General features: G+C 48.3%; 1 protein-coding gene across 2 annotated transcripts; it reads right to left on the bottom strand.

Annotated features, from left to right (window-relative positions):
* Window positions 1–5452: 5452 nt before the first annotated feature.
* Mfhas1 (multifunctional ROCO family signaling regulator 1) lies at window positions 5453–76688 on the bottom strand. Of its 2 annotated transcripts, XR_007208528.1 has the most exons (4): window positions 73646–76688; window positions 16781–16907; window positions 10392–10502; window positions 5453–7846 (listed from the first exon to the last, which is right to left on the bottom strand). XR_007208528.1 is itself a non-coding variant. In XM_048330503.1 (3 exons), exons 1-3 carry the CDS (start codon window positions 76608–76610, stop codon window positions 7813–7815), a joined length of 3126 nt encoding a protein of 1041 aa, XP_048186460.1. In that variant the 5' UTR covers window positions 76611–76688; the 3' UTR covers window positions 5453–7812. The 2 variants fall into 2 exon arrangements, 1 of the variants encoding a protein (XP_048186460.1); XM_048330503.1 differs by lacking the exon at window positions 10392–10502.
* Between the last annotated feature and the right edge of the window lie 48445 nt (window positions 76689–125133).

The following is a 125133-nucleotide window of genomic DNA, read 5'->3' as shown; positions in this document are numbered from 1 at the left end:
TACTTTTTTTAAAAAAATTTTTAGCGCAATAAACCTCTAGCTTAGAAAAACCTGACTTACTTCAAAACGACTAGAAAAGATGATTTCAAACTTCTCAATACATAAGAATGATTTGGTTCAAGTTCCAGTACTTCAGAGAGAAAGATACATGCCTTAAGACGGAAGAGGTAATTACACTGCTTGGGCAATTACATCTTGCGTTCCTGTGTGGACTCACCGTGAGGAGCCCCATAACGATGCGCAGAGAGTGTGCATCGTGTGCACATTGCCTTCCTTCAGTACACATCTTCCTCCGGCCTCCTTGGTGCTTGGGTTGTCCCCGTCACGCAAGGCTTCGCGAGCAGGCCGTGTCCGCAGAAACGCCTCCTCCGGCGATCGCGTTGCTGCGTGACTGTCACAGGAGGGACAGGCACGGACTGAGAACTGCGACATCAGTGGCCCACAGCTGCCGATGGTGTGTGCCGTTGACGGGACCTGGCTCGTGACTGCGCGTGACCGTTGCACGTGTGGCAGGAGGACCAGCACTAGAACTCCGTGCCGTGCCGTTCCCAATCAATTAGGACAGGTGAAGGCTACGAACCTGTGCAGCTTGCATCCCTACCCACGCACGCGCCTGCTCTGAGGGTAGCAATGTCTCCAGCGAGTTAGCTCCCCTGCACCGCCCCCCACCCCATCACCCCCAAATGCCTTGTCACTTTCGGTCTAGACGGGATCCTTTCTCCTGCGTGCAGCCGTCGATTCCGCCGAGGTTGCGCTTGAGTCCTTTTCCCTGGTCGCCAGTGTCCAGCTCCGCGCGGCTCTGCGGTGACCGCGCTCCAGGGAACGGAGCTGTCCTTTCCTTTCCTCGTGGGCTCTGCGTTCAGCCACACAGGAGCGTCCACTTCCCTTTCTGATCCCTGCACACACACACGCACGCGCACACACACACACACACACTCATCCAGCCGGCCCAGTGTGATGCCGTCGAGTTCACCCTGGCTTCCTAGGGTTCCCCTCTGGGTTGGAGGTGCTGGTTTTCGGCGGCTTGGCTCGGCAGCTGATCCAGCCGAGTTCCACAGGGCGCTGGGTGGCCGGGTCCCGAGGGCCGGGGACAGGGGGCTGGCGGGCGCGGCCTGGCTGATCGCATGACCTCGCTCGCCCCGAGCGGCTGCTGCTCTCGGGCCCGCTCTCCTGGTCCGCCCCGCCTGCACTGGGCCACATCCGTCCAGAATAAAAGGCTGAGGCAGAGCTTCTGGAAACCAGAGCTCAAGGAGAAACGTGGGGAAGGACGTCGCACTTGGGTACTGGCAGCTGCCTCCTCCGTGTCCACGAGGGGTTCCCGCCACGGTCCCTTGTGGACACCCTAACCCGGAAAGGCTCAAGGACAACAGCCCCCAGCCATCTTCCCATATACTTCACATCGTCTCTGGACCGCTCACCTGATACCACGAACCCGCTACGTGAATACTTAGGAAATTCTTTAGGGGATAATGACAAAAATAAAAGAACGATGTTCAGCACACTCGATTTAAAAAATAGGTGCAGCCAGACGCTGGTGGCTCACCTCTGTAATCCTAGGTGCTCAGGAGGCTGAGATCTGAGGACAGTGGTTCAAAGCCAGCCTAAGCAGAAAAGTCCCCATGAGACTCTTATCGCCACTTACCAATTAAAAACCAGAAGTGGCACTGTGGCCCAAAGTGGCAGAGCACTAGCCTTGAGCCAAAGAGCCAAAGACAGCACCACGGCCCTGAGTTCAAGCCCCACAGCTGACCACAAACAAAAAAAGTACTTTCACTTCAGGTCAGCATCATCACTTTTGCTCAACTTCCATGATGTTGTTTTTTCTGTTATTTGTGTATTACCTTTTTTTTTTCTTTTCTGGAACATACCACATTGTTTCTTTTTTAGGCCGGGGTTCAGCTCAGTGGTGGAGCCCTTGCTAAGCACACACCAGATCCTGGGCTCAATAGCAGGGAGTAGTATTTCTTTTTAGATGCATTGATTATTTTTGTCTTGTTGGGTTTTTTTTTTTTTTTTTTTTTTGGCCAGTCCTGGGCCTTGGACTCAGGGCCTGAGCACTGTCCCTGGCTTCTTACCGCTCAAGGCTCGCACTCTGCCACTTGAGCCACAGCGCCCCTTCTGGCCATTTTCTGTCTATGTGGTGCTGGGGAATCGAACCCAGGGCCTCATGTATACAAGGCAAGCACTCTTGCCACTAGGCCATATCCCCAGCCCCCCTGGGCTTCTTTTGCTCAAGACTAGCACTCTGCCACCTGAGCCACAGCGCCCCTTCTGGCTTTTTCTTTGTATGTGGTATTGACAAGTAGAGCCTAGGGCTTCATGCATGCTAGGCAAGCGCTCGACCACTAGGCCACATTCCCAGCCTAGATGCATTTAACACAAGTATATTTTAATCACTAGTACAAATAGCCAATACAATGGAAACAAAACACAAACTCTGGTTAGTTATTGTGGGAGGCTTCTGAGTTTGTGGCCTATTTTCCATCCCAACAAAGAAGGAGAGAAAGCTTTGTCTATATGTGGCGAGAACTTCAGAGAGTAGCTAACTTAATATCCACCATAACTGGAGGAGGTAAGCGGTTTTCCCTGTTTCACGCACAGGGAAAGTGAGGCACCTGATAAACAAGGGGTGGAATCAAGATTCCAACAGACAAGGGTGCGTTAGGGACACATTCCCCATGCGCCATAAGAGAAGCCACAGTCCTGACTCCCGAGGGTTGCTGAAGCAGTTTCCAGAGTGCGGAAATCCTTCGGGACAGCCATAGACCGCTCTCGAAAAAGCTTCCTTCCAAACCCTGCCCATCCTCCTCCGCTTCTGGAGATTGCTCGTGTATAGCAGCATCTCCGATGCCCTCAAAGCTCCACAGCAGCGACTCGGTGGCTTTGATCAACTCCATGCTCCTCACACCTACTGTCATTTGCTTCCTAAAGCTCCCAGCCAGTCCCCCTACAACCCTTCCCCACGGAGAGCAAGGGCAGACCCCGCCCCAGGCAAGGCCACCCCAGGCCTGGTGCTGCCATCTAGGGGCCTTTCTCTCCACCAAATAAAGAATTATGATGTAGGAAAATGGAACAGAGGCGAAGTTTATTTAAAAGTGAGAGTAAGGCGCCAAGAAAGGTAAGGATGGACTCTTGGCTACTGGTGGGTTGGCATAAACCCCCAACTAAGAGTCCTGGCTCCTGGAGGGGTTACCTTATCCCCTATACCCTAGGAAGAGAAGGAGGAGGAGGAGGGGGAGGAAGAGGAGGAGGAGGAGGAGGAGGAGGAGGAGGGGAAGGAAGTGGAGGGGGAGGAGGAGAAACAGGAGGAGGGGGAGGAGGAGGGGGAGGAGGAGGGGGAGGAGGAGGGGGAGGAAGAGGAGGAGGGGGAGGAGGAGGAGGGGGAGGGGGAGGGGGAGGAGGGAGAGGGGGAGGGGGAGGAGGAGGAGGGGGAGGGGGAGGAGGAGGAGGAGGAGGGGGAGGAGGAGGAGGAGGAGGGGGAGACTTCTTGAGGCAAGAGAGTTAGACGTGGGGTCTGGAAACTGGGAGTGTGTTGCAGCACTTGTGAGGTCTTCCTTCCCTGTCCCTGTGGGTGCCTCTCAGCGGTTCTGGCATCTGTTGGGCCCCTGTCCCCCTCCCCCAGGGGGGACACCTGCCCCTGCACAGGTCTGCTCGAGGGTGGACAGAGCATCGTCTGGGTCGGGCCTGCTCTCTCCGTGCTCCAGGGTCTTCGGGAAGAAGAGGCGCTGTCTCCGCTCGCCCAGGCCCCACTGCCTCTCCCCAGCGGCCTCGTTTACTCTTTTTTAAAATTATTATTATTCTTTATTGTCAACGTGATGGACAGAGGGGCTACAGTTTCACACGTAGGGCAGTGCATCTATTTCTTCTCCAACGTGTTACCTCCTCCCTCCTCCCCCTGCCCTCCCTCCTGCCTCCCCCCTCCCCGCTTCCCTCCCCACCCCCGTGTTCTCTTTGTGCCTCTCGCTCATGGCCGTCAGCGCCCAAGGCCTCCCCGTGTTGGAGACGCTGGCGTGGAAGCTCAGAGAACGTAGGGCGCGCTTTACACGCCCGCAGGAGATAGCGGCCGTGTGCGAGGTGGATCACGCGCTCCGCACTGTCACCCCTGCATCCTGCTTCCTGAGAACAAGAAGCCCCCGGCGGACACAGACGCTGGAACGCCGCCGGGGTCAGGTGCGCCGCGGTACCGGACCCCGCTGCACGGAGAGCCACGCCGGAGCCGCGGGAGAGCCACGCCGGAGCCGCGGGAGAGCCACGCCGGAGCCACGGGAGAGCCACGCCGGAGCCACGGGAGAGCCACGCCGGAGCCACGGGAGAGCCACGCCGGAGCCACGGGAGAGCCACGCCGGAGCACAGCGGCCCCAACGCGCGGGGTCGGCCGGTCAGGTGCCCTCCACCGACAGAGGCGAATGGCGCCCAGGGCCTCCGATCACCCACCTGCCTCTCCGGGGCGTCTTCCCGGAGCCCCTCCTCATCCCAGCTGCTTCCTTCTTCCTTGGACCCGGGACCCTCGTGCCTCGGGCGCAGCTTGTCGGGAGGGAGGGCTCGTCTTGGATTCTGCATATCTTATCAGCCTTTTTAAATAACATAAATACAAACACAACAGATGGAACAGAGCCCGGGGGGGCAGGGGTGAGTGCAGGAAGGTCCCCCACACATGGCACTTAGGAGCACGAGAGGGCCTTCCGCAAAGAGCGCCTGCAGAGGAGACCTGGGAGCGGCGTCTTCCAACCCCGTCACGAGTCTGTGAGTTGATTTAGGAATCTAATACCTCAGTGAAGAAGGCTGACCTAAATCACATGGCCAGTGTGGGGCCGAGAATGCGTGAGGCTAGCCAGCAGGTGCAAGGTCCTGGGTTCTAGCCCCAGTCCCAAGGGGCGTGAGAGTGTGCCAGCGGCAGAGTTTTTGTTTGCTTGCTTCCTTCAAAAAAAAAAAAATTGTATTCTAGTTCTCGGGATGGAAGTCAGGGTCTTGAACTCTCCCCTGGTTCTCTGCCACTTGAGCCATGCCTCCAGCCGAGCTTTTGGCGGCTTACTGAGCAGATGGTGTCCCATAGACTTTTCTACCTGGGATGAGTTTGACTGTGGCTGCTCCCGGTCTCAGCCTCCTGAGTAGCCTGGCTTATAGGCGTGAGCCACCAGCCCCGGGCTCAGGGGCAGAGCTTGAAGGCAGGGGAACCGTGAGTCTCTCCTAGGCTGCCCCTTCCCCCCCCCCTCCCCAGCTCAAAGTTAAGAGCTTGAAAATACAATGTAGCTATTCCTTCACTGATAACACTGAAACAGAACAAATAATTAAACCAGCAATACACTGCTTAACCATTTCTTTGTACTTTTATTGACATTAATTTTTTTTTAATTTCTGCCCCGTTAAGACAATGGAGTGAGAAATCACAATTACAATTCACAGACTGTGGCATGAAGAACACATTCCATCCCGAATCACAGCAAACCTGTTCCTCTTTATTCAGACAGAAGAGTCCAACACACAAGTGTCAATAGGAGCAGAGCTGTTTTTTTCTTAGAAGGGGGAAAACATTTATTCTGGCAGCGCTTTTACAATTCCAGGAAGTGGTTTTGCAGGAATAGAAACCATAACAAACTTGGAGGGCATTTGTTTGGGAGGCAAGGGACTCACTGGGTGGAACAAACTCCTCTTGTGCTTAGTAAATGGTCTGTCAGCCTTGGCTGGTGGCTGAGTCTTTCCAGGTGGTGAGAGACAAAATGGAATTTCCTACATAGATGGCAAAAATTCCTCTAGAGCAGTGCTGTCTCCTCAACCGCCCCACCCCATGCTGAAGCAGGTTCTCATGCTTTTCCAGAGCTTCTTGTGGTCCTATGACCCCCTACCATGACAATCCTTTGGCCACAACACACTAGGCTTCCTCATGCACTGCTTCTCTAGGGTTCAGGTAACAGCACAAAACATCACTTGTCAAAAAAAAGGAGTAGATATTAAGAACATGGGCATACGGGTTCATGAAAATAGCAAATCCTTTGCAGGGGCTCAGCCCAGTGACACTACGTTCACTCGATAGAACCTCTGGGGAGTGAGCCCCAAGTCATACATTTGGAAGTCTTTTGAAAGACTGGACAAAGTTGGTTGATTAGACAGACAGCTGAAGAACTGTCCGGGGCCAAATAAAAAATTCTAACTTCCAATGGTCCATAAAGCAATTCAATGTTATCATTCAGTACATGTACACACACACATACACACACACACGCACACACACACACTGAGAACTGTGACAAAAGGATTAAGTAAATTCATCTTGTGACTATGTTCTATAGGAAAATGAAATTTTCCTTTCCCATCAAGTGTCATATTCAATTTTTCTTTTTTAAAAAAAAAAACAACAAAACACCTACAAATAGACTACCCCACTTGACTTTATGATCGGGTTCTGAAGTCAAGGGAGTTGACTGTCTGTCCCTACGCAAACGGATTTGCAAATTCTCTAAGTGCAGTTGTGTGTGTGTTCACTCCCCAGGTGTAAGTGTGTGGAGACTGCGCGCTATGGCATTCCGACAGTCAGTACTTTGTAAGGGAAGCGACTGAGTCATACCAGCGGACTCACTTTCTTGTCTGACACTAGCTTTCTATCCTCACAGGGGAAGGCAGATGTAAACAGAGCCCTTTACATTCCTCAAAGAACGTGTTACTACTACAGCATGTGCTGCGTGGCCCCAATTAGGAGGCAGAGTAGTTTGTTGGGTTTGCTTCTAAGTTTTCCCTCCTGTAGATTCTAAAACAAGGCTTTTACTACTTCTTGGCAGTGGATGTCCAACGAGAGGCTCTGTGTGGATAAATAGGCAACGTGGGACTGCCTTCTCCAGAGCACGTTCTCAGCCAGATGCGGAGGAGCTGGCAACGCATTCATTCTGCTAATTGCTGAACTCTGTTCTAGAACAGGGACTTAATATAAGCAGAAGCGCTCGTGTGACTCAGAATGAACTCCCGATTATCTCAAGCTATTGAAAGACCCAAGTTTTCCATGGATTGTTTGCCCCCTTGGGCCCGCTACAAGAGGCTGCTGTCATGCTAATGTCGGAAGAGAACAGAAATCATCTCCCTGCCATGCAAGAGAACTGCCAGGCAGGGGCTTTTTCTGAAATGCTTGTTGCAAGATCTTGCTAATTACTGGCAATTTCTTTGAATCAATGCAAACCCAGGAGCTAATAGATATCTTGTTTTTTTTAAACCTCTCCATTGTAATCTGAGAAGATGGAGTAAAGAATAAGGAAAGAACAAAAAATGTTTGATACTAAAATAAGAAATCAGCCTCTTCTTGGCACAGTTCTCATGCAAAATATTGCACCCAGTGTCAACTAATGCTAGAAGCTTCAAACTGTATAAATTTAAATGTATTTGCATATTATAAAAATAAAGATAAACATATACATATTTTACACTAGTGACGGAACAGCAATGAACGTCAGTCGATTGATCCATCTTTCACATTGAACAGAACTGAAACCCGAGTGCTCAAAATACTGCCACCTGTACTGTCACTATGGCTTAAATGTGCACGGAAAACAAAATCCCTGAGAAGCCATTAGACTTTTTTTTCTTTTCTTCAAGTAGCGCTCTGCTTGGAGGATCCGGTTCTGAGGTTCAGGTTGTGAATCGTATGCTCCGTGTTCCTGTCATCCTTCCCCGCCCTCCACGTCTCTGCGGTGACTCCCGCCAGCACCTGGAACGCAGCTTCACCCGGCCGCGGGATGCGCCTGGGAGAGGGGGCTCGCGGGTGCACTAGAGGAGCCCGGTGAGTTCCACGCTCCGTCCTCTCCATGGAAATTCCACAGCCACGAAAAGTCACTGGTGTCTGTGCTTTTCACCAACGTTCTTCCTGGATGGGGTAAGACAGCGCAGAAAGGACCATCAGTAAAGGAGAACGGAGCTCTCAAGCTTAAGAAAAGAACGTCATACCGTAAGTTGCATTTTCGCACAGATTTTCATGTCTACTTCTAGAATAAACACGTAGATATCAGGCCAATGATGCTCCCATCCCCCCCAAAAAAACCTTTCTAGTAGTAAACTAGTCAACCATTACTGCTTGTGAGGCTGAGCTTAGATCAGCCCTAAAGTGGGAACGATGCTAATTGGCTTTAACTAGTCATTCTATTGTAATTTTATAGCCTGACAAGATTTCTAATTAACAACCCCAAACTCTAAACACAGATGTGCTTCCTTCACATCACCCCATGTGGACACACACTACATAAGCCAGTAGGGATAGAAATAGATGCTAGAAAGTAAGCACAGACATTAGGACAAAAGTGTTCCCGGCCAGGCTGTCAACCAGGTCTTGAGTTTGGTGTTACACAGAGAAGCCCTTAGCTGCATTCTCAGCTAATCAAAGTGACAGACAACAGAAACACAGTAGAGGGGAAAAATGTTTCTATAGCAACCCAAGTGTATTTTAACAACATCTAATAAAACCTCTGACCCAATGGAAGAACAGGAAGGGGGTTAAGTCTTCCTGCCTCTGCCCTGTCTCTCAGTGCCGCCTGATTTCAAGGACACTGAGAATCCAGCATCCACCTACGATGCGTCCAGCCCATCCAGGAATACCTGGGGCTCCTGCAAGTGAGGTAATAACATCACCACAAAGCTCTTTCCCAGCGATTCTATGACAGCAATTGCACATTCCATGTAGCAAACACTTTATTAATTTTTCAATGGCTACCAGAGCTTCCAGGTCCCAGAGGGAAGGTATCGCCTTCCTTCTGGCAAGGCCTGGCGGTTAACTAGGCAAGCCTGCTCTGAAATAGGCTTCACGGGTGAGAGAGAAGTTGGCTTTTTATGGTCCTGGCAAACTTCACATTTCTGAGGCACTCGGACATATAGAAACTTTTTTTTTTTTAATGTTCTAAGACCAGGATTTGAACTCGGCACCTGCCACTTTATTCACTGGCTAGCACTCTACCTACGGAGCCACACCTCCAACCCCATCCTATGAGTATAGGGACTCCGTGGGAGAAAAGGGGTGGCATTGTGGTAAGCCCGTTAGTAACTGTAAGGAGGACGCCAGGCAGCAAGGCCCACCTCAAGCAGGCCCTGCGCTGGGGGTGAGCGCGGCGATAAACATCCTCCTCGCGGAATCTGAGGACCCTTCAGACGCGAAGACCGTTCGTTATGCCACGCGGACTGCTCCCCCAAGAAATGAAAGACTCTCTGTTCTGGAACCCAGAGCCCGGCAGACCCGCCGGAAGCAGCCCACCCCTCACTGCTTCCAGAACGTTCCACATTCATAATGTCTCATGTTTGGATTCCTGAAGAATCAACAGCCATCAAGTCTCCAGCCTTTTCAATTTCAGCCAACTCATTCTCATCCTTCAGGCCCCACCGCAATGCTCCGCCTACAGCCTTTCCTGACTTTTCTGGGAGATTCTTTTCTGTCACTGCTCACAAAACTGTTTATACACCGATAAACAGAGGTGGCAGGTATCTCTTTAATTCTTTATGCACCTCCATCACAGGAATGATCTCATAGTTCCTCAGCTACTTGGTCAAGACATATCGTGTGTGTCACTGTCGGTAGATCTCTGTTGAGTAGCGGCCTCTGACAGGCACTGACTAGGCCCTGAGACTTCAGAAATGAGCAAGTCAGACACTCCCTCAGGAATCTAAAAGAACAGGAACCAAAGGAACAGTCAGACAAACTTGGGTCAGGTTGCAATTGAAATGAATTAATTAATAATGATGCCTGCCACTTTGAGAGTGAAGTCTTGTGCAAAGTAGCATCTATAGAAAGACCAAAGACAACACCTCTCCTCCTTTGTACTAGTAGGGTATATGCAGTGTTAATCAAGCTGGGCGTTTCCTGATGTTATATGCTGTGTAATATTAACAGCAAATTATCTGGGTGCTGGTGGCACACACTTGCTAATGCTATTTACTTGGGAGGCTGAAGTATGAGAATTGCAGTTAGAAGCCAATCTGGGCAGGAAAGTCTGTGAGACTGTTTATCTCCAGTTAAGCAGCAAAAAGCCAGAAGTGGAATTATAGTTCAAGTGGTAGGGTGCTACCCTTGAGAGAAAAGGCCAGGCAAGAAGAGTTGAAGGCTCTGAGTTGAAGATCCAGTACCAACACCACACACACACACACACACACACACACACACACACCACACACCACACACACATTTTAAAATGACCCCCCCAACAAGGATATAAGGTTATGGATCTTTTAATAAAGTACATTGAACAAGAGAATCAAGTAGTTTGCAACTGTGAGTGGATTCTAGACAAAGAAAAGACCAGCTACCCTATGATGCCCTGTTGCTAGGAATCTCTTCACTCCCAACTCCCCCTCTCCCTTCCCCTTAAATTCTTCAGGCCCTCGAAGCCTTGTCTATTCAAAAAACTACCTGTGTTCCCCCAGAGACTTACCCTTAAAAACTGGTGCTCCTAAAGTCACAGAGTGGATACAGTAAAAATGTTGGCATTAGGGAAAGATGCACTATCATTTCCACTTAATTTTCCAAGAGAGGATGAAGATACCTAAGCAGAGAGGGGAGAATTCCAGGATCAATGTTGCTGGCGGGAGGTCAGGAGGACAGAGACAGTTTCTCCCAGCCTGTGGAAGCCACCACACGAGCCTGTCACTCCCAGCACAGGACAGAGCAAACCGATGCAAACCAACAGGCTTTACCACGAGGCAACCTGGAAATCTAGCTTTATCCTCTCAGATACTAGCCCATCAGCACCAGACTTCAAAACACTGCAGCCAGTGGGAAAGCACTCCACTGTGATAAAAAACCAAGTTCATCTTCTTCCTATTGCTTTGTGAAATCACTCGCCAAGCCCATACTGACTAATCTGAGCATATATATAGACTGACTTTGCCTGATTATTCGGTGTGATAAAGGCTACTTTCTGAATCCTACTTTTTATATGGAGGTGTTTCTGTTATTCTTAAATACCTTTCTGTCATCACAAAGTCATGAGGAAAGGTCTTGTGAAAAGTCATCAGTAAATTTTTTAGAGTACTTACAAATAGCAACTTACTTGGCTTTAGTGGGGTTCCTGCTTGAATGAGAACTCTACTACATGGAGGCAATAATCCAAGTTTGGGTTTTTTTTAAGGAGTTTTGAAATGCAGCATCTCAGCTTTGCACACTATTGTTCTCATTAAAACCTTTTTGGCAAAGGAGAAGGCTTAGCTCAACAATTTTCAAACCAGTCCACTGTTGTTAATTCTGTAAACGCATGAGCTGGATCAAACCAGAATGATCTTCCCCTTTATTTCCCCCTCATCAATCCCCTCCCCCTCACTGCTCGCATGAGAGAGCACGCTGACATTCCACCACAAGACAGAGGTCTGCTCCAAGAATCAAGAACGACACATTCTCCTGCCTACTCCGCCATGTGACCGGGCATGGCGCTGCTGCGATTCGAGCTTCGCAGAAGTCTGAGACACCAGGATCACAGCTTGAAGCTAGCCCGGGCAGGAAAGACCGGGAGGCTCTTAGCTCCAATTAACTGCCCAAAAGCTAGAAGTGGAGCTGTGGCCCAAGTGGTAGAGTTCCAGCCTTGTGCTAAAAAGCTAAGGGACAGTGCCTAGGCCTCCAGTATTGGTTGAAGGGAGGAGGAGGGAGGGAGGGAGGGAGGGAGGGAGGGAGGGAGGGAGGGAGGGAGGGAGGGAGGGAGGGAGGACAAGAAGGAAACTACATGGCAGAGCATAGGTTGAAGTTCAATATCTCACAAGGTTAAATGATTTCATTTGCTGATCTGTTCAATTTTTTTGTCTTTTATAAGAAAATCATAAATTATATTGGGTTTTCAGCCAGTATATTAGGGAATATATACTACAGAATTTCTTTAGAATGAAGAGAAACGTTTTGTACTGAACCTAAACATGAACACAAAGACCTGCATTCAATCCCTGGTACCACCATCATGCACACGCGCACGCACGCACACACACACGCACACACACACACACACATGATATCTCCAACTGGCAAAGCTAGTGTTTATGCAAAGAAACTCCTACAGCCTCGGGGCTAGAAGCAGGCAGCATCTCCATTCAAACAGCCACTGGATGGTCAGAACTTGGCAGCTCAGAATGCTAAGATTATTCTTTTGCTTTTTCTACCACGTTCAGCCCCATCCCTACCTCACTCCCTGCAACCCTGAACTCTGCATCCTCAGATTCAACCCACTGCAGACGGGGACATTTTTAGCTGTACCGGGCCTGTGCCGAGCTGACTTCCTAAGAGCATGGTATAGCAAGTCTTTACATAACTACCGGTTACACATCACACAGCCTTGTACTGGGTACGATGCCCTTTGAGTGTCTGCTGCACAGGTTCTATGCGGATACCACGCACTGGCTACAAACATCCGGAGCACCGGCTGACTGTGTACTCCTGGAAACAGTCTCCAAGTGGAACCAGTCCCCAAGGACAACTGTGTCCTTCGGCGGCTTCCAAAGCCCCACGCCCAGGTCCGGCATGCTGGGGATGGCTAGGGGGCGGCGGCCCCATGCAGTTGTTAGGCTGGAGGCTCCTGTCTCCCTCCAGTCGGCTTCCTCTCGCTTCCATCCCTCCACCCTCCTGGGAGGGGGGTTGCTCATGGGGAGGGGCGTGTCGACTCACTGCCTTTATACTGGGGATAACATGTGTTTATGAAGCTGCTTCACAGGAGGACACTGGCCACCAACCCCGTGGATGACACTCAAAATCCTCACTCAATGCACGCAAGCAGGATGGCAGTTGGAAGCCAGCCTGCTGGGAAGGCTTCTGAGGCCCTTAACCCGCAACATGCCCAGTCTAGAGGTTGGTTCAAGTGGCAGAGCATCCGCAGTAAGCAAGCAAGCCAAGTGAGAGCAAGAGAAGCTGAACTGAAACCCTGGTGCCAGCGTGCATGCACACACACGCACACACACACGCACACACACACGCGCCATAAAGGAATAAGGTATGTACAAATCTTAAAAACAAAATTTTTGGCATTCCTAAGGAAGGACAAAAATAAAAATGTCATTGGTGGATGCGTTTCTTTTGACAGCGAGGTTTAAGCTTGGGGCCTCACGCTTGCTGTAGGTTATTTTTCAGATCGGGTCTTCCTCCCGCCTTCTCCCCATGGCTCCCACAGAGCTGGGATCGGCTTGGGGGGGGGGCCTCATAAACTATATTGCAGCATTCTGTACACGGGGTCGGGGCAGACAATTACATGCCGACTCAGATCTGACCTACACAGAAGGAAACTGGCAAAGAAGGGCGTGGAGCATCTTGGAAACGACCGTGAGTTCTCCGGTGTCTGGGACTGCTCGGGGGATATGCCTGTAGTCTACAGTAACGGCAGCCATGTCGTCCTTGAACACCGAGCGCTAGGTGCCTACCAGGAGAAGGGCGTGAGGGCTGACGGCAAAGCAACGTGTGAAGGCTCTGCACCCGACGCTGGCCACAAGACGGCCCAGCAGGCGGAGGGAGGCCTGCCTCGCGAGGAGCCCGCTTGCCCAGGGACGGAGACGGAGCGTCACAAAGCTGAGTGCACGCACGTTCGCATCAGTTGGGCGGCTTCTTCGTTTGGTTTTTGGTGGTACAGGGGTTTGAACTTTGGGCCTTGTGCTTGTTAAGCAAGGGTTCTACCATAGGAGCCACACCTCTAGCCCTGAGAGGGTTTTACATCTTTTGTTGTTGTTGTTTGCCTGGGATGGCCTGGAACCGTGACTTTTCTTTAGATGCCTTCTGTGTAGTAGATTACGGGGGGAGCCGCCACTCCCAGCTTGAGGGTACAATCTTGCTAACTTTTTCCTTTTTTTCTTTTTTGTTTGGTGTGGGATGGCCCTGAATGTCAATTTTCTTATCTCCACCTCTTAAATAGTGTGTGTGTGTGTGTGTGTGTGTGTGTGTTTCTGTGTTGGACCTTGAAGTCAGGGTTCCATCTCTTGAGCTATGCCTCCAGCCCAGTTTTTTGTTGGTTGCTTGGAGATGGAATCTCTAGACTTTTGAGCTGGAGCTGACTTTCAGCCATATTCCTTCCGATCTCAGCCTTGTGAGTAGCTAGGATGAGAGCTGTGAGCCACCAGCACCTGGCTGGCTTCTGTGCTTTGTAAAGATTCGTGGCTGATCGCTTCGCCTGGAAACTCACACGCATGTGGTCCCCACATCGACGCCTGGTCATTAAACTCACATGCATGCGGTCCCCACATCGATGCCTGGTCATTAAACTCACACGCATGCAGTCCCCGCATCGATGACTGGTCATTAAAAACTGGTCTTGTCCATCCACCTACACTTTGTGGATGACAGGGAGGTAGAAGATCATGGTAGTGAGCTGCTTAAGTTAACTTGGCTTTAGCAGCAAAACAGGGCAGCAACCTCAGTCTCCCAATGCCTAGGCCTTGTAGGACCCCATGGCTAGGCTCAGGCCAAGCCACGGGACTTAATGACCTTCTCCTTTGACGGCTACACATCAGCCTCCTAAGTCTCCCTTGCTATGCTGTCAGTCACGGTTCTTTACATCTTCCACTGGGCCTGGCTTCGCTTCTACATCTTCAATTTTAGTTTATGCTCAGGGCTCAAGTCAACGCTCAAGGAAAATAGGGTATAAACTAGGCTACATAATCCTAGGCTCTGAATGAAAGCATATTTTCATATAAGTGGTCACAAGAGATAATTTTCTCCTTGCTTCTATACTAAAAAAAAAAAAGTCTTGCTAGAAATGTGTAATTTTCCTATTTCAAGAATATTCCTTTATTCAATGTTAAAAATTCTACTGCAAAGCTGTCATTCACTTTTAGGAGACATTGTTAGACTCTTCAAAAAAAAAAAACCAATTTCAATTTCTAGGTGAAAAGTAGCTCAGGCCCCAAAGGTGTTCCTTCCCTCTCTCAGGTAGAAGGTAAGCCTGGGGCCTCTTATTACCTAGAATGTCAGAGCTGGCGGTTCACTTAGGTTCACTACGCTTTCAAGGAGAGGTAGATAGTGCTCTTTTCAGGTGGTGTAAATGGGGCTTTTCTGTTCAGAACAGCAAGAGGCCCATGGGAAACTCTGGTAATGTAGGCCTGCGGCTTCCTGCAGAACGGATCGTATAGCTCTCACCTCATCCCACTGTCAAACGGCCTACGTCTCTAGCAACACAACAGACGGGTGGGCATCACTGCCAGCCATATGGGTAACTCTTTCCCTCGGATCCGTGCCCTGCTGGCTCTGTAACACCCCTCACCTTCAGGCAGAGGGGAGGCCAATACGCGCCCATCCAAAGGCATCCCAAAGGCGGTTGCACTTCTGGGTTTTGAGATCCTGAGGACGAGCATCTGCTGGCCAAGCATATTTTCCCGTGTAATCTCTAATATTGACAGGGCACTTCAAGATCTCCATGATGAACGACCCCTGCCGGATGAAAGCGCATTGTGAATGCGGCATTCGTCAGCATTCCCCGGGGCTGCTCCCGGAGAGCTTCCAGCCAAGATGGATGGCCGCCGCTCCCAGACGCTCCGGCGAACGAGCTGCTCCGTTCACAGCGGAGGCGGTGTCCCGACCCCTCGGCCTCGCGCGGCTGCAGATCCCACGCGGGCAGCGCGGGCGGGGAGCGGAGCTGCGTCCTCGGGGACAGGAAGCCGTGCGCCGCCGGCCAAGGGGGCCCTGGGATGCGGCCCAATGGTCACTTTTCCAAGAGGAGAAGAGAAGCCACAACTCCCAAATGCGAACTTGCCAGTCCTCTAAACAGCTTATGGAGTTTAAAAAAAATCTAAATGGTTAACGAAGAAGAAAAGTTAAAGCTGGCTGGATAAGTCATATTGCTGATACTAAAATAGCAGGACTGGATCCAAACATAGTTGTGGTTGCTACTTCTTAATACCCAAGACACACCGGAATTTCAGTACAGGCGGAAAAGTGGCCTCCTGGAAAGCCAGCTGCGGGTGGGTCACGTCTGTCATCCCAGGTACTCGGGAGGCTGTGATCCGAAAAGCACAGTACAAAGCCAGCCCAAGTAGAGGAAAGTCTGTAAGACTCTTATCTTCAAGTAGCCACCCAAATGTCGGAAGGAGAAGTGTGGCTCAAGTGGCAGAACCCCAGCCTTGAGCAGAAAAGCCAAGTCAATACGCAAGGCCCTGAGTACAGGCCCGTACACACAAAAAAGCTGCCTCTTGAGTTCCTGGTATTACAACAGTATTCTAGTAAGAAATGAAAACAGGTGCATCCTAGGATGCTCTAGAATGCGAGCATTCTATTCGAGCTAGCGGACTAGTATGTGTTCGCTACAGTGCTCCTGTCTATCTGAGGAGGAGGCGGTAGCAAGCTATGCATCCTTGATTTCTGGGACCGGCCAGAGCGTCAGAGCCCCACAGCAAAAGCCAATCCGCGGTGGGTTTTCTGCAGTCCTTTCCTAGTGACCGGACCTCACTGCTCTATAAAACGAGGCCCACGCCATTCAGCTATACTAGGGTTAACTCGTGTAGCCCAATGGTGGGGGAAGACCCCGGCAGCCTTCGACAAAGCTGCGTGAATGAACTGGAGGAAAAATGCTCTGTCTTCAACGCATATACCTGCAAACATATGAAAAAAGCAACCGGCTTTGCATTTGAAACAAGGAACCTAAAGTGGTTAGAAAAGTGTTCTAGAAGTTCACACACACACACACACACACACACACACACACACACACACACAGAAACAGCAGCGCCTAGGTTGCTGCCTAAGCCAAAGTCACCCAGCAGGGCTGGGCCTGTCCAGCGGCCTCCCGCTGGTTTAGGTTGGATGCAGTGGAAGGTGGCCCTCGTCGGGGCCAGGGGACGGGAGCCAGGGCGGCTCTGCGGGTGGACTCACTTGGAACAGGGGCTGATCACAGTCGGCGTGGGTGGGTAGACCAGGGCCACGTTCACTCTCTCACTGCCATTCTTGGGGCAGATGATTTCGGCCACTCCTTCCGGCCTGGGCTGACTCAGCAGCTCCCCTGCAGGAGGAAAGAGGAAGGACGTTAGGAGAGCTCACCGGAGCTGAGACCGCTCGCTCTAGAGATCCAGTATCCCGCCTGGGGAAGGGAGGGAAAAGCTGGGACTGGGCGGGCTTCAGCCTACGACCTCATCGCCAGGGACAGGAAGGAGACTGGTACGGCGAGAAGGCCTGATCCCGAGACAAAGCGTCTATGACAACTCTGCTCCCCTCCCTTGGAGCTGAGATCTTTATCCCTAGAGCCCAGCCAGTGAGGCAGAACTCCCAAAGCAAGAGGTGTTCAGAATTGGGATTTCAGCAGATAGGCTTTGGGCAGTCTCTCCATAAAGCCCTATTCAAATGATCGGGACGACGAGCGGACTAAATCAACACTGCAAACCACCCCCCAGGAGCCCAGCCTCCGCTTAGCAAGACAACTCCTGGACCAGGGCTGTGTGCCGACCTAAAGACACCCACAGGACACGGCCTTATGACTAATCACAGAATGGACTGCCACAGTACTAGAGGAAATCAGATACCCGGCCTGCCCAGAATGTCACCTCCCCTGTGCTCATTAATTCCCCAAGTGCAGCGAGGACTTCCAGCCCTCCCATTCCCCTCTGCGGGTACACTTCTCAGGGAGCCCTGCTCTCCCCGTGTTGTTAGAGCCAGCACAGGGCCCCCCTGTACTCAGACGGACTCAATCAATGAGATCCGGCTGAGAACATCACCAGCTTCTGCCTGGATTGCCTCAGTGAAGCTGAAAAGGCTGCTCAGCGGCAAAGTGCTTGCCTAGCAAGCGCAATGTCCTGGGTTCGACCTCCAGGTTTTTTTTTTAAAAAAGAAAAACTTAAAACATCAAAACCAAGGACATACAGGGTTTTCCTGTGGGGGAAAGACCCTACCTAAACTCACCCTGCAGCTCGAGGGCAGCCGTCCCTTCCACGCTCACAGACTCTGCAAGGCACACACTCGGGATTGACGACGCCGGTCCCAGAACCTACACGCCGGAGCAGCTTCGAGCAAGCTCGCAGTGGCGGAACACTGCGGGGTGCCGGGGACCTCAGAGCTCGCCATCTCTATAACCAGGCATGGTCATTCCACAGGTGAGGAAGCGCAGGGACTGACGTGCCCGGTGTCCAGGGAGGACAAGACCGTGGCAGGATAAGAAGCGGGGAGCCCATCCATCTCGGGGACTGCTACCCTGCATACCAACCTCCAGCACGGCCCCTAGCGGAGGGGATTTCTTTGTACTAGAACGCGTCTTACCCGGAGAGACACTCTACGACCTTTTTTTAAAAAGAAAATTAACTTAAGTCCTGGCATATTTATACTTTTTTTGTTGGTCACGGGGCTTGAACTCTGGGCCTGGGCTCTGTCCCTGAGCTCTTCAGCTCAAGGCTAGCGCTCTACCGCTTGAGTCACAGTGTCACTTCCTTATTTACACTTTTAAGAACATTAATTCGAAGCCCGGTGCCAGGGGCTCACGTCTATCATCCTAGCTACTCAGAAGGCTGAGATATGAGGATTGTGGTTCAAAGCCGGCCCAGGCAGGAAAGTCCATGAGACTCTGATCTCCAATGAACCAGCAGAAGACTGGACGTGGCCCTGTGGCTCAAGTGGTAGAGCGCTAACCTTGAGCTGAAGAGCTCAGGGGCAGCGCCCAGACCCCACCCCCACCTCTGAAAGGAACATGAATTCGCACACAGGCTGGCCTTTAGCTGTGGTCCTCTGGGTGTCAGCATCTGGAGTATGTAGGATTATAGGTGTAGGCCTCCGGTGCCTCATTAAGCGCTATGTATCTTTACACCAAGCTCTCTCCCTACCACACATTGATCACAGCACTACCACGGCAACGAGAGGGGCCGAGACACCCTGGTCTTGGCCTGCCCGGGCTGAGCTCCTCGTGTGCTGCTTCCATTTCCTACATTAGGTGCTCAGGAGACCCCCAAGGCCTGAACACAGTCCAGGCATCTCTGGTCTGCCCTGAATACTCGCTGTGGATGGCAACCACGGACAGACCTGGGTTCTATCAGCTTTGGGCTGCCTGGGCACCCAGGGAAACAACCACAGATAACAAGCCCTGTCTCTGGCATTTGTCGCTGGCACTAGCCGGAGACAGCTGGCTTGTTTGCTGAAGACGCTGTAGCTCTTACTGGGAGAGAACTGGAAGACTGTCAAACCTTGGTTACTCACCTCTATTAAATCAACAGCTTTACAGCCCCCTGGCACAGCCAGAGCAGCCGTTTGGGCCGGGCCCTACCCCTAGAAGTGGGTTTAGGGGTGGTTTGTACACCTAGAGTTCAGGTGTTGGCGGCTGTGACCTTCCTCGTTTGAATGCAGGGGTGGGGGTGGGGGGCGAGGTGCGGGAAAGGGCAGGAAGAAAAACGGGAAGCCCTTAGGTCAACCGCAGAAATGTGTCAGAAGAAGCTCTGGGACTCCTCGCTCTCTCCAGCTTCCAGTTTCTCGGCTTTCTCTCTTCCCACAAATGCTCCCATCAGGGCCAGCAGGACTTTAGACTTCAGTAAAAGGGAGGAGCCCTGGCATCCCGGTCTTTGGACTTTCATTTGCCAAAACTGTGACCTAAACAAACCTCCTTTCTCTATAAAGTTAGCCCGAATTGGGTATTTTGTGACAGAAAAGTGACTACACATGGAAGCAATACACAAAAAGTAGAAGATGCTGGGAGCTTTGATAAATAAGGCGAATGCACTTGACGTTAATGAATACTAAACAGTAAACGGAACAGTTCACCATCTCATGTACAACCATGTCCTCCCACAACCTACTGTATGATAGCGGTATTTTTAGGATTCAACAAACACCCACGGTTCAGATGAGCTTGATCAAAGCGGCTCCCCACCGGCAGTCCTGGCTACTTAGGAGGCTGAGATCTGAGCACTGCAGTTTGAAGACGGCTCAGGCAGAAGAGCCCACGAGGGCCCGGACACTGTCCCTGAGCGTCTATGCTCAAGGCTAGCACTCTACCACGAAAGCCACAGCTCCCCTCCCAACTGTCTTGGTGCTTAATTGGAAGTGAGGGTCTCATGACATTTCCGGCGTTCGGCTGCCTTCGAACTGTAAATCCTCCTATCTCCTGTGAGCCACTGGCACCCGACCAGAGCCATTTGTAAAGTATTTGGTCGACACCTATGCCATGACACGGAGAGGGGACGACTGAACACCTGATACACTACAGAAAGAATAGCACCTGGTTACCGGCGCCCGGCGGTCATCACCCAGGGCTCTTCTAGAAGGCCTGAGTGGGAGGTCGTAAAGGGTCCGTCGACCCGCAGAGGCTTTGACGCCGAGCAGGCTGCTCTGGGAGGGCGGAGGCAGAAGGAACCCAGGACTGGCGGGGACACGCCACGCAGAGAACACGGAGAAGGGCCCGCGACTCGGAATGGGGATGTGCGGATAAATTATTTACATGTATAAATTAAAGATAAAACACACAACTATACAACTAAATAATAACAAAATAAAATATACAGCATGCTAAGGCAAGTGCTCTCCCACTGAGCCCCCTGGCGGGCTCTTGGAGACACGATCCCACGCTGGCCTTGATCCAGCCCCCTTGCCCAGCGCGTCTGCCTTGTTGCTAGTTAACTGGAGATAGGCGTCTCTTGCGTTTGTCTGCCCGGGCTTCTCGTCCCAATCCTCAGATCTCAACCTCCCGAGCAGCTAGGATCCTAAGTGTGCGCCGTCTGCGCCTTGGCACAAAATGTCTTTTCCCATCTCACCCGAGTGTAGGTCCTTTCCTCGCGTTACAGGCTTCTGTTTCCCGTTCACGAACCTTTCTGTGTCTGCTCTTTCCTTCACGCACGGCCAAGCCTCGGTAGTGGAGACCTTCTCACCCTTGGCCACGTGTGAGAGTCCACGTGACATTCCCTTCTGCCAAAGCTGGCTCCCAGTGCTGCGGCAGGACGAAAGCAGCTCCTCCTCCCCTTCTCCTGCCTTCTCTCTCCCTCTTCTCCATCCCCTTACCCCCCTCCTCCTCCCCTCCCTTCCATTCCTCCTCTTCTAGCAAGCTTCACGTCCCAGCAGCCCCAAAGTCCCTGTGGGTGAGACGCAAGTAGAATCTTCAAGAAGATTCCACTTTGAAGCATTCATCTCTAAAATAAACATTCCTGAGGGCCAGAGTCAACATGTGGTGACAGCAGGTGGGCCCATTTCTTCCCATTCAGGAGAACCAATCCCCGGGGAGGCTGCGGGAGCTGAGTCACCTACGAGGGAAGGGTTGGGCTTCGGGTTCAAAAAGAGCCAACAATAGCACAAAGATTGTTTTATATCAAAGTTCTTTAAACTTGCCGTTCTCGGCATCTTCCTCAGTCCCAGATTAATCAAGACAATGCACAAATTGAAAGCATGGAGACTCTACAAAACCAAGCAGTGTCTCTCACTCTCTCCTTCTCTTTTCTGCAGTTATTTATTGATTCATTGATGGATGAATCGGGACTGGCTTCTACACCAAGGTTTGAACTCAGGGCCTCTTAAGCTACATCCCTAGTCCGTTTGCTTTGAGTTTTTTTTTAGATAGGGTCTCACACTTTTGCCCATAGGACTTCGAACCACGTGACTCCTACCTCCACTCTTGAGTAGCTGGAAATAGAGGAATGTGTCACCGTGTCCAGCCATTGCTGAGGACTCTGTATGAGACTTCTCTGGATGGCCCAAGAGAGCCACTCCATGCTCCAGAAAGACAGAAGCCCAGGACATCACTTAAGCTTAAAGGAAGAGCTATTGAAAAGAAAACATTCATACTGGGGGTAAATGCAAACAAACGCACTCCGGGGAAGAAGTGGCAATAGAAAGCCCAAAACATTTCAACGAATTCACCCAAGTTAATGAACAGTAAACACTGCAAAACTGAAGTTTCGGAGAATAGAATTGCACAGGCAGTGGACAGGTATGGCTTCTAGAACAAAGTTCTCTTTGTAACAACAGCGCACAGTGACCTTCTCGTCGGCATTATCATCGTCTACAGCAATGCACCTACATATGGGAACGGGCCCGAGGACTTCCACGATGCTGTCCTCCTCGCTGCCCCGCAACAGACGTGATGCAGTCTGACCCACGTTCCGGCACACGGAGACGGAGAAGCAGCGCGGCCTGCCCTGCCCCTCCCGCCACTCACCACTCCCATGAGCCTCCCCACAGACGCATGCGCCAGACACTTGGCTCCATTTTCATGGCTAAGGGTTTATATAAATACAAATCCGCCCAAGAAAGGAAAAGTATTTCCCTTTTTCCTGCTCTGGATAAGGTTCCAGCCGACTTGGCTGAGGATTAGACAAGCCTTCCAGATCAAAGTAGCCTGCTGGGCTGCGGAGGGGAAGAGCACAGCCCAAACCCCACTTGGCCGTCCTGGCTCAACAGCACGTCAGGATCATAAACCCCGCTCTTGTGCACTGAAGTGCTTTCCAGAGGGGACTCTTTTGTTTGGATAGCCCATCACCTACTTCTTACTGGGAACCGGTCCCAGCTCTGAGAACTTTACAGACGGTGGTATAGAAGCGTTCAGACTAAAACATCTCCCTCCGATGTGGGTTTGCGATGGAAAACTCGGAGGACGTTTCAGGATCTGAAACCTGGAACTCTTATTGACGTCAGCCTGGTTTTGCAGTACGGGGAGGACGCGGGAGGGTCGGGTCAGACCCTCGGGGATGAGCAGAAACCATACGTCGGCTGCTTATCTCTTAACAAGGGACAAGAGGACGGGGATTTCTGCAAGCTCACTTTTCCCCAGGAAGGGAGGAAAGAGAGGGGAAGCTGGGGCTGGGGAAGGGGGGGGGAAGGAGTTCCCTGAGGAGGTCTGGGAGGTGGAAACACAAGTCTCGGGACCTGCTGCGTGGAGCCTGGAGGCCCCGAGGATGTGACACAGCTGTTCAGCTTCCTCACTTTGCACAGGAACAGTAGCTCCTGCCTTACACACGCATTCACGCGCATGGAAGCTCCAGCCAGACTTGAGACTGTTATAACACAGCCCCCACCAGGACCGCAAAGGCACCAAATCCCAGAGCAACTGCAGTCCAGCAAAGTTGTTCCCTGGGAATAGCAGCGGATTCCTTCTGTGTGTGTGCTTTACGGAGAGCCTTGGGTCGACCTCACACACACTGTGTCACCGCGCTGGCCTCAAATGTGCGCCTGTCCAGCTGCAGCCTCCCAAGGGCTAGCTAGCATCACGGCATGCACCACCACACCGGGGTCAAGGTAAATTCGGGTCTTTCATTGCCAAACAAAACTCCTATGGACACACAAAACACACAGTCGTGGAAGCACTCAAGGCAGGAAGGAAGTGCAGGGTGGCCAGGGGGAGCTGGCTTTATTAAGAAGAGGGGGGAAGGCGCATGGAGAAGTCCCTTGGTGGTGGGGGGGGGGCGGCTCCATCTGCTGAGGCTTCTTAGGGGTTCTGGGTAGAAGCCGGGGCTGGGTCTGCGCTAGGTAGGGCAGGCAAGGAGGCTTCTCAGCGCTTCTCTCCCGAGGACACTGATCCTATCTGAGGTGGTGGAGCTCTCCTCGTGACTTCCTCATTTCTCAATGGGCCACGTCACCACATTGCCCCAGGAGCTATGAGACAACAGCACACGAACTGGGGAGGAAACCAACATTCGGACCGCAGCAACACCGTTCCCAAGAAACCAGAACGCTTCGCAGAGGGCAGGAATGACAGGTGCCACTCATCCTCCCCCACGCTAGGGACGTAGGGAGCCTTAGAGACCATCACCGACCTCATCTGTGTGGAAAAGCAGGAACGCCACAGGAGCTTGTAGCTAGCCTTACCCCGCCATCCCTTTCTTAGCTTCTATTTATGGTCATTTCACTTGAGCCCCATTGTGATATTTCTAAGAGGAAGAAACACAAACAGTTGGGTAAAAAAAATGCCAGTTGAAGCTACACTCAATCACTACTAAACAACGTTCAAATACTTACTAATCAGTAGGAGGTGATCCAATCTATAAATGGGTGTAAAGACTAAAAGTCAGAGGAGCTGGTTATAACTGAAGTACCAACTTGAAGGAAGTGGCAAACTCCTCAGAACAGCCCCAATGACTGCTTTCAACACAAACAGGGAAAGCTGGCACGTGCGGTCAGGTACAAGGAGGTGAACACATTCACCTCTAAGCAACCAGAAGGACAAATCGGGCTTTTGTCTCCTCTCGGGACTGGGGCAATGATGCCTGCCTGTTAAGAGGTGGAGAGTTTTGTAACTTCAATGTGACCCCTACGTGTTAGTTCATTCAACATCGAACTCCAGAACCTAAGGCTGATGGTGACTGGAGTAGAGGACTCTGCCTCCTTCCACTGTCAAGGCACAAAGTGCTTTAGTGACACAGCTACCAAATTAGCTCAAAAGGGCATCATCCATCTGCTCCACTTGGGCAGGAAATCCCACCTTTTAGTTTTGAGAACATAAATAGAAAAATGAATAACTAACATAAAAGTCTCTATCCTCTATGTGGAAAATTTCTCTGGCTTTTTTGAAGAAAAAAAACAAACATGTTATTTCTAGAACCAAGAATTTATAGCAAATTCCATACACACGCTTTAAGCAGAACCCATTTTCATCAGCGATGATGAGTCTAATCAAGTGATTTGAAATTAAAAGTGCAGATGAAACAAGTCACCAGCCACACACACTTGCTTTGTCACAACCGGAAAGTGACTAGTCCTCTTGGCAGTGCTCAGGAACAGTTAGTTCCTCCTTAGTAGGAGAGCTCATGATGTAGTGTAGTGGCCTGAGTTCCAATCCTGTCTCGGCAGTCTTCAGTGGTGACCCCAGGTCCCTGAGAACTGCTCCTGTCACGCACACGGGCGTTCCGGCTTCTGTGGGCCTCCTTGCGGTGGCCCTAGCTCTTTCCTTGCTCATTCTCATCTACATGCTCTGTTGGGACCAAGAGTTGAGGCCAAGGGCTTTGAGCGGACAGCTTCTGTCCAGGAAGCTGCTGGGCTTGTGGGTCCAGCAATCAATCGGCAGCATTCCCCGCCCGGCTGCTCCGGGGCTGTTGCTTTTCCTTTGGAGGTGGCTAGAGTAAAGAGAATTGCTGGAACATGGTTCTCGGTGGTTACAGGCAACCCCTAGACGCCAGCGGCACATGGTGTTGAAATCACACACATGTATCCAAATGAAGTGGGGGCGAACTGACCAGATACCCAATTCATTGCTCAAGGCATATTCAGATTTTTCAAAATGCAAAGCCTACAGCATTTTCGAGTTTCCTACACTATTTTAAAAGTACCGGTATTCTGACAAAGTCGAGGGCTGGGCTTTGTCACTTCCCGGCTGTGTGACCTTGGGGCTGTTAACTGACCCTTCTAAACCTCATTATTCTCATTAACAACTGTGATCCCAAGGCCAAATACATACCTTGTCAGTTGCTAGGGAAATTTCAACTGACTGAATCCTATGCCTCGCATATAGCAACAGCAGCTCATTAAATGTTTCTATCTTTCCTTAGGCTCTTGTGAATCTGAAACACAAGTCTGAACAAAACTAACTTCTGGAAAAACAGCTGTCTGTAAGAGGAGAGATTGCAAAGTAGGTTCCCGACTTCCTTTTCCAAAATCCATCCCACTGATCTTGCAGCCCCGTCTCCAAAACAGCACTTGATTTATGAAGAAGGCGTGCTCTTCTTATATGTGTTTCTGAAGGAAGGAGAAAACTGGCCATCCAACATTAGGATATTTATTCTCTAGGCACACCTACATGGGTTGCAGCTATTGTCTGCAGCAGTCATTGTAATCTTGGGTCTAAAGCAAAAGACTAAAAGCTTAGGTGCTCAACAGTGGAGTGGATAAATAAACCTCGCTCATAAAGGAGTACTGGGCAGCGAATCACAGGGAACAGCTCTCTGTATACCACTGAGTCCGACATATTCTTTTAACTTTCAAGTAGGACACAAAAGAGTATAGATGCTACCACTTTGCAGTGGGGGTCCTGTGTGTGTCTGTGTGTGTAAACCTGTTTGCCAAGAACCTGGAAAATTCCAGAGGGAAAATCAATGGCCGTGGACAGAGGCTCTGCCCTTTCCCGACTGAGTCTTTTGTACTTGGTGCAGTTTGGACCATTCACACAGATGACCTAGGACCCACAAAACTTCCTGGGTGCCAGTAGCTCACACCTATAATCCCCACTGAGCCGTGGACGGAGGGCCTCCCGCCCAGGCCTCCAGCACCGGGTGTGCGCTAAGACGCTACCGCTTGGCTGAAGCGGAGTCGTGACTTTCCACCTGTGCTGGCCTCGAACCGTCATCTTCCCAATCTGTGCCTCCTGAATGAATAGCTAGGATGATAGACTTAAGCCACCTTGTTCAGACGACGGTAATTCTTCGCTCCCCTTAGTTCTATGTCTTCCTCTCTCCCTTCTTTTCTGATCACCCTGCTTACAGAAACAATCGTACATAGATGGACTCCGGTCACACATTCAGTGTTTGAATGGAGTCCCCTGTTCCCTAGATGCTCAAGGCTTCCTCTCTGAGGACAGCTCCTGTGTGGAGGACACCACGGGGCCATGGGCGAGACCACAGCAAGTCCGGGGCACAGGGCTAATGTTTCCCTTGTGGAATCAGATGATCTCCCGAGAGGAGGCTCTGGGGGCGCTGAACAAGCCCGAACCTCCCAGCAGAGTAGGCCAACATAGGAGGAAGAGCAGACGAAAGCTGTCAAGCAGGGAAGGCCTCGGGTTTCACTGGCCTTCCCCTCCCTTCTCTTGAAGCCAACTGAGATGAGGAGGCCAGGCCAGGCAGCCAGGAAGGGGGCTGGACCGCAATGCGGGCACACGCGTGCGCACCCCGCAGGCCCCGCCCCACCCCTCCTGACTGTGATGGAGAGAGAAGGAACGGCCGTGGGATGAGGCCGACGGCGCCTCCAAGGCCCAGGTGGCAGGAGCTCATGAATCCTCACGAGGAGGACGGAGTGGAGAGGGCAGGCTGCTTCCACCCTGCATTTCTTGGGTCTTAGACTTCATGGCTGCCGGTTCACGGAACACAGAAGCTCAGCTCAGATGGCTAAGGATCCGGTGCGGAAACGATGCCTTCTTCCTAGATAAGCTCACGATTCTTCAGCTGGGGAAAACATCCTTACCGAAGCCAGAGATCAGACACAGACCAGTCAGTCAGCCCTGATCAATTATGCCAGGGCTCTACTGCTTTCCCCCTAAGAGGCTTTCAAACATCCCATGCGTGGGCCAGCAGCATTTAACCCTTCCTTTGCTGTTCCTACGAGTACGTGACCCGTCAGAGCCGCCTTCCGCCACACCTGAGCCTGTACCCCAAGTCGCTGGATGCCGGGCAGGTTCTCCACGGAGGCTGTCACAGAAATGAGCACCGAGCCTGGGCGTGCGGCGCAGGGGCCCAGGCAGTGTCTTCCAAAACATGCGCGCAGGACAGCTGCGTGCTCAGCAGCGCGGCGTCTGGACTCCACCCTCCCTCGAGCCGTGGCTTGCGCCTTCCAGTCTCCGCTGCCAGTGGCCTATGGAAGTCTGAAAACATCACATGGAAAACTCCAGAAATAAGCAGTTCATAAGTTACGTCCTCTACTGTCTTGAGCAGCAGAACGAAACCTCTCGCCCTCTGGCTCTGTCCTATCTGGGGTGCATCGACGCATCCAGGGGACACGATGCAAACGCGTTCCTGCCCACTGGTGTCACTCAGGTGGCCCTGACCGCCGCCGCCTCAGAAAGCTGCCGTCCCGGCGAGCTGGCTCTACGTCTTCAGCGTGGCTTCAAAGCCTACAAACACTGGAGGAAAGGAGGCACCCGAGCAAAGAGTGCGGAAGGACAGGGAGCCGAGCACGCAGGGAAGTGCACGGCGCAGGGGGACCGGCATCGCCTCGGGATTCAGTCACCCGCGGAGGGAGCCTGGGGGGACCCCTGCCGTTCAGGGGAGATGACATCCGGACTTGGCTGTCTTCAGAGGGTGGCGCCCAGCTCCACCACGTGCGGCCCAGGCGGGCAGAGGGCCTTCCTCCCCGTCCACACCGCACACCGCACGCCGCGCGGGGTGGGCTTGAGGAAAGGCCTAGAGCTGCCCTGTGACCGGCCACCCCGCCACCGGGGCTGCTGGTTCCTCAGAGTGGCCACCGCACGCAGCCTGGCAGGCAGGGGACACGGCCCCTGGGGAGCGCGAAGCTGGGGTGAGAAGCAGAATTAGTCCGCGATGGGTGACTGAAAAGGGGGCAGGGGAAGGCGGGAGGACGCTGCTCTGAGGGGAGGAGGAAATGGAGCAAGTCCTCAGAGAGAGAGGGACAGAGAGGCACAGGGAAGCTGGAGGGACGCGAGCAAGGGCTGACAGCAGGACCAGGAGAGAGCAAGCAACAGGGACGAGCTTCAGAATCGAGCTGGAGGAGGGGACAGAAATGGGAACAGACACGGGCGGAGATGAGCCGGGGACACTCAAGTCAGGACAGAGGACCACGATGAGCCAAGGGGCCGAGTCAGGGCTGGGGGACTGAAACAGGGGTCCATGGGGACTGAGAACCAGCATCCGCATAGGAACCCCGAGATGAGAAAGGGGGTGCAGACGGCTACGGAGAGAACGTCAGGATGGAGACGACTACGCAGGCGACAGGCCAGGCCGTGCCCGCCACCTGGGAGCAGGGAGCACGGAACTGGGCCTGGGGCAGGATGAACGGAAGCCGGGGCAGAGGCACGGGCAGCTCCGGAGCTGCGGCCGCGCAGGGAAAGCTGGGGTTCCGGGGGTCACGCGATCCATTACCACAGCCCTGCCTTCTCTCCTCACACCAGCTCACACGTTCTGAGTAGACGAGAGGAAAAGCCACGTGGACTGGGCACATGTTTGTTTTGTTTTTCATTAAGTGGAAGTTACTATTTGCATAGTATTATGTGGCTCTAATAAATTGTTATAAAAACAACTCCTGGAGGCCAGGGGTTGGCCATAATGGTAGAGTGCTTGCCTAACATGCACGAAGCCCTGGGTTCAATTCCTTGGCAGCACCTACACAGAAAAAGCCGGAAGGGGCGCTGTGGCTCAAGTGGTAGAGCGCTAGCGTTGAGCACAAAGAACTCAAGGACAGTGCCCAGGCCCTGAGTTCAAGCCCTAGGGCTGGCAAAAACAAAACCCCCTGGAGCCTTGGCTTTTTCCTACCCAGAGCACCTTGTCACAAAGAGCTGAGCCGGGTGTCCTGTCTTGCTAGAGCGGAAAGAGCAACAAGTTGGGCCGAGAGCCGCAGGTCTTAACCTTTGCTGCGCACGGACTCCTGGTGAGCTAACCCAGGCTCCTCAGGGCCTGAGTCATCTGCTCTAAAACGAAGAAACCGAACCGGTCTACCTCTGGGGCCCTTCTAGCTTTAAATAGTCGGTGGCAGCCTAAAATACTGTGCAAATGTATTTTCTGCTTCGTTTTCTAGGCTTCTCAAGTTAAATCCCTTGCAAATTCAGCATGAAGTAGAACGAGTTCCTAAATAGGGCAGGCGGATGTCTTTGGATCCCCCCAGCTACCCTCCTGCCACTCCCCTAGCTCCCCAACGGGCAAAGGCCTGAACACACCCGGCATCAAAGCTGGTCTTCTGTGACATTTCAACGTAGGCCCCCCACCCCGCCCCGGGCAGTGCTCCGCTTTAGAGTTGGCACAGAGAATGGCCACGGCGAAAAGGAAGGATAATCCGTGTCTGCGTCACGGCCCAGGCCGGCGTGGAGGAGCTGGGCCCGCGTCTCGGGCATGGCAAGTTCCGCCGCATCCTGCATCACGGACGAGCCGCACACCCACGCGAGACGCTCCTCACTCGAGTCTCCGGCTTGGCGATGTCCCCAGAGCCAAGGGGCCACGGCAACCGCAGGAGAAGAAGAGGGGGATTTTCACGTTCCACGCGTTCCCCGCTCGGCCCAGCACTGTCTGCTGTCGGTGCTCACGGCACCGGGGCGGCTCACGGGGGCACCGTGCCCGGCACCGCGCCCGTCCTCCCGAGATGCCCCGCCCCGCCGGCGGTGAGCCCGTGCGGAGCTGCCGCTCGGTGGCCCGGGACGTCGGTGGTCCGGGACGTCGGTGGTCCGGGACGTCGGTGGTCCGGGATGTCGGTGGTCCGGGATGTCGGCGGTCCGGGACGTCGGTGGTCCGGGACGTCGGTGGTCCGGGACGTCGGTGGTCCGGATGTCGGTGGTCCGGGATGTCGGCGGTCCGGGACGTCGGTGGTCCGGATGTCGGTGGTCCGGGACGTCGGCGGTCCGGGACGTCGGTGGTCCGGGATGTCAGTGGTCCGGAATGTCATGTCGGTGGTCCGGGACGTCGGTGGTCCGGGATGTGGGTGGTCCGGGACGTCGGTGGTCCGGGATGTGGGTGGTCCGGGACGTCGGTGGTCCGGGATGTGGGTGGTCCGGGACGTCGGTGGTCCGGGATGTCAGTGGTCCGGAATGTCATGTCGGTGGTCCGGGACGTCGGTGGTCCGGGATGTGGGTGGTCCGGGATGTCGGTGGTCCGGAATGTCATGTCGGTGGTCCGGGACGTCGGTGGTCCGGGATGTGGGTGGTCCGGGACGTCGGTGGTCCGGGATGTGGGTGGTCCGGGACGTCGGTGGTCCGGGATGTCAGTGGTCCGGAATGTCATGTCGGTGGTCCGGGACGTCGGTGGTCCGGGATGTGGGTGGTCCGGGATGTCGGTGGTCCGGAATGTCATGTCGGTGGTCCGGGACGTCGGTGGTCCGGGAGGCCAAGCTCGGTGCACCTCCCATTGCCTAAACACACGCCGAGCATACACGCCTGGCTGCCGCCCCGCCTCTCCTCCACTCCACAGGGCGCGGGGAGCGTGCGCCTTGACCTCTCCACCCTGAAGCCTGCTGTCTGGTCAGGGTCTCCAGCCTTCAGACCAGACAGGAACCAAGACTTGAAGGCCATGATGCGCACACACACACACACACACACACACACACACGCACACACACCCCTTTCTGATCCATCAGACAATCTTCCTCATCAGAATTTGCAGGATTTGTTTAAAAAGGAGGCTAGAGCACAGACAGAAAATGCGGCGAGGGTACTTACTAGACACTGTGTGGGAAATGAACACTAGGACTTGTGGGTGGGAGCAGGGGTGGGGGGGAAATTGGGAGTACAGGAAGGAGTTACATTGTCCAAAAAGGAATGTACTCATTACCTAACGTATGTAACTGTAATTTCTCTGAACATCGCTATTATAATACCAATAAAAAACAAAAAAGCAATTCGCCAGGCAAATAATAAATAAATAAATAAAATAAAAAGGAAGCCAGAGCGCTGGAGGTGCAGTTCAGAGCCCTAGGCGCAACCCCCAGCACTGGAAACAGTGAAATTAAAAAGATCATTATGGGGCCGGGGGATGGCTTGGTGGAAGGGCGCTCGCCCAGCATGTATGAGGTCTCGTAGGAGGTCACTTCTCAAGACCATCGAAAATTAAAAAAAAAGAGAGAAAAAAGATCTTTTCCTTTTTCTTTTTTATTTATTAATTGAACGCAAATTTTTTGACAAGGTGTTGTGCAAAAAGGGTACAGTTCCATAGTAGGGCAGTGTGTCCGTTTCTTGTGATATCTACGCCCCGTTTCCTTTTCGATTTAACGTCTGCAGTAGAGGATCCTCTCGTGACGGGCTGCAGCGCGTGTAAGGCGACGTCTGTGTGGCGAGGCTGACCTGGCAGTGCCAAGGCAGCGGAGGCGCGAACGCTCGGGATGGTCTGAAGCCAAGCAAAGCAGAGGGCTCCCGACCTCCTGCGCAGGCCTCCTCCGCGGCCAGCCCGGGTTCACGCTTGCCGGTAAGCTTCCGGAATAGACCCCCAGGGACCAGCATTCCCCAGGGACAGGCGCAGTGCCAGGCCATGCTGTCCTAGAGCCATTGCATCACCCCTAACATGTCAGAGAGGGACGCGAACCCTCAGACTGGGGGCGGAGAGCGGACAGGAAGGACCGCCTCACGGCCAGCGGCGGTCCTGGAGATCACAAGTCCGGGATGAAGGTGAAGTTGTCATCTTCGGCCGGCGTCGCCCTGTGTGTGGTCCCTCCCGGCACGCCCCGCAAGCAGCTCCTGCTCTGAGAGTGTCAGCTTCGTGGCAGTGAAGCTCTAGTAGCCTCACAATTCAGCCCCTAGCCAGGGCTGACCCAAGACCTGTTCAACATGTTACCTTCTTACTCTTCCTGAAAGAACTCACTCTCCTCTTCTCTGGTTCCTCAGGACTAGTCAGTTCGCTGGAGGAGGCCAGTGGAGCCAAAACAACACTTAATGATCCTTACCGCCTGGCTGGGACTTCAGGGTGGTGGGGACCAGGCTCAGCTGCACCCCAGGGGTTCTGATAATGCATCCATACCAATCTCCCGCCAACTTCCAGCCTTCGAAAGTTAACACCAATGCATTATTTTTTTTTTAAATCTTCAGGAAAGAACAATATCAAGTGGCAAGCACATATCCGTCTTCCTCCTTACAGCCAGCCGTCCCTTCTACAGAGGGAAGTGTCGATGGACATTCCTCACACACCTTCTAGAAACACCACACACAAACGCCGCCACGCATGCCTGTATACACGCGTGTGAGCACCTGTGTGTGTGTGTGTGTGCGCGGGAGCCTCAGACTGCTTGCCGCCTCCCAACATCTCCTTCTCCCCTTCGTTCACAGCCCCGGGACCTTGGGTTCTGTGTGTCCAGGAGGAATGCACGCCTCACTGGACGAAATGTCTGCATTCGTAAACTCCCGGATTTCGAGACACACTCCACCTGCCACCAACCAAAGTCTTACCTCTCTTGCGAGAAAAGTCTCACAGTTACACATGTTCTTCCTATAGTCTCTCTGACTAAGTCGCAATCTTTGAGTCCGTTGTAATTGATGTTCCTCTAAAGAGTGAAAGGGTACAGAAGCTTTGGTGTGTTCTTTTGTTTGTTTGCCTTTTTCTTGGCCTTGCAAGTCATGCTGTGGCTCAAGTGGAGAACATTAGCCTTGAGTACAAAAGCTCAAGGACAGTGGCCAGGCCCCGAGTTCAAGCCCCAGGGCGGTCATGGCTACTCGGCCTCAGTGGAAGAGTTGCTTTCCCCACTGATTGGAAAGGCCACCTTTCCCCCTTCCGTAAGATTCAATATGAAGCAGCTTTTCCCTGACAGTTCTCCGACGGAGGCTCCACCTCTAAGGGCAGGCACTTTAGTTACTGATACGGATGAATATATACAAGTGTATAATGTATTTGTTTGGCTTATAACCAGGAGAATTAATTAACAGGATGAACCCACAGACTAGAAGAAATTCCAAAATGCTGGAGTAACTAGAAACGTGCAAGGAGATACCATATAGCATGTAAAGTTTGATGTCACGCCTGGATGCGGTAATATCAAAAGTATCCAATACAGACAGGGAAATATCCTGAGGTGTTCTTTGAAGCTGCACGGGTAGTTCTGGGAAATAGTCATTCAAAGCTGAAGTGCTCTCAGGCTGCCTTAAAATAAGGAGTCTTGGAGCATCTCACCGGAAAGGGAGACCAGCCTGCGTCTTCCTCTCTCCACTCACACGGGTCTACCCCGTGTCGTTCTAGACACTGGCCCTGAAGAGGAATGTGGACTACATAATTTCCACAGGGAAAGCAGCCAACAATGAAGGCCTATCACCCGCTAAATGTTGAAAGCCCTGGAAGGGCAGGGCCCTGCTGGTTAGGAATCCGTGGCCTCTAGTAAGCGTTGAACAAAAGTAAAACTATAAAGAGACAGGACTGCTTCTCTGAGGTTCTGAGTGGTACCCACAACGGCCAAGGCAACCCCACAGATCCTGCTTGTTCGGCTTCCCAGCGCCGTTGCTCTAGATTAGACAGGGCGGCGAGGGGTTGAGCCACCGGGCCAGCCGCCTTCGGGACTCCTCCAGTGCCTCCTGTACAGCAAGCAGCAGCTGTCTTTCTCCAACCTCCCCCTACGAGGCCTTGCTCCTCACGCACTGTGTGGTGAGCCTTCCCTCCGCCCACCCTGCCTGCCCTGGGGACACACACTGCGGACTTGAAAATGTCCCCACCTCGTGCCACCTTGCTACACTGATGATGATGATGGGGCGCCTTCCTCTCGCCGTCCCAGCCCCTGGGCCGCGTCAGGGAGACAGACGCCTGTACAGCTTTAGTTCCGGATGCTATGACTAAGCAGCAGCCATCATTCTCAAGATTTATGCATTCTCAGGATTTAGGCTCCGGGGAGGAGTGATGGTGAGCAAAATAAAACACCTCCTAAGATGAACTAGACAGTCTTCCTTTCTATCAGAATTTTCCTCAAGTATGAAATGATTGCCAACCACTGATCTCAGAAACTATTTGTTTCTGCTTGGCTCGAATCACGGCGTAGTATGCTAGGAAAAGCAAAAATACCTTAGGATGCAGCAAATACTATAGATGACTATATTTGCCTGGGCCGTTAGCATTGGCCAGTCCTCCGCGTGAATCTCCTCAGGTGCAGGCAAGCAAACAGGCCCGAGGCCATCCAAGGTGGCCCTAAAGCAAGACCTCCCGTCCTGCATTCTCAGTATGCTTGTCCCGCCATTAAAACGTACTCACTGTCAGTCTTGGCCGGCTATCAAAGACACTATAAAAGACTGGGGAACTCTAACAAGCGTCTGGAGTCTGGGAGGCACAAGATCGGGCTGGCAGCCTGGTTGGCACCTGATGAAGACTTTTCTCCTGGCTTGTGGCACTCAAGTTTCCCTTCCTGTACAGACACTAATCCCAAGGGATCAGGGTGCAGCCTTACAATCTCATTCTATCTTAATTACTTCCGGATACAGCATTGCTTAAATATAGTCCCATTGGAGGGTAGGATTTAATGTGCACACCTATGCAGAGAACACAATTCAGTCCAACTTATGCTCTGGTTTTCAGAAGGAGAATAATGCATCTGAGAAAATAGCTTGACAAAATAAATCAGAATTCAAAGCACACTCTCTCCAGAATACGACCTGTTTCAAACTTCATCAGGGAGCTACCAAAATTAAGAGAACACAAACACACACAGATCAGAAGATAGAACCCAGTTCAGATATATGCAAACCCCAAAATGGTCAATTAGGTCAATCAAAAGACAAAACATGAAGATTTCAGGATGTGGCCACAACAATTGAATACACTATTGACAGGAATTTAATGGTATAACCACTTTGGAAAAGTATGGAGAAAACTAACTCCAACTTTTTCCTCACAGTGCACACACAAAATAACTTGAAATTGATCCTATATCTAATTGGGAAGCCAAGCTTACAAAAGTTCTAGAGGAAAATTTAGTTGAAAAATCAACCTTGTGACAGAAGACAACAAAGAAAGACCGACCGGGGGGGAAAAGATCAAGTGAAAATTTTAAACTCTTGTTCCTCAAAAGACATTAAGAAAAAGAAAAAATGCAAGCCACCAACTATCTAGCCAAAGACATGTGTGCTTATTGAATACATAAATACACACGTGCATATTGTTACTCTTTCAAGTAACCAATAAGACAAACAACTCACACCTAACATGGGCAGAAAATCTGAGTAGGCACTACAAAAACATACTTGCACATATTCACACACACACACACACACACACACACACGGGTTCTCATGAGTCATATTCAACACAAGCTCTAGAACAGCACAAATTAAATGCAATACTCCATACTGAGGGCATAAATTGTTATATATTCTTAACAGGCAAAAGCACTTTAGAAATATCTCTTATGAAGTTAGCCACGTGTGTGTCATACGACAGTGCATGACATGTCGGCACAGAGACCAAAGCCTCGCCCATAAGATCCACACTTGTTTTATTACTATTGACAAAAAAAGTAATAAAGAGGGAAATAACCCAAATGATCGTCATCAAATGAATATACCTTGGAATATCTTAAAATAGAATACCCCCAAATAAAAGAGGAACAAAGTACTAATACACGTAACAATATGAATTAAGTCTCAAAAATTACCGTGAGAAGCAACAACAACAAAAAAAGCCAGAGCTGAGGGCTAGGAGATTGGGGAGCTGGGTTCCCTGAAGTCCACACTAACTAGCCCAGGCTCTCACAGTGAACTCACAAGCAGGATCTCTTAAATTCCAAGTGTGAAACACTATGCGAACGACTTCAACTAATTTCTCTGGGCCATATGGAACTGGTAGATGTTCTTTCGATTTAAAGAATGACTGATTCTCTAGGACTGCTGTGACCCAAGGAACCTTGGCAGCCTCTGAGCTAGACCCAGAAAAGCATACACTATAGGAATCCACTGTCGTGAAATTCTCCACGAAGGAAAGAGTGGTCTCCTGGGGTTGTGTGAGGCTAAGGGCATTTCTTGCTGTACTTTGTGACAGGGATGGCAGACAAATATTGAAATCCATCAAAGTTGTCACACATTTAAAATAGGCATGTCTTCACTGGATGTGCAGGATACCTCAATACGTTTCGTTTGAAAGTAAATCCCCCACCAACATAAGAACATGCATGGTGAGCACTGCCATTTCTCCCTCGCTGAGCGTTCTTCCAGAACGGCTTAGGCACGGGAAGCAGGAGCTCTGTGGCAGCTGCCACTAACAGCCCCTGCGGTCACTAACGAAGACCCGCAAATCACATTCAATCAATTTAACCATCAGTGCCCTCATTTTCCTTACAGTAAAAACATTTCCACAAGAAATAAAAGCTGAAACTAACTTCCAAAATTGCAGTGACCTCTTCATAAGAACTTTTATTTCAGCAACTTAATTCCCAGCATTTCTCAGTGTTTATAGAGCCCTTCTCCCTCATGCCCCTTGAGGACTCAAGTTACTGAATAAGATTTCAGATTAAAATCTTAAAAACATCCCTTAGCCCTCTAGCAATACTCACGTGTGAAAGGTCAACATCCACACATAACTCCCTCAGACCCTATTGATATTAAATTCTTTGTGGGGGCCCCTGCAATTATTTTGAAGATGGGTCAGCAAAATACTGCCACAGCCCACTCTTGTGAATCAGGTTTTACTGGAACACTGCCATTGCTGGTCACTTACATTCTATAGATGGCTGCTTTCCAGAATGGTACAACTCTATTTTCCAACTCTGCTACTAGAATAGAGTTGAACAGTTGCCAGAGACCATGCCCTGCAAAGCCCAGCAAAGCTGAAAATATTTGCTCAAACACCCCTTCGCAGGGAGTTTGTTGAATCCTGATCTATGACTGTGTATGACCCAAAACAACACAACGAATCAGGAGAGAATAGGAGAAAAATCAACCCAACTAAACAATTCTGTTTCTCATGGAACTTTCAGGCAACCCCGTTGCACAGGTGGCTACTGCCTATATTCCTAGCTACTACTCACAAGGCCGGGATTCAGAAGATGACATCCGGGGACCAACTGGGACAGAAACCTCTGGACATCCGTGAGACTCCACCTCCAAAATAACCAGCAAGAAGCAAGGCTGCAGGAATGGTTGAAGTGGTAGAGGGCCAGCTGAGCAAGCGAAGGCCCCGAGTTCAAACCCCAGTAGCAACACACACACACACACACACACACACACACACACACACACACACACACTTACAGAGACCAGGATAAAAGACTCCCAGATGTTTTTAGCAGATGCAGGCTTCAAACTTGTCTTTCGCTCATTTTAGAAAAACAGTTCAGCCTTCTTCAAAATACAGCTCTATTCGCACTTGGAATACAACACGCACTAGCGTATAAACTCCCCTCTTGTCACTGTTTGACATCAGCCCGGCTCTGGCAGTGGCTTCGAGTCTGAGGAGGTCTGAGCCACAGGACGGACGCGGCAGCCGCACAGTCAGAAGGTGACTGCGGCCACCTTCTGTCGTAAGCTAAGCCGGGCGGGGGCTGGCGGAAGGCCGGGCGATGAGGAGGGCCGCTCCTGACGCCTCTCCTCAGTCTCCCTCCACAAGCTGCCCTCGGTGCACGGGCCCGCGCTTGTGTTTCCGCAGAGCTCACGTCACAGCACGTCTGCACAGAGAACCCTGATGTTCCTCCCCACGGTGAGACTGTCAGCTCCCAGGCAGCGGGGCCCTCCCTGGCGAGGTGTTCGCCCCTCTGTGGTGCGCATACAGGGCCTGCTCCAGAACCAGGGACCAAAGGGCAAGGTGAAGTGATGGTTCTCGGGGCTGCTATATCTTTTTTTTTTTTTTTTTTTTGTAATGAAATCCCCAAATACCATCAGTCTAACAAATCAGTAAGCAAAGATCTGAACAGTATCAAGAAACAACAAAGAAGAAAAAAAGACTCATTTTAGTTAGACCATGTAGGAAACTATAAGCCATTTAAAACGGACCATGTTGAAACCTCCCTCTACATTTGAATGTAAGTATCTTCTTTCCACCTTAAAGCTAGAGATAGAAATTTAAAGGCTTGCTCCCATTTTTATGCAAAAAAGGTAAACCAGGTAATTTTTTCAAATTGCTTTAACTACCCTTCTATTGGTTGGCTTTTTTGTTGTTGTTCTTTTCTTTTATTGTTTGTTTTGTTTTGTTTCATTTTGTTTCCGTCCCAAGTCTTGAACTCTGGGCCTTCGTGCTATCCCTGAGTTTTTGTGCTCAAGGCGAGCACTCTACCACTTCAGCCACAGCTCCATTTCCAGCTTGTTGGTGGCTAAGGAGAGATAAGCCTTACAGAAGTTCCTGTCTGGGCTGGCTTCAAACTCTGATCCTCAGGTCTCAGCCTCTTAATTACAGGCATGAACCATCAGTGCTTGGCTTCTTTATCAGATTTAATCAACTTAACTAATACGTTTTCCAAGTTAATTTGTATAAAAGTCTGAAAGAGTTCCATTAAAAAAAAAAGCCAACTTAGGAGCTGCTGGGTACCTGCGGCTCACGCCTGTCATCCTAGCTACTCAGGAGGCTGAGATGTGAGGATGGCAGTTCAAAGCCAGCCCAGGCAGGAAAGTCCATAAGATTCTGATCTCCTAATAACCACCAGAAATCCAGAAGCAGCGCTGTGCGTCAAAGTGGTAGAGCCCTAGCCTTTAGCTGAAGAGCTCAGGGACAGTGCCGAGGCCCAGAGTTCAAGCCCCACGACCGACAAACAACAACAACAACTTAGGGGCTAGGGTGTGTATTTAGTATGTGGAAAGCCCTCGGCTTAATCTCTAGAATTAAAAAAAAAAGAAAAGAAGACCTTTTAAAAATAGCTACTTTTACAATGAGTAGCCAATACCAGGAAGAAGACAACTGATCTACCTATGAAGTGTGGGGGGGGGGGAGGGGGGGAGAAAATCCAAAACCATTGTTCAAAAATGCCTCTTAATAAAATCAGCATCTCTCTCTCTCTCTCTCTCTCTCTCTCTCTCTCTCTCTCTCTCTCATTCTGGTTGCTCAGGCCCCAAACCTGTATGGTCCTTTAGGGTTTTGTTCCCCCCTCTCCTAATGCAGAACAAACGCAACAGCAAGCTCTTTGGCGCGACCTTCCAAACGGATCTCGCAGACGCCTCCTTTCTGCCAGCTCCATGGCTCCCGGACGCTGCGGAGGCGCCAGGGCTTCGTGGCGGGGACTGCCGCCCAGCGCCGTCTCTCACCTCCGCGGCACACGCACGTCCCCCGGGGTAGCGTGCACGCCGATCACCTCAGCACGCGGGACGCCGAGGCGGAGGACAGCCGGTCTAGCCGGGGCTGCCTACGAGACCCGTGCCAAACAACGACGAAACGTGGAAAACCTCAGCCCCCAAACTACGACGGCTGCCCGACGCTCACCGCAGCCCCTCGGCCCATCCGTCACACTCCCCACGGGCGTGCAGCCTTCTTCCTGTCCTCGAACTAAGGACACCGCATCCACGCAGGGCGCGCCCCTCCGCCACGCGGCCCGTGCCCTCCCATTCACGCCGGCGCAGAGACACAGGGGCTCAGGATCCAGCAAGCGGGTGACCCAGTGACACTTGCTGAATGGTGGATGAGCGAGCGAGTCGGTGAATGCACAAACAAACCTCCAACCACACCCAGAGAGCTGCAGAGATCTCTGAGCGCAGTGCTCTCCTGGGGTGAGGCGAGCACGAAGATTCCCACTGACTGACAGCGCGAGTCTAAAGTAAGAGTCATCATATTTAATATACACATTAGACACAAATGATAAAAACGGAGCACACCAACGTCTCTCCCTTTCTGTGGTCATGGCTTTCCGTTCTAGAAGGTCAGGAAGGACAGGGCACAGACACAGAGTAACGGGGCTGCTGGGGAAACACGGGGGGCGGGGGGCAGGCGGGTTCTGACCCGACTGTCCCTGGTGTCCCTTTGAGGATACCCAGGAGACGCCCCACCCACACCGAAGGGTTCGAATCTCAGCGCGTGCCCCTCCGCGTCTCATCTGCAATCGTTTCTCCCGCGTTCACCGTAACAGCAGTCCTCCTGGTCCTCAGGGGCAGGACCCTGACCCCCGCTTACAAAAGGCCGAGCCCACACCGGTCACTTCACCCAAGAGGGACAAAGCTCTCGGGGAAGACGGCATTCCGTGATCGGGCCACCGGCGGCGGGCCACGCGGGAAGTCACGTCCACTGCCAGCAGGCAACCTCGGGGGGCTTCCCGAGGTAAAGCTGATTTGGGAGGGGGGAAAAGCAGTAAAATCAAATCATCATTTTTTGGGAAAACAATGGGTCTGGGTCTGGTCTTGTTTCGGAAAGTACCAGAGGGATTTACGTCAGAATTCAAATCACTGTGGAACTTACTTTACTCCTCAGTGACTCAGTGAGTGAACCACGAACCCCACGTCACGGGCCACGCAGAGCTGAAAGAACAGCGTTCGGCGGGAAGTAACCCTGCGAGATCACAGATCACTAGCTCCATTCCTTCCCTCGTCCAGACAGGTAGACTCCTGTGTGACCGCGTGCAAGAACGTGGAGCTATCCAAAAGACATCTGCATTTCACCAGCCTCTCATTCATGCACTGAACACAGTACCCCTGCGACTCAGCCCAAGGGAGACCCCAAGCAGCTCCCCAGGGGCGAAGAATGCATTCCGGGTTCCCGGCCCCCAGAGGAGCCCTTTCTGTGGCTGCTTCACAATAAACTATTCTTCCTCTAAGTTGCAGAACAAAAGCAGAGAGATAAGCCGGACTTTCGAGCAAGGGCAAAAGTTATCTCCTGGCCCTTTTGTCCGGAGGGAACCAGACCCTGGGAGAGAGTTCGTGGCTCAAAACCCTCAATGCTGGCCGTGAGCCGGGGAAAATTCCACTTTGAGAAAACGTACTTTCCTTTATATACTCGGAAGCAGAATGCATCGGGGCTCCATAGATGTTTCTAGACATGCTCAAGACAGGAGAAAACTTCCAGGAAAGCAAAAAAAAAATTACTTAATTCTCTCAGAGTTTGACATTGTTACCTTGAGTAACACTGATAGCTAATGCCATACTTTTTCTAAAGAACGTATTTTTATATCTTGACTAGGTTTGAAGCTACCAAAGCACAAAATCAGAGTGTAGACCTCCAACCCTGGTGGGCAGCTACTGGCTATTAAATTAGATAGCATTTATGAACTATGACCACTCCCAGTAACAATCTTTGGTAAATGTTCCCAGTTACAGTTCTCTTTCAATAAACTGCACATAGGTCTTGTGACAACTTACGTTAATTCTTTTCTGATTTTTATAAAAAGCTTAAGCAGTTAATAACTTGCACTCATTTCACCCTGAAGACCCTTCCTACATGAAAGGGTGATGTCGTTTGTTGAAATGTCGATCCCCAGCTGACGTTGCTATTGAGGGGATGACGCCTTACTGGAGGAAGGGAACGATGGTAAAGCCTCACTGGAGAAAGCGGGCGACAGGGGCGTGATCTTGAAGGAAGTACTGGGACACTGGCTCCCTCCTCTCATTGTCTCCGCTTCTGGTCACCATGAGGTGAGCAGTTTCACTTTACCACACGGTCACCACCATGAGATTCTGCCCCCAAAGCAACAGGCCAACTGGCCATGGAATGAACCCCTTAAAACCGTGAGCCCAAAATAAGCCTTTCTTCTTTTTTAAGTTGTTTTTTTTTTCAGACATTTTGTCACAGTGACACAAAACTAGAACAAATAGGCAGACTATAGTGCTAACAGCTTCCTAAAAATGAATTCCTACATTAGAACAACTTCAAATTGGAAGAGGTTTGACAGATCATTTAATACGGTTTTTCACTTTAAAGACTGGGAGATGGGAACAGAGATTTTAAAACTCCAAATCCACAGAGGTTATTAGCCCAAATAGATTCAGAACACGCAGACTTCCCAAGCCAGGACCAGCGCCATCCACCTGCCTAGCCCTCAGTGATCAGGGCATCTTCTCCACAGTGCTCTTCTTCCCCGTTTCCAACTGGCCGCGGGGCCAGGAGTTCCACGTTTAGCCTGCTCAGTCTACGAACTGTTCCACCCTCTCATGGATACCATGACTTCTTCAGAGTAAATCTCTATTCACAATCCCAAAACTGTACCTAAGAGTAAATACACACTTTCCTTAGGGCATGAGAATAAACTCCAGGGCTCCCTGAATTATGGAAAGCCAGAAATACCAAGTTTGCCAGGCACCAGTGCCTCATGTCTAAGATCTTAGCCACTCGGGAGGCTGAGTTCCAAAGGATCAACGGGCAGCCAGCTGGACAGAAAAATCTATGAGACTCCATCTCCAAATGAGTAAACAGAAAGCTGGGCTGGGGACGTTGCTTAAAAGGTAGAGCTCCAGCAGTGAGCAAAACAGCTCAGCAAGCACCAGGAGCCTTGAGCCGTGTGTGTGTGTGTGTGTGTGTGTGTGTGTGTGTGTGTGTGCATGAGCACGCATGCACACACAGACACAGACAGAGATTCCACAAAGTTGGCCCCTCTTTATTACATTGTGATTGTTTTTTAGAATATTCAAGGGGCTGGGGATATGGCCTAGTGGCAAGAGCGCTTGCCTCGTATACTTGAAGCCCTGGGTTCGATTCCCCAGCACCACATATACAGAAAACGGCCAGAAGTGGCGCTGTGGCTCAAGTGGCAGAGTGCTAGCCTTGAGCAAAGAGAAGCCAGGGACAGTGCTCAGGCCGAATTCAAGGCCCAGAACTGGCAAAAAAAAAAAAAAAAGAATATTCAAGTATACCCAGAGAATATGAACTACTCATTTGTGCTAGGGCTTAGTTTATGGCTTTAACTAGACACTAAACAGTTTAGTGTCTTATGAACAGAAAGTAGATTTTGTGGTCTGATCCCAAATACTGCTATTCAACGTCCCTCTGGCACGGGCCATGTGTGGAGCTGTCGTTTAAGTGAGTAAATGCGCAGGACACGGAGCCACACACAGACACACAGCAACAGCTAATAATCATCCAGGAGAACACGCCCCAAAGCGAAGTGTGGACACAAGCAAACAGCCTCCTCTAATTCTCTATTCGCACATGAACACAATTTGTCTGGCACTTTAACCAAATTCATCAGCTCCAGATGAATTTGCATGTGCTGGGGATAGAGAGATTATGGCTCTGAGCAACATACACCAAAACTCTTTCCTCGAATGGTTTACTTTTTCCTCTTTCTTGCCTTCTTGGTCCTTCTATTCACTAATACTTCAACCACAGAACACGGAGGGGCTTGAACTCAGGACCAGGGTGTTGATCTTAGCTTCTCCACTCAGAGCTGGTATTCCACCACTTTAACCACGATTCTACGTTGGGCCTTTTTGCTGGTTAACTGGCGTTAAGAGTCTCTCTAAGTTTTCTTCCAAGGCTGACTTCAAATCAGGATCCTTAGATCTGAGCCCAACTAGGATTACAGGCGTGAGCCACGAGTACACGGCTGGACAACAAACTTTTAAAATAACCCCAAATACAGGAAGTGAATTCAACTGCAACGCTTACGGCAATATTAAGCTAAAGTAATCAAGCAAACAACCAAAAAAAAAAAAAGAGCCGAGGCTTCCAAAAACATGAAATGTGAGGCTTCGAGGGCGACCAACAAATATTTTCTCTGGACAAAGCTAAAGCTTACGTTGACACTCCAGGTCACTAAACAGATTCCTGAGAAGGGCTGAGGGCTCTCTTAGCAGCAGGGACACCTCGCCGGGTTTGGGAAAGGCAGGCGTGGCACGCCAGAGTCTACAGTCTACTGGGAAAGGTGGCCTCGACCCAGTCTCAGCATCCCAGGTCCTCCCGCTCCGGGGAGTCAGCGCTTCAGGAGCATCCGGTACGGTGCAAATAGCCAGGACTGACCACACAGGAGGGAGCCTCGGTCCCCAGAGTCAGCCGCTCCGAGCGGCCCCCTAACCAATCAACAGCAGTCTTTTCCTGAGTACACAATGGGTCCTTTGGCCACCACAGCCCTCATTAAGGCTGAAATTCCAACTTCCAACGGCCATCTGCCACCGATGCTTTTCATGACCAGGCACTGATTAGGTTCCAAAGTCCAGAGCACCAGCCTTCTATTTTTGTTTTCCATAATAGGGAACAGGCTGCAAAGCGCGGATGTGGCTCACATCAGAGATGAGTCCAAGATGCGTTTCCTCGGTTAGGCTCTCCTTGTTCTGAGCCCTCCGGAGTCGAATTTACACGCTGGGTGCAGTGTCTAGTCCTCCAAATAATGAGAGTCACAACTGTTTATATTTGCACAACCTATTTTTATGCCCAGATACATTTCGGAGTCTACTTTTGTGGGTATTCAGTTGGCTTGAAAGAAAAGAGAGAGAGAGAGAGAGAGAGAGAGAGAGAGAGAGAGAGAGAGAGAGAGAGAGAGAGAGACATGCGCAGGAGCCCTGACTCGCCTTAGCCGCAGCCCCTGCCTGCCTCTGCTGTCCTGATTCTCAAGTCCCTGCCTCCAGCCACCTGTGCCACTTTCCGCTGTATAACATGGAGGCCAGCACTACCCATCCAGGCTCCCCTGGCTTCCCCTCACCCCACGTTCTGCGAGCAGGCCCTCGGGCGGTGGCCCTCTAGCTCCAAAGGTGACAAGCTCCTGCCCTGCTGGCCATGCCCTGCCTCTCAGGAAGAAAGGGTAAAAAACTACAGCACAGTGCGGAGAACCTCAGCGATAAGTGGAGAAGAACCAGATCAAACCCCAGCTGTAGAGTTCTAGACAAGAGATCTACTCAGTCATATATACGATTGCCCAAGACACCAGACGCCAGCTCGTTATTCACAACAAACACCGCATTAAAAGTGCCTGGCGGGCTGGGGATATGGCCTAGTGGCAAAAGCGCTTGCCTCATATACTTGAAGCCCTGGGTTCGATTCCCCAACACCACAGATACAGAAAATGGCCAGAAGTGGCGCTGTGGCTCAGGTGGCAGAGTGCTAGCCTTGAGTGGGAAGAAGCCAGGGACAGTGCTCAGGCCCTGACTGGGCCCAGGACTGGCAAAAAAAAAAAAAAAAAAAAGTGCCTGGCGTGCAGAAAGCAAGCAACCTGAGCAAACCCATGAACCGGGCTCCTAGCTGCACATACTCTTACGAAGACAGTCTAGTTGTGGGAGGTGACTTAGTCCCGCTCCTGCTCTGTTGGTGAAAGACAATGACAACTCCTTTACAATTCCACCCGGCCCTGCATTGCACAAAAGGAACTAAGTCTATAGACACCTTCAGTGATTGGTCTTAGCTGTAGACTCATACATAATTACACCTATTTTGTATTTAAAAGCACAGTTTTAAGTAATAGACTCGGTAGAATCTTGTGGTACAGCAAGTGTTTAAAAAATGATGACCAATTATGTCTGAATATTTTGTGAGACACATTTACACTAAAAAAATATTTGTTATCTGAAATTCAAATTAAAAACCTATGCACTTAAGGGATGTACCTAAAATGAACACCCCACTGCTAACCTGAAGTTCAGGTTTAACTGTGCATTCTATATTTGCTCTGGCAAATTCAAACACTGTATTAGGAGCTGGGAAAACAAAGATGAATTAAAGCTACACCTGACACTCAAGAGCTCAATGGTGACAGAACCAAGCCTGGCCACGAATAATGGATGTTATTCTTGGACAGGTTACGATGCAGGGTTAGAAATGCTTATAAAGTGTGTTTTGTTTTTGGTTGGTTTGTACCTCTTGGTAGTTGGTGATGAGGGAGGAGGAAATGCAATCCTTACGTCAGTGCACGTTAACATCCCCAGCCTTCACAACAAAAATAAACATGGTATAAATATATATATATGTATGTATAGATGTATATGTACATACATATATATATATTCCATAGATCCTTTAATCCCAATTCATAAACTTGCTAAGTGTTTCGAAAGTTCTTCACTGACTAAACATCAGCCACCATCCAACCATCAAGAGTAAAATTCACAGGGTAAGAAGCATCCCTGAGCTAGAGGTTTCAAAAAATTCCATGTAATCCCGTGAGAACCGTCATAAAAACAGACATCAGATGGATTGCACACAGCAGGTAGACATGGAGTCATTTGAGCAAGAAAACCAAACCTCACTAACTAAATGTATAAGCTTGAAGGTTGGGCCGCTGAGAACTATGTATGGATAGAATACTCACTACCACATATATTCAAATAGATAGGTGAAGGAACCAGGTGCTGGTGGTTTAGACCTACAATACTAGCCACTCAGAAGGCTGAGATCTGAGGATCATGGTTCAAAACCAGCCCAAACAGGAGAGCATGTGAGACTCCTATCTTCAACCAACCACCAAAAACATTAGAAATGAAGCGTTGCTCAATGGGTAGAGCGCTACTCTTGGGGAAAAAAATGATAAGGGACAGTGCCTAGGCCTTGAGTTCAGACACCCAAACTGCCCCTACCCCCCTAAAAAAAGGAAGGGGGCTGGACAAGGTACTTCAGGCCTGTCTAGAGGTAGGCGGAGTACAGGCATCTAGCAAGCACAAGGCCCTGAGTTCTAATTCCTGGTACTATCAAAAGGGGAAAAATAGATGAAAAGCAAGCCAGCTTGCTTATAATGCAAAATAATTCTCCTCACTTTGCTGATTTTGTAACAGGTGCCTACAAGCTGCTTCTGCTCAGCAGTCCTTAGTGGGCCCATGAATTAAACTGAATGCAGTTGAGATCTGGGCACCCTAGCTTACACCTTGCACCTCTGGCTTTTCTCCCTCCGCCATTCTCCCTGACAACCACAGTGAACTACCTTGGAATCTAGGTAAAACTGTACCATACGTCAGCATCAGTGTCACAGGGCCTCACCTGCTCAGTCCTGAGACCTGCTTGGTCAGCCGTGACTGCGGCTGCAGTAGGACCGCAGGGTGCCTGGGACTCCTGGGTAACACCTATCCTTCCCCTGCCCCTAATCAATTGTCCGTTCAGGAAAGCGGATAAAGATGGATTGTAATGCAACATTTCCTCTTCCTACCACTGCTGTGCACGTAATAAATAGGCTGGCTTTCTCTCCCTTCACCAGCCTCTCATGTTGGGGGGCAAGTGGCCGGACCTGAACTATAGAAGCCAGGAGACTGGGCCTAGGATCTTTGCTCGTAGATACAGCCAGAAGGCTCCCTGACTCAGAATCAGAATTAAGAAGCCCATCAATACCATTTCTGTCCGGGCAAGGGCTCTCCACAAGTTTCTTGCATGCAGAGCTCGGAAAGGAAGGTCCGGAGTCCATACGTACAAACGTCTCCAGCTCTTGCCCCAGCAGCCACAGGAGCCGGACAAGCCACAGGAGAAGACCGGCCAGGTGAGGTCAAGCCAAGGGAGCGCTGCAACCAATGTCCCTTAGTCCCTTGTCATGGTGCCAAGCCAGGTGTGACAGGACCAGCCTGGCACAGAAACACTCCCTTCTAGCCTAGAAGGTAACCTGAGCCTCCTCCTGAAGAGCTACTTCACCTACCTCCCCTCCCTGGAGTTTGAGGTCAGGTTTTCCTCAAACAAAGGGGAAGAAAGTTAGGTAAGAAGTAGTGCGATTATCTGCTGCAATTCTTCGAGAGCAAAGGACACAGGCAGGACAATCCCCACATGTGTCAGGTCAGGAAAGGCTGTGGGATCCATGGGTAGAAACACAGAATATGTCTTATAGCAAAGACAATAGTTAGAACTCTCTCTCTATATATATTTTTTGTCAGTCACAGGGCTTGAACTCAGGGCCTGGGCGCTGTCCCTGAGCTCTTTTGCCCAAAGCTAGTGCTCTACCACTCTGAGCCGCAGCTCCGCTTCCGGTTTTTGAGTGGCTACTTGGGGATAACATTCGCACGGGGACTTCCCTGCCTGGTAAGCTAGCGTTCAATCAGCATCCTCAGATCTCAGCCTCCTGAGTAGACAGGGTGGCAGGCGTGAGCCACCGACACCAGCCAATAGATGGAACTCTGTAAGTTATGTCATTATGTTATTTTACTTCCAAGACCTCACATTTGAATATTAAGATACTAACACTTTAAAAAATTAACCTAGAACCGGGTCCCACTGGCTCACACCTGCCATCTCAACTACTACTCAGGTGGCTGAGACGTAGAAGATCAAGGTTTGAAGCCAGCCTCAGCAGGCAAGCCCACAAGACCCCCTCTCCAATTAATTGGCAAAAGCGAGGTTAGAAGTACGGCTTCCGCAGTAGAGTACCAGACGAGCGAGCAAGGAAAGCTAGAGCGAGACCTTGGGTTCAACAACAACAAAAGCCTTGGTCTTGTGTTCCTAGCCTATTTCCAGCAGAGACGGCATCATTGTGACACTTAGCAGACCTCCCCCGCCCCCCCCCCCCCCGTGATATCTGAATAAATGAACGAGTTAATGCATGGCGTCTGTCCAAGTTTCAACCCCAGGAGCCAGGCTCCTTATCACCAGCTCTCCTGGTTTATGATTGCACTCTGGAAGCATAGCATCCACGGGTTGTTTATGCACTGCCCTGACAGGCAACACCCCTCTCTAGGAGATAAAGAGTCTACTCGAGTTCTCATCTTTCAAGCCCTAACATTCTATTTCCCCTGCAACACTTTTTTTTTTTTTTTTTTGGTGTTGAGGAAGGTTTTTGTTGTTTTTCTTTTTTTTACTTTATTGTCAAAGTGAAGTTATATAAGGCAGTGAGTACATTTCTTGTTCAGCTCGTTGCTTCCTCCCTCATTTCCACCCCCCTCCCCTTCTCCCTCTCCCCGCCATGAGTTGTACAGTTGGTCTACACCATAGAGTTTTGTGAATATTGCTTTTGGAATGCTTTGCCTTTTTATCCTTTGTCTTTCGATTTTGATATTCCCTTTCACTTCCCTAGTTCTAATACCAGTATATACATTATCCAGGGTACTCAGATGAGATGCAGTGATAGTGCAGATACAACCACAGGAAGGACGAGAGAAAAAAAAAAGGTACTATTTTACATGGCATATTGAAAATAATTACAACAATGATAGACCACTTGTTTCCATAACGTGGAATTCATTTCACTTAGCATCATCTTCTGTGTTCATATGGGCATAGCTACTGGGCTATTGTGATCTTCTGCTATAACTAACCTAAACATGTCCTAATTATTCCCTATGAGAGAGACCATAGAGTCCACGTTTCCTTGGGTCTGGCTCACTTCACTTAGTATAACTTTTTCCAAGTCCTTCCATTTCCTTACAAATGGGGCAGTGTCATTCTTTCTGATAGAGGCATAGAATTCCATTGTGTATATGTACCACATTTTCCTGATCCACTCATCTACTGAGGGCCCACAACACTTTTATATGAGAAAAGTTTAAAATTTTTATACACACCAGCCTGTTATAATTTTGTTTTGGAGGCAGTACAAAAGCCAACATCTTGCAAAGCACTGACAAAATCTAAAAAGAATCTGTAAATGTCAAACACAAATTCAGCTCATGAAACCAAGGGGAGAACTGTATCAGTTCAAGGCAAAAGTTTAAATAGAAATTCATAAAAGATCAACAAACAAATTCCACATGTGGCTCTATTGTTTAAGTATTAAAAAGGGTTAATCCCACTTTCATTGGCTAAGCAACACAGAACAAATTTGCTTTGAATTTAATAACGCTTTCAGATCTAAGACTCCAAAAAGAGATATCTTCCAGACCAAGTTTTTCTGCTTTGGAACAGTCTGTGAATTTTCTGGGCTTGGGAACTTTCTATTTTCCTCTCAGTGAAATGTTTTTGGTTTAGGGGCTTGCTGTTTTTTATTTTTCCCCTAATAATTTTAAGTGCTCTCTGGTTTGATTTGGGTTGGCACTGGGATCCAGGATGTCACACAGACTAGACAAATGGTCTATATCTGAGCTACACCTCCAGGCCTTGAACTATTTTGGTTTGCTTTGTGGCCCTAGGGATCAAACCCAGGGTTTTGCATATGCCAAGAAGGTACCTACCACCGAGCTACATTCTAAGCCTAGCATCAGTTAATCCTATTAAATTAAACCTATTTTTCAGCTAAGGAGTGGTGTCTCAAAAGATTAAATACTTTGCCGTAGGTGAAAGGTTAGGATCTGAAACCACATTTCGCTGGCTTCATGGCCTCTATTTCTCCTGCCCTGTCTCACAAGACTCCTCAAACTCCCCAAGTAGTCAACCCAGGTACAGCTGCTCGGGCTCAGGGCGGCAAACCCTCCATGAAGTTCAAGGTCTGGTCTGAGGGGCCTTCGGGAAAGCCTGGGATTCCACAGAGAGAAGACAAAGCATGGAAGCCCGTCCACTCGTGTGACATCATTTCCTGAGGACACTTTTTGTGGCGATGGTGCAAAGGCAACAGCTCTGTGACTTCGTGAGGGTAGGCAATAATCACCAGATCTGCCTTCTCAGTCCCCCTCTCACTCACTTATTGGAAGCGCAGGAGGAAACGTGTCACGGATAGGAAGTGTAAGGCACGCACTTAGCCCTGCTCCAAGCTGCTGGCTGCGTCTCCCCTGGAGATCTAAGAAAACATGGCGCCACGCTGAGTCACCGAGACACGCCGTTGGACTGAATTCTCGGGAGGGTATCCTTTCGGCGTTCCCTTTCCCGGCGTTCTTCACTGGAGCTCAGTGCGGCCTGTGCCGCGTAGGACGAAATCACACCGGCCATCTGTGAGGACCGATGTTCAAGCACCCAACCGATAAGGAAAAGCAACATCAGCAAGAGGTCACCGGGCAAGGTGCTCGTCAACTACCCAGACTCTTAGGAAATGGGTGGAAGCAAAGCTTGCTGGCAGCATGCTCTCTCCTTTCTGTTTTCTTCAGGCTCATGGGCGTGCATGTTTCTGCATAAGTACGTATGCAAGTCCGCAATCACTTATTTCTTTAGTATGAAGACCCAAACACCGATCTTTTTTAATAACTTCAACAGACACATCTGGTGGGCGCCGGCGGCTGGTGCCTGCGATCTTCGCTACTCAGGAAGTGAAGCTCTGAGGATCTTGATTGAAGCCTTCCCAGGAACGGAAGCCTATGGGACTCCAATTAACTCCAATTAACTAGCAAAAAGGGCTGGAAGTTGAGTGGTGGCTCAAGGATTAGAGCCCCCGCCCTGAGGGAAAAAAGCAGGTGAGAGTGGGAGGCTGAGTTCAAGTCCCAGTACCGGCACAAAAAACAAAGCAAACAAACAAATCCTGAGAAGTGTACTCTAAACTATCTTATTAACAATCACGATCCCTAAAATGGGCCTGCTTTTCAATTTCATCCCCCCGAACTGCTTCGGGCTGGGGGCAACAGCAAATTCGTCTTCACGAAAATCCACTGTGAGCTGGGCCCCAGTGGCTCACGCCTGTAAATCCGAGCTATTCAGGAGGCTGAGATCTCAGGGTTGTGGTTCAAAGCCAGCCCCAGGAAGGAAAGTCTGAGACTCTCATCTCCAATTAACTACTAGAAAACCAGAAGTGGTGCTGTGGTTCAAAGTGGTAGAGCGCTAGCCTTGAGCAAAAAAGTTCAGAGACAATGGCCAGGCCCGGAGTTTAAGCCTCACCACTGACAAAAAATTAAAAAAAAAAATTCCATTGTAATTCCAAACAAAGTGCTCTGAAAGTGGTGGAGGTTTGTACTCCATTTCTTCAGCTAAATTAAAGCAAAATGAAAGGTATAATTCCAAACAATTCAGGCTTTTTGCCTTATAAACCCTTGAAATCTAGTAATCCTCACAGTCTTTTGATAACATCCCTGTCAAGTCACGTTCCGATGAATTAAAAAGCAAACGAAAACGGAAGTTCCCCTTTTAGTTAGGTCATAGGACTTTGCAGCTTTTGTGGGTCTGAAATGATTGGATATCTGCAAATACATGTGGTTTGGCCTAACAGAACAGGACTTGTCACATAAGCTGTTAGGAGGAAGATTGAAACCAAGCCAACATGAAAGATCTAACGAAAGGAGCATATCCAAAATTTCTTCTACAAAATAATTTCAGTGAGAGATAATTCACACAGACTAATATTCAGTCATTTCAAGTATAGAACTTGACTTCTTTTTTTTTTTTTTTAATGGAAGTAGTAGGGTTTAAACTCGAGACCTTGCACTTGCCAGGCAGGTAACGCTACAACTTGAGGCACATCCCCAGCCATTTTGCTTTTATTTTCTCATCTTGTTTGTTTGTTTTTTTTTTGCCTGTGTCTACCTGGACAGTGATCCTATTTACACTTTCTGTGTAGCTGGGATGAAGAGCATGCGCCACCCTCACTCGGCTTTGTATCACTTGAAGTAGGACCTGGCAAACATTTTGCTGAGGCTGCATTCAACAGTGACCCTTCAGGTCTCCAACTACCCAGTGGCTGGACTGTGTCACAGGTGGGAGCCGCCACGCCAGCTCTTCTGTCCGTTTTTAACTGTGCTGTCTTGATTGGATGGCTGTTTTTCATCAGGTGTGTGGCGCACAAATATTTCCTCCCGAACTACAGATCGCCTCTTCATTTTCTCAACAGATCTTTTGAAGCCCAAAGTTTTTAATTTGGATTAGGTACAATTTCTTACACAGTTTCTATGCTACCAAAAAAAAAAAAAAAAAAAAGATCTTTGCTGCGTAAGGGATGAGAGATACACAGATAGCACAGAGAACTTGCCGTGAAACGATTCTATGTGGTATTCTCATGGCAGATACATGTCACTGTACATTATCCAATCCCACAGATGCAGAACACCAAGAGTGGGTCCCAGGCTAAACCACAGGCTGGTGACGGTCGTCGGTGTAGGTGACTCAGTGGTCACAAGTACCATTTTGGTGAGGGGTGGTAACAGTGGAGGGATTGGGGCGGGGTCACGACAGCTCCTACTCAAGTTTGCTGTGAACCCCAAACAATTCTAAACACTAAAGTCTACTAAAGATAAAAAATAATAGTGTTTTCCTACTCCAAGGTCAAAAACGGTTTATCCTGTGCTTTCTTACTTAGTAAGGTTTTATAGCTGGCGATCTTACATTTAGATCTACAGTCACTTGAAGTCGAGGCGTACGATCTGAAATAGGGAACAACGCCACTTTTGAGGGCACAATTAGCTGCCTTTGCCACATCGGTTGAAAATATTATCCTTTCCTCATAAAACTGCATTTGTATGTGCTGTCAAGTATCAGTAAATACTAGATGTGTGGGTTTTTGTCTAACTTGGGCCAATAAACATACACACACACCCGAGCACACACCTGGTTCTCACACTTCCAAGTATTAGAATCAGCTAGTGAGAGTCCTCAACTTAGAACCCCTATTTTTAAATACTTTAATGACTACAGACTGATTCTGCTGGGACAATACCATCTCAGAGAGTGCATGCAAGGTAAGCCCTCCAGTGATGCCCACGGTTCAGCCTTTTTTTTTTCCTTTTTCTATGAACAGAAGCTCTTTCCACACATGCCAGTGGGACTTCAAAGGCCTTCATCTATTTTTTTTGCTTAGATCAGACATACAGAATTCCTACAGAATTGGCTTTAAAATACTGTTATCACAAATTCTTTTTTTTTTCTCATTTTTTCAACCCTGACCCACTAGATGGTTGGTCTCCAGACTGAAGACTCTCGCAGACCACAGACATCTTCGAGAGCTTTCTAATTCCCATGTTGTCTTTTGTTGCCTCTATCACTGGCCTACTTCAGAGAATCGCTACCCTGGCACACTGGTCCTAGTCTTACCCTAGCCAGTCAAAACCATAGAAGAACTGAACAAACAAAACTACTTTCCACCCAACTCCTAGAAACTGCTAATGGGGCAGGAAAGCGCTCCAAGCAAAGAGATGGCCCTGTCCCTTCGCTTTTGTTTCCTCCTCCTCCTTCTCCTCCTCTTCACCCCACCCCCAATTGCACATCAGTACACTCAATGTCTTCAAATCTAAGCTTAGCGAGTAAGCCTGTTCTTAATTTCTTTTTAGCCAAATTCAAATCAAGCTTCTTCTGTTGATTCTAATGTTTCAGGTAAGTCAAAGTACAAGAGAACATAAATCACCGATTCAGTAAGATTGCTTTGTAAGTATCTTGTCTTCTGAAATACTCAAACATGTTTACAGGATTACAATGGGCATAAAACTACCTATTCTACTCCCGTTACCAACTGCCTACAAGATGGTTTTGATTTTTATTATGTAACAGTTATATCCCAGGATTGAAGACCCTAGATTTCAGAGTCACATGACAGTCACATTACTCTAAGATCACATTTTTGGGGGGATGAAACAGACAGAGATGAGATGGCATCACATCATTATCTAACCAGTGCTAAAACGTTCTTATTCAAGATTGCGTTCTTTTTGGTTTTATGTGTGAATAATATATTAGCTACTAAAAAGGTTACCCACTTTCTAAACATATCAATTAGGAATCCATTAATAAGGAAAAAAAAAAAAGGTTTCATCTTCAAGATGAGAGACTGGGAAACTTTCCCCATAAAGTCCCAGTTCTACTTTTAACAAATAAAAGCTAGACACTTTGGTATGGTCATTTTAAACGGGCAGAACAGCGCAAGTGCACATGGTGGAGGAGAAGGCCACAGGCCACAACTCTCACCAGGGACGCTGGAACGGAAGCCCAGCCGCCGGCACTGCCGGGAAAGGAAAGCCCTGGACAGCTACGCTGAAAACGCAGAGGACCCGGGACATCAACCTCTTCCTTGAAAACTGCTCTTGGTTTTGGAGAGCGATTGTGGGGTTGTTTTTTTTTGCCTTTATTGTCAAAGTGAAGTACAGAGGGGTTACAGTTTCATATGTAAGGCCGTGATTGTTAAGAACGATTTTAATCACTAAACTGTCAAATCCCCTACTAGTCGAGGTGAACAGCCATTCACACCTCTGAAACTTCTAGCAATGATTAACACAGAGTTACCACTGTTAAGCCATTCAACCACTGAATCCAACTATTTTTAATTAAGGTTTATTACAAAGGTGATGTACAGAGGGGTTGCAGGAATGATTTGATGTGTCTATTTTTAGCATACAGTTCGGCTACACATAATATATTTAAAATACTTCCCATAATATTACTATAATATACTAGTGTAATCCAGTAGGAGAAACAAATTGGGTCTTCAGATGGAAGGAAACAAGATATTAAAGTTCATGGACTGAGTAGTCCACATCTAGGTTAGCAGAGAATGCAATTAAACAAAACTATAGTTGTACTAAATCACAACAGTTATTAGTTATTAGAGACCCATGCAATCTTTTTCCATCCAAACTTCCCAGTATATTTTAGAGCACAAGATTAACATACAATCTCACACTCTTGAAAGCATACTTTTAACTGTTCCTAAGACAGCAACAATAAACATTCCTAGGTAACCTAAAAAGGAGATACGCATGTACTTCTTTATAGATTTCAGAAAGCAAAACATTTTAGTAATCAATGTTTATACTTTTATTAGCTGCCAGATTTCAAAACTAATGTAAAGTAGTGCTTCGTGAGAAAGGGCTAAAGGTTAATCCTAACTCATTAGTATGGTTCAACCCAACTTACTAATGACTGCGCACTTTTAACACCAGGCTAAAAATCCAGGGATGTAATAATGATTTCTTTAGAAGAAAGAAGCATCCTTTGTTTAAGCCTATCTTTTATTCCCAACATGCCTCCCCCCCACACTGTATCAGCGGGGCCCTAGTTTCTTGGAACCCCTCACCTTGGAAGGGTTCTTTGTCCTCTGAACTTGGCCCCTGACCTAGGTTGACTTCTGACGGCGTGTTGGAGCTGGGGGCAGCCTGCTCTCGCCCCTCGACCCATGTCCTTGAGGATGGGCTCTCAGGACGGACCTGCTCATCTCCTATGGCCCGCACCTAGCAAAAGGGCGTCCGTATCTTCTTGCTCAGTAACTATAGGACTAAGTAAATGAATGCCCTGACAACTATCACCTACCTGTGTGTAAACTCTACACACTACTGATTCTTACTGTTATTATAAGGTTGATGTACAGAGACGTTACAGTTACGTAAGTCGGACAATAAGTACATTATTTTTGGACCATGTCACGCCTTCCCTTACTCTCTCCCAGTTTTTCCCTCCTGTTCCTTCCCTGTATGCTACACTTAATTTCCACTATTGTGAGTATTATGTTTTACTTTTTAATTAATAACTAATTTAAGTTGTATTTAAGATTTTATTCTTAATCTCACATATGAGCTAAAAAATGATACTTATTCCCTGAGAAGGATATAGCTCCAATATTTTTTAAGTGAGTGTAGCTAGACGAGGTAGCACACACCTGTAGTCCTAGCACTCCAGAGGCCGAAGGATTCAGCCTGGGAGACCCTGTCTAAAAACACAAAACGACAACAGGAAGTGGCACTGTGGCTCAACGTGGCAAAGCACTAGCCTTGAGCTGAAGAGCTCAGGGACAGCGCCCAGGCCCAGAGTTCAAGCCCCACGACCAACCAGCAACAACGAACTAAACAAATAAGGCTGGAAGTGTGGCTGAGTGGTACAGCACTCACGTAGCAAACACTAGGCCAAGTTCAATCTCCAACACTACCCAGAAAGAAAGAAGTACCACAAACTGGGAATTGATTCGTTTGGGTCACTCAAACACATTAAAAAGCAGTCCTTGGCATCTCTGCTCCCAATCATTTTATGGAAGTTCAGGCACCAACATGGTACAGGTAGAATCCTTTCTAATTAATTCTGGAGGCGTCTGGCAGGACACCATGTGAGAATTAAAGTCCTAGTAGTCACTGCAGAAGGAAGTTACAGATGACTAAGGGAACAGATGACTCAAAGGAGCAGCAGTTACAACTGCCTTCTATTTACAGCCTTCCTGGGTGTGCGATTTCAACAGTACCTGTGACATCTCTCTCGGATGACTCCGTGAGGGGAGAAAGGAAAGGAGCGTGGGGCGGGGGAGGAGACCAAGTGTGGCAATGCTGCATTTTACACTACTCACCCAGCTCCTTTAATCTAGGGAAATCATCGTGCTCCTACCCGTTTGTTCTATTGTACTGTGACTAGGTCAGTAAAGACCTAGCCTGATTCACTGTCTTGAAGAACGTGGAGAGAAGAGGAGGCTGCTGCTTCAGTCCTCCTGCCCGGAACAACTCCCCTGAATGCACTCACTCTGACCCCCCTCTTTTACAAGCCCTACCGGGGAAGAATCGCTGAAGCTAGAACAAAAGGTAATTTGCTCTGCACAGCCATGGAGAACTCCAGGGCTGCCTGCGTCCATAATTCATGACGCGAGGCCGCCAGCTCACTATTACGACAAAGCGGAGAAAGGGCACCCCTTTAAATCTGTGAGTCTCTTCCTTCCAAGCCAGCCTTTCAACTGTAGCAAATGGGGAGCCTTACTCTTCCACCCATGCCACTGTTGACACACAGAAGGCTACAAAGCTCCTGGAATTCTCCTGGTATCCATTTGAGGGGGGACACTAAATAACCTCGATAAGCCACGGCAGCAGGCGACAGAGATTAGTCCTGTTGAGATACATCTTACCCAATCACTTCTGCTTTCTGTTTTAAAATGTATGCCCTTCTCTCTCCCTGGTGGTTAAAATTTCTCCTGAACAAGACACTCCAACCAGAGGCCCCATTTCTGCATGCCGGACAGGGAAGCGGAAGCTCACGAAAGGTCCCAACGCTGCCAATATCAAGGAGCCAGGGGAGAGACGGGGGACACTACCTCATTAGTGTCTGGTACTGCTTCCTCGGTCTCCAAGGACCTGACCAGGGCCTTTATCACTTATTAAAATGACCTCAAGTGGCCCCTCAACTCCATTCCAATCCATCTTTCACATTGCTGCCCTAAGATAGCCAATAAAATACCCTCCCCCCCCCCCCCATTTAACTCTGATATTTCCTTCTCATCCTTGAGGACAAAAAAAAAAAAAAGCATCAGGTTCTACCTTAGCTGATGTAGAGCTGTCAAGAATTCTCGGGCTGGGGATATGGCCTAGTGGCAAGAGTGCTTGCCTCGTATACATGAGGCCCTGGGTTCAATTCCCCAGCACCACATATATAGAAAATGGCCAGAAGTGGCGCTGTGGTTCAAGTGGCAGAGTGCTAGCCTTGAGCAAAGGAAGCCAGGGACAGTGCTCAGGCCCTGAGTCCAAGCCCCAGGACTGGCCAAAAAAAGAATTCTCGTTGGTTAAGAGAAAAGCATTTAGTATTTAGACAGGCTAGATCCTGGTTTCTGAAGAGCTGGGCTCCCAGTCATTTAGGCCATCCCCAAGCCCTGCCAAGCACCCATTCCAGGGGCCCTGGTGCCTTCCGGAAAGTCCCCAAGCTTTCCTCTGGACTGCTCCCATCCGTCCCCCCCCCCCACCACCCCCGACCTGGCTCCAGCTGGACGGCCTCCTCAGCCCGGTCCACCAAGCCCAACGCCCCGTGCTTCCTTGTACCTGTCACGCTATGCTTAATTCAAATCACCACCCACTTCTGACAGGCGTCAGCTCTGATTTTCCCGAGGAGCAGGATGAGGTGGCAGCGGAAGACCGTCGGTTCCTGAGGACAGTCTGGGCTCTGACTCAACGGCGTGCCCACGTTAACTGGCTCTCGGCCTCAGTGTTCCTCATCTATGAACCGGGATGGTGATCATCTGAACTGCCATCTACTGAGCACTTACTACTTGGGAAACACAATGCTGGTGTCTTGATGTTCATTATTTGATTTGATCCTTATCACCTCTAAGGAGAGAGAAACCGCAGGGGCAGGATGCTTAGGGACGGCGAGGATTATGTATCTGCATTTACAGATGAAGAAACTGAGGCTCGGGGAAGATGACTGGCTGTCCACGCATGCTCCCTGACCCACGGCCTTTGACTTCATCCAAAGACAAAGGGCTCAGGCTGTCAGTCTCTGGTGCAGGTTTTCCACAGAGCAAGAAGAGTAAATGACAATTCTCATCTCTGGCTGCAGCTAGCCGGACACACGTTTCCATCTTTACAGAAACGAGCTACACGGGAGGAGGGAGGGGGCGGGAAGCGGAAGGGGAAACGTGAAATCATCTCTCGTCGGAGGAACACACACCTGGACTGAAAGCATTATAAAACGAGCTGAAAGCCCTTGCTTCTGTAGTCCGCGGAGGCCAGGGAGCCTGTGCGGGTACATGGACATGAACAAAGACACTGAGACGCCACCGGAGCCTCAAAAGCAAACATCCGTCTACAGCCAAAGAATGGAGACTCTTTCCTCACAAACAACAATGGACCCCATTCTAATTCCCGATTCTGCCTCCTCATTTCCAGTGGGTTATGAGCTCGGCAGAGATCACCCCGGGGATAAACGTGTCCTGAATCACAAATGGCACCATCTATCAGAGGGTTTATGGACCGTGGAAGAAAAGGGGGGCAGCCCGGCCTGAGTGCGCCCCCCACTATTGCTCCTTGCAGGCTGAACACCTGGAGACCAGTCACCTGGCTTTTTGTGGCCGAGTGAGAAGATTCTCAGCAGCTCCGGTGCGCATCAAGCCGCCACCGGCCCTGCTGTGTGCACGGGCGACGGATGCTGGAGCACGTGACAGACACGAGGCTCCCACACACCAGTGGGGTTCAAGAAGCAGGTCCTGGGGAGACTGACGGGCTGCAGGTAAGCCGCCTGGCTGCTGTAACGCCAGGCCCCTGGGCCCCAGACCACATTCCTGCAATGTCCTACCAGAGAAGCCAACGGACTTGAGCTTCCCCTGCACCAAGGAAGGGAATGGAAACAATGTCGGAACCGGGGAGAAGCGGAGAGCACGCACGTTGTGTCTTTCTGCAGAGAAGGAAGATGCATGCATCGCTGCGCAGGCTTCGTAACAGCAACACATTCAAAGGAACACCTGCTCCGGCCAGGAGAGGCTGCAAGACATCTCAGGAGGATGAAGGGGGCAAGCAGGCAGAGCTGCCACTGAAAAGCCACCTGGGGCCAGCGTTGGGAAGGGAACAGGTGCGAGCTACAGGACTCTGCATCTCATCACCGTTGTTGTCGTTGCTGCTGCTGTTGTTGCTGCTGCTGTTGTTTCTGGGCCTAAAAAGCCCGGCTCTCGAGATGCGTGAGCTGTTTTTGGCATCACAATGTTCTTTTGGAAAATTCACATATCTATTCTTAGTGTTTCCCATGCAATTCATGAGCCAACAACCCTCCTGAGTCAAAGGCACACCATGAGTTAGGAGAATCCCCGTGAATACAGTTTTAAATTCCATGCTCAGGGATCTGCCCTTCCGCCACACAGTCCCGACTGACCGGGCGCTTCGCCCTGCAAGCATCTCCGGCTCTTCACACACTGACTGGTGACTTCATTCGCTTCCAACTGAATATGCCAGTAAATATCTTTAACCATAAAAGGAACTGTACTATTTTTTCTGATTAAACTCATTCCTGATTTATTACGAACCAAGAAAAACAGTGTGGATAATCTCTTAGATGTGCACCCGGGGCCTGAGTCCTGGGCTTAGGTTGAAAAACACAATCGTGCAGAGCTGCAGAAGTTAATCATGAGAAAAAAAAAATAAGCATCAGCACACACGATTCCCACGTAGACAGCATTTGGGTGGAAAGGCAGGAACAATGTTTGGAGTCAGCAAGACAAGGTCTAATTATTTGCACCGATTTCTTACATTGACACTGCATAGCATTAGCTACTATCACAGCCTTATTTTGATCAAGGATCTATTTATCTGTAAACATGTAAGATGCATAATTATCGCTGTCTAAACACCGCATCGTGTGATAAGGGATGAATTAAGCTAGAAAATGCATAATCACATCAAAGACAATGATATGCCAATATGCATCACAAAAAGCAGCTGAAAACATTACCTTTGTTTTAAATAATGAAATGAAGTATTCATCTGTTCCCAAGCTGCTTTCCTGTCCCATCATTCTGATTCAGAGGGTTGTCTTTTGCTTTATTGCACCTGGAGGGTGCAGAGCACAGAGACTACTAATCTTGAGAGAAGAAGAAAAAAACTCGAGTATTTCTAAGTGCTCTGGGAAGTAGACAATTTTAGTAACTGAAAACCTATCAACAATCTAGATCAAAGGTTTATCCATACTGGCATGACTGGTATGGCTAACCACTGTTAGAATGTTATAAGCTATGCATTACATATGTAATACGTGTGTACTTTATATAAAGGCGATAGGTTTACAACTATTCCGACAGAAGGACGTATATGTATGTATATACTTTTATTCTCTTTTGGTGGCACTGGGATTTAAACTCAGGACTTGTGCTTGTTAGATAGGCAACACTCAGTGCCTGCAAATTATACTTTTAAGTAACCAAATTCCAAATGCAGAACTGGAACATAGCATGATGTCTTTCACATTAAAATATGTGCAACCGTGAGACCAATGAAGGATATTCTTAGGAGAGGATCTCAAAGGCTCAATAGCTATGTGCAGCTTTCTGTAACTTTTGTCTTGTGTGAACGTTTGGGTAAAAGGAGCACAGAAATGGTGGGACAAAGGGTAAACAAATGCAGCAGCGATACTAGACACACGTTGAAAATGAACTACACAACTTGCGGGGGGTGGTGATCAGGAGGGAAAAACTAGGAAAAAACAAAGGAAGAGGTGGCGCTGTTCAAAAACGTACTCATGACATGAGCTATGTAACTGTAAGCCCTCTGTACATCAGTCACCTTCACAATAATAATTAACAGACAATAATAAAATACGCGCAAATACACGTTCCTGTTACCGCTCTCTATCTAGAACAACAATAGTTATGGATTGGTTTCAGCTCAAGAAGAATCACAAAGGGCGCCGTCACACTAGTGAATGAAATTTCAAACTCCAAAACGTTAAGCTCTTTAAGCAATCGAACAGGCACCCAAGCTAGAAAAATGCCTTGGACGCAGAGGCGAAGGATTCTCTCTCATGTATAAAGAGTGAATGAAAACGGACGAAACTTAGCTTTTACAAATTGCAAACCACCAAGTTGATGCCACAAGCCATCAGAGAACTCAGAGAAGTGCCACAACTAGGCACACCACACACACACACACACACACACACACACACACACGCAGAGAGAACATTCTCCATCACTGATGAGGCCTTCCACTCCATGAATGGAGCAGTGGCTCTTGCGCATCTGTAAGGAGAAGGTCCAGTGAGCCCCGTTCAGCATCTGGAGTGGGCGGCTTGTGCCACCAGCCACCCTTCAAGTGCCGCCTCGTGGGCGGCATGGGGACTTAATGGCATACCTTGCTTACGACTCAACAACTCACTTTGGAGGGGACGAGCTAATTAAGAGAGAGCTTTTATGAAGAAATTACAGTCATCACAGAATTGCAACAAAAACAACAACTGGAGTGTCCAGATAGTTAAGTCAAGCTAATATAAGGTTAAACAAAGATAAAAATCACTGAGATGTACTATTAGGCAATCGTTTATACTTACTGTGTAAGCACCCATGCCCTCAAACTATATTTAAAATAGCCTAGATTTTTCTTTAAAAAAAATCAATATTTAAATTATTAATACAATGAGTATATATTTTAAAAACTGAAGCTGAGGGAGGAGGGACATGAAAGAAATAGAGCAAAACATGTTTAATGGTCACATTACAACTAGCTATGATTAATTTTTCCCTCTACCGCTCAAACATTTATGTTTTGCTAAAGGTGGGGGGAGGGGAATGTACCTTTAAAAGTGCAGAAGGTGTTCACACTGTACCTTATCTATGCTATGAAACAAAGAAGAGTTTTCCCACAAGTATGTCAAATTTCCTGGTACAAGTTCCAGATTTGGGGGCCTGCTGAAGAAATGGTCACAAAAGAGCAGCTAAGCTGAGTGGCTTTGTCTGTGTCGAGCATCACTGTAAAAGCATTTTGCCTGTACCAACCCCGTTTCCAAACCCACACCACAGGAAACGTTAGGACTCCCCAACACCCACAGACAAGTGTCCACGGCCGGAATTTCCAACAGCCCACCTCCTGGCCCCACATGACAATGCTCCACACTTCAAAATGCAGGGCCAGGCAGAGCCAACCAGGAGGTTGAGCCGTGAAGATCACGGTTCAAAGCCAACAGGGGTGGGAACAGCCATGAGACTCTTATCTCTGGATAAAGCAAAAGCCAGAAGGGAAGCTGTGGCTCAAGTGGTAAATACTAGCTTTAAGCAAAAAAAAAAAACAACGAAGTGACAGCACCCAGGCCCTGAGTTCAAGCCCCAATACCGGATGCCTGCACCAGAGTGCGTGCGCACGCACGCGCAAACAAAAACCCCTTTTAAGTCAGAATACACGAAGAACAGGCAGGATCCAATGTTAATTTACAGTCATCCTGTACTGGGAAAGATCCCAGAAACCAGCACCTTAGAGTAGTAAGTTGTGTCCAAACAAATAAAATTCAGAAAATAAAGTGTACGAGTAGTGTAACATGAGTAAAAATGGGATTTTCAGTTAGTCTTCCAAGGTCATGAAAGAAAGCTGAAAGGTAGCAGAAGAAACCACCCGCAGGAAAATGCTAATTGTGTTAGATCCAAATCCACCTGGTAAGATCTAGGGCAAGGAAAACCCCATGCAGGTCCTAAAGCTTACGGAGCCATCTGGCTGATACAATAACCGTCATTTGTCAGGCACCAGTGCTTCACACCTGTAATCCCAGCTACTCAGGAGGCCGAGATCTGAAGATCACGGCTCAAAGCCAGCCCGGGCAGAAAAGTTCATGAGACTTAGCTCCAATGAACCACCAGAAATCGGACGTGGCTCCACGACTCAAAGTGATACAGCGCAAAGGGTTCCAGGACAGCACCCAGGCTGAGCTCAAGCCCCATGATCGACAGAAAAAAAAAAGAAAGAAAATAGAATAACCATCGTTCCACTTTACTCCCAGTGCCCAGACATGGAGGAGGTGGCCACTGGCACACTTAAGGGCAAAGCTACAGAGCAGCTGTCCCTCCTGCCTGCCCACCATCACTTGATTTTGACCCTGGAAACACCTTCTTCCAGCTCCATCTCTTCCAAGTGCTCTGCGGAGCCTTGCCCACCAGCAAAGGCCCTACGGGGTCAGTGCCCCCAAGACTCCAGCTTAGGACAAGCAGGGGCACAGCCAAAGGACCGCAGTCCGTGGACGATGTAAATAGAGAGTCTCTCCTTATTTGGGGAACATCCATCCCGAGGCCCACTCGGTGTCCCCCATTCTAAGGCTGGCTCCTGTGCGTGGTCACCTGGAAACATCCTCTGGCGTTGGGCTACGGGAAGGCCTTTCCCGTCCTCTCCAAGCCCTCTGGCCACACACGCCTCACCTGGGCCCCCCAGCCGGCCCTGACCTCCACGGAGCTCTCCCGCCCTGCGGGCCTCGCCTCCAACCGTGCGGCGGGGAAGGGAACAGGACTGAAGAGTGTTGGCTCGTCACAAAGCTGCGTCCAATCTAACTTGAGATGGGGGACTCGGAAGTGTCCAGGAAAAAGAAAAAGCCAAGAAAAAAAATCCCAGCGTGCTCTCACTTACCTTCCAAAGCTCAGCTTCACCTGAAAATGAAAACGAAGGTAGTCACACCTATGTCACACCTATTCATTCCACGGAGTTGCTGCAGGGACCCAGTGAGTTCACCCACATAACGCACTTCACACTCTGGCGGCCAGGGTGAAAACGTCACACTATCAAGCAGCCTCATGGTGTCCACAACCTACAGAAACCCTTAGAAAGACTGGCAGGGCGGCAACTGCAACCAGCAACTTCTATGGAATGAAAACTAAGAATCGGATTGAAGCAATAGTAAAGTTGGCAAGTCCAACAACAGCACCAAGAGATATGTTTTCCTGATTTACATTTTCCTTTTCTATTACCTTTTTTTTAAAATGCCCTCTTTTCCTAAAGGGAAGGAAGGGAGAAAAGGAGGGAGGGAGAGAAGAGGGAGGAAGGAAGGAGGAAGGAAAGAAAGAAAAAGGGAGGAAGAGAGAAGAAGGAGGAAAGATGAGGCCAAGTATCTTGGTCCATACCTGTAATCCCAGTTACACAGAAGGTAGAGGTAGGAGAATTGGGGTCCCAGGTCTATCTGGGCAAAAGTATGAGATTTCATCTAGAACACAAACCAACAGTGAAAGGACTGGGGATGTAATTCAAGTGGGAGAGTGCTTGCCTAGTACACTCAGGTCTCTGAGTTCAACTCTCAGAACTGGAAAGAGAGAAGGGGGCAAGAAAGTGAGAAGGGGAACGAAGACTATTGCTAGCACCTCCAACCCTACAACTAGTCTAGCATGGAACCAATAGAAGGTTAATGGCATACTCTTCATTCTGGGAGTGGGGAGGATCTAAGAAATGTAACTCTTTAATTCTCTCAACATTTAATAGTCTAATAACAAGAAAGCATCTCTCAACAAAGAAACCTATAAGTACCAGACATATATTTATACTATGACGGCATGCAATTTGATCTGTGATGCCTGTACAGTCAGTGTTTACATAGCTTTTGGTATTTGGAAATGACGGATGACTTCAACACTTCCAAAATGGGAGCAAAGCCATAAATGCCTAAGCAAGGTCAAGATTCTGAAACAGGAGGTTTTTAATTCCTTCAAGAAGGATGATTCAGGGCTGGGAATATGGCCTAGTGCTTGCCTCGTATACATGAAGCCCTGGGTTTGATTCCTCAGCACCACATATATAGAAAAAAACAGAAGTGATGCTGTGGCTCAAGTGGCAGAGTGCTAGCCTTGAGCAAAAAGAAGCCAGGGACAGTGCTCAGGCCCCGAGTTCAAGCCTCAAGACTGGCAAAAAAAAAAAAAAAAGGATTATTCATGAACTGGGCTCCTATCTAAAGTCCTAGCTACTCAGGGAGGCTAAGATACGAAAGATGGAGTTTTGAAGCCAGCCTGGGCAGCAAAGTCTAAGAGACCCCGTCTCCAAAACAACATCAAAGTGCTGACTGAAGGAGTGGCTCAAGTAGAGAACCAGCCATGAGCAAGAAGGTCCAAGTGAGAGCAGAAGGCCCTGAGTGTAAACTATAGCACCACCACCACCTCCAAAAGAAAAGGGAGCAGCCAGGTGCCAGTCACTCACGTCTATAAGCCTAACTGATCAGGGGGCTGCGATCTGAAGACTGAGGTTCAAGGCCAGCCTGGGTAGGAAAGTCCGTAAGACTCTTTTCTCCGGTTAACCAGCAAAAAAAGCCAGAAGTGGAGGTATGGCTCAAGTGGTAGAGTGCCAGCCGTGAATGAAAAAACTAACAGGCAGCCCTACGTTAAAAACAAACAAAACCAAAAAAACCCCAGGGAGAGTGAGTACCCAGTCTGGGTCCCAGCCCCAGTACAAAACCAGAGCAAGATGCCTCCACGGGACGCATTCAGCAGACCCCCCCAAAAGCAGAATGGCATTCACCAAACTGCCCCCTCTCCTGCCACACGCCCTCCATGCTTCTCCCAAGTGCCCTTCTGCACAGACCTGTGAACAGGAAGCAAAGAGCCGGAACCACCCGCGTCCCGGGAGTGTGGGTCAAGAGGAAGGACGCTTTCCCAGGGGCACAGGACGCAGCCTCCAGGCTCACAAGGTTCAATCCATCACCCACAGACGCGGGGTACTCCCCCCGGCCCCCCTACCCATCCGGTCTCCCCCCAACCCCCACCCCATCGCCCGCACCTTTATGCATTCTTTGCATTCTGCAAAGGCACCGCGAAGGCAAGGGGAAACGCAGCCGAAGCTTTCCGCTAATTCACTCGTTAAGAAGCCACGCCCCAGGATTTTCAGCTGGGAGGTGACACCGAGGAAGGAAAAACGAGAAAACGTTTTCAAGCACTTTGTGCCCAAAACACAAATAACTCCAAAAAAATGTGTTGTTTTTTTTTTTCATCTCCACAAACAAGTCAGCCCTGCTGGCAGTAACGTCTGGGAATTGTTAGCCACGTTGAGTGAGCGCAGAACTGTGACTATCTCTGCAGCCAGCAAGCCTTTCTCTGTGAAATCCATTGGCGTGACACTGTGGTGTTCCACGAGCGCATCCCAGGATCTAGCTTCTGGAAAGCTCCACCACCACTGGTACAACCCAGCAGTAACATTTTCCTTCTTGACCACATCTTCGTGCTCCAACTCATCCATCCTCTCCCTTTCAGACAGGTCGGTGTGACGGGACTTGGCCAGAAAGAAGGAAGCATTCAACAGTTGGCTTTGGGAGGAAGCGTGATCGATTCCTTAGGGAGTAAACGTTATGTTGGGGGACAGAAGTTTCAGCAACCAGCTCCTGCACTCAATTCCCCTTGATGTCCTACGAAGCCTGCCCTTTGTCTACCCTCTCAAGTCAGGAGATAAAGACAACAAAAAGAATCGCACGGAAAGAAAATCACAGCCATGTCACTAAAGGACAGCAGCTTGCAGTGGTAGTCCTGCCCACTCAGGAACAGGAAGCATGAAGGTCCAACGTTAGCACGAAACCCTGAAGCCAAACGGAGCTGAGGATGGGGCTCACGTCGTAGGGCTTTCGTCTACCAAGTGTGAGGCCCTGACTCCACTTGCCGGGAATTAAGAACCCTGGAATTCCTAGAGGTCTTTCAAAATACCCCTTGGGCACTGAGCGCCCGCTCTCCGGTGTCAGGGGCCCGCCCAGAGTGCTCTGCCAATGCACAGAGCATCAGAACGCAGAGCAGAGCGGATGGCTGGCAGGTGAACCACTCGGCCTTACACACGAGGATGTGTAGACTCTCTGGCTGTCTGAGGTGCCTGTCAATCACAGGGGGGCCCGAGGGGCAGCGCTTTCATTAGGGCTAGAGCAGCCCCCAAGCAGCAGGCCCAAGGAAAGTCAAGTCACACCACCCAGAAACCAGTTTTGCAATCACAAAGCTGAGCCAAGAAGACCTGGGACCTGGTATGGCTTGCTCCAGGCAGACCCTACCTAGTGTATTTCCAGAGACTGCACACACAAAACAACTCTCTACCCAGGGCACAGGAACACCAGACTGTAGGAGACGTAGAAGGCAAAGGCAAGGCTACCACTTGCCTAGCAGATTGCAAAAAGCAAAAGTCAAAGCATGCTTAATGTTAGGTCCTCTCCCTGAGGGCTACATGCAGATGCCCCCACCTCATTAAGTCTCCACCCAGTTACCTGGGTAACCAGCAGACCTGGAGGCAGTTACCTCCCCTTTCCCTGAGGTCACCTCCTAATCCACCTGGCCACACCCCTTGCCCCTGCCCTAAATAAAGCAGGGCTGGGTGGGGGTCTCTCTCTCTCTCTCTCTTCCTTCTCTCCGGCCATGGATCATCTTGGCCACAGGCCAGCAGTTCGGTAATAAACGTTCTCTCCTGCCTGAATACCGCGTGGCGTTCTCCTTTACCGGTTACCTACTTTAAAAACCTAACACTTAATACATGGATGGTCAGACCCAGGAAGCTAAGAAAAGATGGAGAAAGCAGTCTGAAAACTTCACTTTCCTAACAGCCTTTCTAAAAGTAAAAGGCCAAAGCCCCTCACTTCCTCCCAGATACAGTGGGAGACATTTATTTCCCAAACGCTTCTCTTACCCGCACACCAAACAACCAAGCCAAGTGCACCCTTTACATGTTTTCTGTGTAAAGATGAAGTAAATGAGTAAGAATTAAAATAGGCAAGAGTTCCCACTTGGAAGTGAAGGGAACAGACAAACTATGACCAAAAAGAAAAAAAGTGTTAACAAATTTAAAAAAAAAAAACTTTCTTAGGAAACTCTAAATCATGCAGGGATGAACTTGAGTCTATATTCCAGGACAGTCAGGGTCAAAAGAGAAGTCACCTAGTGACTTAAGATAATATTCACAGGGCCTTCCCAGTCTTTAAATTCTATTCCAGTCAGGATTTGTTTCTTCCACTGCATGACGAAGCTTTTTACTTTTATATAAAACAAACTCCAAAGGAGTTCAAAGAGGTCTGTTTATAGAAATTAAAGCCAACGGGCCTCAATGTTAATAAAGCTAAACTAAAAAGATATTGAATAACCTTTGGGAAATTAAAAACAATGACTGATTCAATCCAAACAAGTAGGTCATGTTCAACTTCCAGTAATTCTAAAACGTGGCTATAATAAGGCAAGGATTACGCTCTGCTCCAACGATCAGAATGAAGGTCTCATTGAAGGACAAGACCAGCAACTCCCACACAAAGGGCAAGCAGGGAAAGCCAGCGAGAGGAGCAGACAGACAACCTCTGCTCACAGGGCTACCAGAACCTGGGACGCAGTGCGAGAGTAACGACGTGGAAGAGATATTCCTCACGAAGGCCAGTCATGCAGAAGGCATCTCAGGACTCCCAGACACTGCAAAGCCTCAGGCATGTTTGTCCGTCTGCTTAGAGGACGTGGCCAATCTATTCAGAGAGAGACTGTGACCTACTAGCAAAATACCTCGACTGTTCTCGGACAGTTCCACACCAGGCGCAAGACTCCAAGGGGGCAAAAGGCACTTGGGGGAAGATACGGAAGGGCATGTCTAGTACGGAGTGAAGGAGAGAAATAACCTTACAACTCATGTGGTCAGCTGATTTGAGCTGCTTTCTCATTATGCTTCCAAATGCCCTTTGCAAGTTGGACTCACCAAGGCAGGCTCCTCCAACTTAAAAACGCACAGCCGTCCTGTGGTTACTGAAACGGAATCTCAAAGCAATAGCCACCAAGTCCTCCTCCAACCTCAGGAATTGGACGTGACTGTTTTTGGTTTAGATGTCATATTGGGAAGATAGAATAGGAACACAAAATGATATTGCACAGGAAGAATGTGCTGCTGGGGTAAGAACACCCCGCCAAGGAAAAAGCAGAAAGCAAGTAGGAAGGGCTGGGCACCACTGACTCATGCCTATAACCCTAATTACGCAGGAGTCTGAGATCTGGAGGACAGACGGTCCACACCAGCATGGATAGAAAAGCTAGGGAGACTCTATTTCCATAATAACCAGCAGAAAGCAGAGTTGGAGGTATGGCTCAAATGGTAGGGCACTTGTAATCTCAGTGCTACTTTAAAACAAACAAAAATGCCGGGAGACTGAGATCTGAGGATCACAGTTCAAAGCCAGCCCGGGCAGGCAAGTCTGTGAGCGTCGTATCTCCAATTAACTACTCAAAAAAGCCAGGAGTGGCACTGTGGCTCGAGTGGCAGAATGTCGCCTGCAGCAAAAGAAGCTCAAGGATAACATCCAGAGGTCAAGCCCCAGGATTGGACAAAAAAAAAAAAGAAGACAAGAAGGAAAGAACATGCTGGACTAACCAGCAGAACTCAGTACAAAAAGCAGGTAGCCACTTTCATAGTAACATACAATGTTCTAAGCGTTCTTCAAGATTTCCTTTCCGTTTCCTAATCGCCTGTCAATCAACCCAGCTGTCTTAATTAAGTAAGATAAACAGGTCTTCTCTTGGCCAATATTTGCTAATGGCTTCTGGATAAGGATTTCCCAGTAAGTTATGTTCCCAAAATTATAATAGGAGAAAGCCAGCACTACACACCCCTCATGCACCACATAAATGCAGGTCAGAGCCAAAACAGGGTTCCTCATCACAAAAGTTTCAGAAACACTAATTCACTTCAGGTTTAAGTCAGATAGTGATTGTGATGTTTCAAGGATGACAACACTGCAAGTCCATTTTTTTTTTCAACATTCTACGTGAAACTGTGACAGCTTACATACAGAATATGACATTTTAAGTGGGAAAAACTGACTAACTAGCTTTCTCAAAGGCAAAAATACTTCATAAAATTACCAAAGGTAAACCGGGCACTGGGGGCTCCCGCCTGCAATCCTAGCTACTCAGGAGGCTGAGACCCGAGGATTATGGTTCTAAGCCAGCCCAGGCAGGAAAGGCGGTGAGACTCTCACCTTCAATTATCCACCAGAAAACTGGAAGTGGCCCTGTGGCTCGGGTTACGGTAGAGTGCTAGCCTTGAGCTGAAGAACTCAGAGACAGCACCCAGGCCCAGAGTTCAAGCCCCACAACCAACAACTACAACAACCAAAGATACCAAAGGTATCCATGGATTTAAAGGTTTCTGTTGAATTCAAGTATGTTTTTAGTTATCTAGGGACTTGGTAAGCGCACTGTAATGGATGGCTAAGGAACTGAATATTCAGTGATCATTGTTTCTATACGCTCTTCAAGCTTTAATCATTTTAGCTCTTACTAAATCTCTCAGAACTATAACAGTTACAAGCAAATGAGGATATCATCCACTAGATTCTCCCTCGTCTTCATAATGTTTGGAAGCATGAACAATTCTGAGTCCTTTGTGAGTCCAAGGGGGGAAAAACACCACAATCTTAAACAAATAAAAACGGTAATACATACAAAGCCTGTCTTATTTTTTAACTGACGATTCATTTCTGTTCCACATAGAAGTTTTCACACAATTGTTCACCATCTTTTTTTGTTTCTCACAATGCTCATTTAAAAAGCAAATAAGACCCGGGTGCTTGCTGGTGGTTCACATCTGTGATCTTAGCCACTCAGGAAGCTGAGATCTGAAGAGCACTACTGAAAGCCAGTCTACAAAGGACACTCTATGAGACTCTTACTTTACATTAACCACCAAAAGGCCAGAAGGGAAGCTGGGTGCCAAGCAGTAGAACACCAGCTTTGAGTGAAAAGCGAAGGGACAAAGCCCAGCGCCTGAGTTCAAGGCCCAGTCAATGGCACCAAAATTAATCAATAATAAAAGGCAAATAGGCAGGACAATAACCAGAGGAGAGGATTGTTTCTATATCTCACATCAAGTTTATTTGTGGAATTGATGACTATTAAAAAATAAAAATGAGGTTAGGAAAAAAAAATTCCAGCCTCATTATTTACTTCTAAGTTTTTGTAGTTCCTATACACAAATCTTCACTTGTTCAACAACCTATGCACGTTCCTTTGTTAATAACAATACTTTATTATTGCACCCTCTCTCGATTAACAGCTGGTTTTAGGGAGCTCCCTCAAGAAACTGCCCTTTATGAAAACACTTTATATATGCAAGCACTTTACCTAACTTAGTAACACAAAAAAGCATTTTACTTTCTTCCATGAAGAAAATACAATGGCCAATATAAGATAAACTAGAGCTTACTAAGTGACAGACAGTGACGAGATACCAGGCGATCACACAGAAAGGATGGCTCAGTTGACTGGTAACTGAATATGGTGTCTTCTTTTCAAGCTGAAGATCTAGGGCAGCGGAAAGAGGCTACCTTCGGAAATATTGAGAGCTGGACCTTTCTGATATTACAAGGAGGTGCATTCTTGTTGGCACTCCGGCCAGGACAAAGATCAGAATGGCATTCTTCAGTCTTCCATTTCATCACCCTTACTACTCTGGGGATGGGAGACTGACGTGTAGGGTTTGTACATAGGATTTTTGTAATAACTGTAATATTACTACAATATTACAACTGTCTGTGGAAATAGACAGTTCCCAGATGTTTGAGACCTCTGTTTGAGACTCATGAACCAAGCCCCTCAAGACCCCAGAAAAAAACACACTATGGAGACATTAAAAAAGATCAGCAGTTGCTAGGGCTGGGGAAAGAGGAATAAATTGGTGGAGTATAGTGAATTAGGACGGTAAAGTAGTGTCATACCACATATGACACTACAGTGATACTGATCGTTACTCATTTTTCCAAACACACAGAATACACAACACAGAGTGAACTCTAACATAAACGACAAGCTCTGGGCAATAACAACATGGTTATGCATCGGAACAAACGGTGCAAGGTGCGGAGAATGCGACAGATCAGCATGAATGAGAGCAGGAGAGCACGCAGAAAACCTCCAGACTCTGTGTCAGTTTCGCTGCTGCAAACTTAATATTGCTCTAAAAGGAAAAAAAAAAAAGTCTTTAAAAATGTCTTAGACAACTAGTCCTGGAATTCTCCCACCTGCCAAAAGAGGAAGGAAAAAAATCTGTCGGAAAACATTTACTAGGAGGTTCTTGTCAGTGTCTGACAAGAGTCAGACTCTTAGAAACCACTGCCAGAAAGCCTCCTCTCTTAACATTTCCCAAGAAATAAATCTTAAGCTAAAGCTTAAAATTGCCGGGAAATGCCCACATACCCCCCCCCCAGACTCCCCTCTGAGACTTCAGTCATCTCTCTCTTTCTGGTGCCGCGGAGTGTGCGGGCTCAAACAAAACTCTCAGGATTTAGTCATGCCTTCGTCTGAAATGTCTGTCTTTATGCATCCATCACACCCTCAATTACACCACATTTCCTTCTCTGGAATTTCTTAGGAAAACAAAGCCCCAGCCCACTTGATGATTACAATCCAAGTTTAAACAAAAGAAGATGGCCAAAGACACTTACAAGTCCGACTTCTTTCCACCAGCAAAATAAAACAAACACCAACACAAAAACCAAGGCTCAGCGAGTGATTCAACCACCTGAAATCGGCCTGGCACAAACGTGTGGCAGAACTGGGAAGGGGGAAAAGAACCGAACATGTTCTGGTTTGGGCTTCCTATGAGGAGAGGATGACGCGTGCGCAGCGTGTATTGATTTCATATTGCTTAGGTACTGTTTGCACTGGCTTGTCTGCAAACCTCTCTATTTACCTTGAAGAGCCGTGGGGGGACAGGGGGAGCAGCTGGGGGGGGGGGGTGGAGAAGCTGTGAAGTAAACCTTTTTTTTTCTTCTTCTTTTGCCCAGTGAGGTATAAACGTCTCAGAAAAGCAACCTGAAGCACCCCCACCCCCACCCCCAGCAGAAGCAAAGCCCCTGGGCCTGCACTTACCGGGGAAGGCGTGTGGATTGGGCGACCCTCTCTTAAGGCACTTAGAACAGAGGATGTGCACGGTGTAGTGCAGTCCCGGCCACTCCTGCAGCAGGACGTTCAGTTCCTCCACCAAGGGGGTGATGGCCTGCCAGGCGGTCCATATGTTGGGTAGGGACGCGTGGCTGGCGATGGAGAGGGTGTCGGGCTGCAGGACCCCCTTGGCGGGTCTGTAACTCACCACCACGGGGACCTTCCCCCGGTAGGCAAAGATCTGGAACTTCCCGTCGGACCGGTGCACCACGTGGCTGTTGATCTGGACGCTGTAGCGCGCGAACAGCCCGGGTGGGAAGGTGAAGGGGAAGCTGTATTCGATCTGCAACTGCTCAGCCCCAAAGGACGGCCCGCCGGCCAGGTTGGTCCCGTGGATCCAGGCCTCGGCGTGGGGCACCTCGTTCTGCACGTAGCTGGGGAACTTGTACCAGGCCGTCGCGGGGCCGTTGGGGGGCTTGCCCTTGGGCTTGTTGAGGCAGTAGCACAGGCCCATCTTCTCCAGCAGCCCCAGCAGCAGCTGCAGGTCCTGCTGGGCCTCGACGTGCGGCTTGAGCAGCAGCCGGATGACGTGGGCCGGCAGGAGCCCGTGCCGCAGGAAGCCCTCGACGTAGTGGTGCAGCTGGGCGGCGGCGGCGGGGGGCGCGCGGTCGTCGTCGTCGTCGCGGTCCGCCCCCGGGCCCTCCCCGCGGGCCCCCTGGAGCAGCTTCCGCAGCAGCAGGGCGGCGTCCCTCTGGAAGAAGACGTTGAGGATGTCGATGAGGCGGGCGAGGTTGTGGAAGACGTGCTCCTTGAGGGCCGGGCTGTCCTCGAAGTAGAGCAGCTTGCCGCTCTCGTGCAGGTAGGAGAGGGCGCTCTGGAGCCGGTCCTCGGTGAGGCCGGCCTGCAGCCCGAGGCGCGCCGAGTCCCACCAGCTCAGCCACAGGCGCCGCGCCTGCGGCGGCTGGAAGTGCAGCTCCTCCAGCACCTGCCAGGAGCGCGGCAGCACGCGGTGCAGGTTCGGGAAGATCTCGCGGTGCTCGGCCACGGCCAGCAGCTTGCGGCGCAGGCGCTGCAGCTGGCGGGGGTCGCGGCAGCTGACGGGCAGCACCGGGGAGAGGATCTGCAGCCGGTGGTGCAGCAGGTACTGGAAGTGGGCGCGGCGGCGGCGCAGGTTCTTGTCGGAGACGCCGCAGTAGGCGGCGTGCGGGCTGGCGGCGCGCAGCTCGGGGTCGCGGGCCAGGGCCTCGTCCACGCGGCGCGCCAGGCGGCCCAGGCCCTGCGCGTCCCGCTGCTCCTGCAGCGCGATCTGCCGGTGGATGTCCAGGCACTTCTCCTCCAGCTCGCGCTCGCCGCACAGGTCGGCGTGCGTGCCCACGATGCACACCACGGCGCGCGGCACCCGCGCCCCGACGCGCCGCAGGAAGGAGCCCACGGCCGCGGGGAAGCGGCGCGGCTCGTAGGCCGCCAGGTTCACCACCAGCACGTTCAGCGCGCCGGGGGACAGGAAGAAGGGCTGGATCACCTCGTAGCTCTCGTCCCCGGCCAGGTCGTACACCACGAAGCGCAGCCCGCGGGGGGCGTCGGCCGTCCAGCTGGTCACCTCGATGCCCTTGCTCGCGGGGGCGGCGGCGGGGGACGGGGCGGGGGCGCCCCCCGCGCCCCCCTCGGGCCCCGGCTCCGTCAGGCAGCGGCGCAGCGCCGTCTTCCCCGCCGCCTTCTGGCCCAGGAGCAGCAGCTTGAGGCGGGGCCGCACGGCGGGCCGCGAGTGCGCCAGCTCCTGCTGGTAGGCGGCGATGTAGGGGATGCCCTTCATGCAGACCTCGTAGGGCGGCTGGATCAGGGGGTTGTCCTTGATCTTCCACAGCCCCACCCGCGAGAGCTGGCCGAAGCGGTCGGGCAGCACGGCGATCTGGTTGCCCTGCAGCGCCAGCTCCTCCAGGCCGGTCAGCTCCACGATGGAGTCCGGCAGGTAGCGCAGGCGGTTGTTGTCCAGCCACAGGGTGAGCAGCCGGCCGAGGCCGGAGATGAGCGGCGGCACCGAGGTGAGGCGGTTGCGGCTCAGGTAGAGCTCCTCCAGGCCGGCCAGGGGCAGCAGCGCGGCCGGGAACTCGGCCAGGAGGTTGGAGGAGAGGTTGAGCATCTTGAGCCTCTGCAGGCGGCTGAAGCGGGCGGGCAGGGCCTGCAGCCCGTTGTTGTCCAGCATGAGGCTCTCCAGGCTGGCCAGCTCGCAGAAGCCGTCGGGCAGGGCGCCCAGCTCGGCCGCGCTCAGCCACAGGATCTTGAGGCCGCGCAGGCGGCCGATGGCGTCGGGCAGGCCCCGCAGGCGGTTGCTGGACACGTCCAGCTCCTCCAGGGCGGCCAGCTGCAGCAGCTGCGGGGGGAAGGCGGTGAGCTGGTTGTGGTCCACGTCGAGGGCGCGCAGGCGGCCCAGGCCCGCCAGGGAGTCGGGCAGGTGCGCCAGGCGGTTGAAGCTCACGTCCAGCTCCTCCAGGTGCGGCAGGGCGCCCAGCTGGGCGGGCAGCGCGGGCAGCTGGTTGTGGCTCAGGTTGAGCTTGCGCAGCTCGCGCAGGGCGCCCACCGCCTCGGCGCCCAGGGCGGCCAGCCGGTTGTGGCTCACGTCCAGCTCGGTGAGGTGGCGGCCCAGCTCGGCCACCGCCGGGGGCAGCCGCACGAAGCGGTTGCGGCGCAGGACCAGCACGCGCAGGCTGCCCAGGGCCGAGCCCAGCCCGTCGGGCACCTCCTCCAGGCCGTTGTTGCCCAGGTTCAGCACCTCGATGTCCCCGACGTCGGCGGGCAGCACGAGCCGCCGCGGGGCGCCGGCCGGCTCGGGCCGCTCGGCCCCGGCCACGCTCAGCGTGAGCTGCCGCAGGTTGCTCCGCAGCTTCCGGGCGCGCAGGGCGGCGTCGCGCCACAGCCTCGCCGTCTTCAGGTCGCCGCGGTCCTGGCCGGCCATGGCGGGGGCCCCCGGGCGCGACCCCCTCACGCGGGCGCGCGGGCCCCCGGCTGCATGCCCGGCCGCGCCCCGGCCCCGCGCCCGGCTCCCGGCTCCCGGCTCCCGCGCCCGCCGCGCCCGCCGCTCCGCTCCGCCTCCCCCGGGGCGGGGTCCTAGCGCAGCCGGCCGCCGGGCGCCCGCGGCTGGGGGGCGGCTGGGGCCGGCGTGCGGGGCCGCTCGCCTCCGCCGCGCGCCCGGGCCATGGGCGCGGCGCTCCGGGGCCGCCGCCCGCCGCCGGGGATGCCGGCTCCTCCTCCGCCCGCCGCCGCTCCGGCTCCGCCCGCCTGCGGCCCCGCTACCCGCGCAGCCGCGGCCCCGTGGCCGGCAGCGTGGAGGCCTCCGCGGGCTCCGGCGCGGGGAGGGCGGCGCGGGGCTCCGCGGCGCGCATGCCGCGGGCGCAGGGCCCGGCCGCGGCGGCGCCTGCGGGTCCGTCCGCGTCTCCCCGGGGCGCGGGCGGGAGCGCGGCGCGGGGCCGCCGAGGGGAGGGGGCGCGATCGGGGAGCGGCGGCGGCGGCGCCGCCACGTGACCGGCGGAGGCGCCGCGCGCTCCGGGCACCGCCCCGGCCGGGGGAGGGCGGCCCGGCGGACCCACCCCGGCGGCGCCCGGAGCCCGGAGCCGGCGCGCTGGGGCGGGGGCGGGGGCGGGGGGTGTGCGGGGAGGGGGCGCGCGCCCTGCCCCTCGGGGGAGGCGCCCCGGCCGCCGGGGGGCTCGGGGCTCCCCCGGGGTGGGGTGCGGGGTGTCGCCGGCGGCCGGCTCTTTGTTGGCGCGGCTGTCTCCGGGGATCGGCACCGCAGCACGCACGCGGGGCTCCCCGGCCTCCCCGGCAGCCGCTCCCCCTCCGCCGGGCAAGCACCTGACGGCCACGCCCGCCCCGGGACCCGAGGCCTCCGTGGGAGCCCGGCATGGCCTGGGTGATGATCACACAAAAGCGGGGGGGGGGGGGGGAAGCGGGCCCCACCGCTCATTCGTGCCCACCCATCTTGTCCCCAGCCACCCAAAGCCCGGTTCAGGCAACCCCCCCTCTCCCCACCACTGAGGTTGATCTTTGATTTCTTCAGCATTTTCCAAAGCCTGTGCGTCTTTCCATCCCCCTCATGGCTCCCCTGGTGGCTCCTCATGAACGGAATCCCCCCCCCCCCCCCCCGCCACTACACTTAATTGGCTAAATACCCCACACATTGCAGCTGTACCCCACGCTGTGGTCAGTTGAGGACTGTTGTTGGCAGCACAGCTGAGGAGCCGGGTTTGTCTCCCCCAGCACCCCCCAGTGATGGGTAGGTAGCAAGCCTTGGCCTGCATCCTGTAACTGCAGCATGATCCCGTGGCCAGGTTTCACTCCACCCCGCAGGGAAACAGAGGCAAGTGATTCCACCGTCACAGCTGATCTGTGCTCGCTCTAGGGGCCTGCTTGGGAAATCGGATTGGATAAGGATTCCCTGCCCCCCTCCCGGACGTGGTCAGGAATCTGTTTACAAGACAAATTCTGAGTTAGGAAGGCCGATGTTGTTCATAGGCAGTGAATGATTTCACCGTCTGCACAAAGTAAGAGCAGGGAAAGGTATGCCGACAGGGAGAGTGGTATGATTTGAATCCCGACTGTCCTGAACAGTCAGTGTGTCCAAGGCTTGGTGCTGGTGGTGCTGGTGGAAACATTAAAAAAGTAGGGCTTTGCAGTCTTGAGTTTCAATCTCGAGGTGCAGACCTCCCGTCCCCCGCCCCCCCCCCCAAAAAAAGTAGGGCTTTAGGCGAGGAAGTGAGGTTACTGATGTCCTCAAAAATGACAGTGAGAGGCTCTCTGTTCCTCTCTCTCTCTCTTTTCCTGGCTGCCATGAGGTGAGCAACTTGCTCCCCTGGTCATTAAATGTCTTGGCTTAAATGTGTTCTCAGTGTCGTAAACCTAACCTAGAAAGTTTTCAAAACCTGGCCAGCCTTTACATTTATCAGTTCTTACGCTGTTAGCATTTGAGCTGCTGCTCTGTGACTGCATTCGTGTCTTGTCTGTACTGGCTTTGCCCTCGAGTCCAGACCCTCTGCAGGGCACCCAGTCCTGTAGAGGACAGGAAGAATGTATATGCAGGGACAGCATCTTGAGCAAGACCTTAAGAATCGATGGAGGGGAAAGTCCTGGACATTGTGAATGAGGGTCCTCCATTTGCACATCTTCACTACCAGTCTGAAACAGGAGGAACCGTACTCCAGAGTATTCCGGAGTATTTTGATCTTATCCCTTGCTAAGATTAGCACCAGGCTCCATGTGAGCTTTCGCTGCTGTTTTCTTTTGCTCTGTCTTCAACAGACTCAACTTTCCTCCATCCTGAAAGATTTCTCCTGGCTAACGCCCTGGCTTAAGTCACCATGTCTCATTCCCTTTCCTTGCAGATAGCTTACAGAGTTGCTCCCGCTGTGCCAGGCTCCTCTCCCTGGCCCCTCCTGAGGCCCAGGAGTCTGGCTTCCATACCCTCCATGACATCAGCTTTCCCCTCTCAACTCAGCCCCTTTCTCCTGGGGAACTTCCCATCATTAACAACAGTGAATGTGCCCTGGAAAAGTTCTCTTCCTTTGGAAATGTTTTCCTTTCTTGACCTGTGGCGTGTTAGATATCGCTGTGTGTGTGTGTGTGTGTGTGTGTGTGTGTGTGTGTGTGTGTGTGTGTGTAGATTTGCCTGTCCTGGGGCTTGAACTCAGGGCCTAGGCATTGTCCCTGAGTTTCTTTTGCTCAAGGCTAGTACTCTACCACTTGAACCCTAACGCCACTTCCGTTAGGTGTTGCATTCATGTTTAGTTTTTCTTTTAATTTATTTGTTTATTGTCAAAGTGATGTACAGAGGGGTTACAGTTTCATAGTAAGGCAGTGAGGACATTTCTAAAGGGTCTTGTAAAGGCTAATTATTTTCTTCTGGGCATCAGGTTTGCAATTAGAATAAACACTACCAAATGACCTCCTGCAACTACACAGGTAAATGGGCCATGGGTTGCCTAGATAGGGACAGCTTCTTATGAGAGCATTTACTTACTACATGTTTCTACTGACATTTTTCTTCTATTAAAGACGTCTAACTGCAGAGATCATATAAGCGCCCTTTTCCACATCGTTTTAATTTTGTCAGTCACGGGCAACTCAATGTTCCCATTTGCAAAAGACTTGGGTATTTTCCAGGATGGAAGACAATCAAGCATTCATTTCCTTAAGACTAGAAAATGAGTAGTTTACTTACTAGGTCTTTTCGATGAGCCCTTTACCTTACTGCCCTTCATCTTCATGAAATGCAGCACTTTCGCTTGATTTCACGTGATTAACCTTTCAGGCTAGTTTTGACTTCCTTCGCTCAGCTGCTTAGAGAAGACACTTGTGGGCTGGAAGCTCTAGCCATTTTTGTAGTATGGAAACTACCTGCCTGGTCATGAAAGAAAATTTGGCAGTCCCTTAACCCTGCAGCACAAAGGGTTGAGTTACAGTGCTTCATGAGGAAATAAACGTGAACTCTCCCTGAAGGTGAGAGAGCTTAAGTTTTGTTCTTAGCAGATGTGGAGTGAGATTGCCCACATTTCTCCGCTCTTGTAATTTTATATCCTGTCAATAATTTTCTTTCAATGAGAAAAATAACTGTTTCCTCCGACCCAGCTCAAGGTAATGAAGAAAATCTCACCTCTGTTATTTTGATTAGACTATGCCCTCCTTGGTTTAGCCGTACAAAGTGGTGAAATTCAATGGAAAAACAGGAAAAAGAAAAGAAAAGGTTGGGATATCCTTCTATAAGATTTAGAGACATCCCTCTAAAATATGTTCTTTGTTCCGAAGGCTATCCCTGTCAAAAAGTTCAAGAGATATCATCTCTAACATGACCTGAACATCATGGTTCATGGGTCTTGTCCCTCCTCCAAAGGAAGCAAAAAATAGAAGGATTGTGGTCTAGGTTGGTACCCACATAAACTGGAAACTCAATCCCCAAAATAACTAAAACAAAAAGGGCTGGGGTCACAGTTCAAGTGGTATATAGCAACCTGGCAAGCACAAGCCCATGAGTTCAAAAATAAAATTATGACATCAACATGGCCACGTTTATCATAGCACTATCCACAATAGCTAAGATATGGAATCAATGTAGGTGCCCATCAAAGGATAAGTGGGTAAAGAAAAGATAGTATATGTGTACATTGGGAGACTTTTACCCATAAAGAATAAAATCCTATTGTTGATAACAGGAAATGGATGAAAATAGAGGCTACTGCATTAAGTTAAAGAAGCCAGACACAGAAAGAAAGATAGATACTGCATGTTTCCCCTTGTAGGTGAGAACAACAAAAATGTCCACTTGGATATAGACTAGTGATTCGTAGGCAGAGGAGGAGGAGGAAGAGGAGGAGAAAGAGAAGGAGAAAGAGGTGAGGGAAGTCGGTATGCATGGGCTAAAATACCACAATGAAACCTGCTAATACTTAAAACTAGTAGGTAGTAACCAAGAATAATAAAATAAACCAGTTTTTAAATCTGACATAGAAAAGGTTAGCCGAAGGGATGTTGCAATTTCTGTCATCGACATTCCTAATACTGGGTGTCACTGACCACAGCACCTAAGAGTAACACTCTCTAGGTTCTCTGTGCACCCAGGCATTGTGTCAGATGGAGGCTTTCATGCAGAATTTAGTGTCAAACCCTCCTTAAGTAGTAGGTTCAATTATTATCCTCAATTTGCTGATGGAGAAAATGAAGGCAGAGATAATGTGTAGGGAAAGCCAGACTCAAAACACTGCTGATTGCAAGCTCTTGTAGTTGGTACTTGTGCTGTGTGTTGAGGGTTTGAGAAGGTTGAAGGGACCAATCCTATAAGACTTTTCTAGAAGAGACTGGAATAGAGCTATGATATCAGACAGAAAGGAGAGCTGGCACTGACCTTTAGGGGACTTCACTATTACAAAACCAAAAAATGTTGCGTATTTGAAAGCTCTAAGTAAACAATATTCCCAAACCACAAGATCAGAGCTTAACCTCTTCTATTAAGTATTACTGTAAGACACCAACAACATCTATATCCTAATTGCTCTTTGATTTGTTTTAGACAAAAGGGCTTCAAACCCGTAGATATAAAATCTGTACATCAATCCGAAGGCATTTCAGACTCTTGACAAGAACATTAAAAAGCACAAAATTAAGATCTGAGAATCTCAGTTTAAATCCAGTTGAGGTAGACAAATCTGAGAGACATATCTCCAATTGACCTGTAAAAAGCCAGAAGTGAAGGTGTGGCTCAAGTAGTAGAATTGAGCAGAAAAAGCTAAGCAAGAATGAATGCTAGGCCCTGAGTTCAAGCCCCAGCATGAGCACCAGATAGATAGCTAGATAGCTAGATAGATGATAGATAGATAGATAGATGAATGATAGATAGAGAGACAGGAAGACAGCTAGATGCAAGACTGATTTATCAAGATTAAGCCCAGAGAGTCTAGAATCTTTTGTTCAAAAATTTTTAAAAAGAATTGAAACAGGTCTAACCTTCCCCCCACCCCACCCCCACCTTGCCCCAAACTTCATGTCTGCCTCCGATGTGCCCTCTGGTTTGAATGCCAGCCAGGTCCTATCAGCACAGGGTCAGAAGCCTGTAAGTCTGTTACCTATCAGCAGGGAACACACAAAATATGCTCAAGACACTGACTCCTGCAAGGAGCAAAGGCAGATAGTACCAATGCGTCGGTTGCTTTCTCTTTCCCTTGGCCTACAGAAAGCAAATTTATCTTGGAGTAGGCAGCGTTCAATTTCACAGTGGATCTCTCTGTTTTCAGGTCAAGTAGGAACACACGGGTTCCCCACTGAGAAAAATAAACTGCAATGTATTTTTAGCCTTCATTGAAAGTGCTTTCAGCTAACGATATGCTACAGGAGCCAGTTTCTTTCACTGAAGGCAAAAGGAGATGCTGCACTGTCGCCTAATTTTCTAGAACTTTCCCACTCCACCACTCACCCTTCTCAGTTCCAATCATAGCATAAGTCTGCTTTTCTGGAGAGGAAAATAAAGATTGAATATCAGTCCAGTGAAAGATAATGGAAGCATCCATAAAGTAGTTCTGACAAATGAAGCTAAGTCTAGCACGCTGGATACTTCCTATGGAAGCACATTCTAGAGGAGGGAAAGGATGTCCTGGACTTTATGCCTAATGCTTCAGGTGGCACAAAGGATGTCCTCGACTTGGGGCCTAATGCTTCAGGTCAGCCGTGGACGGGGCCACTCCGTACTGAAGCTTTGTGGAGGTGCCGCTCAAGAGCTCACTGCCTTCCAAGGGGTGGAGGTCGAAGTCCATGGCTTTCAGCTTCTCCCCGTGCCCCCCTTCTATCGCCCCCCCACCACCTCAGGCCGCTGTGTGCCGTGTAGGAAACCTGAATTCCTGTAGTGCAGTTTCAGTGACTAGTCTAAACTTTTTTTTTTTAAATGAGATTTGGTGACAATGAGACAACTCGTTCAATTCCTTGCTTCTTCTATCTGTACAATTCTGAAAATATGTTTCCATTTTAAAAGTGAATTGCCTGAACTCCTATCTCTTAAATATATGGCATAGGGATATTGGATTCTCATTGTTTGCTTTTTAGTGGTGCTGAAATTTGAATTCAGGGCCTGGCATTTGCTAGGCAGGCCTTCTACCACCAAGCCACACCTCCAGCGTGGCTCTCCTTCCTGAACCCTGTCATTCTAAACTGTTTATATGTTGTCAAGGACATAGTACAACACGCTGTAAAGCACAGCATCAAAGACGCAGTCCTCCTAAAGAACTGCAGTGTGGGTTATTCATAGTGGTATAGTATCATCATCATCAGGAAACTGTGTCAGCCATAGCCATCGCGGTTCCTGCTACTGTGAGGCACAACTGAGACAATAAGCTTGTAAGGAAGAAAGGCGTATTTTGGTTCACAGCCTGTAGTCCGTTGGCCCTGTTCCTTTGGACCTATGGTGGCTCATCACGGTGGCAGTACATGGTAGAACAAACTGTTTCATGACCAGGAAAGAAAACAGAGCACGAGCAAGAGCCAAGGGTCTCAATGTCTCCCTCAAGGACACCCCGCCCCAATGTCCTAAGACGTCCCAGTAGGCTCTACCTCTTAATGGTTCTACCACCTCCCCAAAGCACCAAAGTGAGGACTCAACCTTCAACCCAAGGACCTTTGGATACATCCCTGATCTAGGCCATAGATTAACTGACAAGGAAGCTAGGGTTACCGTGTAAGTATGAATGATGGTATGTCATTACCACAGCCACACGCTTGACCACGCTTGTCACGTGGCCAGCAAGTCCATAGGTAAGATCATGTGTAAGGTGGCTGAGTGCAAGATAACTTGAGAAGACTTTGGTCTTTGTTCCCTTCAGGAAGATTTAACTCGTCTTGCTGTTATTGATGAAGGCAGTCTTCCAAAAGCTGTGTCCTCTCTAGTTTATTTTAAGGTGAGGCTACATATTGCAGAATTCTCGGCAGACCTGCTAACATATCCAGCAGCTAGTTTGGTTCTTTTGTTCCCATCAACAGTGGCTGCTCAGGTATTAAAGAACAATTTGAGGAAGCTCTGCCCTTCCTCTAGGAGGGACTGTCCTTTCATTGTCTGGATAATTCTTGAATGCAATTATGCTAACATCCTCAATACAACAATTTGAACATGAAATTGAAGCGTTGGGGCTTGTGGTTTGTTCTTGTTCTAGCACGAAATATTAAATTTATGACTGTTTTTCTTTAGTGGGCATTATCGTAAGCTTTTTAGCAAGTCTAATACGATGTACAGATTAAATGATGCTCGTAGACTAGCTGGAAAGATTACAGGAGGCTTACCCTGGCATTCAGGTTCCCTGAGCTGGCCATAATGTGACACATCCTGCCATGGCCATTGTCACAGCTGAGACCGTGTCGCTACCAAACAACTGCATTGACCTGAAGCCAAACTGCCAAGCTTGCTCTCAGATTTCAGTGGCCACCTCCTTGCACCTGGTTATATTTAAATAGATAGTTGTCTTCCCTTTTGGAATCTACACGTACACATTACTTCTGATAGAGCTTGCAGGACTTGCTTATAGGGACAGTGGGCATGATGCCCCACACTGGTATCTATAAATTCACAACAGTTCTTCTAACTGCCCCCAGTCTGCCCTGCAGCCATTATTCCCATTATTCCATGGGACTCCAAGCCCTGAGCTCAGTTCATTTGACCTCAGGCCAGCACTTAGGGTAAAGTTCACCCAAAGTCTTTCTCCTAGACATTTGAACTTGAGATGGAAAGAGAAGGAAAGTCAGGCTTCCTGTGAGTCTGGATGGTAAACTCGGAGCCATAAGCAGACTTGAAATGGTAACCCATCGAATAAGGCAGAGGTATTTCTTGCATTTACAACAACATTTTCACTTCTTGACTGGTATTCTTGCATCCTAGCTATATTCTGTGCCCTAGAGAATTATAATAAATATTTCATCTTTGCTAGATTGCCCTTATTGTCACTTTATTTCTTCCTGTGAAGTTAAAAGCATTATAACAAAGAGAATGGTCATGCCAAAGCAGAGGGCATGAGGGTTGAGTCCTCCAACCAAGAACGGCTTGTGGGAACGTGCTCAGTTCTTACAGCTTCTCAAAGAAGTGCAGCAAGGGGAAGAAGTAGAGAGATTCCGAGCTAGATTGCCTCATCGAAAAGAGACGGGGCCAGGTGTAGTGGCTCAAGTCTGTAATCTCGGCACTCAGGCCAAGAGCTGGCAAGACTTTATCTTGATCAGTAAGGCTGGATACAATGGTTCTCCCCTGGGCGCCTGACCTGCGGGCACCCAAGGTGGAGTGAAGGGACACAGGTAAGCCTCAGTGCACATGGCCGGTCGAGACTCCTCATGTCCTTCAAAGAAGACACGGACGCCTGGGAGTCCCGGAGAAAGCCTCAGGGCCGTTCTGCTTTATTCAAAGGAGGTGCCAACAACTTATCCCCCCAGAGGCGCGTGCAGGAGAGGGGCTAACAATTGGCTAAAAGGACTAAAAGGTGATGTCATAGAACTTCCTCTATGGGCGGAGACCACAGCCCCCCTAGGACTGGGTTTCTGGGATCCCTGCCATTGCACACGTGCTCGCCCCCAGGGGCGGGGGCTGCTTTGCTTCTCTTCCAGTTGAAGCCGGAAGGTTGGAGGGACTACCTTCCACAGCCCCAGGGCTGGGGTAAGGGCAGCAGCTCTAAGGGAGCCCTAGTTGCCCTTCCCCACTTAAGGCCAAGCTAAATCCCCAACAAGTAAGGCTGGATACAATGGTATACATCTCACATTAACTATGTGAGAAACATACATAGGAAGATTGAGGTCCAAGCTGGCCCAGGAATAAACTCGAGACAGACAGACAGAAAGAAAGGAAGGAGGGAGGGAGAATGGACAGACTAAACCAAAAGGGCTAGGAGCATGGTATCTGTGTGGCAACAATGATTGTCTGAGTTCAAACTACCAAAAAAAAAAAGATTTAAAAAATAGATCAGAACATAGAATAAAAACACAAATTACGTGCAAGAGACATTCTGATCTCAGCTGGATACCTAAGATTCCTGTAAGGTGGGCTGGAACCATCTAACAGAACACCAATCAGTCTCTTATCAGCAGCTGGCTGTGTGGTACCATCTTCTAAAGTAAAAGTGGACCCATGACTGAGAAACATGTATAATCTTATCCATGTTAGAGGCTAGTTCCCTTGTAAGGCAATTCAGCTCAAATTATGTGGCTCATGACATAGGAGAGGAAAAGCACAGCATAAGCTAAAAAATATGATAAATATTTTTCTGTAGGTATGACAGAGTTTGTATTCAGAATATATAAGGAGTTCATACAACTCAGCTTGCAAAAGATACTTACTGTGATAGAGAAGTAGGCAACACTTTACATTGGAAGACATGCAAATAGCTAAGATATGAAAAGAAGAGCAAAGTTGGACCTCAGGATGAATCAAAGAGATACAAATTACAGTAGGATACTCTATTAGTCCATTCCTTGTTACTGAAGTGAGATACTGGAGGCTGAGAATTTTGTAAGGAAAAAAGGTTTATTTAGCTCATGGTTCTGAATGGCCTTGGCCTGGCTCTGGTGCGGTCCGCGTGGCGGACAGTATCACTGATGGAGCACACGGGAGGGGGAGGAGACACGCAGCTAGACAGAAAGCTAGCCCTGCCGAGGAATACCAGGCTGGGTCTTTTATGACAAACCTCTCCTGGAAATGAACTCAGGATCCCACAGGAGCTACCTTAGTGACCCCAGAAAGAACTAATGACCTTCTACTAAGCCAACTCTTAAAGGCGTACAACCTTTTAACCTGATGACACTGCGACCCAAGCTCCTAGCACACCAGCCCTTTGCAGACATGCTCATACCATACCCAAACCATAGCAGATGCCAGATTTAGTCTGTCAAATTGCTATGGGTTGTAACCATCTGATAGTAATTAAATAGGACAAAGAGATGCTTTTGTATATTCCAGGTTATTTATACTGCATACTAGTACAGCCTATGCACATTTAACACACAGGAAAAGCCCTTAGAAAAAAATAAAAAGCTCTATTCCTGGGAATTTTTTGGAAGATGTGGGAAGAATGGATGTACAAGGACATTTGGTGGGAAATTGATGCTACACTGCAATTCTGACATTAAAGGAATAGGTAGACAAATGTGGAAGGCTGGCATTATCCACAGTGTAAATATTCCAAATTGTTTTCCACAAGCCGGGCCTGAATATCAATGGAAGAGCATGTGCTTAGCTGTAGCTACACAAGACCCAGAGTTCTACCTCCAACACTATGTTAAATAAGGAAACAATTCCCAAGGAAATTTAATAGCTTAAAAAGTATCTGTGCTGTACTCTGCCGTGTTGACAATATCACCGTGCAAGCCAAACTTGGTGGCACACCGCTATCACGCCGCACTTAGCAGGCAGGGACACAGCATTCGTGCTGGAGACCAGCCTGTGCTCCATGACAAGGTCAAGTCCAAGCTGCGTGTACAGGGAAAAACACTGTCTCAGGGGAAAATCTGCGTTCAGGTTTTCAAATAAAGAATGGCCCTATTTAGATGCAGAGTGGGTATATACATAATCATGTGTCCATTTGCAGAACAAAACAGAAAATATGTTTCAAATTGTTAGTAGTTTTGACTTCTGTTGGTTGGAATTACAGGAATTTTATTTTCTTCCTTTTGTGTTCTCTTAATTTTCTGAAGTATTTAGCTTTATCATCAGAATAAATTACATCTCATAAGAAATGCTTGCAAAGTAAATATTTTTAAGCAGATGTACAAAGCCCTTGTTACACTTAGTGCTCTATTTCTGTTTCAATCTGTGATGGTTTGAGAACAAATCACATAAGGAACGCTCTCTTTCCTGGAATCTAAACTTCCTCCTTGACCTTAACACAGCCCTTATCCAACATGTGCAGTTTCTCCAACTTAATTGCATGAGACTCATAAAATTGGGGAGTTTTTAAATATATTTCAACAATGCCAAGAATCTGGTTGTTTAATATTACAGTACAAAACATCTCAGGACTGCTTCTAGCTGAAAAGGAGGAGGAGGAGAAGGAAGGGGAGGAAGAGGAGAAAGAAGAAGAGCAAGAGGAAGAATGAAAAGAAAGTGCAACTATTGCTTTTCCTTAACTTTAAGCCTGCCAGAGACTCATCTACCCTACACTCTTTCTAGAAACTTCTCCTTTGTTCTTCAGAGCTACACCCCGAGGTTAGGAGCAGACATCTGTGCATTAAGGTTATCGGTGGGTAAAGAGACCAAGGGCCTGAAAGAATTAGCATGAAAGAAAAGGTTCTGGGCTAGTGACCCAGATCATACTTCTGGTATGACCCTCAAGCGGATGACAGAGATTGTCCAAGATAAATCCACTGTGCTAGCAGAAGAACGCACATGTGTGGAAGGGATTGGCTGGTGAGGATTCTGTGGGCCTCTCACACCAAGCCACGGAAGTTGGATGAACTCCCTCTGGAAGTTTCATAACCAGTGATGGCAGGCATCCCTTTACAGCTGGACGGGACTCCTCCTCTTGCCTCTCTCTGAGGCTATCTGTGGTCAAGCCCTTCAGTGCCCACGCCGCTCAGTGCCCGCCAGCACAAAAGGAGGGACTTCAATTACCCCAGTATCCTTCCTTCATTAACCCTAGTGCACATATAAAACTGTACTGACACCATGAGAAATGCACAATGGCGGGCCTTGAAAACTTGATGCTAAATGAAATCATCACCAAAGAACAAATGTATGATTCTACGTATATGAGGTGCCTAGACTGGCCAGAAGGGAAGAAATATGAGACCGTGAAGGAAATTTGAACACCATCTGGATATACAATAACATAAAGGAAGTATTTTCTAATGGTCTAGATTTCCAATAGTACATAATGAAATATTTGCAGGTGCAATGTGCTTCAAGATATCATGTACTTGAGGATAACCAGGTGAGGAAACCCCGGAGAAGAAATAATACTGGCCACGAATTGATTCAGTGTAAAAGGAGAAAAATAAGAACATTTAGTCTTGCTCAGTGCCAATGGCTAACACCTATACTCCTGCTTATTCAGGAGGCTGAGATCTGAGAATTGCGATTTGGAGCCAGCATAAGGGAGACAAATTCGGGAGCCTCTGATCTCCAGGTAACCAGCAAAAAGTTGGAACTGGAAATGTGGCTAAAATGGTAGAACACATGCCTTGAGCCTGGGGGCGGGGCGCTGTGGACAAGCAAGAAGATGAAGGTGTCTACACAAACTTGTTTAGCTGCATCTTGTGCTTGTAAAAATACAATTGTATGTTTATTAGTCCCAAGTGGCAACACGTCTTGCAGGTGAGCAATGATTCTTATAACCGCGGGTGACTCAGTTACTGTAGATTCTGTTTCAAGATTGCATTCTTCAATCTGTGTCATGTAGGTTGCAAAGAAAGCTGCTGTCTCCGCAGAAATAGATGAAGGGAAAGTAATTTACTAGTTAGTACTCTCACTAAAGGCTGCCCTCGCTTAGTTTGAACATGGTTTATACTACCCCAGATCTCCTGTAAACATGGGGGAAAGCTTTTGTGTATGTAGTACCTATAAAAGAGTTTCTCAAACTTTAGTTTTACTATTGATTCTTCTTGTTATTAATGATTTGACCTCGAAATTCAGTATACCACATAGTCCCTGTTTTCAGAAATTAGTGTGTGTGTGTGTGTGTGTGTGTGTGTGTGTGTGTGTGTGACAGAGAGAGGGAGACAGAGTCCTGGGGCTTGAACTCAGGGCCTAGATGCTGTTCCTGAGCTGTTTTGATAAGATTAACATCTACCGCTTGAGTAACAGCTCCACTTCCAGCTTTCATATGATTAATTACAGGTAAGAGTCTCACAAACTTTCCTTCCCAAGCTGGCTTTGAAACATGATTCTCAGATCTCAACCTCCTGAGTAGTCAGAATGATAGGTTTGAGCCACCAGTGCTGGGCAGGAATTATTTTTTGATAGGGACAGTAATTCTCCACTTCAACTGTTTTTTGAAATTCCCTGGAAACTTTACAAATAGTGGTTCCTGGATATTATTCCTAGAAATTGTGACTTATTTGATCTGGGATGAGGGAAGCTTTTAAGCTGTTTTAACCAAATCAAAGATTCTCATACAAAGGCTCAGTTCATAGGGTTCTCATCCCAGTACCTGACACTGGTGTCCCTAGAAGAGGCAAAGCCAAAGTACCATGAATACAGAATCGTTTCTGGATCTCTGTGTAGTTCTCAATACTTTGAACTATTTCAGTGCTGCCATTAGCAATATCTTACACTACTTCTCATGGCTGCAGGGTGATTTCTCAGAAGGGTCTCATTTCAGAAACTGAGATTAAAGTTAAATTGAATGAAATTGGAAAGGCTATCAAGGTGACAAATGCCAGGATAAAGTGTGTGATCCAGTCCTTAAAACATAACATGCTAAGCCAGGTACTGGTGGCTCATGCCTGTGATCCTAGCTACTCAGGAGGCTGAGGATCGCAGTTCAACGGCAGCCAGGACAAGAAAGGCCATGAGACTCTTATCTCCACTTAACCACAGAAAGCTGCAACTGAAGTTGTGGCTCAAGTGGTAGAGCAGAGCACTAGCCTCGAGCAAAAAAGCTCAGGGACAGCACCAGGCCCTGAGTTCAAGCTCTAAAACCAGCACGCACACACACGCACGCACAATTTCTCTATAGAGGCATATCTATAAAAATATAGATATACAGTGTTATGAAAATGTGAAATGTGGTTATTATTGATTGAAACTTTGACATAACCCGTGAGCCACACCGGACAAATGTGGTTATGCGTATAATACAAACTATGTCAGATACAATGTTGAATGCCATAAACACAAGAGGTGTGTACATTTATTTCAGAGGTGTGATTGCATCATCAACCACTCTTCCTTGAAAATGAATAGTTTTTCGTGCCTTAAAGTTCTACCGAAGGGTAGATCTAAACATAAACCATATATGAAAACATACATAAGACCATATGTCTATACACACAATCAAATTGACTAAATTTCTACTAGTGTAACTCCTTTGAAGAACTAACTTAAAGCCCAACAAGATGAATACCAGGAAGAGAAAGCATATATTGTCTGAAGTGTTTTGTTCTCAAGGAGGAGCGGCAGAGACTAGAGAAAGGAAGAGTAGGTGAATACGGTCCTAATTCTCAATGTACATACATGAAAAGAGAACTAGGAAACCTGAGGGTTGGGTTGGGATAGAGAGGAAGCGTATTCTGGAAGGGTGGTTCTGATCAATATGCGTCACTATTTTAAACATATTAAAAATAAAAGTTCTTCCCCAGAGCCTCGTGGAAACACACTGGTTCTTCTGACGATACACACCTTTCTACATGAAGAGCCATACCATTTCTGCATTTGTTTGCTGCTAAGTTCTCATACCTGGCGTATATTTGATTTGCGTGCTCATTGCAAGTGGTAATGAAGGCAACCAAGAATTAGATGCAAATGAAGAAAGAATTGCTGAAATGGAAACGGGTGAGTTGTTTGATCAACAAGGAAAAAAAAAGCCAACGAAGTCAGTCGTGCAAGAGTTCCATTAGGAAAGCGACTCCTCGCGAGGGTTTGGCACTTTTATCCTTCTAGGTCGTTCTGGCCCCGGCCTTCCCTGCCCTGGCCATGGGCCTCCTCTGCTCACCTGGCTCCTTGAGCTCCATTAGAGAGGCCTTCTCCCCCAGCTGGGCCCCAGGCCTAGAGGCTTGCATTGGATGTCATGCTGGTGCCATCACTCAGCACCCTGCTGATACACTCCCTTCATTCCTCCTGTTTAGTCTGGCCCACTGGGTGTTGCCCGTGAAAAACAGTGTGGCCTTGTAATCACCCGCAGAGCTGGCGTGGGTGACTAATCCATCAGTTTGCTGCATCTACGTTACTTGCTTCAACGCTGGCTCTGGCTCAGGATCCCTCCCAACCCACGGATGTGCACGTCTGCGTCTATCACCTCGCTCTAGACGTCTCTTAAAGTTCTGTAGTGTGTTCTGTCTGCAAGCATTCTGTGTTCCTTCTTTTCAAGTGGAGCTTGCCCCACCAGAATTCGGGATCTCTTCGATAGTGCTAGCCCGCTATGCAGAACTCCCGGGCAAGAAGCCATTTGTTCTGTGCATTCGGGGACGTCTGCCAAAATTACATCCAGGCCATCGCACCAGTGCTGGATAGTTACAGTGTACCAGGTCCGTTCTATGTCAGTCTTTCAAAAACAACAGCTTATGACAGAACTGTTACAGAGTTATAGAAAACTATAAAGACAGGAACAAGAGTTCCTATATACTCCCTATCTAGTCCACCCACAATTTTTTTGTTTTTGGCAGTACCAAGGTTTGAGCTCAAGACCTCACTTCACATCTCAGCCTGCCGAGGAGCTAAGATTACAGCAGTGAGCTACTGATGCCCAGCTCCGTTGCTTAATATCTTAGTAGGACAACTAGTGCGATGACGTACCGCCATGCAAATGCCGGGGCAGCATGGTTGCCACCCATACAGGTTCCATTTTTACCTCTGGCTTGGGCATGGTCCTCCATGCTAGATGCCACATGACTTTAGTCACCATGTCTCCTCAGGTTCTGCTGTGACGGGGGCAGATTCTCGGCTTTCTTTCTGTTGCTATCCTTGACACTCTGGAGGAGTTCCAGCCAGGTGTTTTATAGGATAGCCCCTCTCTCTGCAGAATGTGTCAGGTGTTTTTCTCACTGGATTGGGGTTAACTAAATGTTCCTGATGGGACGGTCCGTGAGAGAGAACGGCACGTGGCTTCCAGGTACCTTATCACAACCCACTGGGCCTTCCAACTAAGGCAGTGCCCATCCGTATTGGTTTTCACCTCTACTCACACACGCACACACACACACACACACACACACACTTCCATGTGCCTCCTTAGGAAGTCATTTGACAGTCCACACTTAAGGGCTAGGGAATTACGGTGTATTTCCTTGAAGAAGATTCCTTACATAAATAATTTGAATGAAGTGCTTATTCATTTTTTTCAATGTGGACTCAATGATTTCCTTCCCCATATGTTGTGCTATCAACCATTACTTATTTTCAGGTTTCCCATCTCTGACCACTGGGAGCTCTTTCTCTTGGCAACTTTGTCCCTTGAATGTGTTCCCTAATTGAGTGTCTGGGGTTTTGTTGTGGTTGGTTTTGTTGTGGTTGTGGTTGTTGTTGTTGTTCTACTCCTTCCTTAATTTCTGGCTCTCCCCGAGGGGCCAGCCTCTGCTGTGTGTGTTCCCTCTCTTCTAGAGTCAGTCGTTTCTTCAAAGCCCAGGTTCCTTTCACTAGAGAAATATGCTAGAAATTAAGATGTAGGTGCTAGATGTGCCTGTAGCTGCTTGTGTCTCTTGTCTGCTAGCTGAAAACAGAAGAAAATGTATCTGCACATGCTGACCGATACATTCCCACATATCTGACTATTTCTACAGAGAGCAATTTGTGTCTCTAACGATCTAAATGGGCGCTGACAGGAATGTCTCCAACTCCACCCATCACCTCACAGATCATTGCCTTCTTCTTTTCCTTCCCTGCTCCAACAGAAGAAAGCCGCCTCCCATCATCCACCACCCGTTTGTGGAATTGTTCAATTCCAGTGTACATGTTAGTATTTCATAATTTTGCTAGCCCACGAGAAGCAGCTTAAACTAGTCATTTTTAACAGTGCTTTGAAGATGTTCTTAGGGATGGCCATGAGCGTGGCGTCATTGAGCAAGTCTGTTACTGAGGAGAGACGGGTAAGAGGTGATCACTAGTGATCTTTATGTGGAATGTCTCTTTACTTTTTTTATTCTGAATTTTATCTCCCTGTCTACAAAACAGCAGGATGCTTTTTTCCTCCCTAAAACAGGCCACAACATTCATCTTCTTCCCTTCCCACCGTTCCTCTCAGTCATCAGCCATCCTAAGAGCAGCAAGAGGAAGAGCCGAAGTGGCTTCATCAGAAGCAGTGAGCAGACAGGAAAACAGGTGGTGAGGGCTGGCGGCTCTAAGACAGTAATCTAACAAGAAGAAAAACCAAGGAGCATGGTATGGACTTCCATAGTTGACCTTTAACTCGCCCTTCCCCAAGCCTTCCAGTCTGTGCCATTTAATTGATCTATTATCAAATCAGTTGTCCATATGATACCATCATCCAGCTGTAGTTGGCTATTATATTTATTTGTGCTGGTACTGAGGCTTGAACTCAGGACCTAGTGCTCTCACTTGACTTTTCTGCTTAAGGCTGGTGTTCTACTACTTGAGCCACACTTCCACTCCTGGCTTTTAGCCACTTAATTGGAGATAAGAGTCTCTCAGACTTGTCTGTCTAGACTGGCTTTGAATCCCGATCCTCAGACTCAGCCTCCTGAGTATCTAGGATTACATATAAGCCACCTGGTGCCTGCCTGAACTATGATCTATTAAAGTCACATTTAAATAATGTATTTTATTTACATTACAAATGATATGTAAGAACATCTAGAATTTTATGGGTCTTCATATATATAAATGTATAAGTCATTCAGGAGGTGCACGGTTCCCGGGATCGAATGCAGAATATAACAAAACACAGTGAAGAGTGTAAGTCAGCCTCGCTAATGGAATTGGAACTACTGATAAGTATGTACATGACAAAGGGTCTTCTCAAGTCTCTGCTTTCCTACTAGGTAGAATGAGGAGAGGATGTCTGCAACCGAGCACCGGTCTGGGATGCTATGAGATAGAAGACAAAGACCCTATGAGATGATGCAACAGACGAGTGGAAATGTCTGTTTTCTTATGACCAGGGAACATCCATTGCAAGTTAAACTTACAGAACAAAGGAAACTTGCACTTCATTGAGTTCACACTTACTTTGGATTTTTCTGTCACTCACAAGTGTATGTAATTCTAACATATCCTTTCTTCCTTACTTGTATGCCTGTCTCCCTCAAAAGCCGAGGCCATATAACTTTTTAAGTAGTCAGCAAGTTTGCTGAAATTAGAAAGTATAGACTCTCCGTAGAAAGAGGCCCAGAAATCCATGGTCTTTATTCTTTACTAATCCTCCTCCTACACAGGGACATAATTGCTAAGTTCAGGCCCCTGAGACAACTCAGGTCCCTTATTGTCTCTGCCAGTGAGCATAAGCACAGACATACATTAGGCCAGTCGTGTGCAGAGGAATGCAGAAGTAGATTCAATGGGTCCCGTCCATTCCGTTTGTGCATAAATCATTACCTCACGACTGAGGTAGGATTTGGGGTATTATGGGAAGAAGAAGTGCCATTTTGAGCAGGAGACTGAGGCACTGTGGGAACAAGAAAGGCCACGATGGGCCACATGTTGTCTGCCAACTTTTCTTGACATAGCACGCCTTGCAAGACATCATGAATATTTTCAAGCACCTGATTCTGAGCCAGGAAAAGTGGCTATAGCGTGATTCTCAGCAGCAAGAAGATTACGCGCCCTAGCACAGAGCAACCTGTGCGGAGCCGCATGGTGTACATGCAGTCACCACCCTCACAACAGTGAGTTTGGTTGTTGTGCGTGTTATGTGTGCTGGGCCTTAACCTCAGAACCTGGGCGCTGGCCCTGAGCATGGGCTTTGTGCTCAAGGTTAGCTCCACACCACCGAGCCCCAGCTCCACTTCTGACTTTTTGGTGTTTCATTGGAGTTAAAAGTCTCAAGGCTTTTTCTGCCTGGGCTGCTTCAGTCCATGATCCTCACACCTCAGCCTCTCGAGTAGCCACTGGGGTCTAGCCCCACAAAACAGTTTATTTTAAATGAGCCAACAACAACAAACATTTAGCTTTGTATTCAGTAGACACTATGTTGAAAATGAACTACACAATTTGTGGGCGGGGACAGGAGGGAAAAACTGATAGAAACTAAAAGAAGGGGTGGCATTGTCCAAAAAGAAATGTACTTATCGCCTTACTTATAAAATGGTAACCCCTTTGTACATCACTTTTATTAAAAAGAATACAATAAGTTTAAAAATTACTTTTTTGCTTCCTATGTGTAAGAATCGTGTTATTCATGAGTAGCATGTTTTTATTCTAGTTATTTCTATAAATTGCTCTCTGAATATCCCTCTGCCTAGATTGCGGATGTTATACTGGATTTAGGAATTAGGATTGCTGTTTATACTCAGGGTAGAATAGCAAGATGGCCGTTAATAGTTGCGAGGTGTCCATTTCCAAATCGTTACCTAGCAACAGTGAAGATCAAAGCTGTATTTTGGAAACCTGCTTGCACTACAGATTCACTCTTCTTATATCTTATTTTTATGTTTAAAATAAAAACTGCCTTCAGTGGTTACGTGGGCTCACGTTCCTCTGGCTGGCTGTTCTTTTTGTCATATCTCACTCTCTGACAAGGTGATTTGACTTAATGGTGTTTAAGAAGAATCACTGAGGTTGTGGGGGAAAATATGACAGTATTTGAAGCCAAAACAAAATGTCTTTCAAAGTTCCTTGATGCCAGATGACGGCAGCTCTGTAACCCAGAAATAGATTTTTTTTTTTCAAAATCTACTTTTAAGTAAGAAAACAATTTACTTAAATCCAAAGACTCAGTTGGAAGAATTTAAGCCAGTTTTGAAATAATTTTCTTTACAGTCAAATCTTATTCTAAGAACATTCTAATCTAGTCTCCTTTCTTTATCATCAGTTCCAGGAAGCTAGAACTAATATCTATAAAAGGAGAAAGACAAGATGTGCTACGTGGTTATGGTCCTTGCTATTTATATCCTGTCCATAAGCTACACCATGACTGCCATCTTTTAAGCCTCTTTCCTTGTTTATACCTACTTTCCATTCACATTTCGAAACCATAATGTTTCATCTGTGTAATTTCCTTACAAAAGCTTTAATGTCTGTAAAAGAAGAGTTCTGAGTCAGATTTAAATACACAGCACACATGCTGAATGTGTTAAAAATGGAGTTTCTATTAAAAGTGAAGTTCACAGAACTCAAAAAGTTTGTACAGCAAAGTCCATAAAATTTGTATAAAATTTGTAGTACCAAAAGACAGAAAGTATCCAAGTGTCTATCAACACGTGACTGGATAAGCAAAATGTGAGCTACACACACACACACACACACACACACACACACACACAGACACACACACACATACACGATTAAAATGAATGAACTGGGCTGGGAATATGGCCTAGTGGCAGAGTGCTTGTGTCATATACATGAAGCCCTGGGTTCGACTCCTCAGCACCGCATATATAGAAAAAGCCGGAAGTGGCGCTGTGGCTCAAGTGGCAGAGTGCTAGCCTTGAGCAAAAAGAAGCCAGGGACAGTGCTCAGGCTCTGAGTCCAAGCCCCAAGACTGGCAAAAAGCAAAACAAAACAAAATAAAATGAATGAACTTCTGACTCATCCTACAGCATGAAAAGAACCTAGAAAACATTGTGCTAGAATTGTGAAAGAATCCAGGTGCAACACAACAAATACTTTGCGATTCCACTTCTGTGGAACTCTGAGTACAAGCAGGTTCCCAGAGACAGCACGAGGCTGCTGGTTGTCAGCGCCGGAGGGAGGAGACTACAGGGCGTTTTTATTTAGTAGGTACAGACTCTCACCTTGAGAAGATAGAAATGTTCTGGAAATAAATGATAGTGATAGTTGTACAACAATTTGAGTCTATTTAATGTCAACCAACTCTATACTACAAAGGGCGCAATGGCAACCATAGAACCATATAATTATATCCAAGAAGCACGGAAGGATGGCAGCCTTCACTATAATAGAGCTGAACTTATGGCGCCCATTGGCTGTAGGTCATTTCCTCCAGGTCCATCTCTTCGATCTCTTCTGTGCTGCTCTGTTCTCTGGGAGGCTGGATCTTGACTATGGTATACTAGCTCTATTCCCTCAGCTGCTAGCTCTTTTCTTTCCCTTAGTACTGGGTCTTAAGCTCTCAGTTGGCTATTTTAGCTCCAGGATGGCACTCTACCACTTGGGCTACTCTTCCACCTCTGATTTTTTTGATGGTTAGTTGAAGAGTGCTGTGCTTCTGTCTGCCTGGGCTGGCTTTGAGCACCAGTCCTCAGATCCAAGCCTCCCCGGTAGGTAGGATTACAGATGTGAACCGCAGAACCAGTTCAGATGCTGCCTCTTGCGTACTATATCCTCTGAGAGGATTAGATATCAGCTTTCCTACCTTCCAGCTGTACGTAGTGAAGAGGACTAACAGCTAGTATTACTAGCATACCAAAGAAGTCACTAATTTCCAACGGGAATTTCGTATTTTCTTTGGACTCTTACCCAAATCGGTTATGAAAGGATTGCTTCAATACAAGTAGTTTATTTGGGAAGTGACACCAAGAAGTAGGGTAGAGAAATGGAGGGGGGGTGGGAAAGAAGAAACACAACAAGAGGCTTTATCATCTAACAAGGCACCGAGAACGTAATCTCTGGGGACATCTTGGAAATGATGAAGGCCATGCCCTGATGGGTGGCCCCTGGAGGTGGGGTAGGCGGGTATCCGTCACTGTTTCCCTTCAGGCCGTGACTGTGAGCTGACCCCAGTGTGGCGTGTATGAACAGGAAGGGCCGAGCGGCTGCGGGAAGGGCTCGCTGACCTGGGTGCCCAGAGGCACAGGGAAAGCCGCGTGCAGACACCTGAACGCTGGCCTCCCTCCGGGGAGTTCTCATGAGCCGCCGCGGCCAGCCTGGTCTCCATGGAGTGGCCAGAATGTTCCAGGAGAGTCCATCAGGTGTGCACTCAGGGCTTCCCAAAAACTTGATTTTGAAAGAAGGAAGAGAAAGAAGCCTGTAGTCAAAAGGCCGTTATGTTAGCTCAGTGCTTTTCAAACGCGAGCCCTTGGAAGAACTCGGGGTGCATAACCCCGGAGGTTTGTATGAACACATAGGGTCTTTCTCTACAGTCTTGACCGGCTGGACGCTGGAGCTCCTCCTGCTTCAGTCACTCGGTGCTGAGGTTATACGCACCCGCTACCATGCCCAGATACGCCTGCAGAGTTTGCTATTCTGATCTGTAGTTGTACAAAGGAGTCGCCACTTAACAAAGCAGTTTACCAACACAGCGTATCTTGATCAATGTCCCCTCTTTCAACAATCTCACCCATCTCTCCCCTTCCCATCCCTCCCATCAGTCTTCTTAATTTTTAGCATATACATTGATCCTTGTCTGCATTTCCCCCCTTCACCCTGGAAAAAATCTAAAGACACACACACACACACACACACACACACACACACACACGGAGTCTTTAATTCTCATTTTCTGCATGGAGAGAGAAAATGTTTCTCTTTCTATTTCTCCCTACTTTATCCTAGTATACCAAAATAACTCCCTTCTAAAACCTAATAAATAAATAAACACACATGCTTGTATACATGCCTGCACCCTTTGACACCCTCTTAAAACTGGATATTGTTTTCAGCTGTCAGTTCCTTTATGTACACTTGTATGTACAATCTAGTTGTAGCCAGATAGTAATCCTGTAAAGATTACATTTAAACATACATTGTTTATGCTGCATCAGAGTAGATATGATATTCATAAAATCAAACTTACATTGACCAGGAGACACCCAATCCTGTCTCAGGCTCCAGATGCTCGCATGTTAGGGCTGTTCTAATTAGAATGAACATTCCCAATGCAGACCTCTTGTGTCCTAGAAAAGGCATGGGGTTCAAAGAAAACAACCAGAGCAGGGAGGCAAAATATTTGTGAACGACAGATTTGTCATATTAAAACAAGAGCACAAGCTAAATGTGCTGGTGCTATTCTATCCATGTACCTATCCAGTTGCTCTGGCATGTATTACCAGACACCATTCTGAAATCATTTCTGGAAATTTTTAACTATGGAGTTATAGCACCTCCTTATCAGATAAGCAAATGGAAGGAAGGCCTTCAGCAAGACTCCCGACTGGGTGGCCAGGCATGACGGCAAATGCCTATAATCCCAGCTACTCAGCAGGTAGAAGGGGGAGGATTACTGAGGCCAGCTGAGGCAAAGTTAACAAGAGATCCTATCTGAAGAGCAAACCAATAGTTAGGCACTAGTGGTTCATGCCTTAATACTAGCTACTCAGGAGATTGAGGTCTGAGAATTGCAGTTTGAAGCTAGCCCAGGCAAGAGTCTGCAAGACTGTTACCTTCATAAACTACTCCAAAAAAGCTGTGAACGGAACTGTCGCTCAAGTGGTAGAGCACTAGCCTTGAGCTAAAAAGCTTAGGGACAGTGCTCAGGCCCTGAGTTCAAGCCCTATGAATGGCACCAACAAAAGCAAAAACCAAACCTAACAGCAAAAGAGCTAGGGATGTGGTTCCGGTGGTAAAGTGCCTGAAAGTTTGAAACCCTGAGCTTAATCAATGATGGAGGAGGAGGAGGAGGAGGAGGAGGAGGAGGAGGAGGAGGAGGAGGAGGAGGAGGAGGAGGAGGAGGAGGAGGAATATCTCACTTCAGACAATAGCAGGGTTGGACTTGGGAATAAAGTGGGCCATGTATGAAAGCCTTCTGTTTGTGTTTGGACATGCCTGACAGTATCTTTTTCTTTCTTTCGTTTGGCGTTTGGTTGTTCAGTGCTGGCACCAGGGCTCAGACTCAGGGCCTGGACTCTCACCCCCTCGCTCCCTGGGCTAATGCTCTGCCATTGAGCTGCACCTCCAACCCAGCTTTATGCTCGTGTCAACCGAACATGACATTCTGTCAGGCTTTTCTTCCTGCGCTGAGTTTTAACTGTTATCATCCAGGTTTTAGCCTCCTGGGTAATTAGGACTGCAAGTGTGAGCGACCCATCTGAACGTGGCTACTCTCAACGTTTATATTTCATACGGAAGCTAAAGAAGATAAGTGCTACAATCAGGATAAAACATTCTCCAAGTATTCAGAGTTTGAGGAGAGTCATTAAGGACACATACATATATAGGAATAAAGATCAACACATTTTTTAAATGGAGAATTGTTTTGCAAATGTTATGACATTTCCATTCTTGATCTGTTTACCTTTGGTTTTAAATTATGTGATCATTGTAAATTATGTGATCACAGAAAATGGAGACAGTTGTTTGTTTTTTCACAGATCTACTATGAAAAGCAGTAAGATAATGTAATGCAACAAGAATTAATGAAGTGTATAATTGTGAGCATCGTATTCACATGTGATTACTTCTTAGATGTTCCCTGTGTATCATTTTCAGTGGATTGCTGTGTATTATTTCAACTGATTTGTGGTCATGGCTCATTTAATTGTCTAATTGTTCCTTATTCTTGCTTTTGCTATCATAAGTAGTTGTTTATAAACATCTGTGCATATTGACATTTTTTCCCTTTTCATATATTTTCCTTAGGATGAATTTTTAAGGTGAAATAAGTGGGTATAAATAATAGCTGAGACATTCTTGCTTAAATTAATATATTTTTTAGTACAAACAGAAAATAGTGAAGATGTGTCACAATTCACTGATATCTCACTGCTATAATCCTAGCTACTAGAGAGGCTGAGATCTGGGAAATTGAAGTTTGAGGCTAGCCTGGGCAGAAAGTTCCAGATCCCTTCCCAATCCACAGTTTGGCACTGCGGTATATGCTTTTCATTGCAACCCACGTGGGAGGCTGCGATTAAGAGACTCGTAGTTCTAGGCCAATATGGGCAGAAAAGTGTTTGAAACTCCATCTCCATGGAGAGAAGCTGGAGCCAATGGACGACACCTGGAATTCTAGCAACACCGAGCAGCGTAAAAGTGCACAGATGGAAGCTCAGGCATGCTGAAGGAAGGAAGGAAGGAAGGAAGGAAGGAAGGAAGGAAGGAAGGAAGGAAGGAAGGAAGGAAGGAAGACTTTATTCAAAAGGTAAATAAAGCACAAGTAAGAACAGAAGGGTGGCTTGGTAGGATTGTGCCTGAGTTTATACAACACACACACACACACATACACACACACACACACAACACACACACACACACCATGTGCCACAAACCAGATTAGTTAAGAAACAGAAGTGCTGGGATTAGCAAACCATTTGATAGTAGAAAACGGTATTATGTATAGCAAGATAAAAATAGGTATTGCAAAAGATACAGTATAAAATGCAAAGATTTTGTTGGTTACCTTCTTTGTATAGTTTTTGCATTCTCTCATCATAAGAGATCTTGTTTTAACGGGACAGACTCCTTCTATCTGAGGCTGCAAGCTTCTCTGTTTTGGCAAGTTTAGATTTAGAGCAAAGCAGTTTTGGATCAAGATGATTTGTGGCTGGGTAGGGCGGCTCATCCCTGGAAGGATCACAGTTCCAAGCTAGCCAGACAGGGGCACAATCTCAAAAGCAAAATACAAAACAAAAGGGCTAAGGACTCCACTTGTGCTCAGCTAGGGCAGTGTGAAGTCCAGAGTTTAATCTCCTGTTGTATACAAACACATGCAAAGGTGGTTTACCACATCGCTTTTAGGTAAAATTCCGAGAGATGAATTCTGTGCAGCAAACATATAAAGTAAAAAAGTATTTCTCATAATATGATTCCAATTTTCTGGAAGAATTATGTTAATATCTGTAAAGTATATGCAGATTCTCTGACTCTTGGACTATAAATGCTAAGAGAAGTTAATCTATTATCTCATCCAATGTCTGACGGCTTAAATGCTCAGATTGGCTAGAGTTCTCTGCCTATAAATGTCTCTCTCTGAGTGAAAATTTAGCTTTAGGAGTGAAGAAAGAAATATCTGGTCTAACTAATAGGGTTTAGTAGAGACTTCCTCTAGCAGGCGACTGTTCATGCATCATTAATTAGTGGGTAGCTGCACTTTCCTCGTTTTCTTTTTCCACCTACCCCACTTTCACATGGGCTAACAGAACGTTGCCAGGAGGCCCTGGCTCTCGGTGAGATTTGACTTGTGTTCAACATCCCTATTAATGGCTGTGTGGCCGGATCCAAGTTCCTTAGCCCATTTGGGCCTCCGCTGCTTGACTGCAAAGTTATGACCAAGATCTGTTTCAGCTCACACACTGTGATCACAGGTGGAGCAAAGGTTCCCCCACATCCCCCCCCACCCCGCATGAGGGAAGTAACCTGAGGGCCAGTGACCTAGAGAACCAAGTCCACAGAGATAAGGAAGCTGGAAAAAGGAAACCAGCTGCAGAACTCTTGGGCTGGTGCTGTGTCATTGTTATTGTAGAATGTGTGTGTGTGTGTGTGTGTGTGTGTGTGTGTGTGTGTGTGTCTGTGGCAGGGTGGGTGGGAGGAGAGAGAGTCCCACTCCTTACTCTCTGCAATCAACAGTTAAAAGCAGGTGGACTGGCACTGCACTGCCTTGTGTTTGGGCAAAGAGGAATCAGGCCACCCCGACCTCGTGGTCCAGTGGAGATGGCCAGGAAACCAGGCAAGTCCAAGCCGGCTGCTGAGACATTCCCTGGCAGAGCTGAGAGGAAGCCCGGCGGCCGTGCGCTGAATTAGAACCCACAAAGCATCGGCGGTGACTCGGTGCCGAATGAACCTTGATTGTCATCCAGCTCCTTCAGAAATGGCCGGTGCAGTTACCTAGGGAGAGGGACGAATAAGGGACACAACAAGGAACTAGCGTCAGCTAGGACAACAAGAAGAACGACAAAACCTTTAACTTTTTCAAATTTCACTTCAGAGACATTAAAACTGAAAGAAAAAAAAAAAAGGAATGCTCAGACTGAGGGTATAGCCCAACGCAGTGACAGAGCCCCCGCCTACCCTGTGAGACCCCCCGCTTTGCAAAAGCAAGGACCAAATAAACTGACGGTAACATTTCTGCTTGCGGTTAAGGCATCCATATTCCTCCACTCCAAGCCCTGGCAATCATTTATTCTCTTTCCACTTCTATAATATGGCTGTTGACTGTAAGTTCACAGAGTGCATGGGCACACGGCACCCGTCCGAGCTCACGGGCTGCTGCTTGTCTTGTTGCCAGTCTCGAGTCTTCCCTCCTGGCCTCAACGTTCCATCTGTGTGAGTGGCCTCCAGCTTAGCCCGTCTGTCTGCTCACCTCCGCGGAGTCCTTCCAGTGAGCTACCCTCTGAGCCCCCAAACCTCCCCAGGGCGATCCCTCTAGCCTGCCCACGTCTCGCTCCCTCTCCTGCAGTCCTTGGCTTCCTAGGAAACCACTTGCTGCAGGCTTTCCAGTGATCTTCCCTTACTCTCTGCCTAGAAGATTCTAGCTCCCGAGTGTCTACCTAGGAAACCCTTCAGCCTGTAATCCTTCAAGTCTCAGCGAAAACATCTCCTCCAGATATTTTGTTACTTACACCTGTGAGCCACCTCAGCACCCACATAATTGTATAGTTACCAGAGACTGAGTTTCATGGAGTCATACATGTTATTTTTATTGCTGTATTTCAAGCTTGGAGCACACAATCTATTGTATGTGTGCTTAATGCATATCAAATATGTAGACCCATGTTCTCATCATTGCATCCTCAAAGCCTGTTTAGTAGGAGTTGAAACATGTGATCAAAGAAATTTGCAAGCTATCATGCAGGACTTTGTATGAATCCACACTCATACTTGAATTTGCTTTATGGAACGTCATCTTGACACAAAGGAAACAAAGGAAAATGAGACTAGATGGTCTAGGGTCCCTTTCCAGATCAAAGATCTTATCTAAAATGATATCCCACATCATCTCATCCCTTGTGCACCTCCTTGAAGATCTTTTTAACTTTCTAGCAGCCATGAATTCTCTTAGGTTAACAAGTTACTCTTTAAAAAAACATCCCAGTCCTTGTTAGGAATGCTAAGCTTCATTTACCCCTTCGTGCAAATTGCTCTAAGTGGAAATCCCTTCACAGAACTGCTTGCTGGGAACTGTGAGCTCTGGGGAAATGTGTGTTAAAGGGAGGGCTTTTTCCTGGCATTCATGTTACCGCTTTAACAGTGATCTCTGCTCCTGGGCTGCAATCCATTGTTGGCCAAGTTCCTGGCCCCTGGGAAAACAGTCTTCCTAGTGTAAAGAGTCTGGGAAGACTCGCCAGTGAAAGCCAGTGTGGAATCGTAGCTCTGTCACCCACATGCTCTATGGCTTCCGGAATGTGACTTGACTTTGCAGTGCCTCTGTTTTCTGGCCTAGGAAAAGGCAGAAATAACAGAAAATTTCTGAGACCCAGAAGGCAACCAACCTGGTATATTGTTGGATCGGCAGCTGTGAGGTGAGAACAGAGCTTCTTCCTTAAGCCATGCGCTCCTGGTCACCCTGGTGTACCTTCGCTTAGTCTGCCTTCTGTCACTAAAACAGCAATTAGCGGCGTCTGTGACGAGCTCGGTTCATTAGCTTAGATCACCACTTCCTCTCAAAGAGGCTCCAGATAAACAGTTAAATAAGTGAATGAACCAAATAATACTCAATGAACCAACATTCTGATCAACCCTGCTATGCCATCAAATAACTGTTCCCCTGGCAGCCCAAACTAATCAAGGTAGTTAATTTCCCATCACTGCAACAAAATGCCAGAGGCAGACGCAATCAGCTTATAGAGGACCTATTATTCTGGATCCACCAGGCTTCCACCACCTCTATTAGCACCACCCTAATGTCCAAGCCTTTTAGTATATCTGCCTTTGGGGGACTTCCAATATCTAAACCCTAGCACCAACCCATCACATAGAAAAGGGGAGCAGTGTTCTCATAGCAAGACAGAATTATGGTGGTAGAAGGGAACAAGGGTTATGTGGGGAGGGGGGGTCCACAGGAAGCAATCAAGGCCCGTGGTGCTGACGCATTGTCAAAATGAGAATTCTTAGGAAAGTAGTAGAGACTTGAAGCTAGCGGAATCACAATAGCGTACAACATCATTCAAAACTTCTCAGTTGATGAGGCTTGGAGTACAGAACATCCATCCAGCTACTAAGAAGAACTCTGTGGAAAGTCTAGATTTGGGAACAGAGTTGCATTAATTTTTGCTTACTCTATTGGTTGATCCTTCAACCACGGGGACTTACTCAGCACAGCGCCTGCTACTTCGCGGGGGAAATGAGGACTGGGTCAGGTGTCACAGGTTCCCTCTGACAAGCGTGGCTGCTGAGGAGATTGAGAGCTGGAGGATTGTGCTTTGAAGCCAGTTTGGGCAGACAAGTTTGTGAAACTTTTATCCCCATTAACTAGCAAAAGAGCTGGTACTGGAGGCATGGTTCAAGTGGTACAGCATCATCCAAGAGTGGGGAAAAAAGTCAAGGAATCAAGGAGGCCCAGTAATGGAAAAAATAAAATAAGATGGTAGGAAGGAAAGAAGGAAGGAAGGGAGGGAGGGAGGGAGGGAGGGAGGAAGGAAGGAAGGAAGGAAGGAAGGAAGGAAGGAAGGAAGGAAGGAAGGAAAGAAGGAAGGGAGGGAGGGAGGGAGGGAGGGAGGGAAGGAAGGAAGGAAGGAAGGAAGGAAGGAAGGAAGGAAGGAAGGAAGGAAGGAAGAAGGAAGGGAGGGAGGGAGGGAGGGAGGGAGGGAGGAAGGAAGGAAGGAAGGAAGGAAGGAAAGAAGGAAGGAAGGAAGGAAGGAAAGAAGGAAGGAAGGAAGGAAGGAAGGGAGGGAGGGAGGGAGGGAGGAAGGAAGGAAGGAAGGAAGGAAGGAAGGAAGGAAGGAAGGAAGGAAAGAAGGAAGGGAGGGAGGGAGGGAGGGAGGGAGGGAGGGAGGGAGGGAGGGAGATCACATGTTGTCATGTGGGTGTTCCTCTAACATAATGAGAGTTCTTGTAACTATTTTAAAGGATGAAGGGATTACTTCACTTTAAAACATTGCATTCGTTATATGAATACATGGGTGGAAATTTATGTATTCCCCCATTAAATCTTCCTTTTTCCCTTAGCAACATATACCCCAATCAACGGTTAGTTTATATCAGGCAGAATGAAAGACTACATTTCCTAGAGGCATCTGGGATTGAATTGGTCTTATAACCAAGCATGTGCCAAAAGACAGGACTGAACTCACTGTGCAGTACTTCTAGAAGTCTCTGTATAAAGAAGGTGTGTATGTCTGTTCTTCCTTTTCTGTTAGCAGTCTGGAAAATGAGTGAGATGACTAGAGCACCATTCACCTTCTTTTTTTTGGCCAGTCCTGGGCCTCGGACTCAGGGCCTGAGCACTGTCCCTGGCTCAAGGCTAGCACTCTGCCACTTGAGCCACAGCGCCGCTTCTGGCCGTTTTCTGTATATGTGGTGCTGGGGAATCGAACCTAGGGCCTCGTGTATCCGAGGCAGGCACTCTTGCCACTAGGCTATATCCCCAGCCCCACCATTCACCTTCTTGAACCATTAGAAATTCCAGAGCAGACAACCTAAGAGTCAGAAATGTGAATGAACTTGGAGTATCTTGCCACATCAATCCCAACTACTTGTTTGCAGTATCCTTTTGCAAGAGAGAGCAGCTGGGTATAATTGGGATCCAATTCTGCATAAATGCAGAGAAATAATTGCCAAGAAATAATAAAGGCAAAAATGGCTTGGGGTGTGGTTCACGTGATATAGCACTTTCCTAGCAAGTGCAATGCCCTGAGTTCAAACTCCAGTTTAAATAAAAATGTTTTACAAAACCAAGAAGTGCAGGACTCTAGACACAAGGGAATGAATCCCAAGGCCTTGTGCATGCAAAGCACACGCTCTACCACTGAGCTACACCCCAGCCCCCTTCTTTTCCTTCTGTAGCCATCTTTTCCCAGACATTCCTTCTGGCCTTACTAAGGGAACCTTCTTGTACCACTTCTTGCCTCAATCCTGATAGAAGAAACCAATATCATAGTGATTTGTAGTTTATGAATCCTGATTTCTATCCTTTCTACTTCCATTACACTGTACATTGGAAGTCAAAGTCTCCATCTCAAGGAACTGGTCGCCACTTGAAGGATACACACATATACACCTTTAATTTTATTTAAATGTTGCAAGTACTAAGGAAGACTTGTATATAGGATTTTCTGGGAGCACAGAGAAATGTAGTAGGAAATTCAAGGGGAAACAATGCCTTCACTAAACCATAAAAAGTTGAATCCCATTTGAACCTAAGGCATAAGCCAAGGAACGCTTAGATCTGATGGGCAAATCTGATAGGCAAGATGGCAGAAGTTAGAAAAGGTCAAGGCCTAAAAGGACCCAATGTATTCCTAATTAGAATTTAAGTCCCTTGAGTGTATGAACTTGATCTTGTTCACTAATGTATCTTCAGTATCTAAAGTGGTTCCTGGTACCTGAATATGAAAATAGGTGTTTGTGCAACTGCAGGAAATCCTAGAAATAATACCACCAGATGTGTATCTTTTCTACACATCATGTTGGCAATTGTTGGAGGCCAGTGGTAAGGCTAATGGAATAGGCTGATAGTCCAATATTCAGTATGACCTCGATATGGGGATGGGAATGGGACCCACCAGGAGGCAGTTATATAAGACATACCCCGTAAAATCTGCAGGATTTTGTTACTGGATATGAAAGGGGAAAAAAAGTGGAAAAGAGAATAAAACAAAAGACATCTTTATGACCAGGAATTTGAGTTTAAAATCTGCTTTCCACTGCCCTTATAGTAGCTACCTTTGGCACTTGGAAATTCCTAGACAGGCAAGGTTCTAGTCACATTTGTGTGGTCATATCCAAGTTCTCAAGTCACATTTATGTAGTGTGCGTGCATGTGTGTGCGTGTGTGTGTGTGTGTGTGTGTGTGTGTGTGTGTGTTGGTCCTGGAGATTAAACTCAGGTGATGTCCCTGACCTTTTTGGCTTAAGGTTAGTGCTCTGTTATTTGAGCCACAGCCCAGATTTTGTTTTTTTTGGTGGTTAATTGGAGATAAGAGTCATGGACTTTTCTGTCCAGGCTGGCTTCAAATCATGATCTTCAGATCTCAGCCTCTTGAATAGCCACCACCAGCACCTGGCAATATTTATATATTTTGAAAGTTATATCATTTATGAAATTATAAATTAGAATAGAACATACTTATATATCCTAAATATCTTATGTTGTTGTAAAATGTATGTCACAAATTCTCACAGGTCTCTGCTAAGTATTCCATAGTTTTGAATTTCTATTCACAATTCTTGGTGATAATGCATACAAGTGTGTGTATACAAGGGTGTGTGTGCACATAAAGGTGTGTGTTTAATCTTGATCACTGCCATTATGGTGGAATTTGACTTCTGCCCTCTCTTACCCCACCTGTTGATAACCTTGGCCACTGGGGTGTTGCCTCCCATCTCCACAGGCAAGTGGAGCTCGGAAGTTCTCCTTGTATCTATTATTCTGAAAATAGGCTTTAAAATTATTGTTATTGCAATGTTCATCACAGCGCAATTTGTCATAGCTAGAATCTGGAACCAACCCAGATGCCCCTCAGTAGACGAATGGATCAGGAAAATGTGGTACATATACACAATGGAATTTTATGCCTCTATCAGAAAGAATGGCATTGCCCCATTTGTAAGGAAATGGAAGGACTTGGAAAAAGTTATACTAAGTGAAGTGAGCCAGACCCAAAGAAACATAGACTCTATGGTCTCCCTTATTAGGAATAATTAGCACAGGTTTAGGCAAGTCACAGCAGAGGATCACAAGAGCCCAATAACCTTATGAACACATAAGATGATGCTAAGTGAAATGAACTCCATGTTATGGAAACGATTGTTATATCACAGTTGTAACTATTTTCAACGTCCCATGTGTATCTGTAGCTTCTATTATTGATGATGTTCTTGTATCACCTTCCTATGGTTGTATCTACACTATCACTGTAATCTTATCTGAGTATATTGGAAACTGTCTATACTGGTATTAGAACTAGGAAATTGAAAGGGAATACCAAAATCGAGAGACACAGGGTAAAAAAAAGACAACAACTACAAAAGCAATATTTGGAAAACTGTTTGGTATAAGTGAACTGAACACCACATGGGGGGAAAGGGGAAGGGAAAGGGGGAGTAGGGAGGGGGAAATGAGGGAGGAGGTAACAAACAGTACAAGAAATGTACCCAAGGCCTAACGTATGAAACTGTAACCTCTCTGTACATCAGTTTGATAATAAAAATTTAAAAAGATTATTGTTATTGTTACTATAAAGGTGATATACAGAGGGGTTACAGTTACAAAAGTCAAGTAAAGGGTGTAGTTCCTTTTAGACAATGTCACCCTTTCCTTCGCTCTCTCCCAGTTGTTTCTATCAGATTCCCCACCCACAGGTTGTACAGTTCATTTTCAACATAGTGTCCCGTGAGTACCACTGCTGCCTTGGTTTACCTTCTGTCCTCAAAATAGGTTTTATCTAAAAATAACTGGTCAGAAGGTTTATTTTCTCATTCCAGCTTCTCAATTTCTTAAGGAACCCTAAGAATTCTAGTTCTCAGTTTCTACAAACAAGATGCTTCCTGCTAGCAAATCTAAACTTTGCAATTGACAAGATAGAATAATTATACAACCAAAAAAAAAAACTTGTGAGGAGACTTTGGATGTTACTGACTAGCATTTACCCAGAATATACAAGGCTGGGGTCCATCCCCAATATCACTACCCCCTAAAAAGAGCTTTCTGTTTGGGGGATTTGACAATAAAAATACAGATGACCAACTACTTGATCTTAATAAAGAATAAACTATTAATTCTACTCAATAAGATTAAAAAAAAAACTGTGATGGAACTCTCCAAACTTCCCTGTAAGTACATTAACCTTGAACATTTGTTTGGTGAGGGCACAAGTTAATCTACTATAGGAATTTATTTTAAAAGTTCCAAAGCCAGGCACAGTGGCTCATTTCTGTACTCCTAGCGACTCAGGAAGTGGAGCTCAGGAGGGTTACAGTTAAAGACCAGTTCATGCAAAAAGTTCAAGAGATCCTCATTTTAACCAATAGTTAGATATGGTGATAATCGCCTGTTGTCCCATCTATACAGGAAGCATAAGAAATGATCACAACGTGAATCTTCCCAAATCATAAACACAATACGGCCGGGCTAGGGCATGCTCAAGTTGCAGAGGACCTGCGAGAGTTCAAACTTCAGTAGTCCCAGTATGCACACACACACCTAATTCTTCATGGTGGCCCCTGTGACAGAGAGGGCCCTGAGCAGAGGAGTTTCTACGTGTAGGACACAGCCAGAGGGCTCTTGGGCTGGAAAGACAGGAGTCTTGACCTCTCCCTGAAGATGAGCTATGAGAGCCCTGATTCTTGCCAACTACTTGAGATATATTTTTCTTACCGCCTCGCTGCACTATTATTGCCAAGATGAAAGAAAAATAACCAGCTAGGGCTGGGGATATAGCCTAGTGGCAAGAGTGCCTGCCTCATATACACGAGGCCCTAGGTTCGATTCCCCAGCACCACATATACAGAAAACGGCCAGAAGTGGCGCTGTGGCTTAAGTGGCAGAGTGCTAGCCTTGAGCGGGAAGAAGCCAGGGACAGTGCTCAGGCCCTGAGTCCAAGCCCAGGACTGGCCAAAAAAAAAAAAAAAAAAAAAAAAAAAAAAAAAAAACCAGCTAATTGCACAGAATTTTAAAGAGAACAGGTAGGCTTTGAGAACTGCTTAATAAAACAATTAAGAAGTTGAAGTATGATAGTTGGGGATGAGATCTTAATTTTATTAGAGTAGTACAATTCACATCTCTAATGCCCAAAGGCATGTTGAAAAACAAAGCAAACTTTAAAATAACCACATAGACAATACAGCATGGGAAGCAGAGATGTGGCTCAAGCGGTAGAGTACAAGTCTTGGGCAAGAAAGTGCAAGGCCTTAAACGCAAGCCCCCCTCCCACCTAAAATTAAACCCCCAAACCAAATAACAACAAAAACACATGACTTTTTAGATGCTGTAGATTATACTCATAAATAGGTGCAATATCTATCAGACAGATGTAAATGGAAAATGAAAAAAAAATACAAAGAATTGTTTGTTTGAGGTGTGGGCCCTGGGGCTTGCACTGGGCCACTGTCCCTGAGGTTTAGTGTTCAAGGCTAGCATGTTACACTTGACCCACAGCGCTGCTCGTGTGCGTGTGTGTGCGTGTGTGCGTGTGTGTGATTAGAGATCAGAGGATAGGCATCTCATGAACCTTCCTGCGGCACTGGGTTTGCACCTCAGCCTCTTGTGGCGAGGGACTGGCAGGCGGGAGCCGCCGGCAGAACGCTTGTTTAAATTCATTTTCTCTTCTGGCACCTCTAAAAAAGGAAACCAAGAGGCCACCACAGCACACGGAGACCAGAAACTGGCCGTGTCCTCGGCCTGCATGTCAGCAGCCCAGGCGCAGGGACGCGCTCCTCCTCCCTCCCAGGCCCGGGGGGGCGGCGGGCCGCGTGTGGCCGTCCACGCCCGGGGCTCTGCCGGGCACGGGCCACGCCAGCCGTGAGCCTCGCGGGCCGTTAGGCCCACAGCCCCGGGTCTGGGGGAGCTAGGCGAGCTCTCCCCTGCGGCGGGCACGGAGGCCTGGAGCGGGAGTCTCCGGTGGGCATCGCCAGGGAGGGGAGGCCGGGAGGCGGAGGCCTGGCTAAGAGGGACACCACGGCTCTGGCCAGGACATCTCACGTTTGTGCAAACTCGGCTGAAATTGCTTTGACGATGTCCCCCTCTCAGCTGGGTTGGGGGGAATTCAGGGTTGGCATTTATTTCCCACGATCGGGTTATCCTTAAGGGCGCGAATGCCCAACGCGATGCGTAGAATGCAAGACGTATACATGAGGACATACATGTTCTATACAGTTATGCAGTGTTCGATTTATTCTGGAGCTTTCTACTTCATAGCAGGTTATTCAGAAAACCTGTGCACACCGAATACTTGGAAATGTATCTAGGTTTTGTATTAGATGCGGAGCTGAGTTCAAGATCCCTCTGGATCCTCTCTGATGGGATAGGGAACCCACCACTGGGGGCCACATGAGGCCCACAAAATCATTTGGTGCCTGTGGGAGCAGAGAGGCAGTGTGCTCTCAGATGCTGTTTGTAGGCCGCCAGGGGCCGTCTGCCAAGGTTGGCGATTTTGCATGGCCCCTGCTTATGTTAGATATAACAAAATAGCCTGTCGCAGACAACAGGGCCCCAGCCCAACCTTCTCAGCTTTATCACATCCAAGGCTCATGTTTGTAACAACTTTTGCTTTTGTTTTATTATTTTTTTTTGCCAGTCCTGGAGCTTGAACTCAGGGCCTGAGCACTGTCCCTGGCTTCCTTTTGCTCAAGGCTAGCACTCTGCCACTTGAGCCACAGCGCCACGTCTGGCTTTTTCTATATATGTGGTGCTGAGGAGTCGAACCCAGGGCTTCATGTATATGAGTCAAGCACTTTACCACTAGACCATCTTCCCAGCCCACCACTTTTTAAAATATATACTATGGTTAATTTTTGTTTTTATTTAGAGAAGTATGTGTGTGTTCCGGTCCTGGGGCTAGAACTTAAGGCCTGGGTGCTGCCCCTGAGTTTTTGTGCTCAAGGCTAGCACGTTACCACTGGAGAGACAGCTCTACTTTTAGCTCTTGGATGGTTAATTGGAGATAAGAGTCTCATGGACTTTACTGCCTGGCTTGGCTTCAAAACACCATCCTCAGATCCTGAGTAGCTAGGATTAAAGGGGGGAGCTACCAGTACCCAGCCTATTTAGAACAGTTTGTGTTTGTTTTTTAGGTCTGAGAGGGGATTAGATCTGGATACCTGACTCTTTCTATCGTTGGCTACAGCTCTATCAACTGAGCCATGTCTCCAACCCATAGAGGAGTTTTAAGTTCACAGAAAATTTGAGAAGCACAGAGATTTCCTATATACATCCCTAATGGCGTCTCGCATCCCTTACCAACATTTCTTCACCCAAATGATCTTATCACAAGCCTACACTAACACATTATTACCACTCAAGCCTATGGTTTCCATTGGGGTTCACTCCTGTTGTGCTCTCAGAATATCCATATACATCATTATATTGCCATACATAGTAGTTTCACTACTCTAAATAGCCTTTGTACCCTGCCTATTCTTCCCTCCCTCTTCCCTAATACCTGTCCTTAGTGATCTTTTTATTGCCTCTATAGTTTTCCTTTCTCATAGTTCATTTAGCTGCAATCCTTAGCCTTTGCAAATTGGCTTCTTTCCCATCGCAATATGTGTTTATGTTTTTAAACTTCCTCCATGTCTTTTCATGGCTTGAGAGCTCATTCCTTTCTTTTAATGCTGATTCTAGGGGTTTAAAGTCAGGGCTGGATGCTATCCCTGAGCTTTTCTTCTTTTTTTCCCCTCAGGAATAGCTTCTACCACTTGAGCCACATCTCCACTTCTGGGTTCTTTCAGTGGTCCATTGGAGATAGAGTCTCACAGACTTTCCAGGCTGGGTTTGAACAGCAGTCCTCAATTCTCAGGCTCCTGAGTAGCTAGGGTTACAGGCGTGAGCTACTGGTACCCCACCCACTTCTTTATAGTCCTAACAACATTTCACTGCCTGGTTCTACCACAATTTAACCTTTCACAAGAGTATCTTGGTTGCTTCAAAATTTCACAATCATAAATAGAGCTTCTATCAACACCTACATTTTCAACTTATTGGGTACTTTTTTCCGTGAATAATGTCCTAGTAAGACTTTAAAGGTGGGGCTGGGAATATGGCCTAGTGGCAATAGTGCTTGCCTCATTTACATGAAGCCCTGGGTTCAATTCCCCAGCACCACATATATAGAAAACGTCCAGAAGCAGTGCTGTGGCTCAAGTGGAAGATTGCTAGCCTTGAGCAAAAAGAAGCCAGGGACAGTGCTCAGGCCCTGAGTTCAAGGCCCAGGACTGGCAAAAAAAAAAAAAAAGACTTTAAAGGGAATTGACAATGACATAATATGAGTGTATAGAAGAAACACAATCCAGTAAACATAAACTCGTTCTGATATGTGGAGTCACCATAAAAGGGATACATGCAGGTAACTCCTATTGATAGTCAAAATGTTCCAAATCAGCAATGAAATTTTTTCTGAATAGTCAACCACTTAGTAAAAACAAGAGTATAAGTTTCCCTCCTTAGTATTGTAGATGAACTCACAGAAATTCAGTGTATGTTTTGTTAACATGTAAAATGAATTGGGGGGCTGGGGATATGGCCTAGTGGCAAGAGTGCCTGCCTCATATACATGAGGCCCTCGGTTTGATTCCCCAGCACCACATATACAGAAAATGGCCAGAAGTGGCGCTGTGGCTCAAGTGGCAGAGTGCTAGCCTTGAGCAAAAAGAAGCCAGGGACAGTGCCCAGGTCCTGAGTCCAAGCCCCAGGACTGGCCAAAAAAAAAAAAAAAAAAAAAAAAAAGAATTGGGATTCTATACTCAAATAATCATAAATATGGTACGTGTTTCTTTCTCTGACACAACTTAACCCTGCACAAAAGTCATTTTGTGCAATTTTACACCAAAAATACCTCTGTGAGGACATCTGTCCAACATCAATCTGTTTAATCTTAGCTTGATGCAACCCTCATCATTGATCCTTGTAGCTAAGGATTGTTGTTTCAAAATACTTTATGTAATCCTCCTCATTTCACCTTTTAAAACATTCCTCTGCCTTATAAAAACCGACAGAACTATTTTATTGCAACAGTGCTACCCAAATATGATAAGAATATACCATTGATTTGTAAACTAGATAGAAAACCTGGGCTTTGTGCATGTTAGGTAAATGCTGTACTTTTGCACCACCTCCCTGGCCACTATGCTGCCTTTTAAATAACGGGTCTTAAGGACAGAAGTATGGCTTTAATAGTGTCATAATGTTTTTATTTTGACATGAGATTTGAATCAAAGAAAGAAAGAAAAATTTGCTGAAAATCCAAAGGTGTAAACTGACTGCAATGAAAATAAACCAGTCTCTTCCCTGTCCCTGGTGCGGAGGGCCGGGACTGAAATGAGCAGTTAGCTCACAGACAGAAGGAGCCCAGCCTGGAGGAGCTTTTCCAGGCCTTTGGTAGCCGAAGCTGGGGGCCAGTCCAGGTGCTGACTCACAGACAGAGCCTGTAGATCATATCCCAGCATGCAACGCGAAGGCGTGCAGGGCAAGCAGGAGTGCTGGCTTGAGAAGAAAAGTGGGTCGGTAATCTCCAGTTCTGCCTTCATACTGGGACCTCTTGGGGCACCTATTAATAATCATAGTAATAATAAACATTGAAGGCTGGGAATGTGGCTTAGTGGAAGAGCGCTCGCCTTGCATGCATGAAGCCCTGGGTTCGATTCCTCAGCACCACATAAACAGAAAAAGCCAGAAGTGGCGCTGTGGTTCAAAGGGTAGAGTGCTAGCCTTGAGCAAAAGAAGCTCAGGGACAGTGCTCAGGCCCTGAGTTCAAGGCCCAGGGCTGGCAAAAAAAAAAAAAGGCAAAAACCAAAACACATTAATGTCTGGGCCTATTCCTATTGTGTTCTTCTGAAAAACTGCCATTGGTTCTATTAATTTTACATCTTGATTGGATGGATAGATGTAGATACAGGCATATCTAGAGATATCTATGTATCTATGTATCTATCTACCCCTAGAGAGGCTATTGTGAGAATAACCTCTAAATTTCTGTTGTTTTCTTCCTCCTACATCAGTGCTCAAGACACACACAACACACCATATTGTTAAATGAAGAACCAGGTAATTCTGTTTTTTTGTTTGTTTGTTTTGTTTTTTTTTGCAGTTTCCATTACTTTCTTCAGGTTCTTCTAGTCATGAACTAGCCACCACATTTTCAGTTCCACGATAATCTGTTATTTTCCTCTCTCCATCTCTGGACTGTAGATGTCAGAATGAAAACGGACTCACTTCCATCAAGCTTAAAACAAACAAAAAACAACTAAATAAGGAAGTTGTGAGGATGGGATCTTCCCTGTGCATGTGACTAATAACAATAGCTATTCACAAAAGACTTTGCCAGAATGTGACCTTCCACTAAGACACAATCTTAAAAACACTGGGCTCTGCTGCATCTCATGTGGTAGAATGCCCTGAGGGCAAAGCTCAGTAAACATAAAAAAGAAGAAAAAAAGGTTGCAATGACATTTTTCTAACAACTATTTGTTTAATCTTAGACTGATGTAACCCTTGCTATTGATTCTTGTAGCCAAGGTTTCTTTGAAGATAGCTTGTGTAATCCGTCTACTTTCCCCTTTAAAAGCCTCTCAACCTCTGAATGGGCTCATAGTTTGCTAGGGTTGAGATGAGGTCTTCCATTTTCCCCCTGGGACGAGTTTTGAACTGTGGTCCACCTGACCTCTGCTACCCAAGTAGTTGGGGTTATAGGAATCAATTATTAATCTTCAGTAAACCTTTCTCTATCTGTGTTATATAGTCTGATGATAGTTAGCTTAACTTATTCTATAATAATATCTACCCATCATGGTATTCTGACTTCTGTGTCAGAAGTAATCTGACACACTGTAATCTGTAAAACCCTAATCAGGACCTGAGGGAAGGTCACCTCAGTGACAGAGTATGTGTTTGGCATATACACGTGAGGCCTGGGGACCAGGGCTCCGCATCAAAGGAAAGGACTAACAAACAAAAAGCTCTGCGTTCTGGGATTGGGAGGGTGGTTTAGTGGTAGAGTGCTTGCCTGGCATGCAGGAAGCCCTGGGTTCGATTCCTCAGCACCACATACACAGAAAAAGCCAGAATTGGCGCTGTGGGTCAAGTGGTAGAATGCTAGCCTTGAGCAAAAAGAGACTCAGTGGGCTGGGGATAAGGCCTAGTGGCAAGGGTGCTTGCCTCGCATACATGAAGCCCTGGGTTCTATTCCCTAGCACCACATATATAGAAAATGGCCAGAAGTGGCACTGTGGCTCAAGTGGCAGAGTGCTCTAGCCTTGAGCAAAAAGAAGCCAGGGACAGTGCTCAGGCCCTGAGTCCAAGCCCAGGACTGGCCAAAAAAAAAAAAAAAGAGACTCAGTGACTGTGCCTGGGACCTGAGTTCAAGCACTCGGACTGGAAAAAAAATAGAACAACAACAAATAAAAACCCTCATGTTCAATTATGGTAGAGAATGCCTGTCTTGCAACCAGAAGATTTTCCTTTTCCCAGTCTGGTATTTTTCCATGACAATTACATGAAGATGGTGGGCAAAAAAACAAGGAGGATAAGGCCCCAATGTCATTACTAGTCTTGAAATACTAATGTGTCACATGGAAGGAGGTCAGTGACAGCACCTACTTGCAACTGAGGCGAAGAAGGAGATGCACACAGAGGTGGCACTCACTGAGCCGGCGCTGGACAGGCAGTGCCCAGAAGGCACCTGCCACTGTCGTCCTGTCTTTATGAAACAGAGGATCGGAGAATCAGGCACAATCTTTTCACCCCCAAAGATGTGCACATTCCACAATGTTTGTATTTAGAATGTGCTTTTCAAAATCATTTCATTTTCCTCAAGAGATTTTCCTTTGAACCTAGGGTAAGGGAGGTAATTTCACATAATTTTCCGCGCCTATCATTGGATCTATCCCAGATCCAATTTTGACATTCCCAGCCTTGAACTTCTCTGTCTTGTTAATCCTCCTTCACAAAAAATCCATATTTATTTATTTATTTTCTCTTAGAATATCTTATGTTTACACTCTGTCCACTTATGCTCTATAAATACTAGTTCTAGACTTGTGTAGCCAGCACTTTCTGATCTTAATGGCTCCACAGAATGGACCTCTGCATAAGTCTGCATAAGGTGATAAGATGCTTTGTGGTGCTAAGACTGCAAGCAGAGGCTGGGCGAGCCCGGCTCCTAACCACTTAGATCTTTCCCTGAGAGTGGAGGAAGAAGGGGAGCAGACAAAGCTGGCTGTCATTAGTAAGCCTCCAGAGAGAGTCGTGTGCTGGGCTCCAGCTTGCAAAGGACTCCTAAGGCGTAGGCTAGACACAGAACCCTGGGTTTGCGCCTGCGTGGCATGAGGAAGATATACTGCCTCTTGGGCTTCCTTTCCTCCAGGAAAATCCCCAGCCATCTGAACAGCCTGAAACAACAACACAAATGCAAGAGAAAAATGGGAATAACTTCCCTCCCAACAGCTATGACGAGGGGGGTCCCTCACCTCTCCCCCGAAAACCTATTCCTGACAGGGATAGTGTTTGTGAGTGACTAAACCCAACTCCAATACCTTAGCAAAAGATCATTCCTTAGAAAGACATCAGCGGCTACTCGTGCAGAGAAGATAAAGGGCAGACTTAGAAATGTGGGCAGCATCACAATATTGGATTTCAAACTCTATTACAGAGCCATGATGACAAAAACAGCTTGGTATTGGCACAAAAAATAGTCCCTAGGATCAATGGAACAGATTAGAAGACCCAGAAATGAACCACACACGTATAGTCATCTGATATTTGACAAAGAAGTCAAAGATATACAGTGGAAAAAACATAGCCTCTTCAATAATTGGTGTTGGGAAAACTAGGCAGCCATAGGCAGAAAACAAATAGTGGACCCTTGCTTATCACCATGCACCAATATCAATTCAAAGTGGATCAAAGACCTTCACATCAGGCCAGAAACTCTGAAACTACTGCAAGAGACAGCAGGACAAACATTAGAACTTATCTGTATAGGCAGGAACTTCTTGAATATGATTAGTATCAGGAGCACAGCAGATAGGCCGGACTCAACAAGTAGGACGACATCAAAATAAAACGTTTCTGCACAGCTAAGGGCATAGTTACTAAACTACAAAGAGACAACCAACTGGGAAACGATCTTTACGGGCAATACGTCAGACAAAGGCCTAATATCCAGTATATACAAGGAGTTCAAGAAACCAACTCTTCCCAAACTTCATAAAACAATCACCAAAAGGGCAAGGGAGTTAAGGAGACTTCTCAGAAGAAGAGGTAAGAACGGCAAAGAAACGCGTGGAAAAAATGCTCATCAGCCATAAAAGACATGTAAATCAGCACAGCTCTAAGATTCTATATCACCCCAGTTAGATTGGCCAACACTGTGAATATGAACAAAACAAATGCTGGTAGGGATGGGGGGGTGGGGAAAGGACCCCTACTGCACAGCTGGATATGATAAGGAGCCCTGCACGCCCCTGGTCCTTGCCGCACTATTCACGAGAGCCAAGAGGGGAACAGCCCAGATGCCCCACAAGAGATGAGTGGATCCAAACAACGCGATACTTATCTACAACGGTGTTTTACACAGCCATCAGAAAGAACAAAATAACGTCATTTGCAGGGAAATGGATGGAACTAGAACAAAGCACGTTGAGACCAGAGAGACTAAAGGGGCATGTTCTCTCTGCATTATGGAAGTTAGATCTAAAACACACTGGGATATGACGAATTACCCGGGATTCTAGAAATTCACATATGGTGAGATCAAAAGGGGATCATCTTCGGAGAGAATCACAAAGGTGCAATGCCTCAGCGCTGCTCCATTTTTAAAAAAATAAAATAATGTACATACTAAAACAAACTCCCAAGATATGGAAACAGACTTTCTTTAATTTGTTTTTTTCTTTTTCTGATGATTCTATATTCTATTCTATATTCTATATTCTTTATTCTTTACCTTGTGGTGCATTCATGTGCATATTTGCTGGAGGGGGAGGACCCGGAACTTGAAGGACAAGAGTGGAAAGTGCAGCAATGGAGCTCACTGGGCACGGATGAAAGTGAACTCTACAACTTGAGGGTGCGAGGGACTGGGAGCGAATAAGGGAGCAGCTGTCACAGTGCAAAAAGAAATGTACTTATCACCTGGCTCGTGTATGTATGTAACTCCTCTGTACACCACCTCTATAATAAAGTAAATCTAAAAAGGTGGGGGGACATGCTTCAAGTCAATTCAGGCAGGCTCAAGTGAGACTCTGTCTAGACTCACCAGCAGGACGTGGTGTAAGCGACTAAACTCACTGCCCCTACCTTTAGCATCGTGTTGCTCCCCCATCTGCCATTGCCCGCCTACAGATTGTTTCTGTTCCATCCTGCTTCCTGGAGTGGAGCAGCCCGTCCAATAAAGAGTAGTTTCAGAACCAGGGGTGATGGAATGTGCACCCTGTAATTCTAGTACTTGGGAGGTAGAGCCCCAGGTGGTCTAGTGCAGGCTACAAAGTGAGTCCCAAGCCAGCCTAGGCTACAGAGAAAGACCTTGTCTTAGGAAAGAAAGGAAAGAAGGGAAGAAGGGAAGAAGGGAAGAAGGGAAGAAGGGAGGGAGGGAGGGAGGGAGGGAAGAAGGGAGGGAGGGAGAAAGCCAGCCAGCCCAATGTTGGTAGTTTGCCTCTGTAATCTTGACTGATTGGGAAGCTGAAAACAGGGAGATCATGGGATGGGAGATGGGGGCGGGGGGCACTTCAAGGCCTGTCAGAGAAGTCACAGACCCCTTCTCAACCCATAGCTAGGTACAGTGGCATACACCTGTCATCCCAGACTATGTGGGAGGCTGAAATGGGAAGGATCTCCATATCAGGCTAACCTGAGCAGAAAAGGCCTGGAGACAGAAGGTTGTGGAGTCATACACTTGTTATGTGAGCAACGAGGGAAAGTCTAAAAGCAGCTCAGGGGAACTTGCCTTGGAAGAGACCCTATCCTAAAAATATGGAGTGGAAACAGTGCTGGAGGCATGGCTCAGCGATGTTAAGATACCCTAGGTAATGGAAGGCCCTGAGCTCAAACTTGGGAGAGCAGGAGAAGCAAGAGGAGGAAAAGGAGGAGGAGGATGTAGAAGCAGTAGAACTGGGAACGTCTGGCCAACATCATAGAAAAAAAAGCCAATCCTCCAAATATCTGAACCTGAAAAATAGAGACCTGCTTGTTGGGTTCCATCTTTCTCCCCTGGATGGAAGGGGCTTGAGGCACCTCCCCCAGCTGGGGAATGCGGCCCTTCCACCCTCTCTACATTGGAATCCGGAGAATCCGGTTGGGCAAATAGACCCCCGACTTAGCTGGCAGCCAGCCCGGCGCCCACCAACCCTGCCCGGGTTCGGTGGGCTCAAGTGACCCAGCCCCTTGGAGGTCAAGTGACAGCCGCTTAGCCTATCGGAATCCTGGCCAACCCCCTCCCTTCGGAATCATCTCCCCTTGTCCTTCTCTCAATAAAGTTAGTTCACTCTCAGAAGCCTACTCCGTGGTCTATGTACGCTAGCTCCCAGGGAAGGATAGCGGTCACATTACCACGCGGGTCGCGCGCACGCCAGGCCGGAGTCACCCCTACGTCCCACCCTGACATACCTGCAGGCCGAGGGTTAGGGGAGAGGACGATACGAGGGTAATAAGAGAGAAAGAAATAAGCCTCTGAACCGGGTCAGAGAAAACAGCCCCAACATAGTGGCGCCCAGCGTGGGTTGCACGAATCCACGCGAGGAAGCCCGGCTCCCGACCGGCCCTGACGGAAACAGGTTGGAAATCCTGAGACGCGCGATCCTCCCACCCCAGGTAAGAGGATGGGACAAGTCCAGAGTCGGCGAAACAATTCGCCCCTTAAGATCCTAAAGTTCACCCTCCAAAACGCGGGGATTAATATCTCAGAGCCCTGCGCTATACGAATTTGGGAGGAATCGACCCACAGGGTCCCGTGGCCAACTGGAGCCAACCCACTCTCGTGGGAAACTTGGGACCAACTAGAGCGGGAATTACAAACAGCACCATGGGGAAAACTCCCACTGCGAGCCATTAAGACTCTCAAGGCTTGCCTCTCTTGGGACCCGGGCGGGGAACCCCTGGATTCAGGAGAAGGAAGCTGGAGGGAATTTTGATCTGGAGCGGGCCCCGATGCCCTACTCCGAGAAGCCCTGGGACGAAAGCTCGTTCGGTACCCAGGAATCCAAGCCGCGGCAGGCAGGAGATGAGCAGAGCAGCCGCAGGCTTGCTACCCCTCCCCCATGGGAGACTCAGCTTGACTCTATACATAGGCAGATTTCAGCAGTCCTGAGCCGCCGCTTTTCCGAGGCAGCGGCGGCAGCGGTGGCGCCCCGCAGCAAAAAAAAAAAAAAAAAAAAAAAAAAAACTGGCCTGGCCACTTTTAAATTCAGAGGCCTTGAAACTACAGATTTTCATGAATCCAGGAGGATGGTTCTTGAGAAAGGCAGGCCGAACGCGTCCTGGACAAAACATCTGCTTTACAGCCTGACTTTCAGATTTCCCACCAACCAAGGCAATAAACAGCCTAAAGCCCCTTGCTGGGCAGTCCCTATTGCCAGAGACAGTAATCATGATATTTGGAAAAAAGTTCCGATTCTTAATTGATACAGGAGCAGATCGGACCATATGCATTTAATTGGACAACATTATTATTGGATCAGTAGATGCCCAAGTACTAGACTTGGCCTATAGCAAGGCCCAAACACTCCTTCAAAGAGGAGGGCTGTGTATAGCCAGTGACAAGGTTCAGAAAGTATACCCCTTCAAGATCTTGGGGGCAGAGCTTAAACTAGATTCTGTATGCCCACTCAAGCCCCAGTTATCCTTCCAGGCAACTTATACTCTGGTAGAGATGCAAAGACTGTTAGATGAAATAAATTGGCTAAGACCCTGGCTTCAACTGCCTACAGAGGAGTTACTACCTCTCCATGACTCTTTAAAGGACAAGGCGCCCACTGATGTTATTACAATAACTCCATCACTCCAAACAGCCTTCCAGAAAATCCAATTGGCCTTAAATAAGGCACAGCTGGCACGCTACAAGCCTGAGTGCCCACTTTGCCTTTGGATCCTCCCCGGATCCGAACTTTCTTCAGCTGCAATTACGCAATCAGGCGAGCCCCTTCAATGGGTGCACGCATCAGTGGGAGGAGCTCCCAGAGTTTATTCCCAGTTAGACCAGCTAGCTGACTTGGTAATTAAGGGCAGGGATACTTCCCTGAGACATTATGGAAGAGATCCTGACGTGCTAACTATTCCCTACCGGTTGTCAGATTTTGAATGGGTCAGGAGAAATAATTCACGTGTGTCTAGTGCCCTGGAGGGCTTTATGGGTAAGATAGATTGCCACTATGGCACTTCAAGATGGGTGACCTCATTTTCCAGGCTACAATGGACACCCCCTGTGCTTTTCTCTACCAAGCCTCTTGTCAAGGCTGCCAATGTCTTTACAGATGGTGGGCGAGCCGGCTCTGCCGTAGTGGTGCGCTCCGCCTCGCCCCCTGCCGGTGGGAAAGATAACACCCATTACTTTGAAGCCGTCACTGGCTCTGCACAGTTTAAAGAGCTGTATGCAGTCGCCTTGGCACTGACCCATGTTAAACAGCCAATGAACTTGTTCTCTGATAGTCTATATGTGGTTAACTTGCTACCCAACCTGGTATGTTCACATATCAAGTTGGATGGAAACCCAATCACTCCTCTGATGATCCAAGTCAGGTCTCTGTTAAAAGAGCGGAGTGAGCCTATTTTTTTACAGCACCTTCGTGGACACCAAGGACTGCCTGGGGACCTGGCACAAGGTAATCGTATGGCTGACCAGCTGGCCACTAATGGAACCATCATAGCTCTGGCCATTGTACAACCTCAAAACCTCCAAATGGCCAAAGGGCTTCATGAGCGTACTCACTTAAATTGGAGAGGGTTACATCAGAGATTTCCTTCAATTCCTATAAAAGACTTAAAAAAGATTATAAGGACTTGCAAATCATGTATGCCTTTCGTGCAAGTCCCTCCCTTGCAATCTCCAGGTGTGAATTCAAGAGGTTTAAGACCCAACTTAATTTGGCAGACTGATGTGACGCACTACGCTCCCTTTGGAAGGCTAAAATATATATTTATGTCCATTGACACATGCTCCGGTGCGTGTTGGGCCTCTCTGCATACCGGTGAAAGAGCACGGCATGCTGAAAGCCACTTCTTACAATGTTTTGCTATCCTAGGACTGCCTTTACAGGTTAAAACAGATAATGGACCTTGTTTCACCAGTAAGCCTCTACAGGCATTTTTCCAAATGTGGAATATTAAACATAACACTGGAATACCTTATAACCCAAAGGGTCAAGCCATAATTGAGAGGCATAATAAGACCCTAAAGGATCAATTATTAAAACAAAAAGGGGGGGAAGCCCCCAGGACCAGCTGAGGACAGCGATGTTTACATTGAATATTTTAAATTTCTCTAAGGACCAACCTCTGTCGGCTTTCCAGAGACACTGGTCAA

The sequence above is a fragment of the Perognathus longimembris genome, chromosome 21 (genome assembly GCF_023159225.1).
Source record: "Perognathus longimembris pacificus isolate PPM17 chromosome 21, ASM2315922v1, whole genome shotgun sequence".
NCBI classification, from domain to species: Eukaryota; Metazoa; Chordata; class Mammalia; order Rodentia; family Heteromyidae; genus Perognathus; species Perognathus longimembris.
This window is presented reverse-complemented; position numbering and strand designations above follow the sequence as displayed.

What these genes read in the sequence shown, in the direction of transcription:
- Mfhas1 (XM_048330503.1), bottom strand. Translation starts at nt 76,610, where the DNA reads ATGGCCGGCCAGGACCGCGGCGACCTGAAGACGGCGAGGCTGTGGCGC. An exon ending in CAATCCACACGCCTTCCCCG is followed by an intron (nt 16,908 to 73,645) that starts GTAAGTGCAGGC and finishes TTCCTCCTGCAG; the next exon opens with GGGAGCTGCTGAGTCAGCCC. An exon ending in GTGATCAGCCCCTGTTCCAA is followed by an intron (nt 7,847 to 16,780) that starts GTGAGTCCACCC and finishes TACCCCATCCAG; the next exon opens with GAAGAACGTTGGTGAAAAGC.